The following is a 121,441-nucleotide window of genomic DNA, read 5'->3' as shown; positions in this document are numbered from 1 at the left end:
TACTTTTTTAGATTGATTGTCTTTCACTGTTATTTCCCTGAAGAGAGCTATAGATGCATGGTGGGGCCATATAAATAAATTGTAATACAGGTTGAGTATCCCTTATCCAAAATGCTTGGGACCAGAAGAATTTTGGATAACAGATTATTCAGTATTTTGTAATATTTGTAATATTTTTTTGTATTTGAATGAGGTATCTTGCATTTATGTTGTATCAACACATCAAACACATGAAATACACACAAATACATTTTATTTGTGCATGAAACAAGGTTTTAAAATATTAAACAAAGTTTGTGTACAACCTCAGGCACTGCATTTGGTACTTATATGTTAGTTGGGTGCCCACTAAGCTATTTGCTTACTGGGCTATTCTGGGTAGGGAAATTGCATTGCATCGCATCGCATTGGCCATTTTAGTGCCATGCGATGTGCGATGCGATTCGTTATTTAATGTAATTTATTCACTGCTCTGTGTGCCCTCAATGTATCGCATCGCACCTGCTGCAAAATCACATGCGATCGCATGCGATTTTATAGGGTGTGCGATGCCATTACATTAGGTATACAATAATATGATAGTATGTCCAAAAAATAGCTTTAACGCACCCCCCCACTACCCTCACCACCCAGAAGAGTGGCGAGCGGTGGCAGGACGCGTCCTCCGACCTTTTCATACACCTACCACGTCGGCGTGGAGTTTGAACTTATATAGTGTGGTTAGCACAGCGAGCCACTAAGCCCGAAGCATGGTGAGCGCAGCGAGCCCCACGAGGGGACGCGGAATACAAGTAAAGTAATCCGCGGCCGCTTGCCATGCTTCGGGCTCGTTGGCTCGCGACACTATGTAAAATCAACTCCACGCCGACATGGATAGTGGGGGTATGAAAAGGTTGGAGGACACGTTCCGATGCCCCTCACGGGTCTCGCTGCGCTTCGGGGTGGCGTGGATAGTGGGGGGGGGGTGCCTAAAACCTCATTGTATGTCATACAATCATATTATTGTATAGCTAATGTAATGGCATCGCACACCCTATAAAATCGCATGCGATCGTATGCGATTTTGCAGGAGGTGCGATGCGATCCCCAAGGGCTAAAAGAGCAGTAAATAAATTACATAGGAAAATCGCATCGCATGCCCCTTAAAATGGCCCATGCGATGCGATTTTCCTAAGTTACCGTACGTATTCTAATAGGGCGCCCAACTAACATATAAGTACCCTAAATTTGAATGCCAAGCAATCATGTTCTTGCACATATTTAGTGCCAGTTACATGCTATTTCACCATTAGTGCCAGTTACAGATGTCCCAAGTAGTGCCAGTTACAGGTGTAGCCAGTAGGTTTTTTTGCAAACAATAAAAAATAAAAGTACATTTTGGAAACTATGGTTTTCAGAATAATTTGGATATCGGACATTTAGATAATGGATACTCAACCTGTACTAATAATTAAAAAGCACATATGTACAATAAAATAAAATATTATCTTTAGCGATAAGATAACTATAATTCATAGCAGTTATATATATAGCATACTTTATGTACTAATATAAGTTATGGTACACTTTCAATAATAGATATCTAATGTGTAGTACTAGACAGTACAAAATAATGTTACTGGGATAATGCTGTGATGTACAGTATTTTGCAGGAAACTGGAGTGAAAAATAGGAATCAATGAGATTATTACGCTAGTCGTGCAGTGATGGCTAACCGTGACACTCCAGCTGTTGTTGAACTAAATACCCCAGCATGCCCTGCTACAGTTTTACTATTTGGTCATGCTAAAACTGATGCAGAGCATGCTGGGATTTGTAGTTCAACAACAGCTGGAGTGTCAAGGTTAGCCATCACTACTCTAGTGAGTGAAGTGATCATGAAAAAGAAAACTTTAGTTAAGTGCAAAAATGTAAAATAAAAAATAGCACCTATTTAAGTGTATATTTGCTGCATCTCTGAAGATTGTGCTGCAGTTGTTATTGTAGAATGTTATGTAGTTCCGATATTGGATGCATTTGTATTGACTTTCAGTTCTATGATATATTAGGCTGCTTATGTTGTTTATAAAAATGTATAATAAAGTTGTTTTGCACACAACTTTAGTTCTATGCTAAAAAATAAAAATAAAATATGTGACCATTTCATATGTTTATCTTAGGATGCCATAGTTGTTATTTTGCCATTGGAGCCTGTATACAACATCCGATCTAATTAATCATACATTCTGACTTTAACAAAGCTTCTTCTGGATGCAGCCAAGTTTGAGGTGTGCTGGGCAATGGTGCCATAATTACATCATTGTGACTTGTCCCCTGATACTGTAGGCTGCAATTTGGATAATTTTACAATAGAGGGTGGTGCATACTTGCCTACTTTTGAAAAGAGAGATTCAAGTTGCTAGATGAATGGTGAGCACAGTTGCAGGAGTGTCAAGCGCCACCTTTTTATTGCCACTCTGGTGTGCTTCCTGCAATAGCAGGTGAAATCTATCTTTCTTTGTATAATGAAAATACAAATAAAAAATCTATATACACCAGTGACGTGCGGTGAGGTTCATGGTTGGTGAGGCAAACACTGTGTTAATTTAAAAACACACTTATTTTACACAAACACACAGTACACACCTCTCTGTCACTTTACACAAATACACAGTTATACACTTATGTCCCTTAACACAAATACACACAAGTCTGTCCCTTAACACAAACACACACAAGTCTGTCCCTTAACATAAATACACACAAGTCTGTCCCTCAACACAAACACACACAAGTCTGTCCCTTAACATAAATACACACAAGTCTGTCCCTTAACACAAACACACACAAGTCTGTCCCTTAACATAAATACACACAAGTCTGTCCCTTAACACAAACACACACAAGTCTGTCCCTTAACATAAATACACACAAGTCTGTCCCTTAACACAAACACACACACACAAACACCTGTGCCACTTAAAAAAACACAGCCCCCACCCTCCACAAGTGCTAAACACACATTACGTTACAAAAAGGCACTGCTTACTTACCCAAGAAGAACGACAGGCAGCAGTGACAGGAGCGTTCCTGGGACAGGCACCCTGAGCGTTCCTGGGACAGGCACCCTGAGACAGAGTGCCGGCGGGAGGCGGAAGAGGGACCCCGGATACTAAGAGCAGCTAGCAGCGGGAGCTGGCAGCCCAGCCCGGCACCGCCGCTCCCCTCCCCGCCCGCAGTACAAGTCAGAGAAATGCAGAGGAGCCCGGCAGTCCAGCATGGCGCCGCCGCTTCTCCCCCCCCCCTGCCCGCATTATAAGTCAGCGGAGGAGGAGTGCAGAGGAGCCCGGCAGTCCAGCATGGCGCCGCCGCTTCTCCCCCCCCCTGCCCGCATTACAAGTCAGCGGAGGAGGAGTGCAGAGGAGCCCGGCAGCCCAGCATGGCGCCGCCGCTTCTCCCCCCCCCCCCCCCCCGCCCGCATTACAAGTCAGCGGAGGAGGAGTGCAGAGGAGCCCGGCAAGCCAGCCCGGCACCACCGGTTCCCCCCCACACACACACTCCCCGCCCGCCCGCATTACAAGTCAGCTGACGAGCCAGGGCTACGCTGTATGACAGTGTATAGGCGGCACCTATAGAAGTTCCTTGGTAGCAGTCAGGGACGTGTTTTCTGCCTATATGAAAGCACGCCCCTGTCACTGAGACAGCGCCACTGTGCCCAATCACATCTTTCTCAGTGACAGGGGCGTGCTGTCATATAGGCAGAATGCACGTCCCTGTCACCGAGGCACCAATATAGGTGCCGCCTATACACCTTTTTTCAATTAGCTTTTACAGCCCTGTTCTAAGCCCTGCCCACTGCCGGCCCCTGACAGTCTAACTGACAGTCCATTACTGTAATATGGACAGCGGAAGGCACCGCTCTTGGTGCCTCCTAAACTAATTAATAAAAAAACAAATAGAGTAAAAATTATTATAATAATACAAAGCATATACTTATGACACATAATATGTGTCATAAGTATTTTCTTTGTATTTTATTATTATTTTAATCATTAATGACAGGGGAGGCACTGCCTCCCCTGCCTCCCCTGACTGCACGTCCCTGATATACACTGGTGTAGGATTGTGTGTTTTGTATGTCCCCATACAAAGGGGAGCACATCCCCGGAACATTGAATAAATAGGAGCATATTTTTTTTGCCGTTTTACAAGTTTCTGAGTACCGCCTTTCTCTGTTGGCTATATATCAGGGTTTCCCTGTAAGGAGAGCACCGGGCAGATTCATCAGGCTTTAAACCCTGAGTGCCGAGTCTTTATACACACATCAGCATGTTACCTTATATTAGCAGAGGCGTAGGGAGGGTGGAGCCAGCGAGCACATGCGCCGGGAGCCGATTGGTTGCATGGCGCCGCCGGCCTGCCCCCCCCCCCCCCTCCGCAAATGAGCCCTGCAATGCAGATCAAATATGATCATACTACTACTAGTAACGGGTGCATGCGCCGGTGGCTGCCCTTCCCGGCGTCTGCCTCCTGCCCTGCTCACCCAGTCCCTGCCGCCAAACGTCACGGTGAGTCTGACTCCTCTCTAAGTTGCTGCTACTGCTCGGGCCAGCTTCCGGGCAGCACAGCGCAGCAGAGTTCCAGACTCCTCCCAGACCAGTCACCTGCCCTTGCTACGCAAAGTGACTCACTCCCTCCTCCCTGGCTGCAGCAGTGTCATCCGCCTTCCCAAGTGCTGGCTGTAGCCTGGAGGAGGAGGAGGTTTTCTGCTGCCGCCCGTGCAGCCCTGCTGTGCTCAATTATATCATTATTCAAGGTGGATTTCTTTTTCTTCTACGATCCCCATGGCAGCCAATACCTTGAGTTAGACAGGTTACTTTTTTCCTCTGGAACCTCCCCCTCAGATATAAATCCCTGCTCCTCCCCTTCCTAGATGTCTTTTTTTCCTGTCTCCTTGTCAGTTAGATAGGATAGAACAGTGTTACTTTTGTTTTTGGCTCACGTCTAGAGACAGGGTTCACTCTGGTGGGAAGCAGCATGGTAGCGTGTCCCCTGTGGGGTTCCTGTCCATGTGGTCCACCTGGCTAAGATCCAGGAGAAAGAGCCGGAGGAAAACTGTAAGTCTCTATGCCTGGTTTAAGAGGATTATCTGAAAAGCTGCGGCGGCCGCACAGTAAAACAGCGTGGCGTTCTGTCCGGCGTCTGTGGATAGGACTATGTTTCCTAGAGTGCCGTGAGTGAGCGCCTTGCGTACTTCCGGTTTTGCGGCACCTAGGGAGGGAGAGAAAGCTTATATGACGGGGCTGGCAACAGTGCTCCACTGTGGAACTACATTCCCCAGAATCCTCAGTGAGCGCGCACGCTTCCGTGAGCATGCTCTGCTTAAACAGGCTCTATGAACTACACTACCCAGAATCCTTATACCGCACGCTTCTGTGCGCACTCTGCAATTAGGCAATGCCTATTTAAACCAGCCCCAAGATGGGTTGTTGGAAGCAGTGCAGAGAGAAGTTTGTTGTATACCTGAGAAGGTAAGAACTGGATGGTGACACTCTATTGGTATTCTAAAGGACTTTTATACTTGATACTAATATCATGTGTATATGATTATGCAGGAATTCGTGTGTGCATAGATGGATCTGCCTTCCCCCCTATGACTGATAGTGCCCCTGTGAGGTGAGCCTTTATGGTTCTTTGATAGGAAGAGTAGTAGTTTATTTATTTATAGTGTTAGTGATAGATATTTTTATTTATTACTTAGTGTGCCATTTATACCAAAAAAGAAGACTATGAAGAAGAAACATAGCAACTTTAAATGTATGGCTTGTGACAAAATGTTTGAAGGATCTCAGGAGAGAACATTATGCAATGATTGTGAAGTTCAGCCTCCACCTGATACTAATCAAGATAAAATGCTGAAACAGTTAATGGACTGGATGAAGCAGTCGTTTGTGTCTAAGGAAGAGTTTAAGGAATCACAGAGCCATAAGAGATCTAGGTCTCAGGTGGAATTTGAATCCGTTTCATCAGATGAGGTTTTTGAGGTGGAAGATCATACATCAGAAGAGTCTGGTGAAGTTAAAGAGGAGAATAGAGCCTTTAATTTCGAAATTGTAGAGAATGTATTAAAGAACATTTATAAAGCCATGAACTACAAAGAGACTGTTGTGCAAACAGAAGGCGAAGACGTTCTATTTGAAGATAAGTCCAAGAAGGTTAGAAATTTCCCTGTACATCAAGTAATGAAGAATTTAATATCTAAAGAGTGGGTCAATGTAGAGAAAAAACAAGGAAAATTATTTAGGATAGATCGCATGTATCTGATTAAGGATGAATCATTTATTAAGTGGTGTGACCTTCCGAAGGTAGATGCGGCGGTGGCTGAGATAACCTCGCGTACGACAATCCCTTTGGAGGACGGAGCATCTTTCAAAGATCCAATGGATCGAAGGATGGAAGGCTCACTAAGAAAGTTACATATGTCTACAGCAGTATCTTTAAAGACAAGTGTTTCAATTGCATCAGTAGCAAGAGCTTTAAGGATTTGGAGTGTGAATCTGCATTCTGATGTGGAGGAAAGGATATCTAGACCATATATTTTGAAGAATTTGGAAATAATGCAAAAAGCAATCGAATTCCTATGTGAAGCATACATCCTTTTCAGCAAGATCCATGGCAGCAGGAGTTGCCACTAGAAGAGCACTTTGGCTAAGGTCTTGGTCTGCAGATGCCCATTCTAAGAATAGGCTGGTGTCACTCCCATCATATCACTCGGGCAAGTCTCTGAAATTGCCTCAAGAAAAGAAGTTCAAATATCCAATTAATACAACTGGAAAGCAGGCATACAGAGAAGCAAAGAACTATAGGCCAGGAAGACCTTATACTCAGAGGGGTGCATTCGGTACTTCTAGAAGGTTTTTTCGGTCCAACTTTAGAAGAGGCGCAAAACAATGACAACCATGGATCCCCATTTGTCGGAGCTTGACTACTACAATTCGCAAGTCAATGGAGTCATGTAGTACAAGACAGATGGGTGTTAAGAGTGATAGAAGAAGGTTACAGTATAGAGTTTGTGCAGACCCCGGTAAGAGATCTTTTCTCTCAATCAAGAATGCCGACATCAATCTTGGAGAAAAGAGAACTATTGAAGATCCTGGAACAATTGCTGAACATCAAGGCAATAGAGAAGGTACCAGTCTCACAAGAGAGAAAAGGGTTTTATTCAAACCTGTTCCTGGTGGAAAAAGCAACAGGGGGTTTCCGGACCATTATAGATTTAAGAAAACTGAATCAGTATATAGAGATAAAAAAGTTTCGAATGGAGACATTGAAAACAATCACAGCAGGCATCAGAAGAGGAGATTTCATGGTCTCCTTAGAACTGAAAGACGCATATTATCATGTTCCTATTCACAGTCTACATCAAAAATTTCTCAGATTCTGCGTCCAAGGCAGACACTTCCAGTTCACTTGTTTACCCTTTGGGCTGACCACCTCTCCAAGGGTATTTACAAAAATATTAGTAACTCTGATTGTACATCTAAGAAAAATAGGAATCCAAATTTGTCTTTATCTCGACGACATCCTAATCTCAGCCGCATCGGTGGAAAAGGTCTTAAAAGACTTAAACATGGTGATGTCAGTCCTTCAAGATCAACCTGCCAAAGAGCCAGTTCATCCCAACAAGAAAGGTAACATTTTTGGGAGTAATTATAGATTCAGAAAATGTCAGGCTACTTCTATCAAGAGAAAGGTGTGTGAAGATTACTACTCTCTCAAAGGAAGTGGCTCAGAGGAAAACAGTACCAGTAAAGATGTGTACTCAACTCCTAGGCATGATGTCTTCCACAATTGGAGTAATGCCATGGGCACAATGGAAAATGAGAAAATTTCAGTGGGCTGTCCTACCACATATGAAAGGAAAGAAACCCAATCCCGGGTGCATAAAGTTAGATATCTCGGTAAGAAGATCTCTCGAGTGGTGGACACAGCCAAATTTAAGCAAAAGGGCTATGTCACTTTATCTACCCCAATTCCAAGTAATAACAACGGACGCAAGCCAATCAGGCTGGGGTGCTCACTTCAAGGAACACACAGCTCAAGGTCTTTGGACAAAGAAAAAAAACAAAAGATCGTCAAATTGGAGAGAGGCATAGGCGGTATGGAGAGCAATAGGCGAATTCAGTCAGAGAGTGGTTCATTCACATCTAAGAATCTTCTCAGACAACACTACGGTGGTAGCCTACATAAACCATCAGGGAGGTACAAGGAGCAAGGACCTGATGGTGGTGATCTCCAAGATAATGACATGGGCAGAAGAGAATGTCAGTTTGATAACAGCAGTATTTGTACCGGGGAAAGAGAATATCCTGGCGGACCTACTCAGTCCGAGTACAATACTTCCGGGAGAATGGGAGCTAAATCCTATGATCTTCAAGGAAGTGGTGAAGAGATTTGGATATCCGGATGTGGATCTCATGGCGACGCATACCAACAAAAAGGTGAAGAAATTCTTTTCAAGATTTTATCTTCCACATTCGTCAGCAGTGGACACCTTTTCAATCAAATGGAGTTGTCGCCTAGGGTATGTGTTCCCGCCATTCCCTTTAATTCACAGAGTTCTGAAGAAGGTGATGGAGGACAAGGTAGAAGTGATTATAATCCTACCATTCTGGCCCAGGAGAGCCTGGTTCGCAATTGCGCTCAGACTATCAATAGAAGAACAACAAATCTTTTGTGTCAGAACCAACAGAGTCATCCAGATCCGACCGCATTGTCATTGACTGCTTGGAAATTGAGTGGGATGCCTTAAGACAAAGAGGACTCTCAGAACAGACTATCTCAGTACTTCGTCAAGCAAGAAAACAAGTATCATCAGACGTTTATTACAGGGTTTGGAGAGCATTTATAAACTGGAGAGGGTCTAAGGAAGAACTGGAAACTGTACCGGCATCGGAAGTATTACAATTCTTATGTAAGGGTTTCTTTGATGGACTAGCTACAGCAACGTTAAAAGTACAGATCTCTGCACTCAGTGTCCTGCTAACAGGAGGTTGGCGGAAGATGACCTTATTATTAGATTTGAAAATCTATTAAAAGAATGAGACCACCGGTAAAGGCACTAGTTGCCTCTTGGGACTTGAACCTAATTCTTAAAGCTCTGACAAAAGAGCCATTTGAACCGTTATCGGAAATCTCTTTAAGATATTTGACATGGAAAATTGTCTTTCTAGTGGCGATTTACATCTGCCAGAAGGGTGAGTGAGATACAAGCACTTTGGGCAGAGGAGCCCTATTTAAAGATCTTACCCGATAGAGTGGTACTACGTACTAACCCGTACTTTTTACCCAAGGTCGTCTCCTCATTTCACCTTAATCAAGAAATCTCCTTGCCAAATTTCTACCCAAATCCTGAGAATGAAGAAGAGGAGATGTGGCACAAGCTATATGTGGTAAGAGGAATTATCACATACCTGCAGAGATTAAAGGAGATAAGAAAATCTAAAAATGTATTTGTTCTGCCTGAAGGAACAAGGAGAGGTCTACCGCCAACAAAAACTATATCCAGATGGATACGGGAGCTGATAACCTTTGTTTACACGATGGAAGGGAAGGAATTTCCTTCTATTATTAAGGAACACTCTACCAGGGCGGAAGCAACATCCTGGGCATGGAAGGCGAAGGCTTCTATTAAGGACATCTGTGATGCTGCAACGTGGTCATCACTGCACACGTTTTCAAGGCACTATGAACTTAACGTATCTCTGCCACAGTTTGGAACTCAAGTCTTACATGGAGTTCTTGACAAATAAAACTCTTTAATTACCTGCAAAATCTGGTCCCTCCCTTGTTTGATTATTATGCTTTGGTATTTCCCTAGATATTGGCTGCCATGGGGATCGTAGAAGAAAGTAATGGATTATGCTTACCGACAATTCCTTTTCTTCATAGAGATGCCATGGAAGCCATCAATTACCCTCCCTTGTTGTCTCTTTTTCCTAGGAACCTGTTAGTAAGGAGACACTCGAAAAAACATCTAGGAAGGGGAGGAGCAGGGATTTATACCTGAGGGGGAGTAAAAAAGTAACCTGTCTAACTCAAGGCTGCGGGATGAAATCCCTAGGTATTGGCTGCCATGGGATCTCTATGAAGAAAAGGAATTATCGGTAAGCATAATCTGTTGTTATTTTTTTTATAAAGCTAATTAATTATGGTAATAAACATCGTAATAAACTTGGGGGATTGGTGGGGCGCCCGGGGGAGGGGAGGTGTGGTGGGGAAGTAAATCTCTCTGGCTTCTGCTGCCGCCCTGCATATATCTTTATCTGTATATATATTTATTTATTTAGTTACAGCACCTTATATAGTGCATCAGATTCCATTACAGTGTCTTATATAGCGCAGCCGATTTCGTCACAGCACCTTATATAGCGCAGCAGATTCCGTTACAGTGTCTTATATGGAAAAGCCGATTCCATTACAGCGTCTTATATAGCGCAGCAGATTCCGTTACAGTTTCTTATATAGCGCAGCAGATTCCGTTACAGTGTCTTATATGGTTCAGCAGATTCCATTACAGCGTCTTATATAGCGCAGCAGATTCTGTTACAGCATCTTATATAGCGCAGCAGATTCTGTTACAGCATCTTATATAGCGCAGCAGATTCTGTTACACTGTCTTATATAGCGCAGCAGATTCCGTTACACTGTCTTATATAGCACAGCAGATTCCGTTACAGTGTCTTATATAGCACAGCAGATTCCGTTACAGTGTCTTATATAGCACAGCAGATTCCATTACAGTGTCTTATATAGCGCAGCAGATTCCGTTACAGTGTCTTATATAGCGCAGCAGATTCCGTTACAGGGTCTTATATAGCGCAGGAGATTCCGTTACAGTTTCTTCTATAGGGCAGCAGCTTCCGTTACAGGGTCTTATATAGCGCAGCAGATTCCGTTACAGTTTCTTCTATAGCGCAGCAGATTCCGTTACAGTTTCTTCTATAGCGCAGCAGATTCCGTTACAGTTTCTTCTATAGCGCAGCAGATTCTGTTACAGTGTCTTATATAGCGCAGCAGATTCCATTACAGGGTCTTATATAGCGCAGCAGATTCCGTCAGTGTCTTATATAGCGCAGCAGATTCCGTTACAGTGTCTTATATAGCGCAGCAGATTCCGTTACAGTGTCTTATATAGTGCAGCAGATTCCGTTACAGGGTCTTATATAGTGCAGCAGATTCCGTTACAGGGTCTTATATAGCGCAGCAGATTCTGTTACAGTTTCTTCTATAGCGCAGCAGATTCCGTTGCGCTTTACAATAGTAATAGTAGTACATTCAATCTGCACTATATAGTCATTGCTGCACTGTCTATTTGGCTTTTCGATTTCAGCTGATCAGCATCGGCATCAAAACAGGAGCTTAAAACATGTTCAATCACCATTCTATGCGATACCGATTCAATTTTGACTATGTAGTCAAAATTGAAGCGTAAATTGCAAGTTGTGTACGCACAATAAGGTATATTATCACCGACAATGAGGCTGCCTCTGCGTGCAGGAACAATCGTTCCTCGCAGCTCCTGAGATGTGAAGCTCAATGGATTCAACATCTTGCCACACTCCCCTAGACGTTTGAATGAATCCTTGGGTTTGCATTGCTTTTTTTGTAACCTTGTAACTTTATTACTTATCCTGCATTATATTGTATCTATTTCTCTTTACATGTTGTTGTTGCCATCAGATGGGGGCCCTGTGACTGTTAATTCCATGTGGTATACAGTGCCTTTATAGTTGTACCTATATTGCATCTCACTTGTATCCTGAAGACAAACTAATTAAACTTCAAAAAGTTGATTCTACCTCTGCTTCTATTTTACTTTATCCGAGTGCCCCCTCTATGCTTACTGCATTGTGCTCTGACATCTGGAGCTCCTAATAGTGCACCGGTGCTCCCTACATTCATCTTGGGATTGCTACCCTTAATTGTATCATGAATATAATATATATAATATATATAATGACCTGGGAAAAGAGGGTTATACGGTAAGATCATTTTTATGATTGTATATTGTGACGAAAATTCGATAGCATTGGAACATTGATATTCAGATCGGAGTATCTGTGTCTTCTTTATATGCGAGATATTAGCTCCTTTGGGGAGCCAAGTTCTTCTGTATATGCGCCTGGAGTGCCACTTCATTGCTGCTGTATAATATATGCAACCAAATTCTCTGACTGCAAACATCTCTCCCTATTCACCAATCAGACCCTATATTTCCCTTAGCCAGGATGGATGTGCGCATTACTCAGGTGCTTACCTTGCTCCCCACTGTCCCAGCTAAGGCTGCTGCTCTGTAAATGTCCAGTGACAGCAGCACCATCTGAAGGAAGAGGACAGCCATGGGCACTGACCACACTACCCCCAATATACCCCACAGATATCGTGTCTGTACCTGTATTATTAGTACTGTTATACAGGGGCATAATAGAGGCAACTGCATACACACTGGGAGGTCAGGAACCCCCCTTACAAATCCTGAGTTTGTACTAAGTGTAACGACTCGGGCTGGGGACTTCCCCCCCCCCCTCCTCCCTATCCTCAAGTTAGGCAGCTATACTAATGTAGTAACCATGCCTACTGTTATGCTGACTCCGCCCATTGTTGATTTGGTGCTGCCCACATGAGGCCACTTCCAGAAATTTTCCTGGGCCACTTTTGGTCCCCAATCCGCCCCTGGTGTCATGTGACGTCAGCCCCCCGCCCCTTCCCCCCCATGCATGCATCCCCATAAAAAGTTGGGCAATCCTCTGCTTCTGCCCTCTGCCTGCCCCCGGACCTCCTTGTCCAGAGTGAACTGCTTGGCGAGTGGGAAACTCGCCAAAGCTGTTTGCTCCTGGGGTTTGTGTATGCACATATTCACGTATCCCCCAGGCATCGGGGGAGTGGCTGAATTTGGACCCATACAAATGGGTCTGAATTGGCCCCTAAATGCAGTAACATTATTACGCCATTGGTGTAGAACTGCTATGGTTACGGTATAGAAGGGAACATTGTCTAGGTCGTCAGACACTGTCGAATGGTCGACAGTAACTAGGTCCACACCTGAAAATGATCAACATACTACAGGTCGACATTGCCAGAAGGTCAACACAAGTTTAAGCTGGGCATGGATATGGTCGACACTGAAAAAGTCAACACAACCTTTTCACATTTTTTGGTGTCAACATATTTCAACATGGACACCGTATAAGTGTACCGCTGCTCTCGCCATGCTTTGGGAATGCTGCGTCACTGCACTCAGCACACTGTTATCATCTCACTCTGGGCCTTATTCTGATCGGTGCGGCCGGATCCGAATATGCGGCCAGAACCGTGCGTGCGAAACCCTGCCTTCCATACGTATCGCCAACTCCGTCCGTACGCGGTAAGAAGGCCGAACGGACCGCACGTGTATTTTTCATGGACTACGCCTCCTCCATCTCAGGGAACCTCCCCCAACATTCGATGGTCGCAGACCATCGAATGCAGGACCGAGTGGTCTACCAGCTCCCGCAACCTCAGACCACACGGACATTTTTCCATGCAAAAGCAGGGATCTGGGCGTGCAGCTGACATCCGGCGATGTCATATGTCCGCCCCCTACACGTGCGTCACGGCCGCATTACCATACGGACGCCCAGCATTTGCATGGGAACGCCCATGAAACGCGGGGCGTATGCATATGGTAATGAGCCCAAATAGCCCTTTACGCCCCTCTCCACCCCCTGTTCGGAGTGTTCACATTTCATGCGGGATTTTGCCATACGCCCCGCTCGCACATGCGCAGAGACGCCTCTGCACATGCGCAGACACAAAACATCGGCTGCACGAACGCACGCGGATATTACCGCACCAACCAGAATAAGGGCCTCTATGACCACTTGGATTAGTAAAGTATGAACCAAGTCGGTCTGCACCAGAAAAACGTGAAAAACTCATGTTGAACTTTGAGGGTCAACCATGTCCATGTCGACCTTAAGCTTATTTTGACCTTCTCTCAATGCCGACCTAAGTTACATTGACCATTTCCAATTGTTGACCTAGTCACTGTCGGCCATTAGTTGTCAACCTAGAACCCAGGGACCGCACACCTACTGATATACACCCTGTTAGTGCCATAAGAAAATACTTGCTTTTTATAACCTCTTTCAACACATTTTATTCACAAAACACAAAATATTAAGTTACATTAGTCACAAAATGTGTACAAAACACAAACATGCTTTATTGGCATACATCAAGAAAGCCTGAGAGATGAGATATACTCATTGGAAGTATGCCTCAATGTGTCAATGCGTGCCAGTGCATACCACATCACTCCATAGCAATGGCTCAATAATCCGAGGTACATGGCCCAACATGTGGAAATATTAATAACAAAGAATCCCAATTTTTGCAGCAGTTGATGGTGGAATTGATGGTGGAATAGTTTTAATGTACTCCAGAGAGCAATGACAATTATTGTGTTCAATGGGTTGAATAAAATAAACTGTACATAGATCTGGGGAACAAATACACCATCTACAGTCCCAACACCTTATATCAAGCGAAGGGTCCTCAAACTATTTTGCTCTGGGACCCCATCAGACAATAAATATAATGACAGGACCCCAGCAAGTTACTGCAGAAGGTCATCACATCACATGTGTAGTCTGCAGACAGCTGGCAGCATTGTGGAGGCACAGAGTGATGGGAGGAGTCTAAAATAACAATTCAACAGATTTTTAAGACTCCTTGTATCACTGACTAAGATTAGAAAAGTCATCAGCCTGATGCTCAGCAACATGGAGTCACGACCCCATGTTGAGAAGTTCGGGACCCAGTTTGAGGTCAGGACCCACAGTTTGACAATTGCTGATCTAGCAGAAGCCTGGAGCAAAAGGGGGAGGTTTTTTATATTCCTCTGGGATGTTTGCCTGACAATCATTATGCTGCTGTTTTGTGTTCTTCGGTATTGTCTGTCCAATACGGCCAAAATTTTCCTTTACACTTTTCATATGTGCCGCCATTGCATTTTCCATTTTCTTGAAATCCTGCGTTATTTCTGCTTCATTCACAAAAGATGCCGCTTTAGTCATTGCACTGCGGCAAGCTTTTAGTGGCTTCTTTGATGTGTTGGCTTGTGTCTCTCCATTTTTATCATGCATGTTTGCGTTGTGAGCTGTGTTCGGGAATAATGAATCTACACTTTGTGACTTTGACATACGTTTGTGCCGAATTGGTAACACAGGCACCTGTAAATAAATAACAAGTACTTATCAACATTAGAAACAGGCAAAAACACAAATCAATGGAAATACTGTGTGTGTGTGTGTGTGTGTGTGTGTGTGTGTGTGTGTGTGTGTATGACAGATAGATAGATAGATAGATAGATAGATAGATAGATAGATAAACTGCACACACTTACTACTCCCAGTACTAAATGCCTGGCTCAGATATGTGAAGTTATGTAGAAATACAGAACTGATATTCAGCAACATCAGATTAAATAAACCACGTTTTTATGGCATACATTTAAAGTGCAGAGTGACAAAAAAGTTTTATACATAAAGAGGAGTCCAGTTGAATAAACATAATCAATACTTAGCAGCAATTGGCATAAAGTAAGAAAAAGCGGTCCTCCTCCACCAAGGTCATGGCATGCTAGAGAGCACGTTAGTCATGTGCTATTGACCACGTGACAAGTGCGTGTATTTATACAAATGTGGAAGAGAAATGATTGGCTCTGAAAAAGCGTGTACATGTGTGCCAGGCGGCAAACTCCGGGAACTGTAAGTGCCGCTATGCACATCCGCCGGGAGCTGCTGTGATGCACTTCCACCGGAAGTCCCGCCCGCGTCAGCTGACGCTGGACCTGCCCATCCCAGAAGCGTTGCCACAGCAACATAAAACATATACAGAGACTGGAAGAGAAAAATAAACAAACCACGCTAAGGGCGGTTTCACACACTCCAGCTCCTGCCGGACGGTAAAATCCCACACGGCCAGGAAGCCGTGCTGTGCACAGTAGTTGTGAATGGACACTATTGTGTCCATTCACATGGGACGGCCACGGCCCGGCCGTCCGGTTGCAGCCGGATCCCGCCACTGGAAGGGACGGCTGCCGGGCTGTGGCCATCCCCTCCATTCTAAACTGATGTGTGCAGCACGGCTCCCCGGCTGATGGTGAGTCAATGATTGAGAAATCAGATCTAACAGCTCACTTGACTATTGCGCAGTAATTTAAAGTGAGCACATTGTAGTGTCCAAGGGGAATGATTAAATAATCATTTGCATATTTTCACACTTGATAACCGTGGGAAATCACAGCCACCCCCCATTGCGGGACACTGCTACTCCCAGGTGTGAAAGCAGGACAGTCCCAAAAACAAAGGACTGTGTTGTGAAGATTGGGATATATGTATGTATGTTCGCTAAATATCAAAGTGAAGAACTTATCCTTACAGCATTGATTGTTGTCTGAGACTGGGTAGGCAGTAGAGGATATAGTCTGTTTCCTGGATGAGAGTGAGGAAGATTGCCTGAGAGGTTAATCATTTGGGAGTTTAGGTCATCAGGAGATTGAAGTCTTCTGGGTGGAACAGGGGGCAGGTTTGTGTCCAGTGTTGGTCCAGATGTCCCCGCTGTGCTGACAGACGTATTTACTGGGTTTTGAAGCGGTGCTGCAAGTGTCTTTTGGTGTTCAAATAATTCCTCATAATCGGCAGCAGATTTTGTTTTCTATAACAGAACACAGTATGTTATGTTAGGTGGAGTCGTGTACAGGATGCAGCAACAGCTACAAACTTGTGAATATAACCAACTCTGAATCTCAACATAGACAGAAGGTCGACACAAGCAAAAAGTGAACATGGAAATGGTTGATACATGGAATGTGTAAACCATTGCCGCAATGACCATTTGAACATGTCGACCATATACATGTTGACCATATCGTGTCGGACGATTGACTGTTGACAGGACGATCGGATACCCTCGGTAAAATTTTGTTAAAGTTACTTATGTTTGGTTAAAATCAGTAGAGGGTGATTTTATTGTTTTTCTTATTTATTTTTAAACTGTCATTGCAATACTTTTTTAGAACAGCATTACCATTTACATCCAGCTGTGAGTAATCCATTACACCAATGTTGAACTGACAGAAAGGATGGTCTCACCTCAAATTGGGGAGGAAATGGCACTATTTTAATTTTTTGATTTACCATAGAGAAGACTACTTTTGGCTTTTATTTTATTTTTTTATTGAGAGCCGAGGTGTAAGTCCATCCCAATCACTTGGAGGCAATTTGGATATATGCCAGCTCCTTGAAAATGTGTCACCAACTATTGTGTGTTGGTGTCAGAGCCCACAGTGTATTGGCAGTGCTACACTCTGGCCCTTAGTCAGATCTGATTGCAGTACAAATTTGTTTGGAAAATGGACATAACCATGTGCACTGCAGGTGGGGCAGATGTAACATATGCAGAGAGAGTTCAATTTGGGTGGGGTGTGTTGAAACTGAAATCTAAATTGCAGTGTAAAAATAATGCAGTCCCTTTACACTGGACTTCTACCCAGGTCCTGACCTGGGTAGAACACGGCTAGGACCTGGGTAGAGGGCGGTGTAAATGGGTACGCCGGGTCGGATGACCTGGCTCCCATTTACATCAATGGGAGACGTACAACCTGCAGACAGCAGCATCCGCAGGTTGTACGGGGGGCACACACAGCCTGCTCTGCTGTCTGCTATACTCTGCAGACAGCAGTGGCGGCAGCGGAGGAGGTGAATGGATAGCGCTTGGAGATGATGTCATCTCCAAGCGCTGCCTCCGTCTACCCTGCGGGTGGGCACCGCAGTGTAAATGGAGTAAATTCCGGATCCCACCCGGCTTGGATCCTTCTTCCAAATGCCGGTCGGATCCAAGATTTTTGGTGTAAAAGGGGTATAAGTCTGCAGTAGCAGCAGTTGTGCCGCAAGGCTCCATTGGAAAAGCAGCAGTCAGATTTGGGTCCCACTGTGATCCACACAAGTGGTGCAGTACATGTAGATGACCCTTCAGGGCATAACGACACCTTGAGGCAGGTGACTCCTTTGCCTCTGGGTGTTATGACCATGAATGAGTGGAATCTTACCACTAGTGGAGTTTGATATATTTATTCTAACATACTATATAATCATCTATCTACACTGGATCTGTCCTTTCCTTTGAGTCAAATTTGGAGCGCTTCACTTATAATGGCAGTAAACGGATTTAACTTTGGCTCTTTAATATAAAAATTCAAGCTGATTTCTGCCATCATCAGAAATGTGTTGTCCTTCTCCAGTTTTCCTTGGTTCCTAGGTTAATAGTAAATAGCATCAGCAGCATTTTATAGAGGGTTATCTACAGTAAATTAGTCGCACTAGCTTTTTGGCCTGAAAAAAAAGGTCCATTAAATCGATCTTAGCCCAATGGTTCATTATTGGGCTATCTTGTTCTAGTCTGTTTTTTTCATCTGAAAAAGGACCAGCTTTCAGGCAATAGCACATGGGATCCAGAATTAGTTTCCAGGAGCATATGTTACAGGTATCATGGAAATATGGATACCTACGGGCTGCTTATCAGAAATGGTTCTCATGGCATGTGAAGCATAACTACTGATAAATGCCGGTTATAGGGGTCCAATGGGATAACTACGTGGGATCCATATGCCGTGGTAATTTACCATGGCTAATTGGATATCCCTCACACTTTAAATTTTTCTGGCTGATTGCAACTATGCTATTGTTATTAAACTATACAGATTATAGTCCACAATGTTTAGGTAGCTATTTCTAGCACAATAAATATGTGTTTTGCAATAAATAATATAAAAAGACTGACTTTTGAGACATACCTGACCACAAGGATGAGTTAAAAGTTCATTATAAGGGTAAAAGGGAGATTGTTTATGGAAATGTACTAGTTCTTCTAGTGTCTCATGAACTCTTGCATCTCCTGAAAGTTTGCATTGTTGATCCTTCAAAACATCAATCATAAAATGCCTGTAACGATCTGCGGCTCTACAAAGACAGTAAAAGAAAAATGGAACACCGTGTAAGGGGTCTATTGTCACTGAAAGATAAATCACACATTGTTAAAAGTCCTGATGCAGATATAGTTGCTAATCCCATTGCTGCTGCTGTTTTGGGCAAGGCAGCATTGAGAAATATTTTAATGCTGCAAAAAGCATCTGAGGACAGAAGACTGCCTTTGACAGCATTGCAGATCCAAAGACACCGAATCAGATCATTGTAATTGTCTCAGCTCTTGGCGATTTCAGTAAGCTTCAGATTACTTAGAATAACTGGCGGGACTGCTCAGCCAGTGTCAGGAAGTCTCAGATCCTAGACAGACATGTTTACAAAATGTGGACTACAGGCCGACTGTTTTGTACAATGATCTCTGTCGCAGCCCCCTTACCTCCCAACTGTCCCTATTTTCATGGGACAGTCATGATTTTTTTTTGTGCCATGATCATTCCCTTTGATGTCACGCAGAGTGTCTTCATGCCACATTACCTGTATGATAAGCTGTACCCAATTCTGCTTTCACTAACTCTGATAAGAAAACATCCAGGATCCTTATCCTTTAGTAAATCCTCTGCATCCCTGTAAGTAAAACAAAGACAAATAATAATTTCATTGAAATGGAAGAGAATAAGAAATCATCAATAGCTAGGAACTTTCATATTTAACATTTATAAAATGCATTTTGCATTCTTCTCCTCGCCGAGTAGCACAAGAACAAATAGTTTCCCACAATTCTGCAATATTTAATGATAGATTGGTAGAAAGAAAATAAAGATACATTATTTGAATTAAAAGATTGTAAAGGAGTGTACACACGGTCAATATGCTGCCGTGCGATGCGAGTCCCGATGTGATCTGATGGCATCGGGACTCACATCGCACGGCATGAAGGAGAGCAGAGAGGACAGTACCTGTCATCAGGGTGCCGGGCAGGGGCACAGATGTCAGCGTGCTGCGACACCCGAGGCCGCGGCACAGCAACAGCTCCCCCCCCGCCGTGCAGACATCAGGCCACACCCCCCGCCCTCCTCTTTAGGCGGACTTACAGGTCATCATCCCTGCAGCCCCAGGAGAAGCCCCTCTCCCTCTGGCCGCCGGAGCTATAGTGAGTATTCAGGCACAAAGACTATATAGTGCAGATCTGCACTATATAGTCTTGCCTGCCCTCACTATGTCGCTGCCGATTTGCGCTCACTCGGGAGCGTGCATTGGCAGTGCATCGTGAAAAGTACACAATCGGTATGCGATATGGCTTCCGATGTGCACTATATCGGCAACATCGGAAGCCATATTGCACCCATGTGTACGCACTATAACAAACATCAAAGCTTCTTATGTTTTTTCTTTTTAGGCTCATTAACATATGCGTATGCCCTGCGTTTCATGGAGCGTTCCCATGAAAACGCTGGGCGTACATATGGTAATGTGGCCGTGACACACCTGTGGGGGGCGGACAGCTGACATAGCCGGATGTCAGCTGCCCGCCCATATCCCTGCTTTCATTTGGAAAAATGTCCGTGTGGTCTGGAGCACTCGGTGCTGCCTGACCACTCGGTCCATCATTCAATGGTCAGCGACCATCGGAGAATGGGGGAGGTTCCCACAGATGGAGGAGGTGTTCACATGAAACATCCACTCGCGGTCTGTTCGGTCGGCGTCGTACCGCATTCGGACATGTGAGCGATCCGTACAGTAGGCGGGGCTAAGAACACTTGGTTCCTATCCGAAAAATGCATCCGTCCGATTCAACTAGAATAATGGCCGTTGTATGCATGCGGTCAAGCCTCAGATGGTATGGAGACATTCATCTTGAATTTCTTTGGATAACTCAGAGAACATTGTAAAAATTATTTGTTAACCCTATTTTTGGATTTGAAATTTCCAGGTTTCTTACATAACCAAATTAACTATGGATACCTTATGCCTTTCATAAGAACACATGTATAATTTATGGTTATATTCATGTGTGTCTTTGCGCATATACAGTATGTGTGTGTATTTTTAATGAACATAATAAATTATTTTACTATCAAAGTTAAAGGTGCAGGATACTGTAGGTATGGGTATGGGTCATAACGTCAACACAACTAAGGTCGACATGCATTGGGTCGACCACTGAAAGTCGACATGGGCTTAGGTTGACACCTCAGAAGGTCAACATGGGCTTAGGTTGACAGTCAAATGGTCAACATGGGTTTTTTGCATTTTTTATGTCCTGAATGTCAACACAGTCGATATGGACATCATATCAGTGCACCATGTCCCCTCGCTCGGCACACTATTTTATTCTCCCTTCACACCCTAGCGGATGGTAGGACATGTCGTCACACGTCAGCTAAAAAAAATGTGAAAATCCCATGTAGACCTTTTGACTGTCGACCTTATGCTTGTGTCGACCTAATGACCCTGGTGATCTAAGCCCATGTCGACCTTCTGAGGTGTTGACCTAAGCCCATGTTGAACTTTAGTTCAACTCCTCTTATGAATTGCCGTACTTTACTTGTCTGTATTTGATGGGCCTAATACAAAAGCTAATTAATGTAACAGCAATTCCCTGATTATGGTTCTCTTACATTTCCACGTAAGTACTAAAGAGGGAAAAAATGTTAATAGTTATCCTGATTCATAATGACAGACATTCTGTAACAAAGGACTTATGTTTCCACACACATGAGCTAATATCAGGTAAAACATGTGACCACAGCATGGTCTGTCATTTGTCAGTGACTGAGAGGTCTATTTGCTAAGCCCTGGAGAGAGATAAAATGGAGTGAGATAAACTACCAGCCAATCATCTCCTGTAATTTCTAAAACACAGTGTGCAACATGCGAAAGGATGTACAGTGTGTAACATGTGATCAGGCATCTACAAGGATGTCATATCAAGCTGCTCACTCAAGGGAAGGTCAGTTCTCAAACGGTACACAAGTTATATAGAAAAGGTGGAGTGGAGCGCTAAAACAATGTATAAGTTGCATATAACAACTATTTATTATTAAGGATATAAAAATGCAAATCGCCAACGAAACAAACATATGGGGTGAGATTTAATAGGATGAGAGATTCAGAAAGTGAGAGATTTGGTAAGAGATCTCCAGGTTTTTTAAAGCAGCAATCATTTACACTGTAAAACCAGTTTGATTAATCAGTGTAAATGATTGCCACTTTAACCCCTTCCCGACATTTGACGTACATTTACGTCATGGTCGGGAAGCACTTCCCGACACATGGCGTAAATGTACGTCATGGATTTAAACTGTCACCGCGTCTATAGACGCGGTGACAGTTTCAACATGTCTGCTGTCCCTGACAGCAGACATGTCCGTGCATGCCCAGGGGGGGCTGCGATGCCGCCCTCCCGTCGGCGATCGCTGTGATTGGCTGTTCAGTGTGAACAGCCATTCACAGCGTTTTCCTGTGTCACCGGCGAATAACGTTCGCCGGTGACACGGGATCAGAGGTGATTGGTGCTGTAAAGTACAGCACCAATCACCGCGGGGTGTAAGGGTGACACTGGTGTCACCCCACCTCACCCCGCCCGCCCCCAAAGGCCGTGATTGGTCCGTCGGACCGACGGACCAATCACAGCCAAGGAGGGGGATTTAAACTAACGGTGACTGCACTGCAGACGCCATTCCGGTCTGGAATAGCGTGCAGTGCGGTCACCGTACCCCCCTGCCGCCATACTGACCAGAACCTTGCTCCATACTTACCTGATCGCTGCTTCATCACTGCTTCCTGGATCCTGTTGCTACTTGTGCCTTCCTGTGCTGTGAAATTGTGCTGCTGCAGTGTAATAGCTAGATAGAGAGATAGATAGAGAGATAGAGAGAGATAGAGAGAGATAGAGAGAGATAGAGAGAGATAGAGAGAGATAGAGAGAGAGATAGTGTCAGAGAGTGCTATATTTTGTGCTGCTGCAGTGTGATATAGTTATAGATAGAGAGAGAGAGATAGAGAGAGAGAGATAGATAGAGAGGCCTAGTGACAGAGTGCTATATTTTGTGCTGCTGCAGTGTGATAGTTATAGAGAGATAGAGAGAGATAGAGAGAGAGAGATAGAGAGAGATAGTGACAGATTGTGCTATATATTTTTTATATAACTGACTGCTGCCCCCTCCTTTTGTGCTGATCAGTATAAATTAACTGATCAGCAACTTTTTGGGGGCGCAGGTTTTTTTTTATATATAGATATACCTGTCAGTGCTGCTGCTGCAGTGTCATAGAGTGATAGATAGTGAGAGATAGAGAGATAGAGAGAGATAGTGACAGAGAGTGATAGAGAGTGCTAAATTTTGTGTCTGCTGCCCCCGCCTTTTGTGCTGATCACTATATCTGAGGTGATCAGCAACTTTTTTGGGGGTACAGAGGTTTTTTTTTTTTTATATATACCTGTCAGTTGCACCAAAGGTTGTGCACCTGCTGCACCTCACTGGTAATCAGTGTCGCATCACTGATCACCTTTTTTTTTGTGTGTGTGCTGTGGGGTCTTTTTTTAATTTTTTTTTTACACACACTGTGATTTTGTGGGTGTCCTGTGGCCGCTGTGCGCTGATCAGTGACGTACATCACTGATCATCTTTTTCGGCACAGGGTTGATCTATTTTTTTTTTTTTTTTGATCAAATTCCTGTTGCCTTTGAGCGCTGTTCAGTGACAGACGTTACTGACCAACATCTGTGCTCAATTTTTGGCGCAGGACCTTTTTTTTTTTTTTTTAACCCCTTACATTTTTTATTTTTAACCCCTTCATTTTTTTTTTTTTATTGGTATAAAGTATTTTTTTTTTTTCTGCACTACATACACACTACACACTACATACCCCCCGGATTGAAATAAAGTTTGTACCCCCCCCTACACTATACACGTGTTGAAACATTTCACTACCAGTAACACAAAAATAAAAATGGCATCCCAAATGTCCTCCCAAATGTCCTCCCAAATGTCCTCCCAGTCATCCAGGAGAATGTATTCAGTGGAGGAGGCATATGCCATGCTTGCTTCTGACTCTGACACAGCCAGTGATGCAAGCGGGGAATTTGAAGGATTTGCCTTAAGCTCCTCTTCCTCCTCTGGTGATGAGGGACCCCCTCAAAGACGCCCCCGTAGAGCAGCGGAGACCCCCCCCCAATAATTGATCTCGTATGGACCCCACCACCAGACAATTTTGAGCCCCAGGTTCCTGAGTTTTTGGCCATGCCAGGAATCCAATTTGATTCCACAGGTCTCAGAGAAATTGACTTTTTCAAATTATTTTTCTCTGATGATTTTATAAATTTAATGGTGGACCAAACTAATTTATATGCCCAGCAGTTTATTGCTCAAAACCCCACGTCATCATTTGCTAGGTGGACCCCTGTAGATGCAGTAGAGATGATGACGTTTTGGGGTCTGGTGTTTCATATGGGCATAGTAAAAAAGCCAGAAATTAGGCAATATTGGAGTACAGATGTTCTGTACAGTACTCCATTTTACCGTATGGCCATGACCCGGACTCGATTTGAGACAATTCTTAAATTTATACATTACACCGATAATGCACAGTGCCCACCCAGAGATGATCCCACCTTTGACCGGCTATTCAAAGTCAGGCCGGTCATTGATCATTTCAGTGCCAAATTTGAAGAGGTGTACATCCCTGAAAAATTTATTTGTATCGACGAGTCCCTTATACATTTTAAAGGAAGGGTTAAATTCCGCCAGTACCTTCCCAGTAAGAGGGCAAGGTATGGCATAAAAATGTATAAACTGTGTGAAAGCACCTCAGGGTACACCCACAGGTTTAGGGTTTATGAAGGGAAGGATTCAAGAATTGAACCGCCAGAATGCCCCCCCTCCCTCGTAGGTGTTAGTGGGAAAATTGTCTGGGATTTAGTGCACCCCTTCCTGGATAAAGGTTATCACCTCTATGTGGATAACTTTTACACCAGCATCCCCCTGTTTAAGGCCCTTGGTTCAAGAGGTACAGCAGCTTGCGGTACTGTGCGCAAGAACCAAAGAGGCCTCCCAAAAACGCACATTGCCCAAGTAATGAGAAGGGGTGAAAGCAGGGGAATATGCAACGAAAATATGTTGTTGGTCAAATATAAGGACAAGAGGGATGTCCTTATACTGACAACAATTCACGGAGACAGTACCACCTCCATCCCTGTACGAGGTACCAGTACCCACACCTCCAAACCTAATTGTATCCTGGATTACAATAGGTACATGGGCGGAGTGGATCTTTCAGATCAGGTACTGAAGCCGTACAGTGCCCTGCGGAAAACAAAAATCTGGTACAAGAAGGTGGCCGTGTATATCATCCAGATGGCACTGTATAACGCTTACGTGCTATTCCGTTCTACCGGCCAGAGGGGGACATTTATGCACTTTCAAGAGGAAGTCATAAAGGGCCTAATATTTGGGAAACAGCAGGCAGAGGGCCCCAGTACTTCTAGTACTGGTCCCCGTATTGTACTAGGGCAGCATTTTCCTGATGAAATCCCCTCCACTGGAAAAAAGGGCAGGACACAAAAAAGGTGCAAAGTTTGCTATAAAAAGGGAATAAGAAAGCAAACTATTTTCCAGTGTGACACTTGCCCCGACAAACCCGGCCTATGTATAAAGGAGTGTTTTAAAATATACCACACATCTATGGAATATTAGGTTCATAATTTCACCGTGCTTCGGGGGTCTTGCTAATGCCACATAGCACCCACCATTCATTCCACCAGAATCTGAGCCGCAAAATCCAAAAATCACTCCTTCCCTTCTGAGTCCTGCCATGCACCCAACTGGTATTTTTTGGTCACATGTGAGGCATTGCCATACTTGGGAGAAATTGGGGCACAGATTTTGGGGTGCTTTTTCTCCTTCATTCCTTGTGAAAATGAAAAATTTTGAGCCAGAACTGCATTTTTGTGTAAAAAAATGTAATTTTTCATGTTCACTGCCCACTTGTATCAAAATTGGTGACACCCCTGGGGGTTTGAAATGTACACTATACCCCTAGATGAATTCCCTGAGGGGTGTACTTTGCAAAATGGGGTGACTTGTGGGGGGGTTCCACTGTATTGGTGCAACATAGCACCCACCATTCATTCCACCAAAATCTGTGCTGCAAAATCCAAAAAGCACTCCTTCCCTTCTGAGTCCTGCCATGCACCCAACTGGTACTTTTTGGTCACATGTGAGGCATTGCCGTACTTGGGAGAAATTGGGGCACATATTTTGGGGTGCTTTGTCTCCTTCATACCTTGTGAAAATTAAAAATTTTGAGCCAGAACTGCATTTTTGTGTAAAAAAATGTAATTTTTCATGTTCACTGCCCACTTGTATCAAAATTGGTGAAACCCCTGGGGGTTTGAAATGTACACTATACCCCTAGATGAATTCCCTGAGGGGTGTAGTTTGCAAAATGGGGTCACTTGTGGGGGGGTTCCACTGTATTGGTGCTTTGGGGGTCTTGCTAATGCGACATAGCACCCACCATCATTCCACCAGAATTTGTGCTGCAAAATCCAAATATCACTCCTTCCCTTCTGAGTCCTGCCACTTTTTGGTCACACATGAGGCATTGCCGTACTCGGGAGAAATTGGGGCACAGATTTTGGGGTGCTTTGTCTCCTTCATACCTTCTGAAAATGAAAAATTTTGAGCCAGAACTGCATTTTTGTGTAAAAAAATGTAATTTTTCATGTTCACTGCCCACTTGTATCAAAATTGGTGAAACCCCTGGGGGTTTGAAATGTACACTATACCCCTAGATGAATTCCCTGAGGGGTGTAGTTTGCAAAATTGGGTCACTTGTGGGGGGGTTCCACTGTCTTGGTGCTTGGGGGGTCTTGCTAATGCGACATAGCACCCACCAAAATTCCACCAGAATCTGAGCTGTAAAATCCAAAAATCACTCCTTCCCTTCTGAGTCCTGCCATGCACCCAACTGGTATTTTTTGGTCACATGTGAGGCATTGCCGTACTCGGGAGAAATTGGGGCACAGATTTTGGGGTGCTTTTTCTCCTTCATTCCTTGTGAAAATGAAAAATTTTGAGCCAGAACTGCATTTTTGTGTAAAAAAATGTAATTTTTCATGTTCACTGCCCACTTGTATCAAAATTGGTGAAACCCCTGGGGGTTTGAAATGTACACTATACCCCTAGATGAATTCCCTGAGGGGTGTAGTTTGCAAAATTGGGTCACTTGTGGGGGGGTTCCACTGTCTTGGTGCTTGGGGGGTCTTGCTAATGCGACATAGCACCCACCAAAATTCCACCAGAATCTGAGCTGTAAAATCCAAAAATCACTCCTTCCCTTCTGAGTCCTGCCATGCACCCAACTGGTATTTTTTGGTCACATGTGAGGCATTGCCGTACTCGGGAGAAATTGGGGCACAGATTTTGGGGTGCTTTTTCTCCTTCATTCCTTGTGAAAATGAAAAATTTTGAGCCAGAACTGCATTTTTGTGTAAAAAAATGTAATTTTTCATGTTCACTGCCCACTTGTATCAAAATTGGTGAAACCCCTGGGGGTTTGAAATGTACACTATACCCCTAGATGAATTCCCTGAGGGGTGTACTTTGCAAAATGGGGTGACTTGTGGGGGGGTTCCACTGTATTGGTGCAACATAGCACCCACCATTCATTCCACCAAAATCTGTGCTGCAAAATCCAAAAATCACTCCTTCCCTTCTGAGTCCTGCCATGCACCCAACTGGTACTTTTTGGTCACATGTGAGGCATTGCCGTACTCGGGAGAAATTGGGGCACAGATTTTGGGGTGCTTTTTCTCCTTCATACCTTCTGAAAATGAAAAATTTTGAGCCAGAACTGCATTTTTGTGTAAAAAAATGTAATTTTTCATGTTCACTGCCCACTTGTATCAAAATTGGTGAAACCCCTGGGGGTTTGAAATGTACACTATACCCCTAGATGAATTCCCTGAGGGGTGTAGTTTGCAAAATGGGGTCACTTGTGGGGGGGTTCCACTGTCTTGGTGCTTGGGGGGTCTTGCTAATGCGACATAGCACCCACCAAAATTCCACCAGAATCTGAGCTGCAAAATCCAAAAATCACTCCTTCCCTTCTGAGTCCTGCCATGCACCCAACTGGTATTTTTTGGTCACATTTGAGGCATTGCCGTACTCGGGAGAAATTGGGGCACAGATTTTGGGGTGCTTTTTCTCCTTCATTCCTTGTGAAAATGAAAAATTTTGAGCCAGAACTGCATTTTTGTGTAAAAAAATGTAATTTTTCATGTTTACTGCCCACTTGTATCAAAATTGGTGAAACCCCTGGGGGTTTGAAATGTACACTATACCCCTAGATGAATTCCCTGAGGGGTGTAGTTTGCAAAATGGGGTCACTTGTGGGGGGGTTCCACTGTCTTGGTGCTTGGGGGGTCTTGCTAATGCGACATAGCACCCACCAAAATTCCACCAGAATCTGAGCTGCAAAATCCAAAAATCACTCCTTCCCTTCTGAGTCCTGCCATGCACCCAACTGGTATTTTTTGGTCACATGTGAGGCATTGCCGTACTCGGGAGAAATTGGGGCACAGATTTTGGGGTGCTTTTTCTCCTTCATTCCTTGTGAAAATTAAAAATATTGAGCCAGAACTGCATTTTTGTGTAAAAAAATGTAATTTTTCATGTTCACTGCCCACTTGTATCAAAATTGGTGAAACCCCTGGGGGTTTGAAATGTACACTATACCCCTAGATGAATTCCCTGAGGGGTGTAGTTTGCAAAATGGGGTGACTTGTGGGGGGGTTCCACTGTATTGGTGCAACATAGCACCCACCATTCATTCCACCAAAATCTGTGCTGCAAAATCCAAAAATCACTCCTTCCCTTCTGAGTCCTGCCATGCACCCAACTGGTACTTTTTGGTCACATGTGAGGCATTGCCGTACTCGGGAGAAATTGGGGCACAGATTTTGGGGTGCTTTTTCTCCTTCATACCTTCTGAAAATGAAAAATTTTGAGCCAGAACTGCATTTTTGTGTAAAAAAATGTAATTTTTCATTTTCACTGCCCACTTGTATCAAAATTGGTGAAACCCCTGGGGGTTTAAAATGTACACTATACCCCTAGATGAATTCCCTGAGGGGTGTAGTTTGCAAAATGGGGTCACTTGTGGGGGGGTTCCACTGTATTGGTGCTTGGGGGGTCTTGCTAATGCGACATAGCACCCACCAAAATTCCACCAGAATCTGAGCTGCAAAATCCAAAAATCACTCCTTCCCTTCTGAGTCCTGCCATGCACCCAACTGGTATTTTTTGGTCACATGTGAGGCATTGCCGTACTCGGTAGAAATTGGGGCACAGATTTTGGGGGGCTTTGTCTCCTTCATTCCTTGTGAAAATGAAAAATTTTGAGCCAGAACTGCATTTTTGTGTAAAAAATTTAATTTTTCATTTTCACTGCCCAGTTGGACCACAATTGGTGAAACCCCTGGGGGTTTGAAATGTACACTATACCCCTAGATGAATTCCCTGAGGGGTGTAGTTTGCAAAATGGGGTCACTTGTGGGGGGGTTCCTAAATTTTAGCATCTTATGGTGCCTAGAAACCTACATGGTGCCTAAAAAATAATCTCATAAAAAGGAGGCTCCAAAATCAAGTAGTTGCTCCTTCTATTATGAAGCCTGTGGTTTGGTCAACGTGCACACTAGGGCCACATATAGGATATTTATGAAAACAAAAGAATTGGGGGAATCAATTTTTAGTCACATTTCTCTAGTAAAATGTACTGTGTTCCTTAGAAAAATGTATTAAAATTGCAAATCTGCAAAAAAAATGAAATTTTGAAATTTCACCTACACTTTGTTTTAATTCCTGTGAAACACCTAAAGGGTTAACAAACTTCCAAAATGCTGTTTTGAATACTGTGAGGGGTGCAGTTTTTGAAATGGCATCATTTATGGGGGTGTCTCACATACAAGTCCCTCAAAGTCACATCAGAACTGAACTGGTCCCTAAAAAAATCAGTGTTTGAAATTTTCTTGAAAATTTGAGAATTTGCTATTCATATTGTAAGCCTCCTAGTGTCCAAAAAAATTAAAAGGAAGTTGAAATAATGATGGAAACATAAAGTAGACATATGGTCTATGTTAGTTATTAACTATTTTGAGTGGTAAGATTATTTGTCTCACAAGCAGAAAATTTAACATTTTGCAAATCGCTAAATTTTCCATTTTTTCACGACATTTTGGTATTTTTCACAAAAAAACACAGACTGTATCGACCCAAATTTACCACTAATTTGAAGTACAATGTGTCACGAAAAAACAATCTCAAAATCACTGGGATAAGTAAAAGCAAAAAAAAGTTATCCCCACTTAAGTGAGACATGTCAGATTTGAAAAAAATGGCTCTGTCAGGAACGCAAAAACTAGCTCTGTCAGGAAGGGGTTAAAAAACCTGGAGATTTCTTACCAAATCTCTCACTTTCTGAATCTCTTATCCTATTAAATCTCACCCTTGAACTTCAAAATTATAGGTTAGGTAAAGGACACAGAAGAATAATTTATACTTATAGAGAGTTCCACTTGTTCCTATAATGCTATGGGGTAGATGTATGAAGCAGTGATAAGAGAGGAGAAGTGATACAGTGCCTGGTACTTTATCAAAGGCCAATCAGTTTCTGACTGTTAAGTAACAGGCTGGGTTTAAAAAGTAACAGGTTTGCTCCTTATCAGAGCTGGGGGTATGTCTGCACTCTAAAGAAAAATTAAGTTCATATGATCCGCGGATCAATTCCCCACATTTACATCAATTGGTTTGTGGGGGTGCAGTTCCCAAACAGTAGAGATTTAAGCAATAGGCAAGAAGAAAAAAGGACTGTTGTTCAGGGAGCGCACCTTGTGCGCTCCCTGAATAACAGTCCTTTTTTCTTCTTGCCTATTGGGTTTAAAAAGGGACAATTAGTAGCTGATTGGCCGGTGATAAAGTACCAGGAACTTTATCATTTCTCCTCCCTTATCACTGCCTCATACATCTACCCCATAGTCCTTTAACTATGGTGAAGCCCCAGCTGAATCCACGTCATATAGGATCAAACACTGATGGAATCCATATACCTGGCTTGGTTTGGAGTACTGCTGGAGGATGTTAGGCTCCTGGAGTTGGAGACCACCCCACCATATTACGGAAGGATTATTCCAAGGATTGGCAGGTGGTGTTGTCCCAAAAGGCAATGTGGTAGGAAAGGGGTTTAGTCACACCCAAAGGTATAGAGGTTGGAGCTGGTCCAAAGCGGGGGCCAAACGTTAGCTACTTGTGACCTATTAGGCTAATATAGGCTTAGTGCTTCGAGGAAGCACTGAGCCTATATTAGCCTAATATGACACAAGAATGCTTAAGGACAAGCAGCTAAACTAATAGTTTGCATACTTTTTACAATGTGTGCTTGAAGTTACTGGGAACATAGCAATTATAAATTGTAATAAAGTTCTTTCTATGTTTTTCAGACCCTCTGATTAATTTTTATAGCTTCTCAGTTTTTTAGGGCAAATGAAGATTTGCCCTATTCAATTGGGGTAGAGAAAAATACCTGGATTTGCCGCCGATCCTCATATTTTCACCCTTTTTGAGGCATTTATTTTGCAAGCCTTTTGGCTAAAAAATTGTATAACCCCTTTTAGGCTGTTGGACATTGTTACATATGCCCCAATGAGCCCGAGTTCGCTAGAGGTGCGGGATGCATATGGAATAGCATCCTAATATGCTGGAGATGTCGGACAATTTTTTAAAGCGGCAATCATTTACAAGGCATGGTTTTACCTTGTCAATGAATGCCGCTTTAAAAAAATGTCTGTGTTCAGCCCCAATGTATGCCCTACCAGATCACAGGCTTAGGCACAGATAAGTAAAACACAGCGGGCCAAATGTAATAGGGTGAGAGTTTCAGAAAGTGAGAGATTTTGGGAGAGTTTTCCCATCTTTTTTAAAGCAGCAATCGATTACATGGCAAACCCAGGTTGATTTTGCCGTTGAAATTGATTGCTGCTTTTAAAAAAAAATGGGAAAACTCTCCCAAAATCTCTCACTTTCTGAAACGCTCACCCTATTACATTTGGCCCAGTGTTTTTTAAATAATACAGATAATTCAATCAAAACTAATTTGTTTGGTTATGGTTGAAGCTAGCTTATGAAAGCGTTACATGAATAATAATTTTGCATGAGCTCCTTGCCTACTGCATTATAAGCATAGTTTTTCAAATATATCCATTCCTTTTAAATAGGTATATCTATTTTACACACACAAATTATCTGTTGTCATTGTGCATATCTGTCTAGATCAGTGATGGCTAACCTTGACACTCTAGCTGTTGTTGAACTAAACATCCCAGAATGCCCTGCAACAGTTTTAGCATGGCCAAATAGCAAAACTGTAGCAGGGCATGCTGGGATGTGTAGTTCTACAACAGCTGGAGTGTCAAGGTTAGGTTAGCCATCACTGGTCTAGATGATGATCAGATCACACCTTGGTTTTAATAACTTGGAACTTTAGACCAAAGGTATTGAGAAATTCCAGGCAAGTCTCTGATGTTTTAAAGGAATAATCATTTTAAAAAGCAAAAGCAACCTTACGTCCTGCACCTTCTTAATACCGGGATACACAGCAATTTGTTATTAACCCCTTGAGTGGTGGGTTTTGCTGGAGCAGGACAAACCTACTAGGGCAGGTTTGTCCTGCCCCAGCAAAACCCACCACAGAAAGTAGGATGCCGCCCCTCACCTCCACTCCCCCCCCCACCCTCACCTCTGCTCCGGCATTAGTATGCCAGAGCTCCCCTGCTGCCGCTTCCCCCTGCCGCCTGTCAGTCATCACACAGACTCTGGGATGTTTCACGGTGGCTCGGGAGGACTCGGGTGCCTGAACTCTCCCGAGTCTCCCCGAGCCGCACTGACCATCCCCGAGCCTGCCGCCTACGTCACTGATGCAAACAGTGAATGGCGGCTGGCAGCAGGGGAGCTGCGGTGTACGATCTCCGGAGCAGAGGGGGTGGGGGGGAGGTGACAGGAGGGGGGTGACTGAGGGGACCCCTAAAGGTAGGCGCACCTAATGCAAAGTGGTATGCCTGGAAATTTTCCGGGATAGCCCACTGCGGCTTACCACACAAGGGATTAACACCAACAGAACCCATTGTGTGCTTTATTGGAAGTTGGATAATTACCCCCAAATGGAGCATTGTTTAAAACATTACTTATGAAGGAGGATTATTGAAAAACTGCTACCTGCTTGCAAATTCCCCAGCTGAATGACTTTAAGCAGATAAGAGTTATAAAGGGTCATATGAAATATTATTATAATGAGAATTTTATGAATTAATACGTGGATATTGTGTGTTGTTGCAATATTAATGAATTAATTCAGTTACCATTTATTTTTAATTTATATGATTATATTTTAGTCATGTATTCCTTTTTATAATTAATAAATATTAATTAGTTCAACACAGTGCTCTCTCTTATTACCTAATTTTGGTTAAGGGATACTTAACCTCCTGTAGTAACATTCGATGTGCATTACATTTTGATTTGATTTCTATTCGATTTTGCTTCTATAAGCAAAATCGAATAGAAAAATAGAGCATATCTCACCGTGTGTACCCTCTATAAGCCTTTAGTGAGTACACACGGTGAGATATGCACTATTTTTCTATTTGATTTTGCTTATATAAGCAAAATTGAATAAAAGTCAAATCAAAATCGAATGCACTTCAAATCTTGGCAGGCAAGTCTTGGCAGGCAAGACTATCTAGTGGAAATCTAATAGTAGATAGTGCAAATCTATGTAACTATGTAACTTCAGAAAAGGTCGATTAGGCCAAATGTAATTGAAATCACACCGTTTGTACCCACTATATTAGGATATAACATTTGCACAGTCCAAATAAGGACCCTCTCTCGGTCTCTAGTTATAGACCTATATCTCTTTTAAATGTCGATATCAAGATATATACAAAGCTGTTGGCTAACAGCTTGGGGCCTTTACTCCCGGACCTGGTCTACCCCGACCAGTTGGGCTTTATATCCGGTCGCCAGGCCTTTGACAATACGCGTCGCACGATTGATGTAATTCATGCTATTCATCAGCAGAAAACCCTGGTGCTAATCTTGGGTTTGATGCAGAAAAGGCCTTCGACCGGATTCAGTGGCCCTTTATGTTTCAGACACTCCAATCAGTAGGTATCTCTGGTAGGTTTTTCCGGGGAATCTCAGTTCTCTACGATAATCCCAGAGCTGCTGTGCTGGCCAACGGGGTTATGTCCTCTCCGTTTTCTATTACTAATGGGACCCGCTTATTTTTGCTCTTTCAATCGAACCTTTAGCGGCACGTATAAGAGCTAAACCTAATATAAAGGGAATCAGGGTGGGTGAAGTGGAGCATAAAATAATCCTGTACGCAGATGATGTCCTGTTAACAATTTCTGACCCGGTTAACTCCCTCCCCCACCTTCTCCAAGAGATAGAGATCTTCGGGATGCTGTCGGGCTATAAAATCAACTCGCTTAAAACGGGCCAAACTGGCGTCTTCCTATGACCTCTGCTGGAATAGACGACAACTCAATTATTTGGTCATTGCTATTACAAAAAGTTATCACCAACTTTATCAAACTAATTATCCTAAACTAATTGCCCGCTTCAAAAAGATCTATCTGATTTGGGAGCACATTGTATATCTTGGATCGGTAGGGTTAATGCCGTCAAAATGAACCTTTTACCAAGACTTCTTTATTATTTTCAAACCCTTCTGATTCGGGTTCCCCCTAGTATACTTAAATTTTTGCAACAAAAAATCATGGACTTTATTTGGTTCAATAAAAGACCAAGAATTGCTCGTTCGGTCATCCAAAGATGCTCTTCCAGCGATGGTCTTGGGGTTCCGAATTTCAAATTATATTATTTTGCAGCAGGACTAGCACAATGTGTCCTCTGAATTAGGCCCAGTTCGGAGAGGGTGTGAATTGAGTCTCAGGCTCTTACACTTCACTCTGTTTCTTCTCTTTTGTGGCTTCCCAGATCTATTCACCCTAAATTATCCAAAACTCATCCATCAATATCTCACTCTCTTGACATTTGGGATACGGCCAATAAGTTATTTAAACTCTCATCCTCTCCCAGCCCCTTAATCCCTTTATATGATAATCCTAATTTTCGTCTGGGATGCTCCCCAAGGACCTTAACAATTGGTGGGAAAATGGGATTATTTTTCTTAAACGATATATATCTCAAATCTCCTCTTTTCCCACATTTGCAGATATACAAACCAAATATTCCATTCCTCATAAATGTTTCTACCAATTTCTTAGATTGAGACACTTTTACTCCTCAGCTAATGCTCAATTATCCGCTAGACCTCTCACCCCATTAGAACACTTGGTTTTCCGCTGGGCTTTCACTAGGGGTCTTATATCAGCTTTATACCTTTCCTTATTTCCCCAGCTTTCTAATACTAGAGTCTCTTTTGAAAAGGCCTGGGAATCTGACTTGGGGGAGTCGTTGGATGATGAAGAATGGTCCGATATTTACTCCAATGTTGCCTCCAGTTCGATTTGTGTAAGGCTAAAAGAGAACACCTATAAACTACTCTACAGATGGTATTAGGTCCCAACTAGACTCAACAAAATTAACCCAGAGGTCTCCCCCTTATGCTGGAGTTGTGGGAACTCGGATGGCATGTTCTTACATATCTGGTGGAGTTGCTTGACTCTTGCTCCCTTATGGCAGGATTTGACAGCTCTAGCTAATTCAATACTATCTATCACTATCCCCTTTAAGGTGAGCCAACTTCCTCCTTTCTATGGATATCCCAGATGCAACCCGAGCTCAAAATAAACTGTTTAATCTTATGGTATTAGCGGCCAGAACCGCCATAGCGGGACACAGAAATCTTCAACAATTCCATCTCTGGACGAAATTATAGCTAAGATCTGGCATATCCATTCTATGGAGCACGTCACTATCATCTTGAAAGGCTCTTCCAAAAAATGTATTAGGGGTTGGGAATCCCTGGACTAGCCACTTTAATATACCCCTGGCCTTCCAATAGGAATACAGTTTCTGATTGGAGGATTCCCTACCTTTCGCCCTGTCCAGTTAACTGGGGCCAGTTGGGTAGAACTTCTTGCCCCTTCCTCTTATCCTTCCATCCTTTTCTTTCTCTTTCTCTTTCTCTTCTCCATCACCTCTTTTCTTTCTAGCTCTATTTTCAACATATCATTTTAATAAATACCTAATAGTTTCTCTCTCTTAAATTGACTATAAAAAATGTTAGTGATGCCTTTTTTTTTCTTCTTTCTTTATAATTTCAATATAATTCCACAGTTTATGAACCTCTGTGCAGGTTTCTCATCTTGCTTTTATTGTTGAATTTCTTGGTATTTTACTAATAAAATGTATATTAAAAAAATAAAAATAAATAACATTTGCACAGTTCCTTGCAATCACACTATATTGGGTGGGGGTGTGGGGGTATTCAGTTGGTTTAGTTTTTTCTCATAGGTGAAAAGTAATTAATTTCAAGACTATGCAATTGCAGCCATTTTCATCACTATTGTAGGCATTTTTCCAATGACTTTCTTTTTTTATTGAAAACACATTGGTGAAAAATGCCTCAAATACCATTGAAAAAAAGCACATTTGTCAACCAAGGTGTTTTTGCCACTTAAGAATATTTTAACATAGGCAAAAAATGGTCCCTCTAATTTATTAGCTTTTGCCATAAAAAAATGGAGAAATGTAATAATCGGACCTTATTAAATACGGACATTTATTTGATATGCTTACTTTCTTGTGATGATACCATGAAACCATTCAGGGATTCCATTTTTTAAAAACCACTGTGATTGTGTGTCAATGAACCATTTTACAGATGGTTTGTTTTCTTCCATTTCTTCTTGAAAAAAACACCACCTAGAAATACAAAACGATACAAAAAGAGGGCTTGATTCATATATATATATATATATATATATATATATATATATATATATATATTTTAAAAGCATGCAACTAGGCAAAACCATGCCAGATTATCTAAGCTTCCAAAATGTTTTTATTGCAAACATTGAACAATATAATGTAATAAGCAATTACAACAATTTCAAATGCAATCTTATTCCATTTTTCCTAAATCGTCACAGGAGACATTGACAGTGTCCCACAGATTGGTAATTGTACATGAATGTCTCTATGGAATTGTTACACATGAACATCAGCATTTAAATAATTAAGGATATGAAGAGTGACAAAGTACACATCTTACTATGAATAATCTAAACATGTGTCATTATTTTTGAATTAAACTTTAATAATGAATAACAGTAGATGTATCTCTGATTTAATTTAGAATTGTACATGGAATAGAAAGATTATTTTTGTCGCCTGTTGAATTTTTATATTATGTTGTTGGCGACAGAGAAGTTTGACAGCCTATTTTAAGGTAAGAAAGGGGTGTTGAGCTGCTCAACACCCCTTTCTTTTCTTGTTCATTCAGTACAGGACTAACTATCCTGTCCCAGAGCAGCAGCTAGGGAAACACAGCTCCAGCCAGGCGCACCTGCACCCAGACCCACTCTGTGTGGTCAGGGTCACCACCACCCCTTTTTCTATTTTAAGGTAAGTTTAGGTTGAAAGAAAAATAAAAGGAAGGGGGAGAAAGAGAAGGGGAGGAAGAAGGGAAGGAAAATTACAAGCCACGCGTGTCCAGGCTGTGCACCCACACCTGCTGTGTGATTAGGTTATTGGGGGATCCTGTAAGAGCATTCTAGTTTCGTACCAGAGAGTTGAACGGAACCATTTCTGAATTTGTTGCTTGGTAATTGTTGGTATCTATATAACTCTCCCAAGTTTCAAAAAAAAGTTTTGTTTGAGATTCTTTGTGTAAGGTTGTTTCAGTCCACTCTAGTTTGAATATCTGTAATAACTTTTCTTGAAACATATTAAAGGAGGGAGGGGTGGCTGATATCCATTATTGTATGATACATTTTCTCGCTACTGCAGAAAGACATAACAGCAATTTTTTGCAACCAACGGAGATTTTTGGGGTAGTTGGTAAGTGTCCCAGGATGACCCATTCTGGTGTTAGTAATAAATATATTCTCTAAGCTTTAAAAGTGATAAAAGGGAGAGTGATAAGCAGCCAGCTAATCAGCTCCTACCTGCCATGTCACAGACTGTGTTTGAAAAATGACAGACAGGAGCTGATTGGCTGGCTGTTTATCACTCTCCACTCTCTCACTTTTGTAGCTTAGAGAATCTGGCCCTAAAGCAGTATAATATCATACTTGCCTACTTTTCAGTGCTTCAGATACTGATATTTCAGGCACTGATATGCAGTTCAGGGTGAAGGGATGCTGATGTCATTAAGCCCTGCCCCATACCAGCTAAATGTGTCAATTTCTGGCTCTACAGAGAGGGGGCTAGGCTAAAATGATTCAACTTGGGTAATCTTAACCCCACTCCCCCAGGAGGAGTCAGGAAGATGTGGGCTACTTACCCAACTTTGCCTGGGAGGCAGACATGGTTTTTGTGAGATTATATATATATATATAGATAGATAGATAGATAGATAGATAGTGTGGGGCACACTATACACTAGCCATGGATACTAAAAACATTATATTCATATTAAGTTTCTGGCGTATAGAAGCTACTTTACCTGTTTTTAATTGAGTAGGTTTCTATAAGCTATATGGTCTTTGAGAAAACAAACATAATACATAATAATAAATAAACAGTCAGACATTTCAAAGTAATTTAGATGAGCATATTTCATAATTAGGGTGTTTCATTGCAGTGTCATATTGCCTTTGGGGATAATGATATGTCTAGAGACTGTGTCATTTCTTTAACATTGTTTACAGAACTATGGGGAACAGTGTGTGAGACAGTAGATTTTTCTACAAAACTTAACCTTTTGCAGTCCAAATTTTGTTTTGCAATTCAAACTGTCTGGTTTAAATATTTAAATTAATTGTAATGGTCTACTTTGAATTATGTTAATGTTCTTATTTTAAAGTGGCTGACCATTGGATCTGCTACTAGTGCTAGGGCTGTTGAGCCTGGCTAGACATTGGACTTGAAAAGGTTAACACATTTATTAAAAAAATTACTGAGTTTAATTTTGTACAATAGTAGTATTTTTGTGTATATTGTAGATATACATACAACTATAAGCAACTGTCAAAAGTGAAAATGTATAAGTAGCTATACGTAAAATTCAAGTGAATAGCCAGGAAAAATAGTTTTAGAGGCAAATACAATGATGGTAAATGAAACCATTTAGATCTCAAAAGGTGATCTGACAAATCCTATTTAAAAATAGAAATGTAGTATTAAAAAGCCTACTCCATAATGGGGTATATTCAATGCCCTGACGGCGAGCTATGACAGCGAGAAGTATCGATAGCTCACCTTCAGTGCATTCAACTCACTCCCCTTCGGTTTCCACCTCACCTGTTCCCTGAGGCCAGGTGGAAATTTCAAGAGTGGCCATTAAAATGGTGGGGCTCACCACAAAATGCGGTGGACTGTCAACACAATCAACATAAACACTAAAACATAGCACCGCGTCCCCTCGCATGGCCCGCTATGCTCGCCATGCTTCAGGCACACTATTTATTCTCCCACCATATCCTAGTGGATGGTAGGGCATGAAATAGTGCCTGTCGGTACATATCGTGTCGACGTGGACACCGAAACGTACCACCTTGTCCCCTACGCTCGCCATGCTTTGGGCACGGTGCTGTGCTACGTTCGGTACACTATTTTATTCTTCCACCACACCCTAGTGGATGGTAGGGCATTAAATACTGCCTGTCGGCACATTTTGGCTCAAAAAACAGTAAAAAAAAAACATGTCGACCTAATGACCCTGTCAACCTAACCCATGTCGACCTAATGACCCGGTCAACCTAACCCATGTCGACCTTCCTGCATGTGGACCTTAAACCATGTCGACCTAATGCTTGTCTACCATCATGCTGGTGACCCAATAACCGTATCCCATACAGACTACCCCCTGACATGTAGAGACAGTCATCTGTGTCAGGATCCGGGTTTCTCAAGGCAGCAAAGAAACCAACAAAGCAAATCAAACGTAAACGTAAAGGGTAGGGAACTGGCACCATAAGAAGAGATATTGCTGGACATTCTTATCTTTGTATGTGTCCACCAAAATCTAAGGCCCTAAATACTATTCCGTCTTCTGTGGGACTTTCTAACTATAGTTCTATTCATACCAGATCCATAGTTCTATTCATTATCATTATATATGTTTTTTATCATTACAGATTATTTTTTTGTCTGGGGTTTTCCTAGCAAAAGCGTACTCTTCAGCTCAAATGTATACAGTCTGGGCATATTGTCAAGTGCTTGTAACTGTCCTCCACCAGATATTAATTAAGGAGGCCCTGCTCTTCATATTTCTAAATCTAGTTAGTGACTTCATCTGCAAGCAGAATACTTGTCTCTGTAAGCTTAATATCTTGGCAAAAGATTTCTCAAAGCCAGAGAAACATATTCATGATAGTGGAGATATAATAAATATCTCCTAGCTACCCTCACACTATCTAATTGCTCTTTCAGTTTTCTCTTCTCTAATCACCTCTTCTTCACTACCTTTAGCAGTTTCAGAACCTCAGTTTTCTGTCCTTTGCTTTTTACAGTCTAGGCAAAATAATCATCTCTTTTGCATTTCAGTATCATCTACTGTATATGCAGATGATACACAAATCTATGTATCCTCCCCAGACCTGTCACATCTATATGGTCAATGAATGTATTTTTCTCCATTTCATCTTGGATGTCACCTTGCCACTTTAAAGTGAACATGTCAAAAACAGATTAATCATATTTCCACCGATCATAGTACATGCATAAAAATAATATATATATATATATATATATATATATATATATATATATATATACAAAAATATAGGACCATACCTTACACATGACACTGCTAAAACTCTAATCAGCTTTCATTGGGGCAGATGTATTAAGCTTTAACAAGAGATAAATCCAAGGGTGATAAGGAGAGATAAACGTCCAGCCAATCACCTGCTAACTGCCATGTTACAGGCTGAGTTTGAAAAAAGTCAGTAAGGAGCTGATTGGCTGGACATTTATCTCTCCTTATTACCCTTGCATTTATCTCTTGTTAAGGCTTAATACATCTGCCCCAGTATCTCCTGCTTTGATTATTGCAATAGTTACCTTACTGGTCTCCCCAAATACAGACTCTCACCACTACAATCCTTCCTGAATGCAGCTGCGAGGTTCATTGTCTGCAAAAGTACTCTGCCAATCCAACCACTGATTACCTGTATACTAACGTACTCAATATAAAATACTTTTAAATTACACACACAGGCCAGAAACCAAACTACACCATTTTTTTGCTTATCTCAAAATAGCTCCAAACTATGGATGTGTACTGTCCCCTTTTAGTGTTTCGTGAAATGTGTTTTGACTCTGTATATCTGGCAGTGTTTGGATCTGGATCTGTTCTAAAACGCAACCCTTCAGTGTTTCGGCTTTCATGTTTTGGATCTGAATTTTTTTAGCGGCAGACAGGATGGCAGTTTGAAAAACTAGGCCCTAAAGAGCACATAATGCCAAAAAAAAGAGATGCAAGACGGAATTGTCCTTGGGACCTCCCACCCACCCTTATGTTGCGTAAATAGGACATGCACACTATCTTTAACAAACCAATCATTTTAGCAATAGGGTCTGCCACACAACTGTGGATGAAATTATCGGTTTGTTTGGGCCCCCACAAAAAAAAAGAAGCAAATCATCTCTCCCTATACAAACTGGCTCCACAGAAGCAAGATGTCATCCTCATCCTCTGATTTCTCAACCCCTTCAGTGAAATTTTGCACCAGTAGTATGTATCACTGGACTGGACGTATGTAGCAGTATCACTGGACTTTTCAGTCCAGTGATAGACAGTATTATCACTGGACTGGACGGCAAGCAGGCAGAACGTGCTGCCTCTTCACTCTCCTAGAGTAAAGTTGGCGTCCGCCCGCCAGCCCCTTTAAAGGTTCCGGATCGCACGAGATCTGACGGCAGGATCTTGCGAGGTCCAGAGACCCGCACTCCCAAGTCTTGGCGGAATTCCCAAACGGGTTCAGAGCGCAAGTTCGGATTGGGGGCGTCTGGGTTTCCGGATTCCCCCAATCAGAATTTGCACATCCCTATTACCAACCTGACTGATTTACTATCACAACACCTTTTTTAATATTGTCATATGGGCAATGGGTGTGTTGCCGTCTTATGACCCAACCACCTCCAGCCTCCCTTTCCTCCCCTCTACACCCCTCACATGCTCCAGTCTTCCTACCTCTCTACCCCTGCTCTTCTACTCCCACCACTCCCCCCCTCTAAGGGGAATTGTACTGAGAATGGGGGCTTTAAAAATGTTGTTATGAGGCTTATAATGTTGTTATGTGGGCTGTATGATATATTGGATTGCGGCATCAATATATCATACAGCCCACTAAGAACCTTTACAATCTGTGAATCAGTGCCTATTGCCCTACAAATTGTATGCTTGCAAGCAGGGCCTTCCAACCTTTATGACTTTTCAAGAAAAGCTGTTATCAGCAACTGCAGGGAACTACTAGACACAGCAATCCACATTCCCAATACACTGTCCGGACCAAGAAAGAGGTCCACTGGATGTACCGGATGGACTCTCTCTTTCCGAATGGCCTGAACGAAGCTGTGGAGCTCAATAGCGTTATCTGATTGAGTTTCCTATTTATCTTAAATAGTGACCACCTTGGGTTCCTCAGGTTACAGACCAAATGTTTCTCATGCTGCTAAAACTACACATCCCTTCTCTCTAGTATTAGAGATGTATATACCATCGATCTTGAAGAGGGGGATATAGACTAGGATTTATATTCTGTCGACATCTTATATTGCTCTGAATCTTATGCGATCAATATTGAACCAACGTTGAACATCCGATACTATAGTATACACCTATGGAATGTGTCAATTTTGTTTCTGACTCAGTCTTGTTTTTTATTGATTTTTATTATATTTTTATTTATATTTATTTTTATTTAGTATTATTTTTCAATCCCTACTCCCTTTAGTGTATTAATATATCAACAGATTATATATCTCTATACATATAGAGAAAGATTTCCTCTCCAGAATATATTGTGTGTATATTTATGTACATTTCTCTGTTGTAGCTTAATATGTACTGTGACTTTAATGTTTGCTATGACAACCTCTGGCTGCTCCTTGATGGGACCAATCAGACAGATTTTCTTATCTTTTGGATTCTATATGCAACATGCTAAACTCACAAAAAATATTCATCTGAACATTCACATATGAGTAAATGCTTGTATCCCACTGACAACTCCATTCTCATGCAGCACTTCTTCTGCTGGTTATGTTTACTTTGAGTAACTTTTCCATCTCTCTGCTAGCTACAGATGCTCACCTGTTACACAATTAAAACAAGGTCTTACACGCTATGACCAATCCTTGGATTGCACCAGAACGAGGCTTGGCACGCAAGTCACGTGACCAAACCTCTTACTGATAGAGCCTGAAGTGAGGCTTGATACGCACGCCGGAATCCCGCACTTCCGGGTTCTAGCTACACGTCACCTAGTGTCATGTGACCGGACATTTAAGACAACTAATTGGACCGGCTGCCGGTCACCATAACAACTATACACAGTATTATGTTAAATCTAGCGTCCTTCGAACCGATTGGCCAATCTTCATCCCCAATTGATGTGTATGGGTATAAAAACCCCAGGGTGAGCAGTACCCACTCTACCTTTGAAAAAGCTGCATCCCTCAAGCAGTGAAACGCGTTAGGGGATTCTCTGGACCGGACCAGCTGACATCGACTGGACCCCACTCCCCCTCCCCCTTGCCATTTGGATCATCATTGTCATGTTTTTGCCCAAGCTCTCCCAGCCTGTCCCCCACCACAGTGGAACTCTCCCATCTCCATCCATTCCACAATTGCTGGCTACCATCCCAGCCGAAGAGCCATTGTGCAGCGAGTGCAGGAATTGAGGTTGGCCACTTCTACTCAACATCATCAAGTCCACCAACCTTGAGGACACCTGCCCCCACCTTCTTCAGTTGGGACCTCTAGCGAAGTGGGAAACCGTGGCTACATACTATCTTAGCCCCCGTCATCATCGGGTCAATGCCCATTGTGGCCCCACTGTTGCATTCAATTGAGGACACCCTCGCAATTGTGCACCTGGGATTGGGCTATCCAAGACACCGTGTGGTAATTATCAGCCCATTGGGCACCTTGACTTACTCCATCTATTGTTATACTTCACGATCCATTGGGATTATTTCCAGTATTTATTCCACCAATTCAGCCTCCGGTCCAGATCTATCAATTTAATTATATTCACCAGCTTATTTTTTTTATTTCTTATATTGTGCTATGTATTCATGATTTTTAACTGTTATTAAATATTTGTATACCTTTTCATCAAACCAGCGCCACTTTTTCATTTTTCTTGACACTGCCCGGACCAGCCTGGATGAATTCAGGTCTGTCAACCACCATGTCTATCCACGCCCACATGCTTATTTTGATTACAAAACGGACTCCAATCTCCATCGCTGTATGGGACTGATATTCCAGCAATTTGCTAAGGACTTTGATCCCTATATACATGAGAGGCGGATGGTAACTATACTAACCTGAGATATTCCTACCAATCCCGGTGTACATAGGAACGGACAGTGGGATGATGGGAAAAAGAAATTTTTTTCTTCATTTATTCATTTTAAATGTAATCATTTTGCATGTCATTTTATATATATTGCTTTATTTTTATTCAGTGATATTTTTAATTAAGTGGTACAATAAATGGAATACTACCTTCCAGTTAATATTGGTTTTGTAAAGTCAATCCAATACTTATAGGGACTAGTGCTGCTATTTGTTGTATTTGTATGTTTAAGGCACCTGTTTTCACTAAAATCAGGTTTTAAGCAGCAGCTTGCACTGGTGAAGCGGCCCTTGTCAATTGTGCCCCCCTCCTGCCACACACTCCTCACGGAAGGTGTGACATTCACAACTGGCCCCAATCTGCCTGTTTCATTGCCACTGACGAGTAAGTCCAGACCTTCTGATGAAACCGTCAGTACCCTCAGACGGAGAAACGCGTCAAGGATTCATTGCCCGACTTTCCTGACTACCTCTGATTGATCCAATACCACCTACACCTCCGAGATTGGACTTTGTTATCCGCCTTATTACATCACCGCATCTTGTGTCCTCGATCCAGGTGTTACTCCAAGTACATCCGTCCATCAGGACGCCCGGGCTACCATCTACCTTCTGCGACTTGACAGCTCCCAGCGCCAGCCCTTCTCCACCTGGGGCCACGCTGGTTGTCAGCGGCACACTTCGCGGCTTGTCAGCTCCCAGCGCCAGCCCCTTTCCACCTCGGGGCCACGCTGGTTGTCAGCGACACACTTCGCGGCTTGTCAGCTCCCAGCGCCAGCCCCTTTCCACCTCGGGGCCACGCTGGTTGTAGCAGACGAGCGGACGCCCGGTCACTGAGTCTGCTCCCGGTGCCAGCTCATCAACATCAGAGCACTATCGGTGGTAGCGGACATCTGTGACGAGTCTAATTACATCACACTAGGACGAGGACTACAAGGGGTAATATTTATGTCTTTACATAGGAACTAAGACATTTGTGTCAATTTAACTCCAATCTTCTTATACAAAGTTACGATTGACTTTCAAAAGGATCCATTTTTTGAACAGAGGCATTTTTCTCAAATATTCAGGTTTAATAGCAAGTCGGATGCTTATATATACAAATCTGTATCTGCATATGCATTTTTAATATTGTGTATTTTTATAATATTATGTACTGTTTAATATATTTATCATTTTTTATAGAGTAAAAATTAATAGATCAACACAGTGCGCGCTCTCTTTATTTATTTTAGTTTTTCCATTTTGATTCTAGACAGGCATTTCAGGCCTTCTAGTTGATTGGGAGCAGCCATTTAAGCTGTGGACCGAGAGATATATATATATATACATATATACATATATACTTACCAAATCCATCATTTAACACATTGCGTCTGATTTTCCATTTCTACAGGGCTGCACTGACACTGCACACAGTGGGGACATCATTCGGTGTGCTGGAAATTAATTTGGCAATTTTCCCCACCCATTCAGAGGCTTGCACAGGGGTGGGTTTTCACTCTGGCCAGGTGTGGTGGCTACCTGATCGCAGATACATTTAGCAGCCGGGCGATTGGGTCTGAATCATGCCCATTGTTACAAGTTTTTGCAACCAATTATTACAATGTAGCAATGCTCAGGGCAACCATCGGTTATGGAGGACTGCGGGGACTCCTGTTCTCGTCCTGGGCCCAGACACAAAGAAAGCCCAGGACTGGGGTTTATATAGTTTAATTTATCATAAACAGAGTTAACATGTCCCTTGAAGAAATGTACAGCCAGTGCTGCAGAAGGGTTCAGCATGATTTGTCTACTGCCGGGATCCTGACATCGGAATCCCGGCCGCCGGTATGCCGACATGCCGACATATGGGCAAAAATGCCCCTTGCAGGCTTGGTAGTTTGTTTCACTCCCCACAGATTCTATTCTCCCTCTATGGGGATCGTGGACCCCCAGGAGGGACAATAGCTCCTCTTGGTTGTGATCGCAATTGTGGGGCAGTTGAACAGTCGGGATATCGGTGTCAACATTGTGACCACCAGGATCTCGATTGTTGGAAAATCATCTGCTACCCCTGCAGACACAGGCCTCACCAGGCATTGCAGGTGTTAGAGACACAGAAGGGGGGCCCTGCGGGCCCTGCCTGTTTTTTCTTACAATTTCTGATGGCAGCCCTGGCAGTGCTTAACACTGACAAAAAAAATGAAGAAATGGAGACACATTTCCTTATCTTTATCGAGCCATTAAATGTTAGTTACAGAGACGTTTAATAAACATATAAAGAATTAAGTCCAAAGGTTAAGAGCTTTTGTACAGGGGTTGGAACACCAGCAATACAATTAATGCTTAGCGGGGCACACCTTGCCTGCAGGTGCCTTTCTCTTTTTCCACTTCCATCGAATACACAAAAGAGATCTCAGAAAGAGAATATATAGAATAGATCTGTAGCCATAGACATCCATTCACACAGCGATCCCATTCATTCACACAGTGGGATTTCACTCTAGGGAGGCAGCATCTTCCTGAACACTGGCTGCTGCTAATTTGTGGCCATGCGATCAGATCTGAATAAGCCCCATAGTAGCTTAAAGGTAATGAACAAAATTAGTTTCTGCCATAATTATGTACAAATCTATTCTGGACACCTAATATACCACTATGTTTTATGGTAATAAGCAACCCATACTAATCAAACACAAGTAATTACACAATAAACATCTCGGATTTTGTTCATAGAGAGATTTTGACTGTGGGCCTAATTCAGACCTGATCACAATACAAATTGTCAAAACCATGAGCACTGCAGGTGGGCTTGGCTGCCACCAGGGGGAGGGGGGGGGGGGTAATCTATGGGGACAACTGTCCCGCTCTGACAGAGTATGGGACCACGCATTGCCATCATTGCAGTGCAGGACATACACATGGAGCAATCAGTGCTCCATTTCTAAGCGATCTAGTCAGATCGCTTAGAAATGGGTCTGAAATCGCCCAGTGTGTATGCATACCTCCCAACATTAGAATAAAGTAAGGAAATACCATTTTGGGCTCCATAGGCACGCTCCCGAAATTTGGGAACGTTTTGCCGCTGGGATGGCATGGCCAGCCCCTCTGCCTGCAGGCAGCGGGTGACAGGAGGGACTCCCAACTGCCCCACCGCATGACACTGAAGGCCCCGGTTGGGATGCAGGAACACACCCCCCCCAAAAAAAAAAACCGGGTCATTCCCGCAAAAATTGGGACAGTTGGGAGGTATGTGTATGCCCTTTTAGGTAGTCACTGCTTTTACAGTAGTACATTCTCCTTTGGGTAGAGGTCACACATGCACTTACTACCCGTGTTCATGTGTAGTAGAAAACAAATGGTGAACTCTGCTACTACCAAGTTCAATAATGCAAGTGTGAATGTTTAATTGCTGGAACTATTTTTGTATAGCATTGTATGTGTGTACAAAGGTGACACACTAAAATCTTTTGAAGTCTTTAAATGTATTTCTGTTAAACATTTCAGTATTACTTTTATAATGTTTTGTTCTACTAGGCTTATTGAGTTATGTGTGATCTCTCTAATATATTCCATTGTCATCAAGTGCTGTTTTTTATTTTATTTCCTGGTTTTTAATGAAATGCTGTCCGTTCAGGTTCTCTCCCATGAGCTCAGGTGGATGAGGGTGAGTCACTCTGTACTTATGGAGCCACCTCTACAAACAAGCATTGGTATGTGTATAGTACGTGGTGAGATGGGAACATTTCGTAAGCCAATAATAACAGAACCTCTTGTATCTTCAAATGTTATTTGTATGACTAAATTTCTTGTTCACAACTTCTATGAGCTAATTGTATTTATATACCTACATACTATGTCTTTTGTATTTGCCAATACAACTTTTTACCGGCTCTAGCTATTTTCCTTCTAGATACCACTTATCTTTTATTAATATTATTATCATTATTATTATTCCAACACAGTAGTCTGTGGCTTGTGGCTTCTTATAACAAACTTAGGAGGTTATTCTGGTTGACTCGCAAGGCTGAGAATTTCGCAGCCCTTCAAGTCCCCCAGACATCACCCTGCTCGCCCCCCCTTGCATGCCGTGATCCCCGCACTGCTGCGAATGGATGTTTAGCATAAACAACCATTCGCAGCCTTGGGTGCGGGGACGTCAGATGCCCGTCCCCCACGTCATCAGGGAATTACCATAAGAACGCCCATGAAACGCTGTGCGTTCCCATGGGCAAATTCTCCGGCCCGCGGCCCATGCCCCCCCTCCCACACTGTTGTGTGCGAGTGCCTGGCAATATTCTTTTCACTATGGCCACTAGCACACAGCGGCTGCATATGTGCATAAACGACTATGCGCAGTTGCAAAAAATCCCCCCCCCCCCAGTCGAACGATTACACCAGAATCACCCCTTAATATATCTGAACCTACAATATGCGGTCTTATACAGAATGTACACCCTAGGGCTTATGCAGTTGGACGTACAGTATGTTGCTCATGTACTGTATGAAAAAAAAAATGCATATACTCTCCTGTATACATACTTGTACACAACTTTTCTGGCTCCCACAGCCTAGTAGTTTACTACTAGTCATTATCATGCTCAAAAGTGCACACTTGTGCCTACCGTATACTATGTGCAATAGATATGCCTGGGTACTTGTTTAGTTTCACGGCGGCAGCTTACGCTACGTTTGAAGCTACACTATTAGCATAGCCCAACGGCTGCCTTACTTGTGTAGTTTCACGGCGGCTGCCTAAGTTACATTATCAGCGTAAGCTGCCGCTGTGAAACTACACCAGTATCTACTGTACTGTTGCCAGGAACTGCACTCTGTCCCCAGCAAGTGTACTCAGCACCTCTCACACAACCGGCGCCAGCATGATCCCCTCTGTTTGGTGGAGAAGGGATCATGCTGTCACTCGCCACACTTTGGGCTGCCGTGGATAGTGGGGGTTTCAAAAGGTGCCACAGAACCCCTAACCCTGTAGCCAGGGTTGCTGTACCCTGCCGTAATAGCTACTCAGACGCAGGAGCGTCTCATGATGGAGCGTCTGAGATGCTCCTGCGTGTCAACAGATGGAGCGCCTCTCCCCCAGTGACAGCATGATCCCCTCTCCCCCAAAGAGAGGGGATCATGCTGGCGCCGGCGGTGTGAGAGAGGCGCTGAGTACGCTTGCCAGGGTTGCTTGGGACAGAGATGGAGTTCCCGGCAACAGTACACTAGTTACTTGTCTAGTTTCATGGCGGCAGCCTACACTGATAACGTAGCCAGGGACCTACGCTGACCAGCTGAACACACTACGCTACTTCTGACTGACTACGCTGGTCGCGGGAACACGAGGCCGATTCTGAAAGGGACGCTACGCTAAGTACGTAACTTGATGTACAATTTTATCTAACACTGCCATACAGTAGTTGCAATGACACAACCAAGTTGCTCTTCGCGTACAGTAGATGCTTCTGTGGTCAGCAACATGCCCAGGTATGCCTATCCACTCCCTGTCACCCCTAAGGGGTGCCTACTCCCTACATCCAAATTCTTTATTTGTCCCAGTGAAGTAATAATTAGGACACATGCACAATACTTAAACATCCTCAAACTGAAAATAGCATGAATATCCGCACAAAGTTAGTCTTTGACATTCCTTATGTATAATTACTTAGCCCTTTGAGTGCCAAATTAATTTGTCAAAATTGGTGTGAAAATTGCCAAGCAAACATTTGTATTCATCATAATGGCCTGTAATGTTTACCTTATATAGAATCAGAATCAACTTTATTGTCCATGTATGCTTGCGCACACTAGGAATTTTTTGTGGATTTACAGTGCAGCATCAAGCAGGGATGAAGGTGGGGGGGTGAATGCATTACATACATTACATTAGACATTACATGTGGGGAACACATACCTGCCGAGCTACACAGCGCCTAGGCAGCCATCAGCGGCGCCACTGGTCGCTGCAACAGCCAGGAAGGTAACATTAAGCAGAGACAGCACAGTTATCACATAGGGAGCACATACCCGCCAAGCTGAACAGCGCCTAGGCAGCTATCAGCGGTGCCACTGGTCGCCGAAACAGCCAGGTAGGTAACAATACAAGCAGAGAGACAGTACAGTTATCACACATGGAACATATTTGGCTGAGCTGCACAGCTCCTAGGCAGCCATCAGCGGCGCCATCTTGATCATGCTGCTCAAAGGCAGCAGTAATAATATTATTTTCATGGCAACTGAAGCATGAGTTCGACCGGATGTAGCACTTTTCTTCCAAAGCTGGCACACCCTGCCAGCTTGTTGTTCAAAGGGTGTGCAACTAGTGATGGTACAGCATACAGGCTTTGCAAACAGTGGCTACGGAGGTATATGGTACAAATCATTGTTAAGAGACAGTAAACAAAGAAAATACATATAGGAAATCTAATCTATTTTTACACAATACTTGATATTTGAATTTATATAACAAATGTGAGCGGCGCTGGCATTTTTAGCAGATATTTTAAACATCTCTCACAGATGTGGGCACTCAAAAGGTTAATAAAATATTGGTTGCACTACTACCATCAGAGGGTTAATGCAGAGGCATCCCTTGTACTGGCGACACCTAGTTGTTCGTACACTCAATATGATGTGTGTGACCAGGAAGGAAAGGGATGTGGCTTCACAGGCAATCTCCAACTGCATCACTCTGAAGATGCAGGATGCACTGAGACCGGGTTGTCTGTAGTGTTAGCTCCTCCTCTGTGACAGGATCCGAGTGCTTCAGAATGTCATACTGCAGTTCCTGTCACTGGCTCCTGTCACTGCAGTAAAATCAGCATTTTAGTGTCACTCCCTCCACACCCCAATAGTGATGCCACGTGGAAGTGCCATAATTACTGTAAGGATAAAGGTCTATAGGTTAACCAATTTTTTATTGAATGTTGCTTTAAATGGCAGCATGAATGGTGTAATGGTTAGCATTACTAAGTCACAGCAATGAGGTCATGGATTTGATTCCCACCATGGCTCTAATTGTATGGAGTTTGTATAGGTACTTGTGTATTATCACAGCGCCCAATTTCATCTAAATAGCATACGATTTAGCGACCGATTTGATCTGCGATGCGATTTAGCGGCCGATTTTCTGCGATTTCCTGATGATTTGCATGCTATTCCATCCTTGCACACCCCCACTATCCAAGTCAACCCAAAGCATGGCGAGTGTACGCGGTACGCGTCCTTCCGACCTGTTCATACCCCAACTATCCACGTCGGTGTGGAGTTGATTTTTGCATGCGATTTGCGGCCAATTTCGCGGGTGCCGTGATAATACACAAGTACCTTTGCATATTCTCCCTGTGCTTGTGTGGGCTTCCTCCAGGTACTCCGGTTTCCTCCCACAATCCAAAAATATACTGGTAGGTTAATTAACCGAAGAATGTCTGTGTGTGTGTACATGTGGTAGGGAATACAGACCCTGTATAGATTATCGAGGCCTCAACAATATTACTATCAATAATCGTTATCCTCTTTACTGAACTATTTGATAAAATCAAAGGGGCGACGTGTTCACTAAATTCGACCTTCGCGGGGCCTACAATTTAATTTGAATCCGACAGGGGAACGATACCCGCATTGGCCACTACGAATACTTGGTGATGCCTTTGGGCCTGTGTATCGCTCCTGCGGTCTTCCAGCAGTTTGTGAATGATATTTTCAGGGACATGCTTTACGACTCAATTATGGTCTACCTGGATGATATTCTTCTCTTCTCTTCAAATCTACAACTCCATAGACGAACCTTGAGAGATGTGCTTCATCATCTTCGTCTAAATCAACTCTTCTGCAAATTGGAAAAATGTGTCTTCGAAGTGTCTTCCATTTCCATCCTTGGTAAAACCCTGTCTTGCTCCAGAATCTAAATGGATCCAGTGAAAGTAAAGGCCATTCAAGATTGGAAAGCTCCTACTATACTTAAGGGACTTCAGCGATTCTTAGGATTCGCAAACTATTATCGATGTTTCATCCGAGACTTCTCCTCCATCGCTGCACCTCTCACAGCACTCACCTGAAAAGAGGCGGATCCTTCTTGATTGCCATCCGAGGCCACTCGAGCATTTGAGCTCCTAAACAAACCTTTATATTTGCTCCAATTCTCCTTCAACCCGATGTTAACAAGCAGTTTATTCTAGAAGTAGATGCTTCTTCTGAGGGTATAGGAGTAATTCTATCCCAAAAAGGAGAGGACCATGAACTTCATCCCTGTGCTTATTACTCCAAAAAATTTCTACCAGCCGAAAAGAATAATCCTATAGGAGAGCAGGAATTATTGGCAATTAAGATGGCCTTTGAAGAGTGGCGATATTTGTTAGCGGGTGCCCATCATAAGATCTTAGTGTACTCCGATCACAAGAATCTTGCTTTCCTCCGTCAATAACAGTGTATTCGTTACCGATGGGCAATGTTTCTCAAACATTTTGACTTCCAGATCAAATATCGTCCAGGGTCTTCAAATGGCAAGACAGATGCGCTCTCGTGCTTTTGAGTCGACTTCTGAAGCTGATTCCGTACCACAGATGATCTTGAGTCCGATGGTGTTCGCAGTAACTGAGACTCATCCGGTAACTCCATCTGGCAAAACCTTCGTGCCACTCAGTTTGCAAAAGAAGATATTGACTTGGGCTCACTCCTCTTGTTTCTCCGGACACACAGGCATCCAGAAGACGATATCGTTTCTACTACGGGCCTATTGGTGTCCATCAATCTGTACCAATGTCGTCAACTTAATTTCCTCTTGTGTCACCTGCGCCCAACACAAAACACCAAGATCTTCTCCTTCAGGTATGTTGTTACCACTACCCTTTCCCACAGAACCTTGGACACATCTTTCCATGGATTTCATCGTTGAACTACCTCCATCACGAGGTCATATCGCCATCTGGGTGTTGGTCGACAGATTTTCTAATGGTGGTTCATTTCTTCCCATTAAAAGCTCTTCTTCCGCTTCAGAACTGGCACAACTTTTCATCAATACTATCTTCAAGCTCCATGGACTTCCAAAATAAATCATTTCTGACCGGGGGGGTACAATTCGTAGCCAAATTCTGGAGGGCCTTGCGCACCGCAGTTCAAATCAAGCTCAAATTTTCCACCACATATCATCCTCAAACTAATGGGCAAATGGATTGAGTAAATCAGGATCTCAAAGCTTTCATTCGTCTCTTTGTTTCGTCTTCCCAGGCTCGATCTTCTACCTTGGGCAGAATATGCACATAACAACTCCTACCATACATCCTCTGGTACTACGCCTTTTTTCACAGTCTTCGGGAAGCATCCAAATTCTCCAGAATTTCCTAACCTTCCAGCAGTAAACAACTGCCTACATCGATTTGCCAAGATCTGGACTATCATTGCCCTACTCTGTCGGTTATAGCCCATAGCCCCTGTGGCTCAGGTAATCAGTCTGCTGCTCTTTACTAGCACAGGCTTAGGCATTCGCTGTTTGGACTTACTCAGCAGCAAAATCCAACAGCTAGCCTTATTTCTGTAATTAACATCAGCCAGGACATCTGCAACAACCTTTTAGTCACAGCCAGTGCTATTCAATAAAAAATATACTAAAATTCATGCTGCAACAGTATATCTAATATAAATAACTTGCCAAATGCTCCAGAATCAACATTATTTGTATTTGCAGCAACTCCAGCAGATTGGTGAAGCAGTCAGACAAAGCGGGAAGGCTGTGCTGGTCAATTTAGGCATAGACAGAATCGTTACCGTTTATAACTGAGATAATTACCACAGAGTCAAATCTGCATAGTAGAGATTACGCAAAGGTATCTCTGCTTACAAAATAGGTTTACAAAACATATCCAGGAGTTCTAATAGTTAAGTCGCTATCTCCAAATGTAATAGCGTTGTATATTAATCCCAGGCGCGTTATACTTTTAAAAGGATCTGTAGCCTTTCTAAACATTTCTCGTAACCTTGTAAGACCATACCTCCTCAAATGCCAAATAAGAAAAAGAAGACAGATTCCCAGTCTCTAATATCATACATTAACCCTGTTCCTGGTTCCCAAAAATCTGTCCTGTCTCCTGAAATGGATGTATCATCATCCCCAGCGACAAAGGCAGACATTATTTCTATCCTATCAGAACTACGCAACTTTCGCCAAATGATTCATGATGAGGTTCATAATGCCGTCTCAGGGCTTAAAATTACTATAGATGACTTGGGCACCCGGGTGAATGCACTAGAGAAGAAACACGACGAGATCGCTAGTTACCAACAGATGTCAGAACAAAGTGGTATTGAAATGCGTCATGACATTCTCCTTCTATCTGATAAACAAGAGGATCTGGACAATCGTGGAAGAAGGAACAACTTCCGCATCAGGAATATGCCAGAGTCAGTTGAGGCACCCCATTTAGAAAACTATCTTCTCCGTCTCTTCCGATTTCTAGCCCCCTCCATTCCAGATGAAAAGCTAATTCTAGATCGTGCTCACCGAGCTCTTCAACCTCGATCTCAAAACCCCTCCCAACCAAGGGATGTCATTCTAAGATTACACTACTTTCAGTCAAAAGACAAAATTTATATTCAAGCCCGTAAATCTGCTCAAATCATCTTTGAGGGTGTAACTCTTCTTATTTTCCTGGACTTATCACCAATTACACTGGCAAAAAGAAAAGAGTGAGTGATATTACTAAAATTCTTAGGGATCACCAGATTAGATATAGATGGGGCTTTCCATTTGCACTACAAGTTAGATCGGAAGATAAAATCCTATCTGCAAGATCTCCAGACGAAGCCTTGGGGATCCTTCACTCGTTGAAACTACCCTGTCCGAGATCAACTCAAGTTGCCCACAACTACACCAAATCAAAAATCGCCCCCCCCCCCCCCCCCCCCCCGAGAGAGGAGTGGCAGACTGTGGGCTCAACTTCTACAATCATAACCTGATCTTCTTAATAAATTCATATTGTTAGTAAATATTTCAGCTACAGCATAGCAAAAATAAGTTAGAGTACTTTTTTATACTACCCCAACACGTTTGTGTAATTGTAGTTGTATATCTGATGGAATAAGTTGGCAATTATAGTCAGAGTCCAATGGCATTTTAAGCTGTATTACATATGGCTATTATAAATGTATGAATGCATTAAGTGATAGTTATTTTGGTTAAGACACAATATAATTCGTAATCGGTCTAGTTTAGTAACTTCGAGTAGATGTAATATCCTAATTTGAAATGTTTGGAATGTTTAATTTATATTCGGTTCAGTTCAAAGAATATTTGATAAAAAGTAAATATTAGTTAAATAAGAGCTATATACAAAGTAGACTGGATTGTGTGCCTGGGATCTTCGTATATTTGGTCCCTTTATTTCTGTTTCTCAAGTCCGTAGATGACTTGGGCACACCGGAGGCTAACCCCTAAACGGTCATTAGGACCGGCATCGGACAAATTTGGCTATTTAGCCACTCTTACCCCTGGGTCCGATATGTGGAACAGAGTTAAATTCTGTTCCTGTCCTCCCTCCCCTTTCCTTCGTTTTTTTTTTTTTGTTTGCGTGTCTGTGTACTTCAATATTACCTGTAAAAATACCCGTTGCCCGGGAGGCAGCTTTCTAATTCTGCCACATTATGCAAAAACCTTAGCAATTGTATTTTTGTTAATGCTATTTAATACCTATATGTTACCATGGTACTCAAAATAGTGTCTCTAAATGTTGGAGGACTTAATAGTCCGCAAAAGAGGTCAATATTATTTGTAAGCCTTAAGCAAAGTAAAGGGGATATTGTATTTTTGCAGGAAACCCATTTCTCGGGAACTCATCATCCAAAACTTAGGAGTAGACGCTACCCTAGTGTTTTCCATGCTTGTGATCCTCAGCGTAAAAAAAAAAAGGGGTGGCTGTACTAATTGCGGCTCATATAAAATTTGCACATTCTAATATCATTAGGGATTCTGAAGGGAGATTTTATATTCTAGAGGGTTTAATTCATAATACACCTTATACTCTAATCAACATTTATGCACCTAACCAAAATCCATCTCGCTTCTTTAATTCTTTAGATGGTCATATATCAATACATCGTAAAGGGAATGTGATTCTAGCAGGGGACTTTAATACTGTTATAGATGAACACCTAGATAGATCTAACCCAATACAAAAATCGGTTCAGAAAATTTCTTCAAGGGCCACGTCGGCTCGGATTAACCTTCTTTCCCACCAACTATTATTTGACACCTGGAGAATTAAAGAATCTTCAGCAAGAGACTATACATTCTTCTCGCCATTGCACAGGGTCTACACTAGATTGGACATGATATTTTTCAGCCCTGAATTAACTCAGTCCATTGTTGATGTGTCCATAATGCCTCGGACCTGGTCAGACCATGGCCCAGTAAGTGTAGATATTCAAGACGTTGGGATGAAAATGGGCCCTGGGCAGTGGCGATTAAATGACCGGATACTCCTTAATCCACTAAGCAAATCTTTCATATTTGATAAAATGCGAGATTATTTCATTCTAAATAATTTACCAGAGACAAACCCTATGTTGCTATGGGATGCCCATAAAGCGGTGATTCGGGGACATTTGATAAGTATCTCTGTGCATGCTAAAAAAACTATAACACAACAAATTCGTACACTATCGGAACAACTAAAAATTCTAGATGAAAAACATAAATCCTCGGGTCTAGCAGAGGACCTATCCCGCTTACAGAAAAACGTAACCTCCTTCTCACTCACCAAGCGGAAAACTCACTAAAATGGCTTAACCAAACTTATTATGAGAAAGGTGATAAAGCAGATCGTCTCTAAGCTTCTAAGCTGCGATCAAAACTTTCACATAATAATATTCTCTCTATTAAATCATCATTGGGCAAACAGGTTTATAATCCAAAACACATTAAAGAGGAATTTCTGTAATTTTACTCCAATTTGTATAATAATTCTGAAAAACATTCTCCCTCGATTACATTTTCGATACAACAATTTTTAACCAAATGTAAACTCCCGCACCTGTCTCTAGAAACTACTAAATCCCTTGGCACAGCTATTACTGAAGAAGAAATACTTCAAACAATTTAACTTTCAGAGGGGAGACCAGGAAGCAAGCAGCTGACACGTACGGGACACCCAGCGGGGGGGGGGGATTGCGGCGCGGTAGTCCGTGGTGGTGCCCGCTGCCCAGCCCCCCTGGCGGGCGGGCAGGTGGAGTTGAGGCTGACGGATGTGCGGGCAGGGGCTCTCGGCGGCTAAGCAGCAGGAGGGGGCAGCGGACTCCTTCCGCGGATTACCGCTGTCTAGCTGGGGGGGGGGGGGCGCTGATCATAATCCACTGGCAGGCTCCAGGCAGGGAGGGGGGGGGGAGGCGGGGGCGTACGGACTTACCTGGCTGCTCCCTGCTTGATTGAATTCCTGGCTGGGTGTCCCGCATGTTGCTGCAGCTTTCTTCCTGGTCTCCTCGCCAGCTCAGTACCGCCCTCCAGTGGATGGCGCCCTAGGCAAATGCCTAGAGCTGCCTAGTGGTGGCGCCGGCCCTGTACTTACCTTATCTTCACCTCAAACATCACTCCCTAATTTATTTAATATTCTTAAATCATATGGTAATTTATCTGGTTACAAGATCAATCATACGAAGACTGAGGCTCTACCTTTTCACATGTCTCATGAACTTTTGCATTCTCTAAAAGCTAAACATAACTTTGCATGGAAGACAGATAAAATACCTTGGAGTTTACATTACTAGTAATTATAACTCACTGTATAGTGCCAGTTTTCCAAAAATTATCTCTGCTATTAAAAAGGATTTAAACATATGGCAATCATATTATATATACTGGTTTGGTAGAATAGTCGCTCTTAAAATGAACATTTTACCACGCCTTCTCTATCTATTTCAAACACTCCCAGTTAATGTTCCTAGACAGATTCTCTCCCAGCTTCATAATTAGTTTTTAAAATTTGTCTCGAAGGGGAAAAATCCCAGAATTAGTTTTTTGACTTTACGTAAGGAAACCTCCAGTGGTGGTCGAGGGTTTCCAGATATTAAATTATATTATTTGGCTACAATCTGAGCCAGGCGGTGGTCTGGTTTGCGTCTACTTTCGGCCCAGAATGGATCGAGCTTGAGGTTACTTCCAGTGGAATGGTTTCGCTCCCACTCGTATTAATGCTTCCCTCGAAAAGTCGACCTCCTGAGGTCACTAGCAACCCTGTAATTAATTTCACCTGTTCAATATGGAATCAGGGGATTAGAAAATATATATTACTGTCTGTTCCATCTCCCCTTACCCTACTATGGAAAAATAATTATCTTGTAGAGGGGCAGACAACAGCTATAACAGCAAAGTGGATTACCAAAGGAATAATATTTGCAGATGTTCTCCAAGGGGGGGGGGGGACAATGTATGAGTTTAGGTGATCTGCAAGAGAAATCTTCTTTCCCAGAACTGAATGCCTTCACATACCTACAAATAAAGCACTTTGTAGATTCCCTTCACTTCCCCACCCAAACTCTAAAATCTCCATTGGAACGACTCTGTTTGGATGATCCCCTCATGAAGGGAATGATCTCATCATTATATAATTTAATTTTACATTCATCAGAACCCCCCGCTCCCAATTTTGAACGTCAACGGGAGATAGATTTGGGAGATCCCCCGGATGAAAACTCATGGTCCCTAATTTGCGAGAGATTATCTAAAAATTCAATCTCTACTCTGATTAAGGAGAATGCATATAAAATTTACTATCGCTGGTACTTGGTACCAGTAAGACTAAATAGAATTTATAGCTCTACATCTCCCTTATGCTGGAGAGGGTGTGGAGAATTGGGCACTTTTTTACACGTATGGTGGACTTGTCCTAAAATTACAGCTTATTGGAAAGAAGCAGCAAATTTATTGAGTAAAATGTTACTAACTAATGTAAATATGGATCCATGGTCCTTCCTGTTAGGGCATCCTATAACTTCCCTAGATCCTCTTACGGAAAAATTAGCAAGCCGGATATTAAGTGCCGCAAGATGTCTAGTTGCATCACACTGGAAAAACTTGGACCCCCCTTCTGCTCAAACAGTGATAAATAAGATTTGGTTTGTGGCTTCAATGGAGAAGATAACAGCATTTCTGCAGAACAGATCCATAAAATTTATTCAAATATGGAATCCTTGGTTTGTTTTTACACAATCTCTAAATGGCAGAAAAAAATTTGACCAACTTGAAAAGTATGTTTTCTGAATTTTAATTGTGACCTCTTCCATGGTAATTCTTTAAAAATATATATTATTTAACTACCTTTTTCGCTATTAATTACCCCGGGCAATTATTGTTGTTGTTTTTTTTATTTTTTATTTGGTACTTGTGTATTAGCATGGTTCCCCGATTATTAGTCGCCTGATTTTTTAATCCAATCGCATCGCATGCCATACACCCTATGGCATGCGATGCGACGCGATTTTAACTCATATTCGATATTAAATTGTATAAGCTCCCTAATAGGTGCTTTTAAGTTCCCTAAGGGGTTCTTACAATGCTTAAATGCACCCCCACGCCACCCCCCAAGTATAAACGTGAATCCGAAGCGTGGCGAGCGCAGCGAGCCCACGAGGGGCGGCGGTACGCGTCCTACGACCTTTTCATACCCCCACTATCCACGTCGGTGTGGAGTTGAGAATAGAAAGTGTGTCGAGTGCAGCGAGCCACCGAGCTCGAAGCGTGGTGAGCGCAGCGGATACCTGTGAAGCCCACGAGGGGACGCGTATAGCTGTGAAGGTATCCGCGTCCCCTCGCCACGATTCGGGCTCACCACACTTTCTATTCTCAAGTCCACGCCATCGTGGATAGTGAGGGTATGAAAAGGTCATAGGACGTGTACCGCTGTGCTCGCCACGCTTCGGGTTCACGTTTATACTTGGGGGTGACGTGGGAGTGCATTTAACCATTGTAAGCACCCATTAGGGTGCTTATACAATTTATAATCGCATCGCATTGTATGGCATTGTATGCCATATACAATGGCATACAATTTTAAAATTGTATGCCATTGTACAACATCGGCCGATATCGCGTCGCATCGCATGCGATATGGTCTGCGATGCGATGGGCGCCGTGCTAGTACACAAGTACCTTTTATTTTTGTATATTTTCTTTTTTCTTTTTGCATTTCTATTATTCATTCTAATATCTTAAATTGTTTATGTAAGAGTAAATATGTTTGTAGCACTTTCAAAAGTTTTAGAAACGTGTCTCAAAATATATACTGTAGTTTAGTACTACACTTATATGATATCTCATCTTTAGATTAGCAATTAAGTTTGAGTTAAGAGTAGAAAACGCCATGCAAATTGCCCAAGATCTTGAATGAGACAAAGGGCCTTATTCGAGTTCACTCTTTCAGACAAAATCCTTCTTAGATGGACAAAACCATGTGCACTGCAGGGAGGCAGATGTAACTTGTGCAGATCTAATTAGATTTGGGTGGGGTTTTACTTCAAAGTGAGATCTATATTGCAGTGTTAAAATAAAGCAGCCAGTATTTACCCTGCAAAGAATCACCAAAACATCACCAAATCTATTTCTATCTGCACATGTTACATCTGCCCACCTGCAGTGCACATGGTTTTGTCCATCTAAGAAGGATTTTGTCAGAAAGAGTGAACTCGAATAAGGCCCAAAGTGTTCTTTGCATAAATTGGAAGGAGATTGTCTTGTTTTGCTTTTTATGTACTATTATACTGTACGTATTTCTTGAAACTCTTGCATTTTGTAAATTGTATGTCAAAAGTTTATTTGAATAAAATGTATTGAACAAGATCTGGACTAAAGTTCATGAGTCTCTTCTCAAAGCCTCTGTCCGTTATAAAAGATTTCCAGTCAGGAAAAGGAGAGCTGTGCCCAGTTTAAAAGTTGGGGATCAAGTGTGGTTATCAACCCGAAATCTTCGTCTTCCATCTATGAAGCTAGCTCCACGCGTCATTGGACCTTATCCTATAATTCAAGTTATCAACCCTGTGGCCTATTGATTAAAACTACCTTCTTCTATGAGGATTTCAAATGCTTTCCATATTTCTTTATTAAAACCGCTAAAATTGAACATGTATCAAAACTGAATTCCCAGACCTCCAGCAGTCAACACAGAGAAAGACTCCGAATTCGAAGTTAAACGTATTTAAGACTGTCGTTGTCGTAACTCTCATCTTCAGTTCCTGGTCGAGTGGTTTGGCTATGGTCCTGAGGAGAATTCCTGGGTGAAGGAGTCTGATCTGCATGCCCCTAAACTCGTCAAGTTGTTCTTCCGCAACAATCCTCATAAGTGTCCGAGGCCACCCAGAAAGGAGGGGGTACTGTCACACGTACTGCCGGTGGGATGCGGCAGGCACTGTACTCACCTGCACACGTCCGCTGGCGGCTAGAGCGTGTCCGGCAGGGTCCAGCGCTGAGGGCTGCTGCCAGGAGGGAGACTGCTGGCGGGGCTCTGTGAGGGGGCTGCATGGTCCGGTAGGCAGGCTGGTGTCTGTTTGGCGCCGCCATCTTTGTTGTGGGCAAATGTGCAATTGGCCAGGCGTGGGTTCCCTCCTCTATTTCTGACCCAGTGGCCAATGGCAGCCGCCCTCCTGCTATAAGGGGGATCTGCCTAGGGCCATCTGGTGAAACCAAGATCACGTCCACCGACCAAACGCGATGCCTCGGTGTCATCATTGACTCCTCCCTCTCTTTCACCCCCCACATTCGTGCTCTCTCACAGTCTTGCCGCTTTTACCTACGCAACATCTCACGCATCAGACCATTCCTCTCCACTGACGCGACCAAAACTCTCATTCACTCTCGTCATCTCCCGCCTTGACTACTGCAACATCCTTCTCTCTGGTCTACCTCTCACCCGCCTCGCACCTCTCCAATCCATTCTTAACGCTGCTACTAGGCTCATCTTCCTCTCCCGCCGCTCTACCTCCACCTCCCCCCTCTGTCTATCTCTTCACTGGCTCCCCATTCCTTTCCGAGTTCTCTTTAAACTCCTCACCACCACCTACAAGGCTCTCTCCTCCTCCACCGCTCCTTACCTCTCTTCACTGATCTCTATCCACACTCCCTCCCGTCCCCTTCGCTGACCGCCGACTGACCTCTCACCTAATCACCTCCTCCCACTCCCGTGTCCAAGACTTCTCTCGCGCTGCCCCCCTGCACTGGAACAACCTCCCGCCACCCATCAGGCTTTCGGATTCCCTTACCTCCTTCAAGCGCTCCCTCAAAACCCACTTTTTTCGACAAGCCTATCCCTCCTCCTAACCTCTTTTGATCCTATCCTGCCTCCGTTCCTACTTATCCTATTGTTTTTCGTTCGTCCACCCACCTATTTTTAGTATGTTAACTCTTATGAGTAGGGTCCTCCTTCCTCACGTACTCACCCTACCTCTTTACCTCACCTGTGCTCCTGTCCTGTTCTTCCCTTCCTCTACTTCATCTTCAGTCTCCTTGACAATTTTGACACCTACTTCTGAACTGATGCTGATTTTAGTTCTACCAGCTATACCCCTATTTATACTGTATTTTTCCACACACCCTGTACGTTACCTTGTAATTTGTTTTTTGTTTGCTATGTACGGCGCTGCGGACACTTTGCGGCACCTTATTAATAAACGTACTACTACTACTACTACAAAGTGTTTCTTGGCCATGCAACATCTGTGTTCCCAAGCTGTTATAGTGCCTGTACTAACTGTGCCTAGCCAGTCTTCCAAGCTTTGTCGGTTCTCATCCTCTTCTGCTGACTCCACAGTCCTCTTCTGGCAGACGCCTCTACCTTGGAACTCCTGGGACGCCAACGGTACACCATTCAGGTCCCAAATTCCTCCAGTTCACAATCTTTAAATCCTCCATATCAACTTCTCCCGTAATCTCCAGTATTCACCGCACCCGGGAAATCCTCTCCAGTTAAACTTTCATTTACAAGTTTTCATTTAATTACCAACAAGTCACAAGGACATTGCTCGTTCTGTTTTCTGAATATAAGCTATTTGTGTTTGGCCAGCTACTTTTCGCATTTCAGGTTGCAAGTCGCAAGGACATTTTTAGTTTGTTTGCTGAAGATAAGATATTTGTGTTTCATATTCTAAGATGTATTAGAATCCTGTTTTGTATGAGTTTGTTTATTAAACCAGCCCGGTTTAAACCTTCATCCTCCTTTTCCTCTGGTCATTCCTCCGCACCACCCGATACCATCCAACTCATCATTTATGACATCTGCTAGCTGCACTCATGGCAAAAGCTCAGAACAACCCCTGGCCACACATTTATCTGAATACAATCCCAATACGTCTAGTTTTAAACATGTCATAATCAATCATGTCTCAGATAGCAATCGACAAGGGAATAGACATAAGGCACCTATAAAGGGCCCTCTAACAATTTGAAGGCCCAAACATTACTAATTACACTCTATGCTAGGTGGATCTGATGTGTAGAGTTTGTTGATTGTAAAGTAGAAGCTCACTCAATATACATCACGCCATGCCAAATTGAAACAAAATATTTAAAAAACTCAAAGGAATAATCATGTACAGGTGGACTGGACGCTATGAACATAATGGACTTCAATAAGCATTAAAGGTGATACAGACTTGAACATAAGTCATCAGCAATTTCTCCCATATTCATACCTCCCAACATGACCCTCTCCAGGAGGGACACATTGCTCTGTTTCTTGGCTTTTCCTTAATTTATGATGGCCATTACCCGTGATGAAGCACCTTTCTTATCAATTAACCTGTGTGAAACAGGTGATGGCAATCATACATTAAGAGGAAAGTGCAGGAACAGAGCAATGTGTCCCTCCTGGAGAGGGTCATGTTGGGAGGTATGCATATTGCATGTATAGAAATAAATGCATTTATAAACTGTAGGCTTGCTAAAATATCCCTTTCATCCAGGATGCCTATGATTTAAATATATACCATGTAGCCCTTACCCTCTGCTATGCTTGATTGTGTCCTCCTTATTATAAGCACTTGCACCAATCCCTGGTGCAATAAATATATCGAAACACAAGTAAAATTGTGCACACGCAATTGTGCATATCCTGCAATTCTGTCAACATGCCTATGTGCAAATGCCCTGTTGACATCCAATCATAGGCATAAGCGCAGATGTTCCCAAGTTGTGCATTACTTTGTTCTGGAGCATATGCAGTAAGAAAACATGCAAGATTCATTGCACAAATGGACTTCAGTTCAGCTCTTCCTCGGAACATTAGTTATCTGCCTGATCTCATTGTACTAAGAAGCAGATATTTGTATCAAAGAATGTCCAATTCTAATGTGAATGAAAGAAAATGGCTGAATTTGCATGAATTGCTAAATAAAAAAAGTCTTAGCAGGCAGTGTTGTGTACATTTGTTGATTTAGTGCAGTGGTTCTCAACCTCTGTCCTTAAGTACCCCAAACAGTGCATGTTTTCCAGGACACCTGGCAGGTGCACTCATTATTCACTGACACATTCAAAAAAATTCACAGGTGGAGCTAATTATTTCACCTGTTATTCTATGTGGAGACATGGAAAACGTGCGCTGTTGGGGCACTTGAGGACCGAGCTTGAGAACCACTGGTTGTATTTTCATGTACTGGTTCTGCATTGCAAAATATATTAAATATAAACTAAATAATAACAGCAACATTATTATTACAGCAACATTAGGACCATCAATACCATTGGATGTTCTTAGCCAATGATTCGGGAGGGTCTAAAATACTGAATACGCTGCATATGACTCATCCATTTTTTTAATGCCCCCAGGGCACCCATGCATGGTTTGCCAGCTACTGATATGAAGGTCTAGACAGGGGCTGCTTGCATGTGAAGCTGCTGCTCCTTAATTCCATTGCTCTGCTGGGAGTGTGGCAGGAGGTTATGATGTCACAGCCAAGTGTCACACTCCTGTGTTACATGTTCTCTGCTTATTCCTCTCATGTATATCCTTAACAGATGCAAACATACATTATCTACGTATATATGTGGTCATCCTAACTATAACAAATCACACGTAGTATCTTTCACTGTGTATTATAAAAAAAATATTATAGGTCACAAAAATTGAAACAAAATATAAAGACACAAAAAATGTCATAATTTCTAATTCTTTGTAATACACAATACACAATGTACACAGAAGGTATGACCTGAGAAATAACCCTTTATACTTTATGCCATCAGAGATCACCGATTAGACATGTATTATGTAGTATTTTTACTGTACATACAACTGATGTAGAAATAAAAGTACTCATTGTTAAAGAAACCTAGTTTTACCTTGCTAGAAGTGCGTGCTGTTACGTCCTGCCAAGGTCTCTGCCAGGTGAATGAGAAGGTTTCTGTTCTAGTACCTGGAAGGGGAGAAGGCCCCACCTCTTTCCATCCTGAGCGATGATGCACTGAAAAAACAGGTGGAGCAGGAAGAAAGCTGGGTGCTGCAGCCGAGTCACTGCTGTGTACCGTTCCAAGGCTTTGCTTCATCAGGAAGTAACATTTCTTCCAAATTACAGGTGAACCCTGAGCATAAAGTACTGTAGCTAATTGTTATGTACATGTTACAACATGCCAGTTTCATGACTTCCATTTAGGAACATCCAGACAGCTTTGCTCATGTATACATGAATTAATCTTTCTGAAAATCATTTATCTATATATAGCTCTCTCTCTCTATATATATATATATAAATGTCTAGTAGTGTAACACTGCCATCTGCTGGCAGCAAGTCAAACTACATCTCTTTCTCTCACAGAGGCAATCATGTACAAGTAGCTGCCTTACTAGTTTTTCAAGCATTTGCTTCAAGCGGGATTACTAGTTTAATATAACTGCCAAGAGAAGAGATAACCAAATCAGCAACTTTCACAATTTTCAATGACAATGGTAGATGTTAAATATTTTCATTGAAATGTTGTATCTCTGGCATACTTACCTACTTTTCAAAACTAGTTTTAGGGAGATTATAGTTGGAAATATAATTTTTCAAAGAGCCCCATTGAGGGGGCGTGTCATGCTCCACCCAAAGGGCGTGTCTAGTTCCATATATTGAGGGATTGAGAAAAGAGATTGTGAACATGGTACCTAGAAGTGTAGGTGTGTACTGCTACATCTGAGAGTAATCTTTTAAAATGTCATAAATCCATAAGTAGATGAGCCCCAAAGTTAGTAAGAGATACTGTACTTGGGAAAGTGCTAGGAAATGGTGCTGATGATTCAATTTAAATTTATCTATCTCTCATTACTTTTATCCCCAAAAATGTAACAGTGTAATGTGGGCTAGGTGAAATGAGGGAGATTGCTAGACTAATAAGGGAGAGACGAAGATTGCTGCTATTTCAGGGAGACTCCTGCAGAATGCAGGAGGGTAGGCAACTATGCTCTGGAAATGCCACTAGTCTTTAAATAAACCAATATTTATACTGTCACAGTTCCCATTCTCAGCTCTACAATCTTCATTTTACCACAAGAACTGTAATTTGGCTCTAATCTACACTTAAGCACCCAGTTATGCTGAGCAGGAGAGGGTGACAGAGGAAGTGGGAGACAGGGAGAGGGTGACAGGCAGTGGGCGATGCAGAGAAGCCATGGCTGACCGGCACGGTGGGAGGAGTGGATTAAAGAGAGAAGCAGTTGGTGAAAATCAATGGGTGAGACAGAGAAGCAGTGTGTGATGAAGTGTAAAGCTGTGTACACACGGGGGCAATATATTGCTCAGTGTCTCCTTTGTCTCCTGCCGGGGGAGCCACAGAGGGAATTAGCTGGTCGCAGGAGCAAGCTCCTGTGACCAGCGATCTTAAGAAGGCTAAAAATGGTAGCGTGCACCCGGCGATTTATCGCCGGTGCACACTCCAATCGCTGCCAATATGGTCGCTCAGCGACCATATTGCCAGCGATAAATGCCCGTGTGTATGCACCTTAAGGGAATGGGTGAAAGAGATGCACTGGTGATAGGCAGTGGATGACGGAGAGAGGCATTGTCTTACACAGTGTAGGTGACCAAGAGACAGTTGGTAAAAGGGAGATGGTGACAGGCAATGGATAATGTAGAGAAGCAATTGGTGACAAGCAGAATGAGGCAATGGATAAAGTAGAGAAGCAATTGGTGACAAGCAGAATGTGACATGGAGTAGGTGATGGAGACAAACAGTGGGTGACATGGAGTGAGCAAAAAAGAGAAGCACTGGGTGACAGAGAGGCAGTGGGTGATGAAGAGAGGCAATGTGTGAAAAGCAGGGTGTCACAGGGAGTGGGAGACAGAGGGAAAGAGTGGGTGACAGAGTCGGTGATGGAGAGAATCAGTGAGTGACCAGGAGAGTCTGACAAGCAGTGGGTCTATTTTGTACTCTGGGTTGTGTAGGTCAGTTTAGTGTTTTAATCTAAAAAAATAAAATAAAAAGTCTTTATTACTGGGGAAACTAGAAACTCATATGGTGTAAAGGCCAGACAGGCTGTGAAAACGCTGGTGCTACTATCCCTGCTTTTGGGTAGTCACCAGGCAGATCTCTGGCATAAGGAGAGGGGACTGGCTGCTTATGACATTAGTAGAAGCCGAACACTGCTGTGAGCAGGGACAGTGCCACCATTAGGCAGTTTAGGCAGCTGCCTTTGGGCACATTGCTCTTCCATGATTACTTCTATGGGCTGCTGCCGAAGCAGCGGCAGCAGCAGCCAGAGGAAGCCCCCCTCCCTGAAAGAGGTAGGAGCCACCACTGTTCATATGTTTAAGATCTCCCAGTTTAGCAATTTGTATTAAGGCAGTGCTACTATTAACTGGGACTGGGGTAAAATGTCATATATATAACGTTTCCAGTGTAAGTTTAAACAAATGTGTTTTTGTTAATTGAATTCTCCACTATCTACTTAGTATTTATTATTTATATTTTATTCCTGGAATGCAGCGTTCTCAAATGAACCGACGTCAAAATGAAGGACTTGCGGAAGGTGTTTTACAGTTTTATAATACTGTGGCAAACAAAGACTCGAATGTGACCTGGCAGCATTTCAAAAAAGAGAATTTCAAAAAAGCAACTATCCACAGGTATATCAAAAAGATCCAACTTTCCAATGAAATAAGTTTAAAAAATAATCCCGGTCGTACACCAAAGCTAGCGACCCAAAGAAACATGGAGGAGATCAAGAAGCTTTACAGGAAGAACCCCTCCAGTACTGTGGCTGCAGCAGCAAAGAAAATGAAAAGATCTTGGGTAGGAAGAATTAGAGTCGAGAAGTTGGGCATTAAGGCCATTACAAAATAACCCTCTCCCAAATGCATGGTCAAGAACCATGCATCCAAGCAGCATGCAAAACACTTTATCGAAAAATGCAACGAAAAATCCTCATCATTGATGATGAGACATACGTATGTCCCTGTGGACCCATCGGAGCTCCCAAAAAGGGCTTTTTATCATTCAGAAAAGGGTGCTGAAGTTGAATATCAACACAAATTTAAGACCAAAAGTTAATTTCCTAAGAAATACCCTGTTTGGCAAGCATTTGACTATGATGGAAATGTTTCTGAACCCTTTGTTAGTAACACCTCCATGGACCAACGGGTGTACCTTGAAAAATGTATAAAAGGTATATTAGTACCCTTCATCCACCAGCATCATTCTCTAGAATCAGTACTCTTCTGGCCACACTTGGCAACATGCCATTATGCCAATGCTGTCTTTTAACCATCTTCAGGACATTCAGCTTGAATTTGTACATCGAGAAGCAAAGGCTCCGAATTTTCCCCAGTGTAGACCTATTGAATGATTTTGGGCTCTATGTAAAAAGAAATATTCAGACCATCCCAGAAAACCGACAAGTTTGATTGGATTCAAGAGCATTTGGAAAAAAAATTGTTTTGAAGTTGAAGCTTCTCATGGAAAAATGCTTATGGAGGGGTTAAGAAAAAAAGTCAGGGCTGTGGCCAACAAAGGAGTAAAGAAAGCAATGGAGGATGGCGTTTTGTAGTTAAGACCTTTGACTACTTGTATCTGAAATTGTAATTAAAATATATTTTGTTGTACAAGAGTCATGACAAAATTTGTCCAGACTCAGTTAATAGTAGCTATACCTTATCTGCTCTTGTATGTGCAAGACTTTCACATATATTGTGAGTTGGTGTTAAGTTGTATTTTCATAAATCACTGTTTGTGATTTAATGCAAGATTGATTTAGGGCAGATCTGGGATAAGGATATGTTTTATATCTTTGTGTGTGCACGTTTTCCCAATTTCTTTTGTGTTATGCACTATGGGCCTTATTCTAGTTCACTCTGACAAAATCATTCTTAGATGGACAAAACCGTGTGCACTGCAGGGGGGCAGATATAAAATGTGCAGAGAGAATTCGATATGGGTGAGTTATTTAGTTTCTGTGCAGGGTAAATACTGGCTGCTTTATTTTTACACTGCAATAAAGATCTCACTTAGGAGTAAAACCCCACCCAAATCGAATTCTCTCTCCACAAGTAACATCTGCCCCACCTGCAGTGCACATGGTTTTGTCCATCTAAGAAGGATTTGATCAGAAAGAGTGAACTAGAATAAGGCCCTATGTGCTATACATCATATATTTAAATGGCGAATTAAGTTTTATCCTTATGTATATGTATTCAGTCCAGTTTAATATAGCATATAGACTGGTATTCAGGGGTAGATTTATTATGCTTGGTGAAGTGATAAAGTGTCTGGTTTTTATCACCGGCCAATCATCTCCTACCTATCATTTTTCAAACCAAGCCTGTAACTTCACAGTTAGGAATTGATTGGCCGGTGATAAAAACCAGACACTATCATTTCACCGAGTTTAATAAATGTGCCCCTCAGTTATTTAGTAATGATTTCAACTTTCAAGTATAGTTGTTTTATGAGAGCTGAACATATGCATCTATTCTCTGCCTGGACCGGTAGTAAAACTTAGCAATATTTCCTATCTCACAAACCAATACACCATATTTGTATTGTCCTCTTTCTCTATATATGGTTACTTGCTAGAGGCCTGTCTACCCTCTTAGCAGCTGCGATTGGTTGCTCACCACCCTTTTTGTACTTGATTGGACGCTAAAACGCCTTATCAGAAAGTGTAAATATACCTTTTTTGCAGACACACGCTTGCAAAGTAGTTCACACAACTGCATCAGTTACAAATGAGCTGACAGGCTTACGGTGCAGTAGCCATCGTGGCCTAGCAGGTAAGGTTACAGTATGCTATGTTCCATGCCTGGGGTTCCGATCTCGTTCAAGAGTAATTTAGTGATCGTTTCACTGGGTTTTGTTTTACATTAAAATGTGTATATATTTAAAACTCACCCAGCTGTTTACAAAGTGTGTACTACATGTGTGTTGACCAATGTTTAGGGATTCTGCATCACCATTTCCATAGCTAGGCTCCTACTTTAAAATTTTCATCTCCATGCGTTGCCACTCAGCTACATTGGATGTTAAACAGCTATTGGAAAGTGGTGATGTTCACAGAAGAGACGCTAGCAAAGCCATTCACACAGTGACCTCACATTACACTACAGTAAGTAGTCATGTTCGGCTGCCCTGCTGAACTCTTTGTATACTGCCACAAGCTACTGTACTCATGCTGTGATTTCTACTCATACTTTATGCTGTACAGTACAAAATGTCCCCAAGCAACTTTAGACACTTAGAAAGTGTTTAAAAAAAAAAAAATTGCTGAGGAGATGATGCTAAGTGTGATCCAACAGCACACAATGGCAGTTTTTGGTAACGTAAACATTTCCTTTAAAATGGACACACAGGAAGGTGAAGGAGTCATGGTGGAGTGTAAGGCTGAGACACACAATGGGGCATGAGTATACACAGATGCGCCACAGCACACAGTGTTTGAAATAAACTTTTTGTTTATTTTGAAAAAAATTATCACAATTTTTATTAAGCCTTAAATATTTTCAGAAGGACCAATTATAGATGTTTGGGCAACCACAGAGCAGTTCCTTGTTGGACAGACAATAATCCCTACAAAGAAACAGCACATCGCCTTAGATGTACATACAGTGTAGTACAGTCTTAGACCTACTGTAGATAATGGACTCCGCAGCCCCTTCATTGATATATCACAGTTAAGTCCAGTAGTGTTCAGTTATGCTGAATCAAGGTAATGCAAAGCAGGGTGTCATTGGGTAAATCAGTATTGAAAAAGGATCCAAGAGTCCAAATTTACAACAAACAGGAGTGTAGTGCTCAGTGTCATGTTGCTAGGCAAACAGGAAACTGAAATGTATACGAAGGGGCATGGAGGCTAGGGATCCAAACGTTATTATGCCATTTGTTAGACCACATGGAGTACAAAAAGATCATCATAGAACGGGAAAAGGACCAGAGATGAGCAACAATGCTTAAAAAAAAAGGTGAATTTAAGCTATGACGACAGATTGGACAAATTGGGATTGTTTACTCTGGAAAAAAAGATGTTTAAGGGGGGACATGCTAAAACATGTACAATTATATGCCTGAAACTATCAGGCACCCTTTTTTTGCTTTGAGGAAGGACTCTAGGACACGAGGGGGCATGCATTTAGACTAGAAGAGAGAACATTTTGTGCCCATAGAAGGAAAAACTTTTTTACGGTCAAGGAAGTTAAATTGTGGAACGCTCTCCCTGGAGAGGTGGTGTCAGCAGTCACAACAAATGCATTTAAAAAGGTTGGATAAACATCTATTGGTTAAATACATCCAGGGGTACAACCAACATTCATATTTGTATCAGAATACACATTTTTTTTTAAAGGGATGTAGCAAATAGATCATATACTATAACCAAAAGGTTGAACTTGATGGACGTACATCTTTATTCAGCCTTAACTACTATGTAACTATGTACATATCCGCGGCTATTCAGCACTGTACTGTAGTTTTCAGAGGAGCAATCGCCACCTGGGAGGAGAAGCAGTGTAATTACTGTACATGTTTTAGATCAGCGGTTCCCAACCTGGGGTACGCGTCCACACGCTGGGGGGTACGCCGTGACCCGGCCTGTAATGGCGGCCGCGGCCGCCAGACAGGTCGCTGGAGGGGAGGAGAGTGCATTGTGCATCTCTCCTACCCCTCCGTGTGCTTCCCTGTGACTGGCCGCCCGTCCGCCAATCAATCAGAGCTTGCGGGCCGGCAGCCAATCAGGAGCCGGCCCGTGAACTTTGATTGACGGGCAGCCCAGTCACACTGAAGGGAAGGAGAGATACGCAGCGCGGCAGCTACATGACAGGGGGACACTGGACTGTCCTCTCCCCAGCAGCAGCGTCAATGGTGAGTGTGCTGCTGCTGGGAAATACTGTGGGGCATTGCTGGCACTGTGGGGGCATACTTGTTACTGGCACTGTGGGGCATTGTTGGCACTGTGGGGCATTGTTGGCACTGTGGGGCATAGTTGTTACTGGCACTGTGGGGCATTGCTGGCACTGTGGGGCATTGCTGGCACTGTGGGGCATTGCTGGCACTGTGGGGGCATACTTGTTACTGGCACTGTGGGGCATTGTTGGAACTGTGGGGCATACTTGTTACTGGCACTGTGGGGCATTGTTGGCACTGTGGGGCATTGTTGGCACTGTGGGGCATACTTGTTAGTGGCACTGTGGGGCGTTACTGGCACTGTGGGGCATTGCTGGCACTGTGGGGCATACTTGTTGCTGACACTGTGGGGCGTTGCTGGCACTGTGGGGCGTTGCTGGCACTGTGGGGCGTTGCTGGCACTGTGGGGCATACTTGTTGCTGGCACTGTAGGGCATTGCTGGCACTGTGGGGCAATGCTGGCACTGTGGGGCATACTTGTTGCTGGCACTATGGGGGTATACTTGTTGCTGGCACTGTAGGGGCATTGTTGGCACATACCCAGTACCATGGGGTCATACCTGGCACCGTGGTGGCATTCCCGTTTCTGGCACTGTGCGGGCATACCTGGCACCATTGGAGCATATGTGTATCTGGCACTTTTGGGGGCATATGTGTATCTGGCACTATTGGAAGGCTAACGTGATCCGTTGGAATGTCTGTTGCTTCAGTAATAGAGATTTGACAAGGTTCTGTTATTTTATATGCCCTCCGCAGAATGGGCTGAGCTTATATTGTGGCTAAGTGGTTGCACTTTTTTTTTTTCCCCGTCATTGCCAGTATGACTTGCCCCTGTTAAGCCACACCCCTTTTTAGGCCACGCCCCCTGAAAATTTCACGAGGGGGTACTCCTAAATGAAAAGCCTAATCAAGGGGTACGGGAGACAAAAAAGGTTGGGAACCACTGCTTTAGAGCATCTTTAACCATAGTATGGCTTAGTTTGCCTAAGTGCACCTAAATGAGACATTTCTTATGGCGCGACAAGGAACAGGATGATGACTGTACAATAACGATGAGTATGGCTACACCTGTACTTTAATATAGAGTTAGTCCTCCTTATCCAGCTATAACATCTTCTATTCTTCTTGGAAAACTTCATAAAAGTTTGGAGTGTTTCTTTGGGAATTTGTGCCCAATCATTCTATAGAGCATTTAGGAGGTCAAACACTAATGTTGGATGAGAAGGACGGGCCTGCAGTCTCCAATTCCAGTTCATACCAAAGATGCTCAATGGAGATGTGATCAGGGATCTGTGTGGGCAATTCAAGTTCTTCCACACCGAACTCCTGAAAGCTCGTCTTCATAGTCCTTGCTTTATGGACTGGGGCACAGTCATGTTGGAATAGAAAAGGGTCTTCCACAAACTATTGCTATAAAATTGGAAGCATAGCATTGTTCAAAATGTCTTGGCATGTTAAAGCTTAACTTAACTTTTACTGGAGATAAAAAGGGGCCTAGCCAAAACCTTAAAGAAAAACAGCTCCATACCATTATCTCTCCTCCACCAAACTTCACAGTTGGCATAATGCAGTCAGGAAGGTAATGTTCACCCAGCATACGCCAAAGCCAGACTTGCTTATCTGACTGCCAAACAGAAGAGTGTGATTCATCACTACACAACACACGTGTTCACAGCTCCACAGTGCAGTATAGGTGTGCTTTACACCACTTTATCCTAAGCTTAGCATTAGACTTGGTATCACTTACATTTGACACTGGAATTTCCGAGAGATAAAATTTTGCAAACCTGCAAAGGTGGCATCCTATCTCAGTACCACGCTTGAAGCCATTAAGATCTTCAGTACAACCCATTTTAAAATCAGCAATGTTTACAACTGTAGACTACAATGTTAGGTGCTTAATTTTATATTGCTGTGGCAAAGGGTCTCATTGAAACATCTGAATTCAATAATAATCAGGAGTGGCCAAATAAGTTTGTCCATATGGTGTATATTTAGGTCAGTTTGATCTTTGAAACTAGTCTGGTTAATGAATCAATGGGCCAGTCCTTTTTACAGAACTCTGCAAGCAGCTCTTACCAAGCATATCAGTGCTCTCTGTGCTTCAAGGATGTGGCATGAAACACTAGCATCTTTCGCTCTAATTTGGGTATGTAATAAACATACTTCAAGAGTCTGCATTGATTTTCATGTGACACATCTGTGCTACAAGAGTGATTCAGTATATACAGATTTAAACACACACAAAGTGTTGCATATCAGATTATTAGCATAGTCACATGTTTTATTGCATTTCAATACAATGAAGAGGCACATGTTAGCAGAAAAAGTGCTTCCACAGTCCCACAGTCCCGCAGTACCTCTAGCAATAGTCCATTTGTAATAACCATACTAGGAAAAAAAGATTGCAGCAAAAAAAACATAAATCGCTCAATGTTAAGACAACAAGTTTACTTGCCTAATATATTTTAATGCAATACATAACATTTATAGACAGAATACTATGTGGGAATTGTAACTAATAAATAAAGTCAATATTGTGATTCTCAGCTTTAAATCCTGTGACAAAAAAATTCTGAGAAAAACATAAAAAGGGATTATGGAAAGTGCAAGGCACAGTTTTGTTCTGGTCCAAATTGCACTTTACATTTACCTCCAATTTCCATCAAGCACCTTATTTTATTTCATATATAACCCCCCCCCCCCCCAAAAAAAATTATTCAATGAGCACCACCAATGATTGGATATAATTAACAACCGGTTTGTCTCCTACAACTTTGCTGAAGTCTTGCAATCTAAGTCTCTGAATCAGTACACAAAGTTCTACAATGCAGCACTTTTTATCCATGCAAAATTTCCTTTGTGCTTTATGTACAGGTGTATAGACAAAATATAAGTGTTTCATTAATTGAATCATTAGATTCGGTACTTATGTAGTAACTGGGCTGCCGAAATCGGGTCCATCGCATCCGACCATATTTCCAAGTGGGCATGGAGTTGGATATAAACCTGTGGCGAGCGCAGCGATCCACCGAGCCCGAAGCGTGGCGAGCGGACACAGAATACCGTCCGCTCGCCACGCTTCGGGCTCGGTACGCTCACCACAGGTTTATATCCAACTCCATGCCCACTTGGATAGTAGGGGTATGAAAAGGACCCCTTTTTCCCATTGAATTCCATGTTAAAATGGACTCAGTCCATTTTAACATTGAATCCTATGGAAAAATCGGGGCATCGCATTGCATGCGATATGGTCGTATGTGATGCGATATCGCATCTGATATTATGCCTTAAGTTAAGGCATACAATCAAAAAATCGGCAGCCAGATAATACATAAGTACCTTAGATTCTCCTGGTTTGCCCTAGATACATTCTTTTATGACCAAGAAGCATTTCTGGCAACTAAAATCAAAAAGAGGTGCCTAACGCTAGGAGAGTTGCATAGCACCTTTTAGCTCACTCACAAAATCCATCACCAGCTGTGTGGCCTACTGAGGCTAGATCAGGGCTGGGCAACACCGGCCCTCCAGATGTTGATGAACTACACATCCCAGCATGCCTTGCATCAGTTTCAGCATGGCCACATAGCAAAACTAATGCAAAGCATCCTGGGATGTGTAGTTCATTAACATCTGTAGGGCCGGTGTTGCCCAGCCCTGGGCTAGATGGATGATGGGGTTTTCCCTTATTGCAATGAGTATTTATTAGTGGACCTTTTATGTTTGTCAGTGGCTGCATGTTTAACAGAGTGTCTAATTCATGTTTGTATGCAATGGCTGATGCACACATTTTGCTGATGAACATGTCAAGATGCCACTGCAATTTTGCATGCGTGAGGCTTTCATAAATTGACAGGAAGTGATCATTTGGAGGTGTTGATGGGGAGTAATTGGAAAATGCAGGTGTGTCATGGGCACTTTTTGCTGTGTGTATCTGCTATCGGCTGCTACCTCGTATGTGCTAACATTGCTAATGCTGTATCCAATCGTGAACACGTTTGTGATAGCTTCACTTGCTAATATCAGCAGTTCCGTAGCCTAGAAATCGCAAATGCATACAAAACAGCACGGCACATAATCCCTTCTTATATACTTTAGACCAGTGGTAGCCAACCCTAGCCCTCGAGAGCTACCAACAGTTCACATTTTCCAGACAACCTAGCTGCTGCACAGCTGCACTCATTAATCACGGACACATTTCAAAAGATCCACAGATGGAGATAATTAGCTCACTTGTGATTCTGTGAGGAGACCTGCAAAACATGCACTGTTGGTAGCTCTCGAGGACTAGGGTTGGCTACCCCAGCTTTAGACGGATGTGGGACCAATGTTAGACAGCACTTACATAGACACCATTAGGTCGACAGCTCATTAGGTCGACATGTTTTTAGGTCGACACTGCCATTAGGTCGACAGTGTCTATGTCGACAGTCAAAAGGTCGACATGGTTTTTTTCACTGTTTTTTGGCCGAAATGTCGACACAGTCGACATGGACACAGTTTGAAGTGAACTGCTTCGCTCGCTATGCTTCGGGCACGGTGCCTCGCTGCGCTCGGCACACTATTTTATTCTCCCTCCACGCCCTAGTGGATAGTAGGGCATGAAATACCGCCTGTCGGCACATGTCGGCTCAAAAAAACAGTGAAAAAAACCATGTCGACCTTTTGACTGTCGACATAGACACTGTCGACCTAATGGCGCTGTCGACCTAATGGCAGTGTCGACCTAATGAGCTGTCGACCTAATGAACTGTCGACCTAATGACATGTCGACCTAAAAGCATGTCGACCTAAAAGCATGTCGACCTATTGAGCTGTCGAACTAATGGTGTCGATGTAATGGCTGTCTATGTAAGTGCTGTCTAACAATAGTCCGGATACCCTTTAGACCTACTGCTGAAAACCTGCAATTTTGACAAATATGATCATTACATTTGTCCCTTAGTTATTTCAAAACAGCATTAGATTATATAATTGTATAAAACATTAGCCTTACATACATTTTCTATTATGTTTGACAACTTAATTTCACATTTTTTAATACAAAATAAATGCTAGGAGATTTGTGTTCCACCAGTGATTACCAGTCATCAGATGGATGTGCTTTATTTATGAGCACGAAGCGTCTTCGTTTTACAAACAAGTGTTCAATTGAGATGAAGTGCAAAACAAAAACAAACTGCTGGCCATTGTGGAAAAGTCATTTCAGTTATTCAACTGGCTGATGGATAAATATTTTCCAAACCTAAAAATCTTTGAAAAATTATATTTTTCATGTGCAGAATATTTTTAGCAGAAATGAATAGCCATCTTTTGCAGTCCATACTGCATGCCACTGGTATATACAAACCATCAAGCAGCATCTTGCTTTATTAGAGCACAAGAACTACTTCCTGGAGACACAGAGCAACACAGTTTGTTGGCAGAGGAAGAAGCAGCATCATTGCTGTAACTATACAACAGCTGCCAGTAAGACTGAGATGCAAGCAGTGACATCACTCCTCCACATTCTCATATCATAGATGGCACTGGCAGAATCAAGTAAAAAGCAAAATCATTGTCACCTAAGCTTGTACAGTAACAGCAATATAGCATCTGCATTAGTGATTAGAAGAATGGTGCCAACAGCTTGCATCTCCGGGAAGATCAGGGGAATAGGTCTATGAATACAATTAGCTAAGGAGAGATAAATAAATACATTTTTTTAAAAAACAAGGTTGCGAGAAGAAAAGTAAAGGCCCCCATACACTGCAATTTTGGGACGATTTCATCCGTATTCGGCAATTTGGGCCGATAACCGGGTGAAATCGCCCCAAAATCGCAGGTGTGTGATATATGATCCGATTCGCGGTCCCGTGCGCATCGGACCGGATCAGGGCGGTCGGACGGTCAGTACATACGATCACGTCCGACCTCCCTGTATGCTATGCATATGCCTGCCCACCTGACAGGCATATGCATGCAGACTGACCAGGAGCAGCACAGCGGGCAGCAGGTCCCTGAGCACCAACACACACTGACCTGGCTGGGTATGCTGTGATCACAAATAGCAGCAGCGGGGATGGGCAGTGCAGTGGCGGCTATTAGATTTTTAAAATACCTGTCAAATGACCGGCCGTTCTCTGATTGGCTGAGAGCTCTCAGCCAATCAGAGAATGGCCGGTCATTTGACAGGTATTTTGAAAATCTAATAGCCGCCACTGCACTGCCCGTCCCCTCGCGGCAGCGCTGCTATTTGTGATCACAGCATACCCGTCTAGGTCATCAGCACTCGCCACACCCGGCACCCGCCCCCACTATTTGTGCTCACATGCCCGGCCAGGTCAGTAGCACTCGCCGCCCACCCCCACTACTGGCGCTGCACCCCACCTGTTCCTCATTGGCATCACCGCTACCCGCCTCACTGCTCCTCACCGCCCTGCAGCTCCCCATTTGTTTTACATGTGATAAATCGCAAGTGATTTATGACATGTAAAAATTGACTCATCAAGTCCTAAATTGTATGTGAGACTCTCGGGGAGCTGCCGAGCGGCTCACAGGAGAATTGTGTCCGACTTGTCCTTAGGACAAGTCGGCCTAATGTATGGGGGCCTTAAGCAAAAGGAGAAAGGTATAAACCTGTGTGTCACACGTGACAGAGACAAATGGAGAGAAGTCGGTATGTCGACCACAAAATGGTCAACACAAGTTTGGGTTTTTTTTGTAACTGGGTTTCTTTTCCTACAACTGAGAACCGTAACCTCTGCCAAGCACCTTTTGTGCCATCTTCCTTTTCCAGATCGGCCTTTTGCCTGTTAACTGGGGTCAACTTACTGGCCATCTATCCTTTCAGTATAAATCTACTGAACCAGATCCCAGCGAGAAGGGGGTGTCTAACAGGCTGCTTTAATTTACAGATCACTTGTATTTGTACAATATTTTAAATACATTTTTAGATAGCCGTACATTACGGAATGGTACATTATAACTATAACCCCCTGCACCAGCATTTTCATCATTAGTCACAATGGGAAGACTTCCATTACCATTTAATCAGAAACTGTGGACACTAGATTATACATTTGTCTATATCTTTCAGAAACAAAACTGTACATTTTGTTTTAAATAGACTCACAAAATACATTTCTGCAGCTGCTGAGAATGTCCTTGGTTACAATACACGGTTGTCTCCAGATGATGTACAGGCATTCATTTTGTCTATGTCTTGCTGTGCAGCCACTGTATTATAGTTCTGGTCTGATGTTGTGTTCTTTGTGGGAAATTCCTTTTACAGGTGTTCACTGTAACATAAATAAGTACATGTGCAAAAATGTATGTAAGCAAAATATACAAAATCTCTTAACTGAAAACCATGTACATTTATGGTAACATATATACAGGACATGCCTCACAGCACTGAGTTTATCGGTTCAATTCCCGCCATGGCTCTAACTGTGCAGAGCTTGTATATTCTCCCCGTACTTGCGTGGGTTTCCTCCGGGTACTCTGGTTTCCTCCCACAATCCAAAAATATACTGGTAGGTTAATTGGCTCCCAAAAAAAATTAACTCTAAAAAAAACGTGTACATGTGGTAGGGAATATAGATTGTAAGCTCCACTAGAGCAGAGACTGAAGTGAATGTTCAAATAATCTCTGTGAAGCGCTGAGCTATATAAGAAACGGTTAATAAATAAGTTATTAAATACAGCAGCAAGAAGGTACCTTGTTTTAACTATTTTGCTGATACAAGAATGACTGCATTTAAAAAAAAAATGGAGTAAGTTTTTATTGCGTTTCGAAAACAATACATCCAAAAAACAAAAATATTGTGGCAGATACAACCAGAAAATATTGCATGCAGTACATCGAAAATATAGCAAGGGACAAACATATCAATAGCATGTAGCATAAAGTATGTAAGTATGGAACAGTATTTTTGTATTAAAACAAGACCATAACATCTGGAGTACCCAAAAGTTGCCATTTGGGCAAATCCATTCGTTAAATAAAAAAATAGCAAACAAAAAAAGGAAAACTCCCAATACAGATACTAAAAAAAAAAAAAAAAAAAGTCATACAGCAAAAATAGAAAAAATGTAATTTAACAAACGAGCATATAACCAGCCACTTATTCTAGACGACATCCTATAAAATAGTCTAAATAAAATAAACTCAAATTTCCCAAAGCAAACCTCCCCAGAACCCCCCTCCCATCCCATGTATGACCAAAAAACTTGGATCCCAGAAAAGTTGAACCCCCCTAAACTACTATGAATTTATCTAAACCACCCCCCTTCCTATGTCCGAGCAACAGGCATACGGACAGATTGGGGCAATGACCTAGTCGCCAAAAATTATGTATAGCCAGGATGTACAAACAGTACTATAGCATAAATATTTTTAACCTCATAATATTAGCAGTGTAGCAGTTCAATTACTAAAGTTGAAGAAAAAAAATCTATAGAGTTCCCCATCTCCTGTAATGCTTGGTAGCACAATAGAAACATAAAATCTAAAACTAAAAAAGGATAAATAAATATACGACAAGAAGAAAAAAAAAAAAGGAAAAGGCAATTAGAGAAGGCATCTTAAACTATAATAAAACGGGAAACACTAATCCGGCCAGCTCTCAGGTTTCTTAAAAAAGCAAAAAAAGTCAGCGCAGTAAATTCATCCCCATTCACCCAAGGAGAAACAGGAGAACATCCAGAATAGTTAAACATCAGATTTCAGGATCTTATTTCCATCAGTAGGACAAGAGGGGTCTTCACCATCAAAGCATTCAGGCAAGAAGTGGCAAATACTGTAGCCTCATATTGGGCAGGTCCATAGAAAACTACATGTTCAGAGTATGAGCCAGTACAGGAGTAGTAAGGGCTGCAGGTGAAATTGACATCGGCAGACCTCCCTCAACAATTTAGGCACGCCGCTCAGGGGTACAGGAGGAAGAAAGGATATCACCCTGTATGCCATCTATCTTTTGAAAACGTCTAGTAGCAGAGGTTTAAACCACTCGTAGAATTCCATGTTTCTATGTAAAACACACGTAGCAGGAATTCGAGAGCTACCAGAAAAGGCAAACCTTCAGCTGTAGAATGGCCACGAAAAAGAAGATGGCCAAGTGTATAGGGGACTGACAGTTTTAACCCAATAGCAGTTCCACTATGTGAATATATTGTGGTCCAGGAGATGAGTGACATCAGGAGTCCAAGGGTAAAATCACGCAGAAGGGTCAAGTATCCTGTGTGCAGGAATCCTCGGCCACAAACTCCCTAGTTGGGCATCCACGCAGGAAAGATAACATAGGCGATCCGAGTGGGCTGTAACAATGCTTCACACTCCAAACTGCTCCCAAGCATTACTGAAGTAGTTGGCAAATAGCTGATGTAATGAGCTACAAAAAAAATCAGGGCAAATCCCGAAGCACAAATGCTGAGCAAAGTCAAAGAGCTTCCGTGTGACCTATCGCAGGCAACAGTGGTCAACCACGAGCGCCCTGGCCAGATAGACAGGCAGCAAAGAAGGCGCCACCACCCCCTTGCGGTCTGCAGCAGCATGTCTCAGCTGAAACAGTGTCCCACTCTGCCTCACTCACTGGGGAGCCACCATAACGCTCAGGAACTAGGTGCCAGAAGAACCGAACAGCAGCATCGCACGAAGATCCACGTCACCTGGGTCTCGACAAGTAGACCCTAGCACAGGGCTCAACAAATTTCTTTAAAATCTAGGAGCCAGGATGAAAATGTAGGAGCCAGATAAACTAATAAGGACAGTGCGCGCTGAAGGTGCGCCTTAAAAATGTACACATGCCATAAATGCCCATTACATATACCTCACGCTGGAATGTCCATTAAACATATAAAGCATCGGAATTCTCATTACATATAATACCATATGCCATAATTACATACTATGCCACATAAGTTCTGCTTACCTACATGCTAGTTGCTATGGGTTTCATGCTTGATGCCAGGGGTTCAACCTGCTCATTGCCAATGGGGTTACACGCTCTTCCAGGGTTAAATGCTTATTGCTATTGGGTTACCATGGTCTGCCAGGGGTAAATGCTTGTTGGTATGGGGTTAGCATGGTCTGCCAGGGGTTAACCTGCTCGTTGCCAAGGGGTTTAAAATGGTGGGCCACCACATCCAGTACTATTTATATTGAGGTGCAGGGTTCCCTAGCAAACTGCTGCACTAAGGGGGTAGATAGGGGCAGGAGGTCCAGAGCTATAGGGCAGGGGATTTAAAATAGCCAGCCACGGGGTAGAAGTCCAGATCTCTGAGATATGCTGAGGGGGGGGGGTTGTTTCACGCTGATAACCGCAGCAGGGGAGCGGGTTTCAAATAGCTGCCCACCGTACATGCAGGACGATGGGGGGGGGGAGAGGAGGTGCGACACTGCTATCCACAGCTATGTGGCTTTGGCAGGAGATGAGACACACTGCCGCTGCATCCTCTCTCCTCAGCAGACGACAGGCTCTAGTCACCAGACAGGAAAGTCTGGATGCCGTGGCGACCTGGCGCCACCTGGGGTAAACCGAGCTCTGCCGTAGCAAGTATCCAAAGAGTCCTATACACAGGCTTGGGGTGACCAGGTAGTCAGGCATGATGCCCAGCATCCATTCAGGAAAACAGAATACAACAGAGCTCCCTACATATATGATAAAATACATGGTAGATGTAGAGAGCTCAGCAGAACTGCTGCTTACTCCATGCTTGGCCGGGCCACGCCCCTTTTAAGATTTTTTTAAAATGAGAGATGAAAATTGCCGTGAAAAACAAATGAATGAAATATGAACTGTATTTGAACTGTATACATGCCAGCCATAATTAGAGAGTGTTGCTTGGGTAAGTGGGGTTGCTCATACAATAGATTGTAAGCACAATGGTGCAACTTCATTCATTTGTGGTGTGGAACAGTGTGCGCAGTGAAAGGGAAATACAAAATTAAATTTAATACTAGTAATATTGGCATGGCAGTTTAGATGGGGGAATCATTATGAATAGTCACGCAAACAAGATGTGTTTCTGTAAAAGGTGCAGGAACACATAACAATGGTAATAATAGAAACATTTATTTAGTGAGTAATGCATCTTATTTTATTCACTTGTCTACAATAAAATGGAAGCATGTTAGATACTGGACTCAGGGCCTGATTCTGGTTGACTTGGTAAGCTGCAAAGATCGTAGCTTACAGAGTCCCAGAGTGCCGTCCTCCCCCTGACAAAAAAACATACGAGGGGATGTTCTGAAAACACAGCTCCTCGCATGTGCCCACAGCAGGAGAAATCATTCGATGGTCGGCGGTGACTGACATATATTTGCAGGCACTGGGACAAAGACCCAGTGTCCAAAATTGAGCAATTTTAGTCACAACTAGTTGAAATAATTGTATTCTGTACGCATGGGATCTTATTTGCCTAGTTAAACTGATTTTGATCCATAAATAAGCACTCACCTATTAATCCTGGATAAAATCTCCTTTATCCGGATCACCAGTTTTTCATGTTGAGCTGGGTTACCCTCAATCACATTGTGAAGCTTAGCCATGTACAAATCAAGATTTCCCATTGTAGGAGTCTCTCCAGTACCTGCATTGTGGGAAAAACATTTGCACAATTTAAAGTATTGAAAGGCAGAATGCTTTTTTTTATGGACAATCATATATGTGCTTCACCAAAGCCTAGCTCACCGTGTAACATCATGTGCCAATTTACCATCAATGTGCCCCTTATACTAGAAGCCCATGTTAAAATTGAAGAATCTGTTGGACGATGCAAAGGTTTGCATCTTGTGAAAAAGGAAGCACAGCAGACGTGCAGAAGAATATACTGTAATTCAGTAGATCCCTCACTGACAACTTCTAAAATAATTGCCTTTCTTTCAGCTTTCTTCCTTGTTCAAACCCCCCTCGTTATTGTCCCCCAGGTAAACCCAGGTTATGACTCAGTGTAAAAATATCCCTGAAAAATAACCCAACACAGGTAATGAGCAGAATTGGTCCCAGGGTTACCAGCAGTGCTGGTCTGGCCCACAAGGCAAACCCCCCATAAGGACCCACTACCTGGGTCCTCATATCCTTCTTTAGCGATCAGGATCCAAACTGCACTTGAAAAATACATATTATGGTTAACTTATATGGCAGAGAACTACTGTGTACTTTTGACAGTGCATTGTGCCCTTTCTCCTCATGTGCTTTTCTTAGAATATATCTCTGCCACCCTGAAAATTGAGTCAGTGTCCTGTCGATCCTCTTGAGCAATTATTGTTACTTTACAGAAGGATGGTGCAATTCTTGAAGAAAATAGAAAATGACCTGTGATGGCGCTCTGCTGCCTATGGACTGTACAGACCCCCAGCTATCACCCAATAACTGAAAAAAACGATACAATACACAATGATTGGGGATTTCCAACCACGGGCGCAAGATGAGTTTGTAGTCTTATATATCTTCCTGAATTCTCCTTGACAGTTTCTCGACCATATAAGGGAAATTTAGAAGAAAAGATGGTAATTATTACTGACCATCCTAAAGACCTACTGCAATGAATATATGGAATATAAAGGAAAGAGGCGTACCCTACTTACAGTAGGCAGGGCAGCGTAAAGGCACGTAGCAGTTTCTTTATTCTTCTTTTCTTTCTTCTTGGTTTTATTCTTTTTCTGTTTTCTTACTTTCTGGGGACCAACTTTCACAATGTGCTCCTCGGTTGTGGTTCAAAGTGATGAGTATAGTGAAAAAGACGTAATATATAGATTAGTAATTTATTCACTTTATTGAAAAATTAAAGAGGACACCCAGTGATGAAATTAGATGAGATGGTGCTAATAGGGTCGTACCTTACTCACCAAAGTAAAAGTAAGGTACACATATAAAGGTTTCTTTCACTTGAAGACGTTCTATTTCATCTTAAAGACCATAACAATAATGGCGTACCCCAACTCACGTCTACTAAGATTTCTTTACACACGTAGCGTGTTCTTTATATGAAGGGGCTTGACCTTGGCCAGAAGATGTAAATTTTCCTCTCCAGATGATATGGTGCAAAACAAAACAATATAATAAAAATGTGTTAGATCAAATTTATGTGTCTCTATGTCATAGCGGGCACAGAGATTTATTCTCTTAGGGGGTGTTTATATTAATCTCATTAGAGGGTACTTGTGTCGTACCGTAACTCACACGTGAAAGTGCGATTAAACACTTATAAAGGTATCTTTGTGTGGAGAAAGAGTATCTCCACTGTGATGCTTCTTATATTTAATGAAGGTGAGGAGAGAGGTCCCAACAGTAGATTATATTGGCGTACCCAAACTCACAGTCATACGATGTTTTCACCACATATAGCGGTTTCTTTTTAATCCTGGGTCTGGGGGATCTTTGTAATCAATATAGATAGTTCCAAACAGAATAGTTCCAAAAAAGGAAGATAGTCTTTTCAAAAATGTATTTTATTGTAAAAAAAGTGGCACAAAAATATCCTTCATCCCAACAATGAGAGGATCCCAATGAATATCCAAGAGGACTTCCACAGTAAGTCCCAAAATTTACAAAAATATGTATAAAAATACAAAACACGATAAAAAATCCTTAAAAAATATTTAAAAAATACATACAAAATCCAGAGTACAGGTGTCCAAGGGAAGAATGATGGCTGCTCACTTTCCACAGAAATCTGTCAACGCGTTTCGGTGTCTACACACCTTTTTCAAGACATATCTGTGGACTGTGAGCTACCATCTTTTATACTGAGAGCAGCCAATCAAAGTACACAGGAAATGAAATAGTTACAATTGTACTACATTATTCAAAATCCAACGTATACAATGCAAAGATTATAGTTTCTATCCTGACATGTTAAGAAATCACATTTAGTTCACAAAACTATACATATAAAGTTCAAAAATATTCACAATCGTCCATTGTCCTGGATGGCATAAACGGTCACCATAGCAACCTGCACGTCACTTCCTGTTACCAGGTCCGTTTTGAAAAATAATGCTAGAGCTGCGATCGTGGGCCCCTAATACGTGCGCTATCTAACTGCACATATGGGATGTAAATCCTGAATGCCGGAGATGACATACAGACTCAAGAAGAAAGCCGCGATGGGTGTTCAGAATAGACGCGCTGTGATCCCCTTATCGCTTCCGGTCGCTGGAACGCAGACTACGGAAGCCCGGATGGATCAGATGTCAGCGCTGGATGTAAGCTTCCGTTTATTTGAACCGCATAACGCGGAAGTAGCTGGTTATGACGGCCTGGCTTTGGAATGCATTGCACGTTGCCATGGTGACCCGCATCACGCCACTATATAAACACAGAAAGAGAGCAATTAGATGCTGTTAATTTCAACAATTGGTTTGGCATATTTTAGATAGATCTATTCAAAGCGGAATGTATTATATATACACTTATAAACAGTTTAGAAATTGCGCTATGTTCAACATATAGATCTCGATGACTGTTCACTTGAATAGTATACATGGCACAATTCAAGGAATACATCTCAAAATCAATCACTTATATTAAGACTTTTATGCATTCCGCTAAAGCTCTATATACAGAGATCATCACTGATGAAACCGATCAGAAAAAATGAACACAATTTTTGTAGAGAACAGTGACCTCGAGCTTCAAGGCACCCTATTAGAGGAACCATTTCAGCTCGAAGTCACTGTTCAAACCACCCGGTATGAGGGTCTTACAGTTGAAGATGAGATTCATCTCCATTTTTGCCAGAGGGGTGGTATTGTCATTATGTCTGAGATTATTTTTTACAACTCTGAGTCCACAGAATGAGGTAATTTCTGTGGGAGAACAATTATGTACAGCTTTAAAGTGAGCTGATAGTGCATGGGATTCGAAACCGTTCTTAATATTTCGAATATGTTCTCCCAGTCTGATTTTCAAGGCCCTAGTTGTACGACCAATATAATGTTTTTTACAACTGCATTCTATGGTATATATAACGTTCTTAACATTGCAGGTAATAAAATCTTTGATATCCATTTTGTACCCATTTATCATGTAATCTGTAATCTTATTGGATCCTCTACTTTTTACATTCTTGCACCCCACACAACTTCCACACCTGAAAAAGCCTTTTGTATTTATTCTCGACATGGGCGGTTTTGAGGTATATGTACTCTTTACCAATGTGGATTTGATGTTGGGGGCTCTACGATATATATGCTTGGGTAAATCTGGAAGTAAATTCTTTAGAATGGGGTCGCACAGCAAAATTTCCCAGTGTTTTTTAAATACCTTTTCAATTCTTTTGTGTTCCTGTGTGTATGTGGACACGAAAGCAAAGGCAAAGTTGTCTTTCTTAGTTTTTGTTTGACTAGCAGTAGGAGGGTTTGTGGTGTTATTAGTCTCTACCAACTCTATTTCTTTATCTAACTTTTCCTTCTCATAACCACATGCAATAAATTTCCTCTTCATATCAGTGGCCTGTTCTCGAAAAACTTTGTCGTCAGAACAATTTCTACGTAATCTTTTGAACTGCCCTTTTGGGACTGAATTCAGCCATTGCGTGTGGTGGCAACTTGATGAGGAGATGTATGTGCCGGAGTCTGTGGGTTTACGATAGTTTTTATGTTTAAGTACCCCCCCCTCCACATATACTGTAATGTCTAAAAAATTGATAGTTTCCTCATTTATTTCAAATGTGAGCTTTATGTTGCAATTATTATTATTTAAATGCTCACAAAAAGTGTTAAGGGTTTGTTTGTCCCCTTCCCACACGAAAAAAATATCGTCTATGTACCTAGCGTAGGACACCAGATTCGCCCCAAGTGGGTTGTTTGCCCAGATGTTATTTAGCTCCCATGCCCCCATAAAAAGGTTGGCATAACTTGGGGCGAATCTGGTGCCCATCGCAGTACCGGTACGCTGAACATAGAAGTCCTCATTGAACAGAAAGAAATTATTCTGTAAAATAAAAGATATACCCTCCAGGAGAAAGTCTTGGAGGCCTTGGGGTTCTTCTGACAAAGAGAGAAAATATTTAGCGCTTTGTATGCCCACATCATGCTCAATTATGGTGTAAAGCGAGCCTACATCGGCCGTGACTAATAGGAGGTTTGGTTTCCATGTAATTGAATCAATAAGTTTGATAAAGTCACCAGTGTCCTTTAAATGTGACTTATTGAGGCACACCAAGGGTTGGAGATGGTGATCTACAAACATGGATAAATTGCTTGTAATTGATTCCACCCCGGAGATTATAGGTCTTCCAGGGGGATTAGTCAGACATTTGTGGACTTTAGGCAAGATATAGATAACAGGCGTTATAGGTTTATCGTTAAGGAGGAATTTTGCCTCTCCTGAAGTGATAATGTTTTTGTCTAATGCTGTTTTTATAAGGGCCTCTAGTTTTTTTAAAGTGTTAGACGTGGGGTCCCCTCTTAGCTTTCTGTACGTCTGTTTGTCATTCAATTGTCTCATGACCTCTGTCTCATATTTCTCAATATCTAGCACTACAATCCCCCCCCCCTTATCTGCGGGCTTTACGATTATTTTCTTGTTATCTTTAAGATTTTTCATTGCTTCCTTCTCCTTCTTGGTTAAGTTTGATTTATTCTTTTCAGTTTTTATCGATTTTACATCTTCTAGGACCAATGTAGAAAAAGTTTCCACATATGGTCCCCTGCAGTGTTGAGGGTAAAAAACCGACTTCGGTTTAAACTTAGATATGGTCTCTTCACTGTTGATATCAGTGGTGGACGACTCGGTTTTTTGGAAAAACTTTTTTAAGGCCAATTTTCTAGTGAATCTTTGAAGATCAATGTAAAGTTCAAAGTTGTTAATATGATTAGTAGGTGCATATTTTAACCCTTTCTGTAATAGATTCAATTCTTCTTTAGATAGTTCATGTGAACTTAAATTAAAAATTTTCGTAGGTTCAATATTAAGATTTTCATTTTCCACTATCTCTGGGTTTTTTTTCCTTTTCTCTCTCTTCTTTTTATAAGTTTTGCTTTTTTTGGGGATGGTTTTTCTTTCTTTCCCCCCTCTTTTTCCCCTATATTTATGGTAAACTATCTGTTCGGGGAAGAGGTCTGGCTCTCTTCTAAAAAAGGAGAATAGCATGGGTCTAGATCTTCATTTAAAGATTCATCCTGTAGGAGTGGGCTATATCGATTTTGTATTTTGAAACTAGCTGGATTGGGTCTTATCTGCTCTCTGTTTCTATCTCTATAGATTTTTGATGGTACTCTCCACTCGGGTGTTCTTTTTGACTCATTGGTGTGATATCTTTCGGTTCTACTTGGAGAATATCTTTTCCAATGAGAGGCATGGTTTGAGCTTCTCCCATTATGAGTGCTAAATTTTTGATAGGGAGATTGGTGTCTGTTATATCTATATGATTCCCTTTCATTGATATAAGCTCTCTCATCATAGTTTCTTATTTTGTATCTATAGGGATCCTGTGTATAGTTTTTCTTTGTGTAAATTCTCTTTTGTCCTTGGGTATTTTGTTTAACTTCTTTGGGGATGTTTTTGGCAGGTTTTATGTCCTCAGGGGCTTTATTTAGTTCTTCCTTATCCCTTTTAAATTTCTTTACTTTCCTTTGAATTATTGCCCTTTCTGCTCTTTTAACGTTAGCTGAGATGGTTTGTTCAAGTAATTTGAATTCCTCATTTTTTGCATAAGGCAGGGCCAGTGATTTATACATCTTAATTTCATCCTCTACTTTTTCTAATTCTCTTTTTCTTTCATTAATTATTAATTCCATAAGGGAAAACGAACATTCGTTAATAATAGTTTCCCACTGTTTTTTAAATTCATCTCTGGCAGTCGAGAAAGTTGAGGTTTTGTTAATTTTTAGGCCCTTAGGGATTAGTTTTTGGGATAAATATTTTTCAAGAGTGATCACTTCCCACAGGGTTTTACTTTCTTTCAGGAGCATAGTTTCTAACTTCTCCATAATCCCCTCTAAGTCCTCATCTATGAGTTCTATATCCTCAGAGTTCTCCTCAAACATTTTTTCAAATTTAGAGCGACGTTGTTCTCTAAATTGGAACATAATGTATTTTTAAACTGACAAGCAGCCTTTACAGATCTTTCTATGAAGGTGACAACACAATACAATTCTTGAAGAAAATAGAAAATGACCTGTGATGGCGCTCTGCTGCCTATGGACTGTACAGACCCCCAGCTATCACCCAATAACTGAAAAAAACGATACAATACACAATGATTGGGGATTTCCAACCACGGGCGCAAGATGAGTTTGTAGTCTTATATATCTTCCTGAATTCTCCTTGACAGTTTCTCGACCATATAAGGGAAATTTAGAAGAAAAGATGGTAATTATTACTGACCATCCTAAAGACCTACTGCAATGAATGAAATGAAATTTCCCTTATATGGTCGAGAAACGGTCAAGGAGAATTCAGGAAGATATATAAGACTACAAACTCATCTTGCGCCCGTGGTTGGAAATCCCCAATCATTGTGTATTGTATCGTTTTTTTCAGTTATTGGGTGATAGCTGGGGGTCTGTACAGTCCATAGGCAGCAGAGCGCCATCACAGGTCATTTTCTATTTTCTTCAAGAATTGTATTGTGTTGTCACCTTCATAGAAAGATCTGTAAAGGCTGCTTGTCAGTTTAAAAATACATTATGTTCCAATTTAGAGAACAACGTCGCTCTAACTTTGAAAAAATGTTTGAGGAGAACTCTGAGGATATAGAACTCATAGATGAGGACTTAGAGGGGATTATGGAGAAGTTAGAAACTATGCTCCTGAAAGAAAGTAAAACCCTGTGGGAAGTGATCACTCTTGAAAAATATTTATCCCAAAAACTAATCCCTAAGGGCCTAAAAATTAACAAAACCTCAACTTTCTCGACTGCCAGAGATGAATTTAAAAAACAGTGGGAAACTATTATTAACGAATGTTCGTTTTCCCTTATGGAATTAATAATTAATGAAAGAAAAAGAGAATTAGAAAAAGTAGAGGATGAAATTAAGATGTATAAATCACTGGCCCTGCCTTATGCAAAAAATGAGGAATTCAAATTACTTGAACAAACCATCTCAGCTAACGTTAAAAGAGCAGAAAGGGCAATAATTCAAAGGAAAGTAAAGAAATTTAAAAGGGATAAGGAAGAACTAAATAAAGCCCCTGAGGACATAAAACCTGCCAAAAACATCCCCAAAGAAGTTAAACAAAATACCCAAGGACAAAAGAGAATTTACACAAAGAAAAACTATACACAGGATCCCTATAGATACAAAATAAGAAACTATGATGAGAGAGCTTATATCAATGAAAGGGAATCATATAGATATAACAGACACCAATCTCCCTATCAAAAATTTAGCACTCATAATGGGAGAAGCTCAAACCATGCCTCTCATTGGAAAAGATATTCTCCAAGTAGAACCGAAAGATATCACACCAATGAGTCAAAAAGAACACCCGAGTGGAGAGTACCATCAAAAATCTATAGAGATAGAAACAGAGAGCAGATAAGACCCAATCCAGCTAGTTTCAAAATACAAAATCGATATAGCCCACTCCTACAGGATGAATCTTTAAATGAAGATCTAGACCCATGCTATTCTCCTTTTTTAGAAGAGAGCCAGACCTCTTCCCCGAACAGATAGTTTACCATAAATATAGGGGAAAAAGAGGGGGGAAAGAAAGAAAAACCATCCCCAAAAAAAGCAAAACTTATAAAAAGAAGAGAGAGAAAAGGAAAAAAAACCCAGAGATAGTGGAAAATGAAAATCTTAATATTGAACCTACGAAAATTTTTAATTTAAGTTCACATGAACTATCTAAAGAAGAATTGAATCTATTACAGAAAGGGTTAAAATATGCACCTACTAATCATATTAACAACTTTGAACTTTACATTGATCTTCAAAGATTCACTAGAAAATTGGCCTTAAAAAAGTTTTTCCAAAAAACCGAGTCGTCCACCACTGATATCAACAGTGAAGAGACCATATCTAAGTTTAAACCGAAGTCGGTTTTTTACCCTCAACACTGCAGGGGACCATATGTGGAAACTTTTTCTACATTGGTCCTAGAAGATGTAAAATCGATAAAAACTGAAAAGAATAAATCAAACTTAACCAAGAAGGAGAAGGAAGCAATGAAAAATCTTAAAGATAACAAGAAAATAATCGTAAAGCCCGCAGATAAGGGGGGGGGGATTGTAGTGCTAGATATTGAGAAATATGAGACAGAGGTCATGAGACAATTGAATGACAAACAGACGTACAGAAAGCTAAGAGGGGACCCCACGTCTAACACTTTAAAAAAACTAGAGGCCCTTATAAAAACAGCATTAGACAAAAACATTATCACTTCAGGAGAGGCAAAATTCCTCCTTAACGATAAACCTATAACGCCTGTTATCTATATCTTGCCTAAAGTCCACAAATGTCTGACTAATCCCCCTGGAAGACCTATAATCTCCGGGGTGGAATCAATTACAAGCAATTTATCCATGTTTGTAGATCACCATCTCCAACCCTTGGTGTGCCTCAATAAGTCACATTTAAAGGACACTGGTGACTTTATCAAACTTATTGATTCAATTACATGGAAACCAAACCTCCTATTAGTCACGGCCGATGTAGGCTCGCTTTACACCATAATTGAGCATGATGTGGGCATACAAAGCGCTAAATATTTTCTCTCTTTGTCAGAAGAACCCCAAGGCCTCCAAGACTTTCTCCTGGAGGGTATATCTTTTATTTTACAGAATAATTTCTTTCTGTTCAATGAGGACTTCTATGTTCAGCGTACCGGTACTGCGATGGGCACCAGATTCGCCCCAAGTTATGCCAACCTTTTTATGGGGGCATGGGAGCTAAATAACATCTGGGCAAACAACCCACTTGGGGCGAATCTGGTGTCCTACGCTAGGTACATAGACGATATTTTTTTCGTGTGGGAAGGGGACAAACAAACCCTTAACACTTTTTGTGAGCATTTAAATAATAATAATTGCAACATAAAGCTCACATTTGAAATAAATGAGGAAACTATCAATTTTTTAGACATTACAGTATATGTGGAGGGGGGGGGTACTTAAACATAAAAACTATCGTAAACCCACAGACTCCGGCACATACATCTCCTCATCAAGTTGCCACCACACGCAATGGCTGAATTCAGTCCCAAAAGGGCAGTTCAAAAGATTACGTAGAAATTGTTCTGACGACAAAGTTTTTCGAGAACAGGCCACTGATATGAAGAGGAAATTTATTGCATGTGGTTATGAGAAGGAAAAGTTAGATAAAGAAATAGAGTTGGTAGAGACTAATAACACCACAAACCCTCCTACTGCTAGTCAAACAAAAACTAAGAAAGACAACTTTGCCTTTGCTTTCGTGTCCACATACACACAGGAACACAAAAGAATTGAAAAGGTATTTAAAAAACACTGGGAAATTTTGCTGTGCGACCCCATTCTAAAGAATTTACTTCCAGATTTACCCAAGCATATATATCGTAGAGCCCCCAACATCAAATCCACATTGGTAAAGAGTACATATACCTCAAAACCGCCCATGTCGAGAATAAATACAAAAGGCTTTTTCAGGTGTGGAAGTTGTGTGGGGTGCAAGAATGTAAAAAGTAGAGGATCCAATAAGATTACAGATTACATGATAAATGGGTACAAAATGGATATCAAAGATTTTATTACCTGCAATGTTAAGAACGTTATATATACCATAGAATGCAGTTGTAAAAAACATTATATTGGTCGTACAACTAGGGCCTTGAAAATCAGACTGGGAGAACATATTCGAAATATTAAGAACGGTTTCGAATCCCATGCACTATCAGCTCACTTTAAAGCTGTACATAATTGTTCTCCCACAGAAATTACCTCATTCTGTGGACTCAGAGTTGTAAAAAATAATCTCAGACATAATGACAATACCACCCCTCTGGCAAAAATGGAGATGAATCTCATCTTCAACTGTAAGACCCTCATACCGGGTGGTTTGAACAGTGACTTCGAGCTGAAATGGTTCCTCTAATAGGGTGCCTTGAAGCTCGAGGTCACTGTTCTCTACAAAAATTGTGTTCATTTTTTCTGATCGGTTTCATCAGTGATGATCTCTGTATATAGAGCTTTAGCGGAATGCATAAAAGTCTTAATATAAGTGATTGATTTTGAGATGTATTCCTTGAATTGTGCCATGTATACTATTCAAGTGAACAGTCATCGAGATCTATATGTTGAACATAGCGCAATTTCTAAACTGTTTATAAGTGTATATATAATACATTCCGCTTTGAATAGATCTATCTAAAATATGCCAAACCAATTGTTGAAATTAACAGCATCTAATTGCTCTCTTTCTGTGTTTATATAGTGGCGTGATGCGGGTCACCATGGCAACGTGCAATGCATTCCAAAGCCAGGCCGTCATAACCAGCTACTTCCGCGTTATGCGGTTCAAATAAACGGAAGCTTACATCCAGCGCTGACATCTGATCCATCCGGGCTTCCGTAGTCTGCGTTCCAGCGACCGGAAGCGATAAGGGGATCACAGCGCGTCTATTCTGAACACCCATCGCGGCTTTCTTCTTGAGTCTGTATGTCATCTCCGGCATTCAGGATTTACATCCCATATGTGCAGTTAGATAGCGCACGTATTAGGGGCCCACGATCGCAGCTCTAGCATTATTTTTCAAAACGGACCTGGTAACAGGAAGTGACGTGCAGGTTGCTATGGTGACCGTTTATGCCATCCAGAACAATGGACGATTGTGAATATTTTTGAACTTTATATGTATAGTTTTGTGAACTAAATGTGATTTCTTAACATGTCAGGATAGAAACTATAATCTTTGCATTGTATACGTTGGGTTTTGAATAATGTAGTACAATTGTAACTATTTCATTTCCTGTGTACTTTGATTGGCTGCTCTCAGTATAAAAGATGGTAGCTCACAGTCCACAGATATGTCTTGAAAAAGGTGTGTAGACACCGAAACGCGTTGACAGATTTCTGTGGAAAGTGAGCAGCCATCATTCTTCCCTTGGACACCTGTACTCTGGATTTTGTATGTATTTTTTAAATATTTTTTAAGGATTTTTTATCGTGTTTTGTATTTTTATACATATTTTTGTAAATTTTGGGACTTACTGTGGAAGTCCTCTTGGATATTCATTGGGATCCTCTCATTGTTGGGATGAAGGATATTTTTGTGCCACTTTTTTTACAATAAAATACATTTTTGAAAAGACTATCTTCCTTTTTTGGAACTATTCTGTTTGGAACTATCTATATTGATTACAAAGATCCCCCAGACCCAGGATTAAAAAGAAACCGCTATATGTGGTGAAAACATCGTATGACTGTGAGTTTGGGTACGCCAATATAATCTACTGTTGGGACCTCTCTCCTCACCTTCATTAAATATAAGAAGCATCACAGTGGAGATACTCTTTCTCCACACAAAGATACCTTTATAAGTGTTTAATCGCACTTTCACGTGTGAGTTACGGTACGACACAAGTACCCTCTAATGAGATTAATATAAACACCCCCTAAGAGAATAAATCTCTGTGCCCGCTATGACATAGAGACACATAAATTTGATCTAACACATTTTTATTATATTGTTTTGTTTTGCACCATATCATCTGGAGAGGAAAATTTACATCTTCTGGCCAAGGTCAAGCCCCTTCATATAAAGAACACGCTACGTGTGTAAAGAAATCTTAGTAGACGTGAGTTGGGGTACGCCATTATTGTTATGGTCTTTAAGATGAAATAGAACGTCTTCAAGTGAAAGAAACCTTTATATGTGTACCTTACTTTTACTTTGGTGAGTAAGGTACGACCCTATTAGCACCATCTCATCTAATTTCATCACTGGGTGTCCTCTTTAATTTTTCAATAAAGTGAATAAATTACTAATCTATATATTACGTCTTTTTCACTATACTCATCACTTTGAACCACAACCGAGGAGCACATTGTGAAAGTTGGTCCCCAGAAAGTAAGAAAACAGAAAAAGAATAAAACCAAGAAGAAAGAAAAGAAGAATAAAGAAACTGCTACGTGCCTTTACGCTGCCCTGCCTACTGTAAGTAGGGTACGCCTCTTTCCTTTATATTCCATATATTCATTGCAGTAGGTCTTTAGGATGGTCAGAAGGATGGTGCGTTTGTGGACCTCTGAAGGACACTTTTATGATACCCATAACAGATTTTTTTATGGTTGTATCCTCAATTTATGTATGTGGTAAATTTTTCTTGAGCTACTGATTGGCTGGAGGGTCTATTATCCTATGTCAGGTGTTTTTTCCGGTCTGCACCAGAGTTTTTTCTTGTCTTCTCTATCTTTTTGTCTTGTCTTTTCTGTGTTTAGATGTGGGATGAGGAACAGGATTTACCTAGGTAGAGGGAGTGTGGTCTCTGGTGTTTGAGTATGCAGAAGTTGGGAATTGGTGCTTCTCAATAAGGTTCATTGCCCAGAGTATCTGCAAGATGGTCCAGTACAATATGTTTCAAGATCTAGAAACTGACTGATCTGTTCTGTGGAGTTTAATTTTAAGGGCTCTTGAGTGCATTTTCTAGGAGTGACCCCCTTCAGTAACCGCCATCTGAAATGGTGGCAGCCAATTGTAGTCTATAGGCTACTCACCACATTACCGGCTGTGCAGAAGGTTCCTCTGAAACTCTCCCTGGAAGTGGCCGCTGTGTGTGTGAGTAGTCTGGTTGACCGCACAGGGGCAGCGTTCCCCCCGGCAGCCATCAGAGCACATTGCAGGGACTGCTCATTTTGTGCCCCTGTCGGTGCAGATTCACAGATCCAGCCCAGATCACAATGAATATGCGATCTGTGATAAATGGGCCCCCTAGCCTCTATCACCTCTGTTAGGAGGCTTTTCAACTTATCCACTACCCTTTCTTTGTAGTAACATTTCCTTCAATTACCCCTGAACCTCCCTCCCTCCCTCCAGTTTTAGATTATGTCCTTTGAAAAATATCTCCCTCCCGTACCTTGTACAAACCCTTGGTATATTTGAAAGTTTCTATCCTGTCCCCCTTTCCTTTCTCTGCTCTTTTGGTCTTCCTGCTTAAGTTCTGTGATGTAGGCCATACACCATTTTAGTTGCCTTTCTTTGTACACTCTATAAAAGGTATTTATATCATTTTGTAGTCTCCAGAACTAGCCACAGTATTCCAGATCATGCAGTACCAATGACCTATAGTGGTATTATTACTTCTTTTTTTCCTGCTATTGATTCCTCGGAAAAGCATCACACATCAACATGACAGAGTAATGGAACTCTAGAAAGAGGAGGGGAAAAAAATACATTTACCTATGCAATATACCACTGCTATGCAATAAATTTGTACTTCTAACGGATTGTAGTAGTGATTTTTCAATTTACCAATACAATAACACTACTATACAATATAATCCCATTTCCATACGCACTACAAGATCCTGCACCTAAAAAGATCAGTGCTTGGTGTGAAGCTATCCAAAATTAATGGGTCAATATCTCTCCAGAGATCTTCCCTTCATATGTGGAAGCAATGCCAAGTTGATAGAGGATGCCCTAATCTACAAAGATTGCCTTGTTTTATAAAGAAGGTGCTTGTCAGAGGCATTGATAAAAAAAAAAAAACACAATTACTAACCTGGAATTGGCAGAGAGGAAAAACTGGTTAGTAGAATCTGTCTAATAGTTTGTAGCTGTTGCTGAAGGATCATTGTTTGCCTCTCTTCTAGTGCTAGCTCCTGTTCCATTCTCTCTTTAGCACTATTCATACTCTCAGTGTGCCTCTGTAAGATGGTATTCTGCTCCTCAAACTCCATGTTCATTTTGCGCAATCTCCTCAGCTCTGCTTCACGAACTTAAAGTAGAATATTCATAGAAACATTAGACATTGTATTAAGAGATAATAAACATTCAAATATGGTACTTGCTTTTGGCATGATCAGCAGACAAACAAATAGGGGTGTATTCAATGTCAGGGGCACAGCTGTCGAGCTAGCCTGTCCCATTCTCGGTTAGCTCGCCTGGAGCTTGGCAGTCGGGATTCAATGTCCCGGCCGCCGAGCGGCGAAAAGGGGGCGTGGCCGCAAGTTGCGGCCGGGAAGTGACGAGCTGCAGCCGGCAGCTCGTCACTTCCCGGCTGTTCTCGGCAGAACGAGCCTGACAGCTAGAGATGTCGGGCTCGTTCTGCCAGGAAACCCTGTTCAATGCTGCCGGGGAAGACAGCATTGAATAGGGCCCGTCGAGCATCTCCTCCACGTCATGGCGTCCTGATCAAGGGCCTTGTTAGGTCCGAAACGTCGGCTTATCTGTTGTTGGCTATGAAATAAAAAAAAACATTGCCTTAATTGCTGCTTGGTGAGTGCCCTGATATCAATGTCTACATGATATTGAAACATTTGGAATAAAATACAATTTTCTGCTATATTGCAGAGAAGTGCTGCACGTTCCTGTTATATATATATATATATATCATGTTGACTGGCACTCGATTTTGCAGCCCCCTCCTTGCGGGGTGGTACAATAGTGCCGGGGTGCCTTCCCCACAACATGAAACATGTTTGTTTATCCTGATGAAAAAACCCGGAGTGGTTTTGAAACGTTGATGAGCAAATAAACACCACCGCTTCAGATTTTCGTGGACTGCCACCTGGTTCTTTTTATAGGAACACCTGTATGTGTGTGTGTGTGTGTGTGTGTTTATACACTATATATATATATATATATATATATATATATATATATATATATATATATATATATATATATACACACACACACATATATATATATATATATACACATACGCACATACACAAAACAGGTGCAGTATTTATTCGGCTTGAGAAAGGGGTGAGATATCCCCGAAACGTTGCCAAATAAATGCTGCACCTATTTACACAGAGATTTTTCCTGAGGGCCGCCTGATTCCTTATTGTATACAGCGGTTGGAGGGGTTCTTCTGGTCGAAGAAAGGCAATGGGACCAGTATACCTGTTTCAATACCGGAGTGCCGGTCACAATTGATGGATACATATATATTTTTTTTTATTTATTTATTTTTTAACAGGAAAAAAACTAAAAGAAAAAATTCTGATTATTCCAAAAACACTTTGTTTCCGTGCCCCACCCTGTATAATAAAAACCTAACGTCTGTGGTGCCCCCAATGACCACTAGAGTACTCCCGACAGAGCTCCTGACATGTGAGTAGCGACCACCATCACCCCTATAATATGGCCCTGGTGTCAATCATTTTGACAGGCTTAACTATTGAATATATATGAAAATAATATAGAAAATGGATAATAAAAAAGCACTTCAGAGAAATACACAGACAAAAATGGAATTAAATGCTAGCACTGGACATGCGACTGGCAATAATCATTTTGAATAAAAACACTAGTTTAGTGGCCTTTTCAGTTCCTGGTGTTTCGAAACTCAATATAGACTAAACTAAAAGATGATAAAAAAATCTCTCTACACTTGCCCCATCTAAATTAGATTGCCCAATAAAACAAAATTGTCGAAACACTGGGAAAACCCCATAGACTCCATCACCTAATGCGCAGGAAAATGCAGAGTTGAGTAGCTCTGTGGGTAACTAAATCTGCCCTATTGAGTCTAACATGACTTAAGTGAAAAAAGTATGGATTTAACTGCACAAATTCTATCTCACCGCCAAACACCTCCACTCATTTATAGCCCTGAGAGAACCGCAACAGAGGAAACAGATGAGCGGTGCCCAACTCCTACCTACAAATCCTCTCCAACGCAATCTTTTTCTAGCATTTTCTCAGTGAATAAGTGAAATAAAAATCACTGAAAACTACTGTTTTCAGATGTTCTTTAGGGATAACAACCTAAATTAAAATGAACAAATTACAAAAAGTCACCTTTGTTTTGATCCAAAAACTCCTCCGTAAATATAGGAACATCAAAAGTTGAAAACCCGTCACTCTGGGATTCACCGGCCTGTAGATACAGATAAAAAAATGTTTCAGTTTGGCCAGGGATAATCCAAGTGAGTAGGGGGAAGAAAAAGTAATACGTTTCTCAATAATTATAAAAAAATGAGGTGAATGAACTTCACATTTTTATAGGAATGTTAACATACAAGACCTCACTGTGGGAAAGCACATGTTGCAAATTTACCATTGTTTGCATGAGGTGGTGACCAAGTTTAGCCTGATGCTTCACTTGGACTTTTCTGTCCCGCAAATCTATTACCAACTTATAACTGGTAAAAATGTACAATATTTTTTAAAATTTGTAGAACCATTTATTTTTTAAGTAAATTAATCATAAACGGTGAAGCAATCTTTCATACAGTCAGAAAGGCACTTTAGAGAAGCAGAACCAAATGATCAAAACCAGTTTATAATTATGTAAAATTAAACTGATGCACACCTATCTACTTAACAGATCGTGCTGGCTCCTAGATTTGATGAAATATACATTATTTCAAAGTACTGAGGTGTAAACTATGACTAAAGTCTCCCATTTATCTTTTTTACTCTGGGGCAGTGGTTTCTAAACTTTCTTGCTTCCTTGACCAGGGTAGCCCAAGAATATCAGCCTTTGTTCAAGGCACCCCATGCCAAAATATGTCTTATGGAAAAAATAAATAAATAAAGTAACAGAACAGGATCTGGCCACTGCTGACTGGATTTCAAGGGACACATACATTCAAATGTATGCGTTTGCCTTGAAATCCAGTCATCCCGTCGTCCTTTCCAATCGTAGCATAATGCGGTTGGACACAGCTGCCCCGTTGCGTATGTGTGTGGGCAGACGCATTGGAGCCTTTGTGCAGGCTCCTCCCGGCTAAGCAGGACCGGCTGAACGAAACCTGCTTGCATGCTATGTGTGGCCCCAGATAACAGACGCCGCAGTTTGACTGCCCATGTACTGCAGTTTCCTTTGGGAAGCCAGCGCTCTTCTTATCATAGGCTGGCCTGGCAGCCACAGAGGGAGGAAGCACCTCACAATGGGACTGCCTATAGTGTCTGCGGCTGAGCGGGGGAGTTGAATTTTACCTGGGAGTACAGTCCTGCAGCCCATAGGTAAAATCTGCCCATTGATTATCATTAGAAACTTAAGTAACCAAATTAATTGACATAGACTCACACGCTACTGGTAAGCTCATGGTTGTAAGTAACCTAAACTGGGAGTAAACTAAAAGGAAGTGACCTCTGACAAAGTGCCTCTAATCAGGACCAGATTCGGGGAACCAACACAAGGCAGAAAGCTAGACATGGGGAAAAAGTCAGCAGCTGCAGTGGAGCCAGCATCAGTGTCCAACAGACAGGAGGCTGCGGTGGGGACCCACGAAGATGCTCCCCACCCGGAAACAGGAGTAAAGCAGAAATTCCCACAGCAGAGGTAAGGGAGCTTTGAGTTAAGCTGGCCATAGACCTAAACATTTATCATTCAATATGGCTGGTTGAAACAAAAATCTAGTAATTTCTGAATGACCGTTTGCCAGTTTTCCAGCATTTTGAAGCAATAGTCAACGTTCATAGATTACCAGATTTTTGTTCTAACCAGCCAGATTGGACAATAAATCCTAAAGTGTATGGCCAGCTTTACTGCACGATGTAGGGGTGATCTTCAGGAGAGCACCCAAAGTGCAGGCAGTGGGAAAGAGCAGCAGAGCTGACACCAACACAGCAGGAAGGTATGGCTACAACCCCCCCCCCCCCCCCCCCCAAAAAAAAAGTATTCCAATTTAACACTTACAATTGCATACTACATTATTATTGATCCCTATGGATGTGAGCAGGGTTTGCTTGATAAGGGGGCTTGGCGCATACCCGACAGTGTCACTGATGGGATATGCCTGGCACATACGGAAGTGCTGGGCTTCCCCCAAGCTCTCCACTTAATTGAATAGATGCTGTGCGTATGCACATGGCTAGGGTGGCCAATCCCGGGATCGGGATCGGCGGGATCCCGGGATTTGGCCCCCAAAACGCCGGGATTTCAATCCCGGGATTGGAGTTTCCAATCCCGGGATTTTCGGGATTAGACTGCGCATGCGCAGTCTAATGCCGGGCAGCGTCTGAGCACTCGCTCAGCCGCTGCCCGGATACTCCCATACCCGGAAGAGCAACCCTGCGCAGCATGACCTCTCAGCGTGAGAGGTCACGCTGCGCAGGCAGGCAGGCAGAGATGAAGCCGCCCGTCCACCTAGCCAGCCCACCCAGCAAGCAAGCAACTCCGCATTATGAAGTCGCCCGCCCGCCCACCTAGCCAGCAAGCCGACCCAGCAACCCGGCTCCCGAAGTAGGAAGCTGCCCACCCGGTATCCCGGCTCCCACCCTGCCGCTGGCCGGATGAAGCTGCCCACCCGGCTCCCACCCATCAACCCGGCCGCCGGCCGCCCCTGCAAATGTAAGTAAATGCGCGGCGGCCAGGGCGTTTTTTTATTAGGAAAGCCAATCCCGGGATCCCGGGAATCCCGGGATTGAGCATTTTTCAATCCCGAATCCCGGGATTGAAAAAATGCCCCGGGATTGGCTTCCCTACACATGGCATCTATTCACTCAATGGTGGCTCAGCAGAGGCAGGTTGATTTAGCAGGGTGCCGGTAAAAGGTAAGGGTACATTTTGCCTTTTAGAAAAAATTGACCTAGCAAGAACCTAGACTTAATATTTTTAACATATAATTTTAACTAAATGGTTTTTATATTTAGTTACAGATCAGCTCACTGTTTATAGCTGCTGATAATTGTATGAGCTTACAAATGTTTGGTCAACTGATTTAAATACTGAGAGACAACCAGATTATAAATCATATACCCCTGAGAGAGTCACAAGGGTGTCAGGAAAGTAGTAAGGTGGTCACGTTTTATAACTTTAGTCAACTATTGGTTCCTCATACTACCATAAGAACAGCGAGTACAAAATTGTATCCAGAGGGCTCTTTTGCTCTCCTATTAAGTCACTGCCAGGTTTGCAATATGTATACATATTGAATATATATTCCAAAAATATGTACCATAAAAGCAAGACAAAGTTCACTGCATAGTCCCACAAAACTTGTGTAATAAGGGCATTATGTCACCAACCTTTTGCATGTGTCCATTCAACAAAGTACTAACCGCTGATGCACCAGTTTCTTCTGTGGAATGGAAATATAAAGAACATAAATAAATTCAAACCTTTATGAACCAAAGCCCAGTAAAATCCATCAATTAGTTGTCATTATAAATACAATAAAATATTATAAAAGATTATGGTTAGTACAACAAATTTCATTAAGCGTTAAAAGCCCTACAAAATGGTTTAGTCGCTTGTCTGCTCCTACCTACAATCTATGGCCTTTATCCTGGTTCACTCGCAAAGGCAAACTCCTTCTCAAATGAACAAAACCATGTGCACTGCACAGAAACAAAATAACTCACCCAAATCTAAATCTCTGCACATTTTATATCTGCCCCCCTGCAGTGCACATGGTTTTGTCCATTTGAGAAGGAATTTGCCTTTGCAAGTGAGAATAGGGGGCCTATGTCCATATACAGGAAGATTTTAGTTTCACTTCCTGTTAAAGAGCAATTTGGTCCAACAAGTCACTGTTTATAATTTACTTCAATAAGGTTAGGTTTTAGCATTTAATATATATGGGGTATTTGTCACCTGGGTGTTCATGTGGTTTTGTCAAAATGGCATGAGTGAAAAATGTACTCATAGAACGGGCATAATGGGTCAGTATCTGAATACTGATAGCCAGGTGAAAAGGTTCTTTTCACCTGGTGAAAAACTTGGCCTAGACTGAATACGCCCCATAGTGATGGTTTAAGTTCAGTACACATATACCTAAAGGAGATTACATTTCAACATAAATATTTTTACGAAACATGAATCCCCTTTCTTATGTAAAAAATCCAAAAGGGTTTCCATTTGCGACATTCCTGCCGTAGCTAAGAAACTCACCCCTGCCTGAGGAAAAAGGGGATTTTGGTCCTACCTGTAAAATCCTTTTTTCTGAATCCATGGTGGACACTGGGACAGTGGGGTGTGGGTGGAGCTTCAGCTACAGGCACCAAGTAGAATAGAGTTCTTCAAGTGCAGCCCAGGCTCCTCCTCCTCCACGCCCCTACAGGCTTCAGTTTGTTCAACAGCTTACCCGCAAGGTACAGGAAAAGGAAGAGAAATAGGAAAGAAACCAGCAACCCAAAGGGAGAAAAAGTTTCAGGAAGGTGTAAGCCGACCCCCATTACTGTAGATCAGTGTGCGAGGGCGGGTGCCCGGTGTCCACCATGGATTCAGAAAAAAGGATTTTACAGGTAGGACCAAAATCCCCTTTTTTCATTCATGCCAATGGTGGTCACTGGGACAGTGGGACGTCCCAAAGCTGTCCCTTTTACGGGAGGGAACGCACCTGAGCTGCACTGATGACGCGTTGCCCAAAAGCAGAATCTGCCCTGGCGAACGTGTCAAAATGGTAAAATTTTAGAAAGGTATGTGGAGAGGACCAAGTGGCCGCGCGACACAACTGTTCTGCAGAGGCTCCCTGATGAGCCGCCCAAGAGGCTGCTACCGCACGTGTGGAGTGGGCTCTGATAGAGGATGGAACTGGCTTATCAGCAGATACATAAGCCTGTTTTATGGTTAGCCGCAACCATCGAGCCAATGTCTGCTTCGTTGCCGGCCAACCTCTCTTGTTTGCATCATAGAGCACGAACAGGGCCTCTGTCTTGCGTAAGGATTGAGTCCTATTAACGTAAACTTTTAAAGCTCTTGTAACATCCAAAGAGCGTAACTCTGGGGAGTCCTCCAACTGGGAGAAGGCAGGAACAACGATATCCTGGTTTATGTGAAAACTGGAAACAACTTTGGGCAGGAACTCCTTTTTTGTTCTTAAGACTGCCCTGTCCGGGTGGAACACTAGGTACGGAGATGCACTGGATAATGCTGACAGGTCCGAAACTCTTCTGGCTGAAGAAATAGCCAGTAGGAACACTGTTTTCCATGTTAGCCACCTGAGCTCTGCGGATTCTAGAGGCTCAAACGGTGGTTTTTGTAGTGCTGAGAGAACCACTGTGAGGTCCCAAGGCTGGATTGGAGGCACAAAGGGAGGCTGTATGTGAAGGACGCCTTGTAGAAAGGTCTGTATAGCCATCCTCTTTGCTAATTTCCGCTGAAACAAAATAGAGAGAGCGGAAACTTGGACCTTTAAGGAGGACAACCTAAGGCCCAAATCGAGGCCCGCTTGCAAGAAGGCCAGGATCCTGGACAGCCGAAACTCCCTAGGCGGAAAGTTCTTCTTTGCACACCAGATGAAAAAAGCCTTCCAGATTCCATAGTAGATCCGGGAAGAAGCCGGTTTCCTTGCCGCTATCATGGTTTTTATTACCGGTAAAGAAAAACCCTTCTCTCTTAAAACTTCCGTTTCAAGAGCCATGCCGTCAAAGCTAGTCTGCCTAGATTCGGGTGAAGGCATGGTCCTTGTACTAGCAAGTCCGGACGAGCTGGCAGCCTCCAAGGTGGCTGTAGAGACATCTCCCGAAGGTCTGAGTACCAGGCTCTGCGGGGCCAGTCTGGTGCCAGGAGGATTGCTGTGGTCCCTTCTTGCTTGAGGCGCCTGATGACTCTTGGTAGCAGTGCCACTGGGGGAAAAATGTAGACCAGGGAGAATGGCCATGGAGCCGACAGGGCATCCACCAGATATGCCTGTGGGTCCCTTGCGCGAGCCCCGTAACGGGGTAACTTTTTGTTGACGCTTGAGGCCATTAGGTCTATTTGTGGGAGTCCCCATTTGTTGACCAGTTCCTGGAACACATCCTCGTGGAGCTCCCATTCGCTTGATAGTACCTCCTGGCGACTTAGAAAGTCGGCCTCCCAGTTCTGGACCCCTGGGATGTGTACCGCTGACAGAGCTAACAGGTGATGTTCTGCCCACTGTAGAATGGCTGTTACCTCCCTCATGGCCGCTAGGCTCCTGGTCCCCCCCTGGTGGTTGACATATGCCACCGCAGTGGCATTGTCCGATTGTATCTTCACCGGTTTGGAGTGAATCAGAGGGCCTGCCGACTTGAGGGCTAACAGGATGGCTCTTAGCTCCAGTATGTTTATTGGGAGTAGCGCTTCCTCCCTTGACCAACGGCCTTGGAAGGAGTGTTCCGCCAGAACAGCTCCCCACCCTCGGAGGCTGGCGTCCGTTGTTAACATCACCCACTGAGGGATGACAAACTGGCGCCCTTTTTGAAGGTTTAGAGGACTGAGCCACCATGTGAGCGACAGACGTGTGTGCCTGGACAGAACAAAGGTCTGTGATTTTAGGCTTGGCTGGGAACGGTTCCAGTGACGCAGCATTTCCCTCTGCAGTGGCCTGGAATGGAATTGCGCGAATTCCGCCATGTCGTAACAAGAGACCATCTTGCCTAGGACTTTCATGCACAAGTACACAGAGACCCTGTGCTGCTTCAGGAAGAGCTTTAGGAGGTCTCTGAGGAGTATCCACTTGTCCTCCGGCAGGTAAACCCTGAGGGTTTTTGTGTCTATCACGGCTCCGAGATGCACCATCCGCTGTGATGGGGTTGTTGAGGACTTCTTCCAATTTATGAGCCAGCCGTGGGTCTGCAGGAGGGAAACCGTTAGCTCCAGATGGCCCTGGAGTGTCTGTGCGGATTGAGCCAGTATTAAGAGGTCGTCCAGATACGGTAGTAGCCGAACGCCCTGGGCCCTCAGGGCCGCCGCCATGGTGGCCATAATCTTTGTAAAGATTCGTGGCGCTGTTGCCAGCCCGAAGGGGAGGGCTATGAACTGGTAGTGGTTGCTTTTGACTGCAAACCTGAGGTAGCACTGGCTGTCCGGCCGAATTGGCACATGGAGGTAGGCATCCTGGATGTCCAGGGATGCCATGAAGTCCCCCGGTTCCAGGGCCTGCAGGATAGACCTGAGGGACTCCATCCTGAACTTGGGAACGCAGAGATGTTTGTTCAGGCCCTTCAAGTTGAGGATGGGCCGGAAAGACCCGTCCGGCTTTGTCACCAGGAACAGGCTTGAATAGAAACCTGCTCCTCGCTGAGAAAGTGGAACAGGTACTATGACCCCTGCTGCCAGTAGGGAGTGAATGGAGCTGGTCAGAGCAGCCGCTCTGTCCTTCTCCCGAGGCATGCCTGTTGTGAAAAACCGAGATGGCGGACGCCCCTGAAAAGAGAGGGAGTAACCCTGTGCCACTATGGTGTTCACCCACCTGTCGGTGGTAGTGGCCTGCCAAACCCCGGCAAAAGACAACAGGCGACCGCCCACCTGACGTGGTTGGTGGGCCGCCTGATTCTCATGCTGCAGGCTTGTCGGCCTGTTTAGGGGCCTGACGGCGACCCGCCCAGGACTGTTTGGGTTTGGGGGCGGATGGACGCCTTGCGGCGGGCTGTGCCCTTGATGAAGGCTGACCCCTGGGCCTCCCCTGTGGACGGAAGGTCCGAAAGGACTGAGATCTCTGCCTAGCTGGTGCCGAAGGCAGAAAAGCTGTTTTTGACGTAGCAATGGTGGCTACAATCTTGTCCAGCTCAGAGCCGAACAGTACTTCCCCTGAAAAAGGAAGGGCTTCTAATGCCTTTTTGGAATCAGAATCTGCGTTCCAAGTGCGCAGCCACAGTGCACGCCGGGCAGCAATTGAAGAGGCTGAAATTTTAGAGGAGAGGGCCGCTGCATCTATGGCTGCCTCTTCCAGGTATGTGGCCCCTTCCCTAATGAGGTCCACCGTTGACAGCAATTCAGAGCGACGTGTACCTGAGGATATTTGCTCCTGTAAAGAGTCAGCCCAAGTAGCAATTGCCTTTGCCACCCAGGCTGAGGCCATAGCCGGCCTTGCTGACACACCAGCATTGGAAAACACAGACTTTAGACAGTGTTCAATCTTCCTATCAGTAGGATCCTTAAGAGAGGCCACTGTAGGGATGGGAAGGGTTGTGGCCTTAACTAGGCGGGCCACGTGAGCATCAACCTGTGGCGGCTCCTCCCATTTCTTACGGTCCGCTGGCGCGAACGGAAAGAAGGAAATCAGGCGTTTGGACACTAGGAACTTTTTGTTAGGGTGTTGCCACGCCTCAGATAAAACTTCATTTAAGTCTGAATTTGAGGGAAAAAGAGCTAACTCCTTCTTTTTCTTCTTAAAAAGAAGTGTGTCAGATGTTGTGGCCTGGGAGTCCTGTATATTGAGAGACATCCTTACAGTCTTAACCAAGGAGTCTACTCTGGACTGGGTCATCCTTTCCTCCTTGTCAGGTTCATCTATGTCGACATCATCTATGTCAGGATCATCATCTGTGTCGACCCTCTGGTCGTCTAAGTCATCCCCAGCATCTAACTGATTAGAGGCTAAAGGGGCTTGTGCTTTGCGCTTAGGTGGGGCCCTCAATGCAGACTGCAGAGAAGCAGACACCTGGACTAAATCCTGAACAGAGGAGGACAAACCCTGTACCCAGGACGGCTCTGATGCAGCAACAGCAGGCTGAGCTGGCAATGGCTGCGCAGCAGACTCTCTGTTTGCAGCTAACTGAGTTGCTAACTCCTTCATGGCTGCTGAGAGAGTGGAAGCCCAACTGGGTTCCCCACGAGCTGGGACTGAGGGGCCCCCCAGGGAGTCTTGTGCAGAACAGCGTTCACACAAACCAGCTTGTTCCTGTATGGAGGAATAATTCTCCTTACAGTTAGTGCATGTATAAGCATGCAGTTTAGGTGATTCCCTAGCTGGCTTTGCTTTGGGGTTTTTCTGTGACATGTTAACACAGACAGGCCCTGCACTGATAACAATGAATACAGTGGACAGTAACACCCTCTGAAACTATAAAGGTATACAGATGGATGACAGTAGAAAATAAGACACTATCCTCTCTGACTCTCAGGCCAATACTGAGGTACAGAGGACTGCTGAAAAACCTGTTCCTGTAGCGTGTAGAGGAGCAGGGATTCCGGTGCACTTCTCCCACAGTGTAGTCCCGCGTAATGGCGTCTTCAGAACGCTGCTGGGGCGTGGGGAAGCTAAGCTCAGGCGGGAAAACCAGCGTTATGCCGCTCTGAGCGTGGAGGCGGGGAGCTGTGGATCAAAGCCCCGCCTCCCCTGGAACCATCAGTGCCCTGCGCCATTAACCAAAATGGCGTTCCACAGTACGGCTACCTGGTGGTCTAGTGGCCGCGCAGAAAAGACTGGGTGCCACTGCCAGGGTCACCCGGGCTGCACCCCGCCCGGTGACTCGACCGCTAGCGGTGCGCCCCTGATATGGTGCGCGCGTCACCTCACATGGAGGACCCGCTTACCTGTGGTGGAGCGCGGCGTCCTCCGTGTCATGAGGAGAGCGGCGGGTCTGGCTATGTAAGTCAGCGCGCCGCTGCCAGCCACAGGGGAGCAGCGTAACGCTGTCTCCGTGTAAAAGGAAAAAAAAAAAAAAAAAAAAAAAAAAAATTAAAAATAAAGATATTAGACAGGGCACGGAGCCCTGTCCCATGGTACCTGTGCCTTGAGGCACCAAGAAACAACTGAAGCCTGTAGGGGCGTGGAGGAGGAGGAGCCTGGGCTGCACTTGAAGAACTCTATTCTACTTGGTGCCTGTAGCTGAAGCTCCACCCACACCCCACTGTCCCAGTGACCACCATTGGCATGAATGAAAAATTATAATATTCCAGGGCCATGGAGGACACCTTTCAATTAATCCATAGATCAGTGCAAAACAATAAAAGCTTTCATTAGCAAACTACTCTGCCAACCCAACCTGTAGTCATATGGCGAATTAATTTAAAGTTCTCAAGAACTGAAATAAAATGTAACATTTATGTAAAAAACAATCATCCTGCCAGCTCAGAGTATGAAGTGAACATCCACAGCAGTCAGAAAAATGTAGGTAAATCCAGCAACCTCAAGCGCTTTTATTCTGCTACTGCTGCATCTCCAAAGGATAATTCAACCTTATATTATCCCACAGAACAAAAGTACATCTAAAAATAAAGAGGTTTACTGCAGCACTGTATGTCAGAGATTATCCGGGACCGAAAGGAAACTCCCCATACCAGTACAGAAGAATGAAATAAACCGTTATGCAAGTCCTCCTTTCTTGGCTACATCGAAATGTCTGTGGAGGCACACCTCCAATTGAGAGCCACTAAGCTGACTGTTTGGTCTCAGGGTTGAAACGGCAAATCCAGGATTCACCACCACTGATGATCTCCCAGAATTTAAGCAACCTCCATCAATCCTGGCTAGCATATTCCGGGCCATATCACTCGAGCTTCTTTCTACTCAAGTCAGCTGATGAGTACACAGCATTCTGAAACTTTGTTCAGGGCAAGATTTGTCCTCGGCGATGGCAGAAAAAGGTCACCTGCAGAGCTCCTCATCTTTCAAGAACTGTCTCCCGCACCAAATTTCTGCAAACCGCTCAAAACTCAGTGGTGAGGGACGGTGCTGCCTCTCCAAAAATAGAGCACAGTTTGTCAAACTACTCGTACTGGTGCAGATGACTCTTCTAATCATAGACAACGTTGGCTCTCCAGTAGCCACTGTTGAGCACCATTGTGAGTTAGTAGAGGAGGTGAACATGTGGACTTCTTTGGTGTGCAGTGCTGCATACACATGGTTCTGTGCCTTGACATTTCACAAAAACTTTAGTCAGAGTTTACAATCAGATTATGTCTACCTCTACCTATCCACTGCACATTCAAAACTTACTGGACACCTATCGCATATATACACATTATATAGGAGACTGGAATGTGCCTTGAGCAATACAGGAACAGATAGATCCGCTACTATGTATGCCGGAGCAATGGTCATACAAAGCCATCTAGGCAAGCTCTGCTTGTTAGCAAGCCAACCACTTGTGAAAACCGTACAGAACTAACTGAGCATCAGCTTTATGGATAAACTTAGTTCACATTACACACAACAATTTATCACTTGTGAAAAGTGTTAGGCGATTGGAAAGCTTGGAGCTGGAATCTCTTCATTGATATGAAGTTTGGAGACCATCTTAAGAAGCATCCAGACCTTGTCCTAAGGACAGCTCTGTCTGAATGAAAAATCAGTAAAGGATAGCGACAATCACACTGATACTGGTAAATAGGTACATCAAGTTATGTATTCAGAATGTCCAAGGAAGCCATAAAAGTCCCCAGGTTCCAATGCCAGGACAATGGAACAGAGTTTTCATGTGAAACCAGACATACCTGTTAAGATCCCTGAGATTGAGTATGGGTCAAAAAAAGAAAAAAAAAAATTGGTATGTACCTGGAACAGCGTGGAGTCAAACTCTGTCCATTTCTGAATAATGGAACTGGTATTATAACTCCGGACCATATGAAAGGTGGTAATATATCCACGAGAGACCACATCCTGCACCCAGGTGTGGTGGTCTGAACCCAGGACTTCGCAAAGTGAAGAAGTCAGCCTGCAACTCTAGAGTCACCCAGAAGTAGACGCATTCCAACAGGCAGAAGGTTTATCATCCAGTTTTGAAGCCAGACATCTGGCAGCCCAAGATTACTTTGTTCTTGGTTTACTCCTATGGGAACTGGACTAATTGGGAAAAGCCTGTCACTTGGCTTTTGCCAGGGGCTGAAAAGGCCTAAAGCCTTGATGGCTAACCTTGACAATCCAGCTGTTGTTGAACTACACATCCCAGCATGTTCTGCATCAGATTTAGCATGGCCAAATAGCAAAACTGAAGCAGAGCAAGCTGGGACGTGTAGTTTAACAACAGCTGGAGTGTCAAGGTTAGCCATCAGGGGCCTAAAGGATAATCCCTTTGGTACTTATTATTACGGCGCCCATCGCATCGCATACCACTAATTAAGGGATGCGATGGGACCCAATTTTCAGGTCCAAAGACCCGCACTGTACAATAAAATATTGCATTGCATGCCATTAAAATGGCATGCAATGCAATTACTATGTTAAATGCACCCCCATTGTTAACGCCACCCCCACTATCAATGCCACCCCGAAGCGTGGCGAGCGCAGAGAGCCCGCGAGGGGCGGTGGAACGCTTCCTCCTACCTTTTCATACCCCCACTATCCACGTCGCCATGGAGTTGATTTTAGATAGTGTGGCAAGCGCAGCGAGCCCCACGAGGGGACGCGAATTACATGCGAAGTAATCTGCGTCCCCTTGCCACGCTTCGGGCTCGGAGGCTCGCTGCGCTCGCCACACTATCTAAAATCAACACCACGCCGATATTGATAGTGGGGGTATGAAAAGGTCAGAAGACGCGTACCGCCGCCACTCGCCACGCTTAGGGCATTTAACATAGTAATCACCCATAAGGGTGTAAAAAGCAACAATTAAAAAGCCTTTTTGTTTATTTTATTATTTTTTTTTTTTATTATAAAACTAGTTAGAGATAAAGATAGAGGTATAGATATATCTATATCTCTATCACAAGTTGGAACATTTTCACCCTTATTGTGTCCTGCACTCAGCCGTGTGCCCACCGGAATCTGAGGTACTACAGGTGGAGCACACAGTGGGACCGGACCCGATGGCCCCGGTCCACTTACTCCATGAAACTTGGGCTATTAACTATGTGTACGGATTAAGTTACCCCTATAGGTCACAAAAACACGTGGACTTATCCACACCCTATATGGGTTTTCTTTGGCCTGCACAAGGCCATGCGCCCACCAGAACAGGAAGCATTATAAGTGGAACGCACATGGAATGCAACTCCGGACCGGAGATTATGGCCCTGGATCATTTACTCCCCGAAAAAGGGAGTTTTTTTATTTTTCTCGCGGAGAGGAGCTGCATTTGACGGGGACACTTGAGTGTCTCACAGGCATGCATATCCCCTTCACTCGGTGGCGGATGGCAGAAACCCTGTCTTTCTCTGCTTCAGGGAGACGGTTAAGGGGGTGCGGGCAGTGGCTAGGGAGCTTTTCTCTGTTTTTATGTATCCGATTCACTTTTTTTCCTTAAATTTACCGCTTCTAAAGTCTAGTGTGTGGAACATTCAATTGTACCCAACATATGGCCTGATTCTGGTTCACTCGCAAAAGCAAATTCTGTCTAATGGCCAAATGTAACATGTGCAGAGAGAGAATGTATTAATATTTGTGTAGGATACTATTTTTTGGGTCAGCTACCCGCACACATTATATATCAACATTTGATTGGCATGTTGTAGAATATCTTATGCCAAACGGGCTGCTACACATGAGAAATATATATATATATATATTTTTTTTATTATATATTTCTTTTTTTTCTTTTTTTTTAGTGTAAAGCCTATGGATTAATATCCATCTATATATTTTTTAGGTAGTATAAACTTCACTGCTGATTTTTCTGAGCCGGTTATCTGCCTATGTCTGACTACAGATATGGAATGTGAAAATCTGTTTTTACTATATGTATATACCTGATCCTCTCTATTCTAGTTTATGGGATCATATTTATATTATAGAAACCATCCACAATTCCTGGTTTTTAGTGTAACCTAAAAAAAGGAACTTCATGTATTGAAGTGCCCCATACTTCACCACTATTAATTGTTAATTGGTATGTTTACACTTTTATTCTTGATAGTACCCCTTTTTATATACTTACTTTCTCCTATATACTTACCTTTTTGTACACATGCTCTCCTGACTATGTCAATTAAAGTCTGCTCTATATTGATTTGTAGATCTTCTGTGGCCCATGGAGGAACATACATTGCATAGTATTTTACACGTATGCATATGTGCTACGACCTAACTGGTATGCCATTACAGTTTAAAGAGGTTTTACTAACGGCGTACATCTCCTTACCACCTTAGACCTCGCCCATGTTTTAAGTGTTTAATAAGAAAAATAAACATTGTGTTTCCTTTAAAAAATATATATTTTTTTACTGTTATATGAGCCAAGTAAAGGTTCAATTGTATGTTATAAATTGTTGTGCACTTCTATATCTTTCACTTTATTCCTTGCCTCTTCCTCCACTAACGGAGGATTTATAGTAGTGCAGATTTTTTTCCTCAGCCCCTTAGCGCCTCCTTAAGTTATTTGTTAATATCTATATACCTATATCCTCTCTAGGTGAACTTATTTGACTTTCAATATCACCTCTATGCTAAGGATACTTAAATCTACCACTACTGATCTCTCTCCTCACTCATATTTTCAACGGTCTCTCTGCTAGCTCTTCTTGGATGTCCCAGTGCTTTCGAATGCCGCTTTCTGACTGCACTTATTACCCGTTATATTGCAGTTTTTTTTACTGTTTCAAAAAGTAATATGTGCGGTCTGAAAGGTCCAGAGTGAATTTACCGTAGAAACAAATGGTATTTCAAAACTGTAAAAAACAGAGTCCTACCTGCTTCAGACTGAGGTTTTTTGCAGGTCTGAAACGATATTTAGGAGCCTGGTTGTAGTGAGCATTGAGCTGGTCCCGCTCTGTGCATATCGAATGAGTGGGACCCAGCGCAGTAAATATTTAATAAGCGGGTCCCTGCTCCCTGCATATCGAATGAGCGGGACCCAGTGCAGTAAATATTTTATAAGCGGGTCCCCGCCCCCTGCATATGGAATGAGTGGGACCCGCTCTGTGAAGTGAATATTTAATGAGCAGGACCCACTCATTAATATGGAATGAGCGGGATCCGCTAGTTAAATATTCACTGCACGGAGCAGGTCCCGCTCATTCCATATGCAGGGGGCGGGGATCCGCTCATTAAATATTGACTGCACTGAGTCCCGCTCCTTAGATATGCACATAGAGGGACCTCAGTGGCAGTGTTTAACATGCATGTGAAAGGGTTTTTAATTCTGTTTTCACACCACAAAACCTGTTTGGACCCGGTATAATACCGGGTAATATGTGCAGTCTAAAAGGGGCATAACCTGCTTTGACCCGTTTTAAAAAATGTTTTAAATACCGGGTCTAAGCCGGTATTGCGGTGTAAAAGCAGCATTAAACTTAACATGTCTAAGACTGAGCTCTTATTCTTCCCACCCGCCCACAATATCACCGTTTATTGATAGAACAACCATCTCCTCTAACACCCAAGTACACTGCTATGATGTTATTCTTAATTACGCCCTCTCCTTTAAACATACAGCACCTCTCACATTTCCACCTCAAAAATATTTCCAGGATCAGACCGTCTCACACTCATGATGCTACAAGGACCTTCGTCCACTCACTGGTCATCTCAAGATTGAACAACTGCAATCTCCTGCTTTCTAGCCTCCCTGACAACTGCCTCTCTCCATCCTTAATGCTGCTGTCCAGCTCATCTTCCTCTCCAAAAATACTATGTACACTTCCTCCCTACTACAAGCCCTACACTGGCTCCCCTTCTGAATATAATTCAAGCTTCTCACATTCACTTACAAAGCCCTCACCCATTGCTCTCCCACCTACATATTTGACTGTATCTATCTTTACACTCCCTCCACTACACAAAATGCACACCACCTCTCCTGCTAACTTCTTCCCATTCCTGCCTTTCCCTATCAGACTCTTCACCGCCCTACATTACTTTAAATGGGCTTTGAAGACCCAATTCATTAAACACAGCCATCTCTTATAACCTTCTGTTTATGCTCACTTCTACCCCTTCAATGTCAGTCCTGTCTCTGTCCCTCCCCATTAGAATGTAAGCTCTCATGAGCAGGGCCCTCTCCTCATATGCTTTCTTAGAAATATCTATATCTATGGAGCAGATAGGGACTGGGGTAGCCGTCACAGTAAATAAAAGTTCTGCGCTATATAAGAAACTGTAAATAAATATAAAAATTTGTATAATAAATAAAATATATCTATGTGTATGTATATAAGGTACAGTACTGCTTAACATAGTTTATGATACACAACTCCTTTTTATTACATTATTTGTGGTCTTCTCACTGTTATAGGATTATATCACTGTACCCTCATGTACAATCTATTGTGATGTGTCAGTCTTTGACTGCATTGATATAGCCTGAACCATAGCCAGCAACAGAACTATCACACACTGGGGCAGTATAAGAAATGTATACTTTGCTACAAGGGTACGTGTATACTTGCGTTTTTTTTGCGCTAATTACCAGCCCATCGATATAATGGATAATAAACTATAATACAATACATAAACATTATCATTTATGTACAGAAACCATTTAATTATGAGTTATCAGAGAAAGAGGGTATTTTCAATAAGCGTTTACCTTTTTTTATCTTTTTCTCCTGAATTTTCTCAGCACACATCTTGTAGGCCTCTGACTGCTGGTACTCTCTCAGTTCCTTCATGTACTGCTGTTTGTCCCTTTCTGCATCATCCAGATATCTCTACATTAAAATATCATACTCAATATTACAGTATATCACTTAAATATGTGTTTATTTTACAAGCTTACAAGCATGAAATTAATGACAAATGCTATACATCTGTATGACTCAGTATAGAGTTCAAAGATGTGGAAAGTCACTAATGACATATCAGAACAATTACCAAGTAAACATATAAACCAGCCATACTGGAATGGACAGTGTCTAACAAGTAGTACAGCGGTAGTAGATCAGACAAAACTGTTATAACAAATGGTCATTAGACGCAGTACATGTCTCTGAAAAAGGTTGCTGAATTATATGAAAATAAAGCCTGAGCAACCTCTTTAGATCCTGGTACCATAAAGCTTTTCTTTTCCATGGCAAAGAAGAAACTACTCTAATAATAGCAATTAAATTAGAAATGCTATTTTTTCTTCAGAAAAATAAATCAGTGTAATGGAAAACTGTGTTACTTTCTGATTTGATAATTTTTCTGCTCAAATACATAACTTTCTAAGTACTGTCCAAGCTTTGGCTTTAATCCCTACAAGCAAACATCCACACTTGTGTGACCTGAATGCAACTAAAGCTGTGTACACATGGGCAAATATCGCGAGCAATATGGTCGCTGAGCAACCACATTGCCAGCGATGGGAGTGTGCACCCATTTTCAGCCCCCTAATGGTCGGAGAAGCAAATTACATAATTTCCATATATGCCTACTAAGATTTAATCTAAATGTATAAAGCGCTAACTAGTTTAGTTGACCAATCAGCAGAAGGGTGATTAAGGATTCTCCAGCGCTACCCCTACTAGATGTGTACCTTTTCCAGCATACTTAAATTCTAAACGCAGCCCCTGCAAAGCACTGTTGGAGGAAATATTTACTGTTAATTTTCTCTAAGGCATAATTTTGTTTTTGCAAAAAATAAATTATATATATATATATATTTGTAGAAGCGCCTGGCACTCTCCTGGCAGTATCAGCGTGTCCGGTACCTCCTTGATCCCAACAGGGAAATGTAAATACAATTTAGGAGGGAGCACTCATGACGATTTTCAATCTTAGTTAATGTAATCTTAGTTTGTCATACATTAACTAAGATTGAAAATCGTCATGAGTGCTCCCTCCTAAATTGTATTTGTATATGTATATATATATATATATATATAAATAAATAAATAATCAGAAAAAAATGTAATTAACATTTAGAAGACCTGCTTTTCAGGAGCTGGCAAAGTGCTCCATTCTGCCCCCAACATCTTGGTGATTTCTGGGAAAGGTAGGTCAGGATGTTGTGACCGAATCTGCTCTCTGCGCTCATTCAGAAACCGCACATAGCCAGTAACCGGGGCTTTAGGTCCATTGGGTAGGATTTTTTTTCTTTTCTTTCCTTTTGGCCATCCTCTTTTCTTTACTGGCTGCATTCAAAGGAAAAGTGGTACTTTAGAAACTGTCCAGTTAAATACACCATTATCTTACTAACATGTACCATTTCAGATTTAATTATAAAGAATTATTACTGCACAGTAGATTATGGTTATATGTATAAGAAATCGTGACTACAAAATAGTTCCAGAAAAGTGCAAGCATTTTACCTCTTCTTCAGTGACTGTGTTCTTCTCTCCACTTGTTCTGGGCACTTCAACTTTCTCCTGTTTTACTGCAACCAAAAAATTTCCACTGTGGGTTTTGGCGACAGGATGTCTGGAATAGAAAATGGACCACTTATTTGCATTAGAAACTGAAAAGTTTTAAATCAACTTGAAATAGTAAATGATATAGTGTGCACTCACAACACGCTAGTCAGGTGCTTGGTTGCTTGGGACATGGTCTACAGTAATCTTCTGTAACCTTTCGTCAGGAAGAACAAAAGGACAAACAGGATACAGATTAGAACACACACAAAAATATTTATTTTTATTTTTGCAAAATGACAGAATATCAGAGGCATGGATATCACACACGTCTAATGAATGTTCATAGAACAAATCGTTTCCATAGATAACTTATGTCAGTGCACGCTTTCCCAGGCATGACATCCTTCTTCAGCATCACTGCTTCATCATGAAAATACATTTTGGGATAAAAGCCACGTATTATAACAAGGCTGCAGATAATAAAAAAAACAATCCTAATAGTAGAACTTCTCTCTTTGCTTTATTTACCAGAAATAAGTTATATAACACACAAACCTTTATTCAGTGACCCCCACCCTCCACGCTAGTTTATTTATAGGGCGGTGCGAAAGGTAGGATTCTCTTGTAGCCCGGCACCGAGACGCGGCCAAAGGTCGCGCTGTGCTGACGTTTTACGACGTCATCGACGCGCGACTTATTGGCTGTGTCGCAGATCTGGGAAGGAGGGCAGGAGATCAGGGAACAAGATCCCTCCCCATGTATAAAAGGAAAGGGCGCGGCTGCCGGCGGGGAAGATAAACATAACAATAGTGAGAGAATACGTGCTTGTGTTGGGGCGATCCTATCTTCTGCGTTCCCAGCATGTGGGGCGCTGTGTGCTCGCTGTAGTTGCGTTACAAATATATTTGTATCCAACAACAATTGGGAATTATCTGGCTGATGATTACAAAAAAAGTTGAATGAGTATAAAAGAATCAGGATGCTGTGAAATATATAACGAACGTGTAAGCCCGCTTGAAGCAAGAGCTACGTCGACAGCTAGTTTGCTACCTTCTGTGTTTGTGCATGTGTGAGAAAGAGATGTAGGGGGAAATTTACTAAAGGAAATTTGTAAAAAATAGGTGTATTTGTATCCAGAAATACACTTATTTTTGACATTTACTATCCCGAAAATACGGCAATTCGTATTCGTATTGATAGCACATCAATACGAATACGAATTGCCGTATTTTCGGAATAGTAAATGTCAAAAATAAGTGTATTTCTGGATACAAATACACCTATTTTTTACAAATTTCCTTTAGTAAATTTCCCCCGTAGTTTCACTCTCAGCCAGCAGATGACTGTTTCAGAGACTCACGGATACTAGACACATATATAGATGATCAATTGGGCAGCTGCTAAAATTATAGCTGTGATCAGCCAAGGGACATCTATAATAAGCAAGACATAAAATCAGAAAACAATTGTTTTGCTTTAAGGGAAATACAAACATAGCCAGAAATTTTCAACAAGGGCAGGGCAGACTTAGCTGGTCCATTTTCAGAATCATACCTTTTCTCTTAATATCACAGGTACTTGTTTCCTAGCACGGCGCCCAAGATTTTCATCTTATGCTGCTTTCCCACTGCAGACCAGTTTAAGTTTACAGGTAATCTTAAATGGTATTTAGCATTCCCACTGCAGCAGATTACAGTTTCAAATGCCATTTAAGTACCATTCCCATTGCAGGTAAAACGTTTTAGCTCTTCAAAACGTTTTTACAGCACAAATGACACTACACAGGCAACAACCAATCAGTGGAATTGTTGCCTGTTAACAGTAAGGATGCATTCCCATAGCATCATTGGTGCCCAGTGGTGCCTGTAATAAATAGATTGCTGGCATGTGCCAGCAATCTATATATTACTGGCTTAGGATTTTCATTGGTGCCCAGTGGATCCAGAAATATATAGATTGCTGGCATGTGCCAGCAATCTATATATTACTGGCTTAGGATTTTCATTGGTGCCCAGTGGATCCAGAAATATATAGATTGCTGGCATGTGCCAGCAATCTATATATTACTGGCTTAGGATTTTCATTGGTGCCCAGTGGATCCAGAAATATATAGATTGCTGGCATGTGCCAGCAATCTATATATTACTGGCTTAGGATTTTCATTGGTGCCCAGTGGATCCAGAAATATATAGATTGCTGGCATGTGCCAGCAATCTATATATTACTGGCTTACAAAATCAAACATTGGTGGCCAGTGCTGCTCCGTGTGGAGCAGGACGGAGGGAGGCGGGGCATGTGGCTGGACCCGGCCAGCGTCGCTAACGGCATCCAGCCGCAGCAGCAGCCAGCCGGACACAGCGGGGCAGCGCGCCGTGGACAAGTGAGTATGACAGGAGAGGGGGGGGCGGGGGGCGGCAGCGGGGCGTACCGCCGGGCTGAAAGTGGTTAATCTTTTAGCCCGGCAGCGTAC

The 121,441-nt window shown here is 42.5% G+C and overlaps 2 protein-coding genes across 3 annotated transcripts; both read right to left on the bottom strand.

Moving 5' to 3' along the window:
• Positions 1–14,222: 14,222 nt before the first annotated feature.
• Positions 14,223–66,299, bottom strand: HSH2D (hematopoietic SH2 domain containing). Its single transcript, XM_083158259.1, has 6 exons — positions 66,076–66,299; positions 36,830–36,955; positions 19,542–19,631; positions 18,878–19,043; positions 16,465–16,740; positions 14,223–15,254 (listed from the first exon to the last, which is right to left on the bottom strand). The coding sequence occupies exons 2-6, from the start codon at positions 36,931–36,933 to the stop codon at positions 14,880–14,882; spliced, it is 1,011 nt and encodes a 336-aa protein (XP_083014385.1). The 5' UTR covers positions 36,934–36,955; positions 66,076–66,299; the 3' UTR covers positions 14,223–14,879.
• Positions 66,300–80,110: 13,811 nt separating this feature from the next.
• Positions 80,111–119,668, bottom strand: HMG20B (high mobility group 20B). Of its 2 annotated transcripts, XM_083179435.1 has the most exons (10): positions 119,527–119,668; positions 119,128–119,185; positions 118,930–119,038; positions 118,549–118,752; positions 117,228–117,348; positions 104,163–104,215; positions 100,986–101,064; positions 98,734–98,949; positions 84,540–84,672; positions 80,111–80,378 (listed from the first exon to the last, which is right to left on the bottom strand). In XM_083179435.1, the coding sequence occupies exons 2-10, from the start codon at positions 119,160–119,162 to the stop codon at positions 80,366–80,368; spliced, it is 963 nt and encodes a 320-aa protein (XP_083035561.1). In that variant the 5' UTR covers positions 119,163–119,185; positions 119,527–119,668; the 3' UTR covers positions 80,111–80,365. The 2 variants fall into 2 exon arrangements, with proteins under 2 accessions (XP_083035561.1, XP_083035562.1); XM_083179436.1 differs by lacking the exons at positions 80,111–80,378; positions 84,540–84,672 and adding an exon at positions 97,367–98,376.
• Between the last annotated feature and the right edge of the window lie 1,773 nt (positions 119,669–121,441).

Source organism: Crinia signifera, chromosome 1 (genome assembly GCF_055691185.1).
Source record: "Crinia signifera chromosome 1, ASM5569118v1, whole genome shotgun sequence".
Lineage (NCBI taxonomy): Eukaryota > Metazoa > Chordata > Amphibia > Anura > Myobatrachidae > Crinia > Crinia signifera.
The sequence above is the reverse complement of the archived record's forward strand: the minus strand, read 5'-3'. Positions and strand labels throughout refer to the sequence as shown.

What these genes read in the sequence shown, in the direction of transcription:
- HSH2D (XM_083158259.1), bottom strand. Translation starts at nt 36,933, where the DNA reads ATGGAAGAAAACAAACCATCTGTAAAATGGTTCATTGACACACAATCA. An exon ending in GGGTACAGCTTATCATACAG is followed by an intron (nt 19,044 to 19,541) that starts GTAATGTGGCAT and finishes CTGTCTTTGTAG; the next exon opens with AGCCGCAGATCGTTACAGGC. An exon ending in CTCAGACAACAATCAATGCT is followed by an intron (nt 15,255 to 16,464) that starts GTAAGGATAAGT and finishes ATTTATTTACAG; the next exon opens with GTGCCTGTGTTACCAATTCG.
- HMG20B (XM_083179435.1), bottom strand. Translation starts at nt 119,162, where the DNA reads ATGTCCCAAGCAACCAAGCACCTGACTAGCGTGTT. An exon ending in TGCCAGCTCCTGAAAAGCAG is followed by an intron (nt 117,349 to 118,548) that starts GTCTTCTAAATG and finishes ATTTTAATGTAG; the next exon opens with AGATATCTGGATGATGCAGA. An exon ending in GGAGAAAAAGATAAAAAAAG is followed by an intron (nt 104,216 to 117,227) that starts GTAAACGCTTAT and finishes TCCATTCCACAG; the next exon opens with AAGAAACTGGTGCATCAGCG.